The sequence below is a fragment of the Giraffa tippelskirchi genome, chromosome 4 (assembly GCF_054371585.1).
Source record: "Giraffa tippelskirchi isolate mGirTip1 chromosome 4, T2T-mGirTip1v1.2.pri, whole genome shotgun sequence".
Classification (NCBI taxonomy): domain Eukaryota; kingdom Metazoa; phylum Chordata; class Mammalia; order Artiodactyla; family Giraffidae; genus Giraffa; species Giraffa tippelskirchi.
Window position 1 is genome coordinate 172,997,300 of NC_137278.1, and position 144,179 is coordinate 173,141,478.

The 144,179-nt window shown below is 38.1% G+C and overlaps 1 long non-coding RNA gene, 1 other non-coding gene and 1 pseudogene across 3 annotated transcripts; all 3 read left to right on the forward strand.

The window, feature by feature from the left end:
• Window positions 1-14,567: 14,567 nt before the first annotated feature.
• Window positions 14,568-90,828, forward strand: LOC145546003 (uncharacterized). The gene is made up of 6 exons (XR_014082405.1): window positions 14,568-14,630; window positions 15,646-15,738; window positions 86,298-86,672; window positions 87,963-88,000; window positions 89,172-89,235; window positions 90,589-90,828. It is a non-coding gene; the product is annotated as an uncharacterized LOC145546003 (long non-coding RNA).
• Window positions 85,976-86,047, forward strand: TRNAC-ACA (transfer RNA cysteine (anticodon ACA)). The gene has a single exon. It is a non-coding gene; the product is annotated as a tRNA-Cys (tRNA).
• Window positions 90,829-118,610: 27,782 nt separating the features above from the next.
• Window positions 118,611-119,496, forward strand: LOC145546002 (bax inhibitor 1 pseudogene; annotated as a pseudogene). Its single transcript, XR_014082404.1, has one exon. The product of XR_014082404.1 is annotated as a bax inhibitor 1 pseudogene (transcript).
• Window positions 119,497-144,179: the final 24,683 nt, after the last annotated feature.

Below are 144,179 nucleotides of genomic sequence, written 5' to 3' on the forward strand. Positions count from 1 at the left end.
TCGATAGTGTTTTCTCTCTTTTAATGTCTTTTTATGTTGTTCTTTTCCAGCATTTTGCGGGGGATGAAGCATTAAAAAAGCTAACTCTGAAAAAAAAATAATAAAAAATAAAAATAAAAAAGCTAACTATGGAATATTCTAATAAGAAATTATGAAAACAAAAACATGTTCTTTGTAAATAAAGATTATTGGAGAAATGGTAGGATGGTGACCATTTGATTTATGTGGCATATAAATGAGCTATTTAGAATCATATCAGATATTTCCATAGTGTTTACCTTATACCAGCCACTATACTAAATATTTTGCATTTGTATACCTGTAGTTCATGCTGTAATCCTAAGAAGGAAGTAATCATACAAAGGAAGTAATAGCAGCATCCCCATTTTACAGAGAAAGAAACTGGAGTGCAAAAATACTGTCTTACCAAGGTCACACAGTGAGTAGATTAGTGGATCTAAGATTTAAACCTATGTATAAAGGTTGTTCAGTTAACTAATATGCAACCACTTTGTGACAGCTTACAAGTATTTTAACAAAATGAGTGACAAGGCTGCTAAATGTGTATTGTATTTCAATACATTTATTCTAATGTATTCTAACTCCTGGTTTTCCTTGACAGTAAATTGTCTGCAAGAACAGAATTTAACTGCTCAGAAACCATGATTAGGGACTCCCCTGGTGGTCCAATGGTTAAGAATCATCCTGCCAGTGCAGGGGACACAGGTTTAATCCCTGGTCTGGGAAGATTCCACGTGCCATGGAGAAACTAAGCCCATGTGCCACACTACTGAGCCTGTGCACTCTAGAGCCTGTGCTCTGCAACAAGAGAAGCCACTGCAATGAGAAGCTGGTGCACCGCAGTGAGAGAGTAACCCCTGCTCACTGCAACTAGAGAAAACCCTTGTGCAGCAATGAAGATCCAGAGCAGCCAAAATTCAATCAATCAATAAATTTTTAGAAAAGCAGTGGTCAATTTTTTCTGCACTATGCTTATTTGTGCAGTCATGACAAGGAACAGTCCATCACTCTGAGAAGATTCTTTTTCCAAGGAGCAGGTGACCTCATGACTGGCTTTTTATATTTGTACGGTTCTAGATTCTCTTGTGGAGAAGGCAATGGCAACCCACTCCAATACTCTTGCCTGGAAAATCCCATGGACAGAGGAGCCTGGTAGGCTGCAGTCCATGGGGTCACACAGAGTCGGACACGACTGAAGCGACTTAGCAGCAGCAGCAGCAGAGTCTCTTGAGAGTCCCTTGGACTGCAAGGAGATCCAACCAGTCAATCCTAAAGGAAATAAATCCTGAATATTCATTGGAAGGACTGATGCTGAGCTGAAGTTCCAATACTTTGGCCACCTGATGCAAAAAACTGACTCATTGGAAAAGACCCTGATGCTGGGAAAGATTGAAGGCAGGAGGAGAAGGGTACGACAGAGGATGAGATGGTTGGATGGCATCACTGACTCGATGAACATGAGTTGGAGCAAGCTGCAGGAGCTGGTGATGGACAGGGAAACCTGGTGTGCTGCAGTCCGTGGGGTTGCAAAGAGTCGGACACGACTGAGCAACTGAACTGAACTGAACTGAGATTCTCCTTTCTTCCAGATGCATCACCACTAGTTTGGGTTGGGAATAACCCTGAGATATCTACCCCAAACTCAAGCCAACTCCTGAACATAGAAGACTATTCATTCTGAAGTTAGCTTCAGTGAGAAGGTATTTGGGATCATCCAGTTCTTCCTTTGAAAAGAACCATAAGAAATTTAAGAGAGTGGTTTGAAACACAGACTCTGGAGCCAGACTGCTTCATTCAAAGACCAGCTTTACCAGGTGGACAAGTCACTTACCCTCTCTCCATCTCAGTTTCCTCTCCTGTAAAAGAAAGATGATAATATAGCAACTAGTTCCTAATGTTGCTATGAGAATTAGATGAAGTAATATACACAGAAATCTCAGAGGATAGATTATATGCATGCTAAGTTGCTTCACCCTTGTCCAACTCTGCAACCTTATGGACTGTGGTCTCCCAGCCTCCTCTGTCCATGGGATTCTCCAGGCAAGAATACTGGAGTGGGTTGCCATGCCCTCCTCCAGGGGATCTTCCCAACCCAGGGATTGAACCCATATCTTGGTCTCCTCCATTGGCAGGCAGGTTCTTTACCACTAATGCCACTTGGGAAGCCCAGATTATTTGAGCCATATAAATAAAATAAACATGACAGCCATCTATAACCTTTTATAGGCACTTAGTATCAAACCTCTGTCAGACATCTAATAGATCCCTAGGCCAATACATGAGGACATCCCTGACCCAGGGCATCAAAGTCTTTAATTAATGCTTTATTGTTATGCTTTCAGATTTCACAAAAACATTGTGAGTCTCATAAATATTTTTATAATTTCACCCAAAATATACTTGCCTCAAGGGATTTCCTTGGTGGTCTGGTGGTTAAGACTTTGCCTTCCAATGCAGGAGATTCAGGTTCAATCCCTGGTCAGGGAGCAAAGATCCCACATGCTTCACAGGCAAAAACCCAAAACTTAGAACAAAATATACTTGCCTCATAGTGCTCACTGATTTACTTTTATCTACTTCAACGTTTCAAAATATTTATTTCAGTGGGTTCTCACTATCTATTCATCTTTTTATTTACTCTTTCCCAGTGAAAGCATGATGTTATTCAGATCTCTCTCCTAATGCACTCAGCCATGAGTTTTCTGGAAGTTGAACCATTCCCAATTTCTAGGCTTGTACTGATCCTGTTTTGTCTAAATTTATGATCTCAGGACATTTCCATGGAATGCTATTGATCCAAGCATGGGTATGTGACAAAACTTGGTGGATTTATGTTTCAGGACTGGAAGAGGTGTATTTTTCTTGCTTTTTTGTGCTGCATGAGAAAAAGATTGCATATAGCCCAAAATGCCACAGGGACTGTCTTACTACCATAAAGGAAGAATTAGTGTTAGAATGAAGCTAGTTCTGGAGACAGTGTAAGAGGGAGATCAAAAGATTCTGGATTCTAGTTGACATCATTTTGTCACTAAACCATAATATAACCTGGGGAGCTCCCTATCGCTGGATTGCCATGTTAAAAGTGATAATAAATTTGCTTGTGCTTTAAACAAGTTTAAAGCAAGCTCTTCTATTATATGCAGCTGAAATTTTCTTACCTAAAACTCATGTAAATATATTGCCTGCTTAACTGAAAACACACAATCTGTCCTTTTAAAGTGAAATGATACTTAATAATAAGCAAAGAAGGATAATAAGACTGAAATAATTTGCTGAAAGAATTCCATCCTTGAAGAACGCATTGTTTTAAATGTGGCTTTGAAAATTTTCTGTTTATATGATTTTATTGGCAGAAACAATGTATCTCCTAAAAATAATTCCATTGTACAATGTTATAAACTTGGCAAAAATAATTTTCTATTCTAAATCCTCAGGATTTCTTCAGAAGAAATTGAGTTTCAAATGCATCACACATTTATTAAAGTTTTGAAAATGTAAAACATTCAGTTTGAAAGAAAAACTAACTGGTATTAGAGAAAAAGCTGAAATTTACTAGGTGAAATTTAAGAAAACCATTTCCAAAATTGGTGAGTTACATTAATAGATTGATATTAATGTCATTCTTTAATGACCAAAATGACTTTTTAATCAGCTCTAAAATATTTAGGGCAAAAAAAAAAAAAAAAAGACATGCTCTGTCTACAACCAACCTCTGTGTATTTTAGCCACAAGAGTTAGTTTTAATGAGAATTGTCAGGTTGCATCAAGTCAAGATTTAAAAGGGTCAGTTAATTTCCAAGTTGAGAGCACAACAGACTTCAAAATTAAATCAACTCAGGTTCAAAACTCTGCTCTACCATGTAGCCTGGTTAACACTGCTCAATGTGGCTTTTTAAAAATTTGTTTCCTCTTCTAGAAAATGTGGATGGTAACTACATTATATGCTTTTTAAAAGATTAAGTTAGAACTTATATGTAACTGTGCTTAGCAACAACCCATGGCATTATTTTTTTATTTTTATGAAAGAAAAATGACTGCTGTGACATACAAGGTTCAGATTGTAATTGAGTTAAGATATATATATATATATTTAAATTACTTACCCAAAGGATTTTTTTCAGGAGGCTTAAAAACTGACTAGAGGCAATTCCTCTTGTCATCTGGAGTTGGGCGCACATCCTGTCAGCTCACTAGGGGAACATACTGGAGGCTTATCCAGAATTTTCACAGCCATTAATACAACAAGAAAGCAAGAGCTTACTTTCCTGTTGGTTAAGTGTGCTGGGAAAATGACAACTATAATGCATGCCAGAGATGTTTGGTACAAAATTTCTAGTTTGTGGTCTTTTTGGTTTCTACTTGTGTTCATCACAGTGGTTTAGAGACAAGGGTTACTAAAATTTTCCAGGTAAGTTGTTGTTGAGGTTGTTTAGTCTCTAAATCATGTCTGACTCTTTTGCAACCCCATGGACTGTAGCCCACCAGGCTCCTCTGTCCATGGAGTTTCCCAAGCAAGAATACCGGAGTGGGTTGCCATTTCCTTCTTTTGGGGATCTTTCTGACACAGGGATTGATCACTTCTCCTGCATTGGCAGGCATGTTCTTTACCACTGAGCCATCAGGGAAGCCCTTAGGTAAGTTACTCTCAGGAATCACAGTTGTGCATCCCAAGGCTCTGTACACATTTAGAAATTTAATAAAGAAATAGAAAATCGTACTTCCCTGAAACAAGATATTTTGTTCAGATTACAAAGATAAGTGACTAAGTACACTGTTATGCCAGTAGTTTTCCTCTTTTCTGTACAGATATTTTTTCAAAATTTCCTGCTTGAAATAGCTTGTGACTAGTCAGTATTCATTTACAAAAATGAAGGTTAGAGTAAAAACCCTGAGGGCATGTAGACGATGGGCAGGGAGGCAGTCAGCAGGGAGCCTAGTGAGTAATGGAGAGTGTTAAGATTGATAGAGAGGCAGCCTGCCAAATCACACAAGGACTAACTGGCCATGAAAGCCTGGCTTCAAATTTCAAAGTGGAATGGGTAGTCACTGAAGTGCTTTATGTAAGAGAATTTTATTATCTGATTTACATTTTAAAAATATCATTCTAGCTGCAGTGTTGACAATAGTCATAAAATCAAGTAATATGCTTACATCTACTTCTTGAACTATCAATTCCATTTGATATTTACTGAATCCATAAAATGGAAGACAAGGTACTTACCTGTTCTTGACTGCCTTCCAATCTTTGTTAGTTTTAATTTCATTTTTATTTATTTAGTAGTTATCTTTTTAAATTTAAATAAGTTACTTTGTATATATCACCTCTATTTCTTAATGCTTCAGCTTTATATTCCTGTTTAGTCTTTGTAAAACATTATTGACTTAGAAAGAAATGATATATGCCCATGATAAGACTTTTAAGAAATCTGAAAGCAAAAAGAATATTAAAAAATTTAACAAAATGCAAGCACAAAGAATAGCTACCTTTAAATTTGGTAAAAATTATTCTAGACATATCCTTATATGAACGCATACTAAAAGAAAACCAGAAGAAAACTTTACATACCTTGGATTTTTAATAAATATACACATTTTAATTTTAATTGAATTTAACTGAAAGAAATGAGAGGAATAAAGTTAAATGCAAGGATTTTCTAAACTTTACATAAATGTTTCTCCCCCACATCAGACATGTGTGGGTGCCTACTCAGCAGCTCAGTCACGTCCAAATCTTTGCAGCTCAGTCACGTCCAACTCTATGGACTGTGACCCACCATGCTGCTCTGTCCATGGAATTTTCCTAGCAAGAATACTGGAGTGGGTTGCCATTCCCTCCTCCAGGAGATCTTCCCAATCCAGGGATAAAACCAGTGTCTCCTACATTGTAGGTGGATTCTTTACCATTGAGCCACCAGGGAAGCCCTCATGTCAGACATAGTAGCTTCTGAAGTGTATTAGTCACCCCAATTTTGTCCAATAGAGTAGTTCCTAAAAACTGCTCTGAAGTTAAAAAAAAAAATTACATATATTTCCTCATTCTTGCCTTGGTCTTTATCAGACCACTTCCTTTTTGGGTTTGTGTCATAGAATGTTTTATTAGCTGGTTTAGAAGAGCTAACTCATTTTGTAAAATATTTTCCTGTAATTTCTCAACTAATGATATCTAAAGTCTCTTCCATTCAGCCATTGTTAGTTTATTGCTCCCCTGACTACTCTATCATTGAAAACACTTTATCTATAGTCAATACAGTAAAGAAAAGAAAAAAAATTATTCCAGCTAACTTTAGAATTATAACCATGCAGACAGTCTTTCAGAAAGCTCTGAGGACTGATCTGCACCTTGGAGGTCAAAGTACACTTGTATAAATTTTTGAGACAAAAGTTTTTGTATAACTTTTTGACATATCAGAGTAACATACAGACAGTTTATACAGCCCAACAAGGCAAGTTGTGGGTCATCGTGATTCTTTACAGGATTGAGAAATAAATGTTTTCTCCTAAGGAAATTCCTTGCTGGTGCTAGGAGGAAATTGCTTTTTTGTGTGAGTAGGCATTCTTATGTTTTCTAAAGGGATCTAGTTAATATATAACGTGGATGCACAATGCACACTAAAGAGTGAGAGAGTCAATTCCTAGGCAGGTTGATAAGAAGTCCAGGGATCCCCAAGGAGAGAGGGGCCTGGGGTTCTCAAGGAGGGGGAAAGGACAAGCTTTGTTTTTTTCTCTACATTCCTTAGCCTTAGTCACATAAAACAGTATTTTTTCTCTCAGCCCGGAACTGATGATTACACAACTCAGTTTAAACTCTGTACTAGGTATTACGTAAAAACAATGTATCCTGCTTGAGGACAGTTTCTCCTTCCTGAAAACCTTCTGACTAATCCTGCTATCTTAAAAAATGTAAATTATGGGAGTGGGTCTGGTAGGATCTTTCTATTCTTAAGTTCTAATACTGTTATCCTAAAATGTGAATTATGGGAGTGACTCTGGTAAAATTTTCCAAACGTAAGACATTCTTTTGATTTATTTTAATGACTAATTGAGAAAGTACATAGCTTTCTTTATAGTCCAGCTCTCACATCTATACATGACTACCAGAAAAAACACAGTTTTGACTAGTTGGACCTTTGTTGGCAAAATAATGTCTCTGCTTTTTAATATGCTGTCTAGGTAGGTCATAAATTTTCTCCCAAAAAGCAAGCATCTTTTAATTTCATGGCTGTAGTCACCATCTGAAGTGATTTTGGAGCCCCCCAAAAATAAAATCTGTCTCTGTTTCCATTGTCTCCCCATTTATTTGACATGAAGTGATGGGACCAGATGCCATGATCTTAGTTTTCTGAATGTTGAGCTTTAAGCCAACTTTTCCATTCTCCTCTTTCACTTTCATCAAGAGGCTCTTTAGTTCTTCATTTTCTGCCATAAGGGTGGTGCCATCTGCATATCTGAGGTTATTAATATTTCTCCCAGCAATCTTGATTCCAGCTTGTGCTTCATCCAACTCAGCTTTTTTCATGATGTACTCTGCAAATTAGTTAAATAAGCAGGATGACAATATACATCCTTTATGTACTCCTTTCCTATTTGGAACCAGTCTGTTCTTCCATGTTCAGTTCTAACTGCTGCTTCCTGACCTACATACAGGTTTCTCAAGAGGCAGGTCAGGTGGTCTGGTATTCCCATCTCTTTCAGAATTTTCCGCAGTTTATTGTGATCCACACCGTCAAAGGGTTAGTGTGGGCAATGAAGCAGAAGTAGATGTTTTTCTGGAACTCTCTTGCTTTTTCAATGATCCAGCGGATGTTGGCAATTTGATTTCTGGTTCCTCTGCCTTTTCTAAATCCAGTTTGAACATCTAGAAGTTCATGGTTCAGGTACTGTTGAAGTCTGGCTTGGAGAATTTTGAGCATTACTTTGCTAATGTGTGAGATGAGTACAATTGTGCAGGAGTTTGAACGTTCTTTGGCATTACCTTTCTTTGGGATTGGAATGAAAACTGACCTTTTCCAGTCCTGTGGCCACTGCTGAGTTTTCCAAATTTGCTGGCCTATTGATTGCAGCACTTTCACAGCATCATCTTTTAGGATTTGAAATAACTCAACTGGAATTTCTTCACCTCCACTAGCTTTTTTATAGTGATGCTTTCTAAGGCCCACTTGACTTCACATTCCAGGATGTCTGGCTCTAGGTGAGAGATCACATCATCATGATTAACTGGGTCATGAAGATCTCTTTTGCATAGTTCTTCTGTGTATTCTTGCCACCTTTTCTTAATATCTTCTACTTCTGTTAGGTCCATATCATTTCTATCTTTTACTGTGCCCATCTTTGCATGAAATATTCCTTTGGTATCTCTAATTTTCTTGATGAAATCTCTAGTCTTTCCCATTCTATTGTTTTCCTCTGTTTCTTGGCATTGATCACTGAGGAAGGCTTTCTTATCTCTCCTGGCTCTTCTTTGGAACTCTGTATTCAAATAGGTATATCTTTCCTTTTCTTCTTTGCTTTTCACTTCTCTTCATTTCACAGTTATTTGAAAGGCCTCCTCAGACAGCCATTTTGCCTTTTTGCATTTCTTCTTCTTGGGGATGGTCTTGATGCTTGTCTCCTGTACAATGTTATGAACCTCCATCCATAGTTCTTCAGGCACTCTGTCTATCAGATCTAGTCCCTTGAATCTACTTCTCACTTCCACTGTATAATTGTAAGGGATTTGATTTAGGTCATACTTGAATGGTCTAGTCATTTTCCCCACATTCTTCTATTTCAGTCTGAATTTGGCAATAAGGAGTTTATGATCTGAGCCACAGTCAGCTCCCAGTCTTGTTTTTGCTGACTGTATAGAGCTTCTCCATCCTTGGCTGCAAAGAATATAATCTTTATGTCTAAATATAACATCATATTTATATCTAAATATAATAGATTATGGTGGTTTAGTTGCTAAGTCTTGTCCAACTCTTGTGACCCCATGGACTGTAGTTTACCAGGCTCTTCTATCCATGGGATTCACCAGGCAAGAATACTGGAGTGGGTTGCCATTTCCTTCTCCAGGGGATCTTCCCAACTTAGGGATCAAACCCAGGTCTCCTGCATTGCAGGCAGATTCTATCATGGATGAATACTATTCCTGTGTGTGTGTGTGTGTGTGTGTGTGTGTATGCATGCATCTTCTTTATCCATTATCCACTGACAGGCATTTAGGTTGTTTCCATATCTTTGCTAGTATGAATAACGATGCAATAAACATAGGAGTGTGTATTATCTCTTCAATATCATATTTTCATTACCTTTAGATATATACCCAGAAGTAGAATTGCTGAATCATATGGTAGTTCTATTTTTATTTCTTGAGGAACCTCTATACTGTTTTTTGTAATGGATCTACCAGTTTACATTTCCACCAACAGTGCACAAGGGTTTCCTTTTCTCTATGTCCTTTCCAACATTTATCTCTTGTCTTCTTGATAATAGTCATTCTAACAGTTGTGTGGTTATGTCTCATTGTGGGTTTTTCTAATTGAAGTATAGACAATAGACTGGTTCCAAATAGGAAAAGGAGTACATCAAGGCTGTATATTGTCAACCTGCTTATTTAACTTATATGCAGAGTACATCATGAGAAACGCTGGGTTGGAAGAAACACAAGATGGAATCAAGATTGCCAGGAGAAATATCAATAACCTCAGATATGCAGATGACAACACCCTTATGGCAGAAAGTGAAGAAGAACTAAAGAGCCTCTTGATGAAAGTGAAAGAGGAGAGTGAAAAAGTTGGCTTAAAGCTCAACATTCAGAAAACTAAGATCATGGCATCTGGTCCCATCACTTCATGGCAAATAGATGGGGAAAGAGTGGAAACAGTGTCAGACTTTATTTTGTGGGGGCTCCAAAATTACTGCTGATGGTGATTGCAGCCATGAAATTAAAAGACGCTTACTTCTTGGAAGGAAAGTTATGACCAACCTAGATAGCATATTTAAAAGCAGAGACATTACTTTGCCAACAAAGGTCCGTCTAGTCAAGGCTATGGTTTTTCCAGTGGTCAAGTATGGATGTGGCAGTTGGACGGTGAAGAAAGCTGAGTGCCGAGGAATTGATTCTTTTGACCTGTGGTGTTGGAGGAGACTCTTGAGAGTCCCTTGGACTGCAAGGAGATCCAAGTCCATCCTAAAGGAGATCAGTCCTGGGTGTTCATTGGAAGGACTGATGTTGAAGCTGAAACTCCAATGCTTTGGCCACCTCATGCAAAGAGTTGACTCATTGGAAAAGACCCTAATGCTGGGAAGCACTGGGGGCAGGAGGAGAAGGGGACGACAGAGGATGAGATGGTTGGATGGCATCACCAACTCGATGGACATGGGTTTGGGTAAATTCCGGGAATTGGTGATGGACAGGGAGACCTGGCGTGCTGCAGTTCATGGGGTTGCAAAGAGTCGGACACAACTGAGCGACTGAACTGAACTGATTTACATCTTTGTATCAGTTTCAGGTGTACTGCAAATGGTTTAGTTATATATCTATATAATTCTTTTTCAGATTCTTTCCCCTTATAGGTTATTATAAAACATTGACTATAGTTTTTTGTGCTACATATTAGGTCCTTGTTGCTTATCTATTTTATATATAATAGTATGTATATGTTAATCCCAAATTCCTAATTGCTCTGTGGTTTTGATTTGCATTTCTCTAATGATTAGTGAGCACCTTTTCATGTACTTGTTGGCCATCTGTTTGTCTTCTTTGGAAAAATGTCTATTTAGCCCCTCTGCCCTATTTTTAATTGGATTGTTTGAGGTTTTTATTGTTATTGAATTGTATAACTTCTTTATATATTCTGGATATCAACCCCTTCTTCAATATGCAGTTTGGAAATGTTTTCTCCCATTCTATAGGTTGCCTTTTCATTTTGTTGATTCTTTCTTTTGCTATGCAGTGGCTCTTGGGGGTTTGATCTAGTCTCACTTGTTAAATTTGCTTTTTTTGTTTTTTGTCATATACAAAAAATGAATGCCAAAACATCAAAGAGTTTCTTCTGTGATTTTTTCCTAGGCATTTTACAATATCAGGTCTTATGTTTAAGTCTAAGTAGTTTCTAAATAATTATTTTCCCCAGACTTGTTTCCTTTGGCAGATGAATGGTCTGAATTGTGTAAGCTGCCACTACCAAAGGTAGAATTCAAGTTAAGTCTTTAATTTTGGTTTAATTGTAGAGCTGTAAGAATCATTACCTTATAAAATAGAATAATGTTAACAAGAGAAGGCATACAGAACTCATATTAAAATCCAATATAATTCTAATGTAGCACTAAATGATTTGATTATGTCTGGTTATTATTAATGTGTTAAATATAATTATGGCTGGGCATCTATATTGCTAAAGTTTTAGACCTCTTTTTCTTACAAAACACTCAAGCTACCAAATGAGTAAAGAATATTCTGCTTTACAGATTTTCTACTGTAATTACAGTTAAGGACTAAAGCATTAAGTATAATTAGCATCAAGTGTAATTTTACACAACAGAAAAAGGTTTGCATAATTATAGATTTAAGACGTCTGCTACTATAAAATTAAGTTTAAATTTTCAAGCAAATTCTGTATTGTAGTTAATACATATTCATAAACATATAGTATATTGCCCATAAACCCAAATGAGATTATAAAGTTTACATAGAAGATCTACTTTTATTTCCTCCAAGATATTAAATTTTACTTGTTATAAGTCACATTTTGCTTTCCATAATATGTCATGCATGCATGCATGCTCAGTCACTTCAGTCATGTCTGACTCTGCTACCTCATGGACTGTAGCCCACCAGGCTACAGTGTTCATGGGATTTTCCGAGCAAGAATATTGGAGTGGGTTACCATGCCCTTCTCCAGGGATCTTTCTGACCCAGGGATCAAACCAAGGTATCTTGCATTGCAGGCAGATTCTTTACCACTGAGCCACCAAGGAAGCCCCATAATATGTCATAAATTCCATTAAATTTTAAAAAGATAAGATACAGAAAATAATAGTTTACCTCCCAAATCATTTTATGTTTAAATTGTTGAACAAAGTCATTTTTATTTATCACTACATCTTTCCACCAAGCAACAAAAACCTCACCAAACTCAGCAAAAGGAATGAAAGACAAAGAAAATACATTGGTAAATTAACTCTTTTAGTTCCTCTCCTACTTTCATTCCATTCTTCCAGTAAGCAATTCCATTTGAGAATAAATTATAATCAGAAAGAAACTAATACAAAATATGCTTAAAATCTGGGGGAGGGGGGTGTGGAATGAGAGGAGGCAAATGAGAACACAAATCAAATGGAAATTTACCCATTAAAACATGCAAAAAGTCAGGCTGAGAATTTTTATTCTTGCAAAGAAGTTACAGCTCTGAACTCTTTCTGATTTAAAACAGAGATCAATTAGCAAGTTCAGAGTTTCAAAGAAGAGGTGAAAAGGAAACTTTGGAGCTCAGAACAGAAAAGGAAAGGGAAAAATAGCTCAGTAGAGACAACAGCTATCAGTTCAGTCAAGTTCAGTTGCTCAGTCCTGTCCAACTCTTTGTGACTCAATGTACTGCAGCAGGCCAGGCTTCCCTGTCCATCAACAACTCCCCAAGCTTGCTTAAACTCATGTCCATCACGTTGGTCATGCCATCCAACCATCTCATCCTCTGTCATCCCTTTCTCCTCCTGCCTTCAATCTTTCCCAGCATCAGGGTCTTTTCCAGTGAGTCAGTTCTTCACATCAGGTGGCCAAAGTATTGGCGCTTCAACTTCAGCATCAGTCCTTCCAATGGCCAAACACACACAGGATTGAAAACACAATCAGGAACTTAGTAAATAGGATTTTGCATTTCACAGAAAACAAAATGTAAAAGAAAGTCATTTAAAATTGAGTATAGACAAGATAATAGACATGGAGCCAACGTAACAAAATTTAACAAATGTATCTTTGGTATGTTTTCCTTAAGAAAATAACCAAACAAATCCAAAAAAAAAGAGAAAAATCTTGTTGTGGTCCTTTAATGGACCGGAACTTGGGGATACAGAGTCGACTGATAAGAAAGTGAAAGAAGGAAGAAAAGAGGCTGATATTCTCTGGTTTACACAGTATACCAATATAACTCTAGGACAAAGAGCTAGCACTGTCTACGTAGGCTCAGGGCGTTCTCTCGTAGAGGTCTTGAAAGCCCGGGCAAGTAAGTAGACATGGTGGACACCTGTGCTCCGTGGAAGCAGCCTGAAAGGGGGAGAGAGAGAGAGAGCGAGAGAGAGAGTGAGAGAGAGACAGAGAGACGGGGACCAGTGCTCTGATGGAACAAAGGCGTTTATTCAACATATTGTGGGCATATATATATATACTCTCTTACAAGATAGCCCTTTTTAGCAGAGACAGGGATCAAAAATCTAACAAGTCATCTAGAAAGCCAGAGGCTAGAATCATTCAAGAGAGGGGGTTGTAAAAGTTACTTTACATATCAGAAAGGAGGAGAGTTGTAAATGGCTGCTGTTCACTGTACGGAATTTCCATACGAATGAGATACATGAGTTTCTATTATTCCTGAAAGCTGGCTTGCCAGCTCTCTGGCACCGGTATTCAGGTGCTGTTAAGGAACATAGAATTCATGCAAGACTGAAAACAGCACACAGGAAGCCTCCTGTTAAATGTATCCTGACAAAATCTAATCTAAAATAGGTGGAAACAGTCTTGAAATGATGGCTTTAGTTTGCAGTTCAAAGAAGTATATCATGTTCCAGGAAAAGTCAATGCAATAATATTAGCACTGAGACATAACCTCAGGAAGTTACTGAACCACAAGGACACAGAAAAAAAATCACACAGATATACAGGTAGGAAAACAAGAATTTGCATGCTAGGTTGACCTCAGAATATCTACAAAAGCTCTCTTGCTAGATGATAGTGTAATGATACAGTTAAATTTTAAAAAGAAGAAAGGGTGACCCTGGAATTTAATACCTAGTCAAGTATTAATTGTTAGTTAATATGTTTAATTTACAGACTTTATTTGGACATCTTCAGTTCAATATGGAGAAGGCAATGGCACCCCACTCCAGTACTCTTGCCTGGAAAATCCCATGGATGGAGGGGCCTGGTGGGCTGCAGTCCAGGGGGTCGCTAAGAGTCGGACACAACTGAGCGACTTCACTTACACTTTTCACTTTCATGCATTGGAGAAGGAAATGGCAACCCACTCCAGTGTTCTTGCCTGGAGAATCCCAGGGACGGCGGAGCCTGGTGGGCTGCCGTCTATGGGGTTGCACAGAGTCGGACACGACTGAAGCGACTTAGCAGCAGCAGCAGCAGCAGTTCCAATATATTTCCTTTTTATTGCAAAAGAAAATCCCAGATCATGTATTGTACAGTTGCCCCTTGAACACAGATTTAAATTGTATAAGTCTAGTTAGCTGTGGATTTTTTTAAATAGTAAATTCTACAGTACTACACAGTTCTCAATTGGTTAAATTCAGTTTTAGAATCATGTATACAAAGGAACCATGGGGATACAGAGGAACCATGGGGATACAGAGGAACCATGGGTACTGAGGACTAACTATAAATTATTCTGAAATTTTCAACTGCTTGGAAGGTTAGTAACCCTAATCCCATGTTATTCAAGAGTCAACTGTATTTCATTGTTATGAACTTTCAGTTTTCTTTCATCTAAATCAGTGCCACCATCTTTTTTTTTTTTTGACATTTCTTTACATTGCCTTTTTCAAAGAAAAGTTCTCTAAATTGGTTCAAAAACCTACCACCATGGAGAGATGGAAGAAAAAGTCAGACCACTCCAGGTTGGTAGGTAACAGGTTTAATATGCAAGAGAACTTACATATGGACAGCTGAAAGATAAGTAGATCTCTGTCCCCTCACACCAGAATCTTGAGAGTTTATATGGAGGCCTTAACTGAGTTCATTCATATATACTATTCAGTTGGTCTCAGCAATACCTTAGTCTTTCAAGATTATGTTCTTGAAACAACTCCTAGTATGGAAATGATGGATGGAATGTACATTCCAAGGGCAGAGGAGGAAATGAAGAGACTTTGATTGCTGGGCCTAGCTAAGGAGTCAAACAGAAGGCCCATTTGCTCAATGACCTCCTTCAACAATTGGATATGTCTGATGTTTCCTCATACTTATACACAGGTTATGTATATTTGACAGGAATAGCAGAGACACCATCTTAACTAAGTGATCAAATTAAAATCAGTAGTAATGGGACAAACTGATACCATGTTTCTCTTTATGTAACAAATGGAGAATAATAAACTCAAAATTTAAAGTCTATATCTGATATAAAGTATAAATACATTCTTTGTTATGCTTTTTTAAATAAAGAAGTTTCATAGTAAAAGTAAACTTCCTGTCATACTATTATCTCAACCCCTAGATTCATTTTTTCTTCATAGGAGAGTGCTGTTAATGGTTTGTGGACATTTCTAACATCTCTTTCTGTGAGTTTACATATGTATAAAAAGTATACAGGCAGTCCACGACTTTCAGTGGTCCAACTTATAATTTTTCAACTTTACAGTTGTGTGAAATAATATGCCTTCAGCAGAAACTGTACTTCAAATTTTGACTTTTAATTTTTTCTTTAGCTAGCAATACAAGTTACAATAATCTCTCATTATGCTGAGATGTAACAGCTAGTCAGCCAGCCACAGCTTCCAGTCTGCCACATGATCACAAAGGTAAACAAACCAAACGGTTACAACCATTCTGTATCCATATAATATTCATTACAACATGGGAAATACTCAACACTTTATAATAATATAGGATTTATGTTGGATTTTCCCCCATTGTAAGTTAATATATGTGTTCTGGGCTCATTTAAGGTAGGCTGGGTAAGCTATAATGTTCAGTAGACTGGCTATATTAAATGTATTTTTACCTTATGATGGATTTATCAGAATGGTGGTGCTAGTGGTAAAGAACCTGCCTACCAATGCAGGAGACCTAAGAGATGCAGGTTCGGTACCTGGGTTGAGAAGATCCCCTGGAGGATGGCATGGAAACCTACTCCAGTATTCTTGCCTGGAGATCCTATGGACAGAGAAGCCTGGCAGGCTACAGTCCATAGGGTTGCAAAGAGTCGGACATGACTGTAGAAACTTAGCATGCACTCAACCTCATGATAGGGCTTCCCGGATGTTGTAGTGGTAAAGAATTCTCCTGCCAATGCAGGAGATCTAAGAGACATGGGTTCGATCCATGGGTCAGGAAGATAGACTGGAATAGAAAATGACAATCCACTCCAGTATTCTTGTCTGGAAAATTCCATGGATAGTGGAGCAAGGTGGGCTACAGTCTGTGGGATCACAGTTGAACACAACTGAGTGACTGAGGATGCAACCCCATGTTAAAAGTCAAGGAAGATTTGTATTCAGGATGATTTTGAGGGGTGGTGGTTGAAGTTGCCTAAGTATAATAATACTACATATTTTGTCTTATAGTTCATTTTATTCACTTAATATACTTAAGAATGTTTTTCATGAGAGCTCACAGCTCATTCTTTTTTTAATTAATTAATTTATTTTAATTGGAGGCTAATTACTTTACAATATTGTAGTGGTTTTTGCTATACATTGACATGAATCAGCCATGGGTGTCCATGTGTCCCCCATCATAAACCCCCCTCCCACCTCCCTCCCCACCCCATCCCTCAGGGTTGTCCCAGTGCAGCTCATTCTTTATCTGATGATTAATATTACAGTATATATATGAAGCATTAATTATTTAACAATTCTTCAGTTGATAAACACTCAGATTGTTTCCAACCTTTTACTATTCCAAACAATTCTGTAAAGACACTCTTATACATGTATCTTCATGTACACCTACAAATATTTCCATGAATAGCTACCTAGGAATTAAAAACTTGAAAGATGACATTCTTATTTTTGTAAATCCTACCAATTTCCCTTTAAGTCAACTGACCATTTCATGTTTCTACTAACTGTATAAGGAAAACCTGTTTCCTCTAAAATTTGTCAATAGTTATTATTAGCAAGACAATCTTTAATATTTGTTAATCTGTTGGGAAAAATCTTATTATTGATTGCCAGAGAGGTTGTGTGCTTCTTCATATATTTATTGATCATTTTTGTAATGCTTCTATGAATTGCCTATTTGTATACTTTACACAGTTTCATTGTGCACGTTTTTTCTTATTTATTTAAAAACTTCTCTTTATATTTCTTTTCACATTCATCATATATGATTCTTACATTATCAATATATGTTTTCTCATTTATTTTATTCAAGTGTGCTTTGTAACAGATCACTGGAAGAAACTTAAAAAATCAAAAGTCCCACTGTCATAATTTTACCCAAGGAAAACCTAAGACTACAAAGAGAAGCATATTAACTTATCCTAAGTCACACAACTAAGCTTTTAGTATTATGTGAGGATGCCAGAATGTGTAGGATAGTGGGGAAAAAAAATTAAGAATTTATATTTTTGTCAAAAGACCTGGCTTGGAGCACAATATGAGATAATAACAAACTGCTCTTAGATCTACTATTTGGCAAGGACTTTATTATTATTATTTTTTAATAAATTTATTTATTTTAGTTGGGGGCTAATTACTTTACAATATTGTAATAGTTTTTGCCATACATTGACATGAATCAGCCATGGGTTTACATGTGTTCCCCTTCCTGGACCCCCCACCCACCTCCCTCCCCATCCCATCCCTCTGGGTCATCCCGTTGCCCCTGCCCTGAGCCCTTGTCTCATGCATCGAACATGGAATGGTGTTCTGTTTCACATACGATAATATACATGTTTCAATGCTATTCTCCCAGAACGTCCCACCCTCACCTTCTCCCTCAGAGTCCATAAAATTGTTCTATGCATCTGTGTCTCTTATTCTGTCTCGCATATAGGGTTATCGTTACCATCTTTCAAATTCCATATATATGCATTAGTATACTGTATTGTTTTTCTTTCTGGCTTACTTCACTCTGTATAATGGGCTCCAGCTTCATCCATCTCAATAGAACGGATTCAAATGTATTTTTTTTAATGGCTGAGTAATATTCCATTGTGTATATGTACCACAGCTTCCTTATCCATTCGTCTGCTGATGGACATCTAGGTTGCTTCCATGTCCTGGCTATTGTAAACAGTGCTGCGATGAACATTGGGGTACACGCGTCTCTTTCAATCCTGGTTTCCTCGGTGTATATGCCCAGCAGTGGGATTGCTGGGTCATATGGCAGTTCTATTCCCAGTTTTTTAAGGAATCTCCACACTGTTCTCCATAGTGGCTGTACTAGTTTGCATTTCCACCAACAGTGTAAGAGGGTTCCCTTTTCTCCACACCCTCTCCAGCATTTATTGCTTGTAGACTTTTGGATAGCAGCCATTCTGACTGGTGTGAAATGATACCTCATTGTGGTTTTGATTTGCATTTCTCTAATAATGAGTGATGTTGAGCATCTTTTCATGCGTTTGTTAGCCATCTGTATGTCTTCTTTGGAGAAATGTCTGTTTAGTTCTTTGGCCCATTTTTTGATTGGGTCGTTTATTTTTCTGGAATTCAGCTGCAGAAGTTGCTTGTATATTTTTGAGATTAATTGTTTGTCTGTTGCTTTGTTTGCTATTATTTTCTCCCATTTTGAAGGCTGTCTTTTCACCTTGCTTATAGTTTCCTTTGTTGTGCAAAAGCTTTTAATTTTAATTAGGTCCCATTTGTTTATTTTTGCTTTTATTTCCAATATTCTGGGAGGTGGGTCATGGAGGATCCTGCTGTGATTTATGTCAGAGAGTGTTTTGCCTATGTTTTCCTCTAGGAGTTTTATAGTTTCTGGTCTTACGTTTAGATCTTTAATCCATTTTGAGTTTATTTTTGTGAATGGTGTTAGGAAGTGTTCTAGTTTCATTCTTTTACAAGTGGTTGACCAGTTTTCCCAGCACCACTTGTTAAAGAGATTGTCTTTTCTCCGTTGTATATTCTTGCCTCCTTTGTCGAAGATAAGGTGTCCATATGTGCGTGGGTTTATCTCTGGGCTTTCTATTTTGTTCCATTGATCTATATTTCTATCTTTGTGCCAGTACCATACTGTCTTGATGACTGTGGCTTTGTAGTAGAGCCTGAAGTCAGGCAGGTTGATTCCTCCAGTTCCATTCTTCTTCCTCAAGATTGCTTTGGCTATTCGAGGTTTCTTATATTTCCATACAAATTGTGAGATGATTTGTTCTAGTTCTGTGAAAAATACCATTGGGAGCTTGATAGGGATTGCATTGAATCTATAGATTGCTTTGGGTAGTATACTCATTTTCACTATATTAATTCTTCCAATCCATGAACACGGTATATTTCTCCATCTGTTTGTGTCCTCTTTGATTTCTTTCATCAGTGTTTTATAGTTTTCTATATATAAGTCTTTTGTTTCTTTAGGTAGATATATTCCTAAGTATTTTATTCTTTTTGTTGCAATGGTGAATGGTATTGTTTCCTTAATTTCTCTTTCTGTTTTTTCATTATTGGAGTATAGGAATGCAAGGGATTTCTGTGTGTTAATTTTATATCCTGCAACTTTACTATATTCATTGATTAACTCTAGTAATTTTCTAGTAGAGTCTTTAGGGTTTTCTATGTAGAGGATCATGTCATCTGCAAACAGTGAGAGTTTTGCTTCTTCTTTTCCTATCTGTATTCCTTTTATTTCTTTTTCAGCTCTGATTGCTGTGGCCAAAACTTCCAAAACTATGTTGAATAGTAGTGGTGAAAGTGGGCATCCTTGCCTTGTTCCTGACTTTAGGGGAAATGCTTTCAATTTTTCACCATTGAGGATAATGTTTGCTGTGGGTTTGTCATATATAGCTTTTATTATGTTGAGATATGTTCCTTCTATTCCTGCTTTCTGGAGGGTTTTTATCATAAATGGATGTTGAATTTTGTCAAAGGCTTTTTCTGCATCTATTGAGATAACCATATGGTTTTTTTCTTTCAATTTGTTAATGTGGTGTATTACATTGATTGATTTGCGGATGTTAAAAAAACCTTGGCAAGGACTTTAAAATCCCTAAAAAGAAAACCAAATTTGGAATCCAAAGGCATAGTTTCAATGTTTAGCTCTAAAACATATGAGCTAAGTGTACTCATTACTATTCAGATTCCTCGTTTGTAAAATAAGAATACAAGCAGATGTCCTACATATTTCAAATCAGTGAAGAGTTTTATGCCTTTAAAATATTACACAAATAAAGGCAAACCCAGAGTGACTTTTGGTAATACAAGGTAACCTCTTATTTTGCAAATAAACCACTGTCTCTTAGTTACAAGTAAATAAAATAAAGAAAACAATGTTTTATACTATAGTCAAATAATAGAGATTTCTGTTGCATAGAGATTCTCATCCTCTGTCATTAATCTTCACAAATCCAACATTAGTTTTTCAGTAGGCCAAACACCCTTCAAGTATTCTAAATTTCTATCATTTCTTATTTCTTTTATATTTAATTTCAATGTAAACTTGATTTGCAATTCAAAATTAAAATGCCCAAATTTATTTTTACTGTAGAAGATAGAAAAAAATGTTAATGACCAAGTTTTACGGCACTGATAATTCAATTTTGAATCTTCTTCTGAAAAGAATTTCCTCAAACTGTAGTTCACATTATTTTATGTGAACTATAAGCACAGCTATATGGTTCTCTTGTTTCTTGAGGTAGGATTGAATTGTTATAAACTTCCCTGTTAGAACTGCTTTTGCTTCATCCCATAGGTTCTGGGTCATTGTGTTTTCATTATCATTTGTCTCTAGGAATTTTTTTATTTCCCTTCTTATTTTTTGAGTAACCTGTTCATTAGTTAGAAATGTATTGTTTAATCTCCATGTGTGTGTGTGTTTGTTTGTTTGTTTTTATAGTTTTTTCCTGTAATTGATATCTAGTCTCAAATTGTTATGGTCAGAAAATATGCTTGATATGATTCAATTTTCCTAAACTCACTTAGGTTTTATAAGTGACCCAAGATGTAGTGTATCTTGGAGAATGTTCCATGTCCCCTTGAGAAGAAAGTGTAATCTTCTGCATTTGGATGGAAAGTCCTAAAGATAACAGTTAGGTCCATTTGCTCTAATGTTTCATTTATGGTTTGTGTTTCTTTATTAATTTTCTATTTTAATGATCTGTCCATTGGTGTAAGTGGGGTGTCAAAGTCCCCTACTATTGTGCCACTGTCAATTGCCCCTTTTAGGTTTGTTAGTGTTTGCCTTATGTATTGAGGTGCTCCTACATTGATTTCATAAATATTTACTATTATTATGTCTTCTTGGATCGATCTGTTGATCATTCTGTAGTGTCCTTCTTGATCTCTTGTAATATTCTTTATTTTAAGGCCTATGTTGCCTGAAATGAGAATTGCCACTCCAGCTTTCTTTTTATTTCCGTTTTCATGGAATATCTTTTTCCATCCTCTTATTTCCAGTCTGTATGTGTCTCTAGGTCTGAAGTGGGTCTCTTGTAGACAGCATGTATATGGGTCTTGTTTTTGTATCTATTCAGCCAGTTGTTTCTTTAGGTTGGAGCATTTAATCCATTTACATTTAAAATAATTATTGATATTTATGTTCCTATTGGCATTTTCTTCGTTGCTTTGGGTTTGTTTTTGTAGGTTTTTTCCTTCTCTTGTGTTTCCTGCCCATAGAAGTCCCTTTAATATTTGTTGTAAAGCTGCTTTGGTGGTGCCCTTCCCAGTAGAATAATCTTGGTTGCAGATTTTTTTTTTCAGTACTCTAAATATATCCTGCCTTTCCTTTCTTGCCTGTAGAATTCTGCTGAAAGATCACCTGTTAATGTATGGGTTTTCCCTTGTATGTTATTTGTTGCTTTTCCTTTGCTGTTTTTTAATATTCTTTCTTTGTGTTTCGTCTCTGTTAGCTTGATTAGTATGTGTCTCAATGTATTTCTCCTTGAGTTTATCCTCTATGGGACTCTCTGCATTTATTGGATTTGATGGACTATTTCCCTTCTCATGTTGGGGAAGTTTTTTTACTTCAAAATTTTTCTCAGATCCTTTCTTTTTTCCTTCTTCCTCTCAGACCCCTATACTCAAATATTGGTGCATTTAATATTGTCCCAGAGGTCTCTGAGGCTAGCCTCAATTTTTTTCATTCTTTTTCCTTTATTCTTCTCTTCAGCAGTTATTTCCACCATTTTATCTTCCAACTCACTTATATGTTCTTCTGTCTCATTATTCTACTGTTGGTTCCTTTTAGAGTATTTTTAATTTCAGTAATTGTGTTATTCAGCCTGTTTTTGTATTCTTTATTTATTCTAGGTCCTCGTTATTTATGTTAATTGATTCTCACATTTTCTCCATTCTATTTTTGACCTTTGTAACATTTTTACTATCATTACTCTGAATTCTTTTCCAGGTAGTTTGCCTATTTCCTCTTCATTTGTTTGGTCTTGTGAGTTTCTTCCTTGTTCCTTCATTTGCACTATATTTCTCTGTCTTTTCATTTTTTTTTTTTTCCTAACTTACTCCATTTCAGGTCACCAGTTCCCAGGCTTTAAGGTCATATTCCTTCTTCCTTTTGGTTTCTTCCTTCAGTGGGTAGGGTTGGTCTAGTGGTTTGTGTTGGTTTCATGTTGGTGGTGACGTGCCTGTGTTGTAGTGGAAGGAGGTGAGTTATTTTCCCCCTCTGATGGGCAGGGCTGTGTGAGGTTCTGTATTTTGGGGTGTCTGTGGGAATTCTGTCTGCTGATAGCTGGTTTTATGTTTTTGTCTTGCTTATTTGAATGAGGCATTCTACACTGGGTGCCATCAGGAGATGAAGGATACCAGGCTTTGTATACAGGTTTTGGCCTTCAAAGGGCTTCCCTGGTGTCTCAGACAGTAAAGATTCCTCCTGAAATATAGGATGGAAGTTGTCACTAATTAATACTCCTTGGGATTAGGAATTCTTCTGTAGTTTAGGATCCTGGACTCAGGGCTTCCACTTCAATGACTCAGGCCCAATCCCTTGTCAGGAGACTGAGACTCCACAAGTTGTTTGTTATTTAATTAAAATGTATTGAAACAAACACACCAAGATAAAAAGCAAAACATAATAAGAAACAAAAGATGAACCTAAACAAATGGTAAGTAGAAGATCAGACAGATAATTACAAAAACAATGGGGCATATATATACACAAATTTAAACACACACAAATATAAGCAAAATATTCCAAAGAAAAAAAAGGACAAGAGATTGCTTTGGTGAGCAACGGAAACCAAAAGTGATATCAACCAATTAATAACATAGCTAACTAAAACTTAAACTGGAAAGCTGAGCCAAAGCAGAGTGCCAGTTGGGGAATAAAGCAAAGAAAACATAGCAAATAACAAGCATGGTGAAACAAGAAAGAGTGAAAGAAAAAAAAGAAGAAGAAAAGAAGGGAAGGAAAGAAGAAAAAAGGAAAGGAAGAAAGAAAAGAGAAAAAGAAAAAACAGAAAAGCAAAGTCAAATAGAAGTACAAAGGAAAGGTTTGTATATATTAGGGAATAACTGCAGCAGGAAATGAACAATAAGAAAAACAGTCAAACAGGAGAAAAAAAATTTTTTTTAAATCAAAGAAAAGTATTTTTTTAATTATTAAAAAGAAAAAGGAAAAATCTGCAGCACCTGAAAAAGCTAACATAGGAGTATGTAAGAATAAAAAGTATGATTTTTAAAAAAGAGAAAAGTTCTCAAGGTCATAGTTCTTCTTAGTTGTGGTGTCTGCCACCCATGAGTTGGGGTTGAACTGGTACCCTGTGATGGTTTCCTGTCAGGGGGAACTTGTGACTGTGTTCTGGTCAATGGGGCTGGATCTCATCTCTCTGAAGGCCAGCACCATATCCAGTAGTAGGTTCTGGGGTTTCTATGGGTTTGGTATAGCTTTGGGCATCCTGTCTGTTGGTGTGCAGTGTTGTGTTTCTGTTTTGTTGAAGGATTGACATGGGGTATCTTGGCCCTGGTTCTTGCTGACCTTTGGGTGCTCTTTGTTTTGGTGTTGAGATGGAGGTATTTGGGAGGGTTTTGTCTACTAATATGCCCTGGGGTCAGGAGTTCTCTGGTGATTCAGTTTTGGGCTTGGGTCTCTCACCTCAGGGGCTCAGGCTTGATGCCTACCGAAGCTCCAAGACCTCACAAGCCACACAGCACAAAAGACAAGTTCCCAATACTCTTGGTGAAGGCAACACTCAACAGCCCAAACCACCCAGAGATGCTTACACTAAAGTCCCTAATATTTCTAGGAAGATCTCTGGACCCGTTGTGGGCAGTGAGGGTTCAGTTTCAGATCTGAACTTTTTCTAGATTTAGTTGCTTCTAATGTTCTCAGATCACCATTATATCTACTATTGTGGGCAAGAATCCCTTAGAAGAAATGGAGTAGTCATCACGGTCAACAAAAGAGTCCAAAATGCAGTACTTGGATGCAATCTCAAAAATGATAGAATGATCTCTGTTCGTTTCCAAGGCAAACCATTCAATATCATGGTAATCCAAGTCTATGCCCCGACCAGTAACACCGAAGAAGCTTAAGTTGAACGGTTCTATGAAGACCTACAAGACCTTCTAGAACTAACACCCAAAAAAGATGTCCTTTTCATTATAGGGGACTGGAATGCAAAAGTAGGAAGTCAAGAAACACCTGGCGTAACAGGCAAGTTTGGCCTTGGAGTACAAAATGAAGCAGGGCAAAGGCTAATAGAGTTTTGCCAAGAGAACGCACTGGTCATAGCAAACACCCTCTTCCAACAACACAAGAGAAGACTCTACACGTGGACATTACCAGATGATCAACACCGAAATCAGATTGATTATATTCTTTGCAGCCAAAATGGAGAAGCTCTATACAGTCAGTGAAAACAAGACCGGGAGCAGACTGTGGCTCAGATCATGAACTGCTTATTGCCAAATTCAGACTTAAATTGAAGAAAGTAGGGAAAACCACTAGTCCATTCAGATATGACCTAGATCAAATCCCTTATGAGTATACAGTGGAAGTGACAAATAGATTTCAGGGACTAGACCTGATAGACAGAGTGCCTGATGAACTATGGACAGAGGTTCGTGACATTGTACAGGAGACAGGGATCAAGAAAATCCCCATGGAAAAGAAATGCAAAAAAGCAAAATGGCTGTCTGAAGAGGCCTTACAGATAGCTGGGAAGAGAAGAGAAGCGAAAAGCAAAGGAGAAAAGGAAAGATATTCCCATCTGAATGCAGAGTTCCAAAGAATAGCAAGGAGAGATAAGAAAGCCTTCCTCAGTGATCAGTGCAAAGAAATAGAGGAAAACAACAGATTGGGAAAGACTAGAGATCTCTTCAAGAAAATTAGAGATACCAAAGGAACATTTCATGCAAAGATAGGCTTGATAAAGGACAGAAATGGTATGGGCCTAACAGAAGCAGAAGATATTAAGAAGAGGTGGCAAGAATACATAGAAGAACTGTACAAAAAAGATCTTCACGACCCAGATAATCACGATGGTGTGATCACTCACCTAGAGCCAGACATCCTGGAATGTGAAGTCAAGTGGGCCTTAGAAAACATCACTACGAACAAAGCTAGTGGAGGTGATGGAATTCCAGTTGAGCTATTTCAAATCCTCAAAGGTGATGCTGTGAAAGTGCTGCACTCGATATGCCAGCAAATTTGGAAAACTCAGCAGTGGCCACAGGACTGGAAGAAGTCAGTTTTCGTTACAATCCCAAACAAAGGCAATGCCAAAGAATGCTCAAACTACCACACAATTGCACTCATCTCACATGCTAGAAAAGTAATGCTCAATATTCTCCAAGCCAGGCTTCAGCAGTATGTGAACTGTGAACTTCCAGATGTTCAAGCTGGTTTTAGAAAAGGCAGAGGAACCAGAGATCAAATTGCCAATATCCGCTGGATCATCGAAAAAGCAAGAGAGTTCCAGAAAAACATCTATTTCTGTTTTATTGACTATGCCAAAGCCTTTGACCGTGTGGATCACAATAAACTGGAAAATTCTGAAAGAGATGGGAATACCAGACCATTTGACCTGTCTCTTGAGAAACCTGTATGCAGGTCAGGGAGCAACAGTTAGAACTGGACATGGAACAACAGACTGGTTCCAAAAGGAAAAGGAGTACGTCAAGGCTGTATATTGTCACCCTGCTTATTTAACTTATATGCAGAGTACATCATGAGAAATGCTGGGCTGGAAGAAACACAAGCTGGAATCAAGATTGCCAGGAGAAATATCAATAACCTCAGATATGCTGATGACACCACCCTTATGGCAGAAAGTGAAGAAGAACTAAAGAGCCTCTTGATGAAGGTGAAAGAAGAGAGTGAAAAAGTTGGCTTAAAGCTCAACGTTCAGAAAACTAAGATCATGGCATCCGGTCCCATCACTTCATGGCAAATAGATGGGGAAACAGTGGAAAGAATGTCAGACTTTATTTTGGGGGGCTCCAAAATCACTGCTGATGGTGATTGTAGCCATGAAATTAAAAGACGCTTACTCCTTGGAAGGAAGGTTATGGCCAACATAGCATATTTAAAAGCAGAGACATTACTTTGCCAACAAAAGTCCATCTAGACAAGGCTATGGTTTTTCCAGTGGTCATGTATGGATGTGAGAGTTGTACGGTGAAGAAAACTGAGCGCCGAAGAATTGATGCTTTTGAAGTGTGGTGTTGGAGAAGACTCTTGAGAGTCCCTTGGACTGCAAGGAGATCCAATCAATCCATCCTAAAGGAGATCAATCCTGGGTGTTCATTGGAAGGTCTGATGTTGAAGCTGAAACTCCAATACTTTGGCCACCTCATGCAAAGGTTTGACTCATTGGAAAAGACCCTAATGCTGGGTAGGATTGGGGGCGGGAGGAGAAGGGGACGACAGAGGATGAGATGGCTGGATGGCATCACCGACTCGATGGACATGGGTTTGTGTAGACTCCGGGAGTTGGTGATGGACAGGGAAGCCTGGCGTGTTGCAGTTCATGGGGTCGCAAAGAGTCGGACACGACTGAGCCACTGAACTGAGCTGAATGTTCACAGTTGCCCCTCAAGTCCACAGTATGTTCCCCACCTGAACATGAGGGGGCAAAGGCCAGGGTCATGAGGGCTCACTTGTTCTGTTGGGCTGGGGAGAAGGGAGAATATGGCAGCCCACATACGGGGGGAGTGCTTGGGTTGTGTAGGGGGAGTGCTTACGGCAATAGTGACCTGTTGGATGTTGTTATGGTCTGAGGTGGATCGTGAGCTCTCCCAAAGGAAAAGGTCCCAGTTCGTGGGTCCCTAGACTGAGCAACTCCACTTTCACTTTTCACTTTCATGCTTTGGAGAAGGAAATGGCAACCCACTCCAATATTCTTGCCTGGAGAATCCCAGGGACGAAGGAGCCTGGTGGGCTGCCGTCTATGGGGTCGGACAGAGTCGGACACGACTGAAGCGACTTTGCAGCAGCAGCAGCAGAAAGAGCTCAGCTGTTCAAGCTCCCAACAAGGTGTGGGCAGTAACCTGGGCCTGCTCACAGTCTGTTGGTGGCTGTAACCTCTGGGATTGGGACTGCATCGGTGGTGTTTTGTCCACTGCCTCCGGCAACACTCCCAGCTTTGGCAGTGGCAATTGCATCTATTTCTGCAACAGTGTCGAAGTAGCCCTCTCAGCACATCCTAACAACCGCCAGCCCCCTACCTCTCCCAGGGGTCTTTGGTGGAGCCTCCACGCCCAGTCCCACCCTCAGCTGCAGGCGGAAGCTTGCTAGCCACTCTCTCAGCTCCCTGTCCCCTCTCTTTGCTCTGGTGGAGGCTTATGTGCTGCTTTTCTTGGCTTTCTGTCGCCTCCATCTGGTTCGGGCTGGGGCTTGCTAGCAGCTTCTCTTGTCTCCCAGCCCTCACCCTCTCATCCGAGCTGAGGCTTGTGAGTTGCTTAAAGGGCTGAGAATTGCTGTTCAGCAGCTTTCTCTGTATTTTGCCTTCTGAGCCCCCGCTGTTGCACAGTACCCTGAGGTTCTGCGGCTCCCCTTTGGTCCCACCTGTGTGGGGGTTTCCTAGTGCATGGAAACTTTTCCTCCTTCATGACTCCCTGGGGTCTTCTGCTGTCATGTAGAAGTTGCTCTGTAGGAGTTGTTCTGTATTTTCATGAGTTTTTGATGTATTTGTGGGGAGGCAGCCTATCTCCCCATTTTATTCCTCCTCCATCTTCTGCTTTCTCATTATCTCTTAATGGCTGTTTCTCTACTTTCTCTTTTGGAACAACTTTCACTTTTTTAATATCTTTATATGCTATTAGAAAAGCAATACACATACAAACACACAGAAAAAAGTAAAGAAGTTACTACCATCCTCATTATGAGTCATATATAGAGCTTGTGCTGAGCCATATACTTGTATGTAGATACATAACATATACCTGTTATATATAAATTAGGACATATCCTTTGTAATTTGCAGAAAAAATATATTTTATGCATTTTACATACATATGTATATATACTCATATATATATACACACACACATACATAGTTGTACTTGGTTAACTGAGACAAATACAAGTATTCCAACAAAAAAAGGTAAATATTGTTTAAGTCACTTCACTTTCACTTTTTAAAATCCTTCAAATAAAATTTCAGCAAAGCATCATTGTCTCTTTTGTGTTTTAACATTAACATTTAAAACAAATGTTCCTTAGGATAGAACTAACATCAGTGGAACACACCCTAAGAGAAATTTCAAAACACCTCTTACTGACTCTGAAATGAGAAAAAACTGGTTCATTCTGACCACCAAAATTAGTACAGAGCCAGTATACAATGTGCAACAGCACATGTAGGTATTAATAATACATAAGTAGGTTCATAATTTTACCAAATATCATGACACTCTTAAAACTCAAAGAAGTAAATATAGCACAAAGAGAAAGAAGACACAAAGTCTCTTGGACTCTGGATATAATAGCTGTTATGCTAGGAGCCTAAGGGTGAAAGAATAGAAAGGAATCAGTATTATTCAGAGAGTAATCTCCAAATTCTCCCATCTTAAGGGATAGCTACAGACATGATAACATTTGACTGAAGAAGAAATTAAATAAGTGGTTTCATAAAAAAAAGAAATTGAGGTGTAATTTCTCTCAGCTACATTCATGGAATGGAGGGGCAGAACCACTGTCAAAATTAGATCCAAAGGAGCTTTCTATAATTCGTTAAAAAGAAACACCTCTGTGGGAAATAAAGCCAATCAGCCCAAACCCGAAGAATGGACTTGGAGACACAAGGTGTAGCAAGAAGCGAGGCTTTAATGACCATCTTTTAAGAGCGGGTGTCTTGTGGGCAGCCACACCAAGGGCAGTTACAATGAGCAATTTATCCTCTAGCATGCAAGTTCCTCCTCCAGGTCCTCATTGGCTGAGTACTACGGCATGAACAATTTTCCTGGATGTCACCTAGGTTTATTCTCTCCCTCTTTATGGACTGGCCCCTCCCTGACTCATTGTTTTCTCCTTTCCTGCACACCTATTCCTGATATTATGTTTTGAATTCACCAGTAGAATGAGTCTGCATGAATATCCTAGGCATCCCACCCTCCCCTTGTTTGCCCAGACTTTCTAGTTTTGTAACCCTTAAGGTTACTACATCAGTAAGCTGTTAGGCAAGTTAGGCTGGTAATAATTTTTCCACTCCAAGCCAGCCACCCTTGAAAATGGACCACTTTAAGTTTTTATTCTTTACACCTCCTAGGAGTCTGTTGGGCAATGAGAATTCTGAGATCCACTTAGAAACTAGAAAAGGCTAGAAACCCAGTTGTTAATTGAGTTTTATCCCAATAAATTACAAGGATATAAACAATACTCTTGACCACACATAAGACCTAGATTCTAACAATGAAGCATATAGCTGGTGCAGAATCTAAAAGAGGTCCTTTAATTTAGTGTCTGTAACAACTTCCAAGTACAGGTAGTTACTTACCTTTGTATTTTAATATAGTTTTATATATATTTCACATTGTTGTGTACAATAAACATTTTGGTATACATAATGCTTAGATAGTGCACACTTACATGACAAGTTTTATACTTTTAAAACTGACGGTGGTAACAAATGCAACTTCAGGTGTCATGTATGAAATGGGAAAGTTACTATCAAAGCAGAAGGAAAGAATTTCTCAAGTATATCCTCCTTAGCCTAACAACAACTTCTAGTCTTCTGTTTGACAACCAAACTTTCTCAGGTGACTGAGAAATTTACAGGAGTGGTGGAGGCTGAGTCCTCATATTGTTTAATGTCCCATAGGGAAACCCATTCATTAATTAAAACTTTTGATCACCCGGGTATCACAAATAAGAATTGGCTACTCAGTGATCTGAGCACCCACGGTGGTCTTTGCTGAAGGGAGAAACCAAGACACGGAAGATGAGCTGAAAAGACTCTGGGGTGACTCCTGGAGGAATTAAGCTCACAAGTGGCACACAGTCCCACCACACAGTTTCACTAGTAAATTTTATCCATGACAAACTTAAAATGGGAAGCAGAATCTCTCAAAAAATAAAAACAAGGGGCATCAGAAAGCCAATCTCCGATGAACACCCAAGTCAGATTCAAGTACAGTACATACAGAGTTCATACTTATATTTGCAGTACGTAGTTAATAGGAGAAAATTATACTAAAAGAAATCTCTCCCTAAAATGAAAACACTCTTTTATTGGGTAAGCAATTTAAATTAAGGTTTAAAAAGCTTCCCACTTTCTTATGGGGAGGCATTTTGCATCTTAATGGTTCAAATCTCTGTTGAGATATATTTTATTGGTGGCCAAAAAATGAATCCTTTTAAAGTTGGAGTAACTAACAAATTTTCATGACAAATAGATGGGGAAACACTGGCTGACTTTATTTTGGGGGGCTCCAAAATCACTACAGATGGTGATTGCAGCCATGAAATTAAAAGACGCTTACTCCTTGGAAGGAAAATTATGACCAACCTGGACAGCATATCAAAAAGCGGAGACATTACTTTGTCAACAAAGGTCTGTCTAGTCAAGGCTATGGCTTTTCCAGTGGTCAGGCCCAGCGTGCTGTGATTCATGGGGTCGCAAAGAGTCGGACACGACTGAGCAACTGAACTGTATGGATGTGAGAGTTGTGCTATAAAGAAAGCTGAGTGCAGAAGAATTGATGCTTTTGAACTGTGGTGTTGGAGAAGACTCTTGAGAGGCCCTTGGACTGCAAGAAGATCCAACCAGTCTGTGCTAAAGGAGGTCAGTCCTGGGTGTTTATTGGAAGGACTGATGTTGAGGCTGAAACGCCAATACTTTGGCCACCTGATGTGAAGAGCTGACTCATTGGAAAAGACCCTGATGCTGGGAAAGATTAAGGACAGGAGGAGAAGGGGATGACAGAGGATGAGATGGTTGGGTGGCATCACTGACTCAATGGACATGAGTTTGGGTAAACTCCGGAGTTGGTGATGGACAGCACTCTGGCGTGCTGTGGTTCATGGAGTCACAAAGAGTCGGACAAGACTGAGGGATTGAACTGAACTGAACTGAACAAATTGGTGAAAATGTTTCCTCAAGTCAAACTTTACAGGTAGTAAATCTTTAGTCATCTGAGCAAGCAACATTAATGTATTCCAACTGTTTGTAAACTTGTAAGTTTATATTGTAATATCTGATTCTTAGCTAAGCTTTTAAATGAAGCCATGAGATCCTAGTTTGTCTGTTTATATCTGTGTGCACATTATACATATGACACCTCTACTTCTAAAGTATTTGTAGAATTGAATTTATAAAGAGCTCTATTTAATTTTAATAAAAAGTTCTTACATTTCAAGGAAGCCGGTGTGAAATGAATATATCTCCTGCCATATTAATAAATAAGAAATGTCAGTCATCGGTGATTTCTGGCCTCCAAATGTGAATGAGGCTCCCAAAACTGTGATCCAGCAGATGCTGCCACCACCTATGGATTGCTGAGGAGCTGGGGCAATGCAAGAAGCAAGGTGAACACAGAAACAGGATTAGCCCCAGGTAGCTGAGGTGCATATGAAAGGAATGAATTCAATGAGCCCAGAGGCTTGCATCTTCTCATACACAGGATGTTAAATTCTTTAACTTTATACCTGATCTTCAATGTTCAGACTCCCTGCTTCCTTTGTTGCAAACTTGTATATAGTCTGACTTCCCCTCCTAGCTCCTTGGAGCAGTTTTCTCAGAGCTACTGAGATGCTGGCTCCCAGGCTCAGAGTCCTAAACATTCCCACCAAATAAAATAACTCTCTACTTTCAGGTTATGACTACATTTTTTAGTCAACACTGGCAAAGATGACTTTCAGGCTCACATGAACTGAGAAATATTCAATATTAAGTTGATACCTAATATTAATGTTTAAGTCTGTTGATCTAATTAATATAACATGCTGTTAAAGTTATTGTACCTACATTTAATAAATAAGACCTTACTAGATAACTTGCAAGAAAAACAACTCAACATGATTAAACTTTAAAGCAAATGTAAATGAAATAAGAACTTCAGTATAAAAATCTGGGATCCTTCGAAGAAACACCTCTGAGACATCTCAGAGACAAATGTTAAAGTAACTTTGATATTTTAATTCAGAAACATCATCAAATGATTGGAGGTAAACTTTAGGTTGCAATGTATGTATTAATGTGACTAATACAGATATGCCCTGTCAACTTAAAAAATAGTCACAACCTAGAAGTTGAGAGCTATGTTTTCTTAGGTGGGAATTTTTAGTACTTTAAGCCCAGGAGGCAACATCTCAAGTGACCTTGAGAGAACTGTTCTGAGGAGGCAGCGGGGAGAAGGAACTAAGACTCCGAAAAGTAAAATCACAAAATGCTGGCCCCAGATAGCTGAGATGCATATGAAAGAATGGTTTCAGTGAGTCCAGACTCTCCCATCTTCCTATGCATAGAAAAGCACTAAAATTCCTTAAATTGAGATATCAGCTTTTCCTTAATTAACAATAGTCTTTTGATGTTCAGAATACCTGCTCCTTGTTGCGTGCATGCATGTGTGCATTTTAAGTTCCTTCAGTCCTGTTTGACTCTGTGCAACCCTATAGACTGTACCCACCAGGCTCCTCTGTCCATGAGATTCTCCAGGCAAAAATACTGCAGTGGGCTGCCATGCCTTCCTGAAGGGGACCTGCATGACCCAGGGATTTAACCTGAGTTTCCTGCATTTCCTGCATTGCAGGAGGATTCTTTACCACTGAGCCACTGGGGAAGCCCACTCCTCGTTATAAGCTTGTATATAACCTGACTCCTCCATTACCTCCTCAGAACAATTCTCTCAGTTCTTTTGAGGTGCTGTCTCATGGGCTTGAAGTCCAAAAAATTCCCACCAAATAAAACATAAATCTCAACTTCTAGGCTATGCCAGGCTGGTTGAGTCCACTTCCCTAACTCCACTTCCCTGACTCCACAAAGTAATCTTTCACTCACCCCAATCTCTTTCTATTGTTGCTGCTGTTTAGTCACTAAGTCATGTATGACTCTTTGCAATCCCATGAACTGCAGCATGACAGGCATTCTTGTCCTTCACCATCTCCCAGAGTTTGCTCAAAGTCATGTCCATTGAGTCAGTGATGCCATCCAACCATCTTATCTTCTGTTGCCTCCTTCTCCTCTTGTCCTCAATCTTTCCCAGCACCAGGGTCTTTATCAACGAGTCAGATCTTTGTATCAGGGGGTCAAACTATTGGAGCTTCAGCTTCAGCATCAGTCCTTCCAGTGAATATTCAGAGTTGATTTCCTTTAGGATTGATGGATTTAATCTCCTTGCTGTCCAACGAACTCTCAAGAATCTTCTCCAGCACTAACAGTTCAGAAGCATCAATTCTTCAGTGCTCAGCCTTCTTTATGGTCCAACTCTCATATCTGTACATGACTACTGGAAAAACCACAGCTTTTACTATATGGACATTTGTTGGCAAAGTGATACCTCTGCTTTTTAATATGCTGTCTAGGTTTGTCAAAACTTGTCTTCCAAGGAGCAAGTGTCTTTTAATTTCGTGGCTGCAGTCACCATCAGCAGTGATTTTGGAGCCCAAGAAAATAAAGTCTGTCACTCTTTCCACTTTTTCCTCATCTATTTGCCATGAAGTGATGGGACTAGATGCCATGATTTTAGTGTTTTCAATGTTAAGTTTTAAACCAGATTTCTCACTCTCCTCTTTCACCTCATCAAGAGGCTCTTTAGTTCCTCTTCACCATTGCCGTTAGGGTGGTGTCATTTGCATATCTGAGGTTATTGATATTTCTCCCAGCAATCTTGATTTCAACTTGTGAGTCATCCAGCCTGGCATTTTGCATGATGTACTCTGCATATAAGTTAAATAAGCAGGGTGACAATACACAGCCTTGACGTACTCCTTTCCCTGTTTGGAATCAGTCTGTTGTTACATGACTTGTTCTAACTGTTGCTTCTTGACCTGAACACAGATTTCTCAGGAGACAGGTCAGGTGGTCTGATATTACCATCTCTTTAAGAATTTTCACAGTTTGTGGTGATCCACGCAGTCAAAGGCTTTGGCGTAGACAATAAAACAGAAATAGATGTTTTTACTGGAATTCTCCTGCTTTTTCAATCATCCAGTGGAGGTTGGCAATTTGATCTCTGGTTCCTCTGCCTTTCCTAAATCCAGCTTGAACATCTGGAAGTACATGGTTCATGTACTACTGAAGCCTAACTTTAAGGATTTTGAGCCTAATCTTGTTAGCAAGTGAAATAAGTGCAATTGTATGATAATTGAAAATTCATTGGCATTGTCTTTCTCTGGGATTGAAATGGAAAATGACCTTTTCCAGTCCTGTGGCCACTGGTGAGTTTTCCAAATTTACTGGCATTTTGAGTGAAGCATTTCAGATATTAACCTAGACTTCCCTTCCTTTGAGAATCTTTACCTGACTGTGAAAGACCCTGATAGATGTCTATGACACCCTCTTATACCATTATAGCTGATCTCACCACAATGTATTTCATTTCCAGGATATATGCTTATTCTCTTTTTTTCCTTTTTGAAATTCATTTTTTTTTTTTGCTTATTTACTTGCTCTCTCTAAAGAATATCATAATTTTCTATGCTTTCAACTATTTATGCAGATAGCTTCTAAAACTATACCTAAAACCTGCTAGAATTCTCCACATTAAAATATACAAAACTAAACTTGTCATCCTATCTTTTCAAAACCTAGTCCTTCTGACACCTCATTTTTAAAAGAGCCTCACTGTCCTCTTGGTTACAAAGGAAATCTTAAATTTACTTTTGTTCTCTCCTTTCTCTTACCACCCAGATTAAACATAAGTCCAGTAGGGAAGGAACATTTGTCACTCCAAAATATCTCTTTGGGATGAGGAGTATTTCAAGCTGAAAACAAGCAAGACCCAAAAGATTCAGAAGAAACTGTGACCTTCCCCCTAACTGCCTAAAAATTTTTTAGATAAAAGGCCTGTTTCCAGAATAGAACTACCACCAGAGATATCTGCAAAGAATATGGACTATCTGTGATGGGCGAAACTCAGCAGGACATAGAGATCAGAGTGGACTCTGTCCCATTGTCTCTGCATGGCTCTGCAAATATTTGTTTATCAAACATTTGCTTTTCCATATCATTGTGAATTGCCTTCCTCCCTTTTACAGTCCCAACCCACTACACCCAACATCCTCTTTCTTCCCTAGCTGAAGGTATTTAAAGTGAGGGCTTTGGTCATTTTGGTGAGTTAATCCATTTTCCTGGGACTCTCTCATGTATACATGTTATTAAACTTTTTCTTGATCATCTTCTGTTAATGTTTTATGTTATGGCTTACTATAAAGTTAAAAATTTAGCAACTAATTTTCTCTTTTAAGTTATACATTGAATTAAATAATGTACACATGCTTTTTTCTCTGCTAATTATGTCAATAATTTCTGTCCTGTTTAGCTAGTTATTCTTATATTGATTCACAGGTGATAGGATCAAGCAGTCAGCAGAAAAAGAATAAGAACATCTTGACCAGATTCAGACAACCACAATGGCCACGAATCACAGAAATATCAAAACAAGCTGTGCCAGCCCAGCAAGGTCTCAGTCACATTAGTCCTGCAAATCCCACTCTCAAAAGTCTCCTTATGATAGTTTTCAAGACATGAGTCTGCTACACTTCCCATTTTCTGGCAAATTAATAAAGTTCTCTTTCCTTTACCTTGTCCTTATTATTCTCATTAAGCATACAAAATGGAGCCCAAATTTTTGACTACAATGTCGGTTTAATTCTTAGAGCAGCCAGAAGGACCTAGAAGGGTAGAAAAACATTTTCTTCCTCTCCAGCACCCCACTAACCACCGTCTCCAGAATGCATTTCCATTATTCTGATTCACAGCTTCATTAGTTCCTACTGACACAGACACCTTCTAGCTGGCCCTTCAATTCAGGAGTCTATTCTACCCCAGTCAGCTGATACATTGGTGCAAAATTTTCTTAATACAGTTATTTGTCCATGCTATTCCTTTACTTGTTAAGTCTTAACTTCTAAGTCTGGCTTTCTGAAGTCCCCACAATCTAGCCCTAAACTATCATTCCAGCTCTATTTTCCACAATTACCTTCAGTTAATTAGATATTCCAGCCAAATTAATTCTGTCCTTGCTAGTGTTCTAGCCACGCGTTTCAGGAAACAAATTCATTCAGAAGGACAATGCAGATAGTGGAGTGCAGTTTATTACACCGGCAGACCCAAGGCAGAGTCTCCTCTTAGCCAAGGACTCAGACCAGTTTTTGTGAAAACCTTATATACTCTAAGTGTACATGTCCAAACCCACCTCCCCAAATTCCCTGAAACTAGTCTGAACAAAGGAAAAGAAAGATACAATCAAAGTTAACCCGTGATTCATGTGCTTTAAGCCTAGGTAGTTAACAGTGGACAGTTATCAATAGGCCTGTGGTCATTCCCCAACAAGCATAATAGAATTTATGATTCTATTCGTTTACACAGATAATTAGGATATTCTTTTAGGCGACAGAGAGTCTAAGTACAAGCCCTGGGGCTCTTCCTTCAGGGGGTCTGGTTTTCCAATTGGTATGTAGTTTCCATAGATACTGGGCATATAGCTCAAAGTCCACAGTCTGGCCCAAAATGGAGTCCTGCTTTCAAGATGGAGCCTTTTCTGTAGGTGTTCTCCTTCACCAGGAGTCCCTATAGTTCCTTGCTTTTATTAACTTTTCATTTCTGATGCATAGGAAGATGCCACCCACACAATCTATACCTAAAAATACCATATTTTTCCTGATCCCTTTTATTAAGTGATCTTTTTCTCACTTGAACCACGACCTATTTTTTTTCTTTTTTTTTCTTTTGTATTAGTCAGCTTCATCTTTACCTGTTTTACAGGTTTCTAGTCAATTTGAAATTCCTTAAAGAAGGAACAGGGCTTCCCAGGTTGGTGCTAGTGGCAAAAAAATCTGCCTGCAATCCAGGAGACATGAGAGACATGGTTTCAATCTCTGAGTCAGGAAGATCCCCTGGAGGAGGGCATGGCAACTCACTCCAGCATTCTTTTTGTGTGTGTGTGTGTGTGTGTGTTTTACCTTCTTAGCTCTTTTTTTTTTTTTTTTATAAATTTATTTATTTTAGTTGGGGACTAATTACTTTACAATATTGTAATAGTTTTTGCCATACATTGACATGAATTAGCCATGAGTTTACATGTGTTCCCCTTCCTGGACCCCCCACCCACCTCCCTCCCCATCCCATCCCTCTGGGTCATCCCGTTGCCCCTGCCCTGAGCCCTTGTCTCATGCATCGAACATGGAATGGTGTTCTGTTTCACATATGATAATATACATGTTTCAATGCTATTCTCCCAGAACGTCCCACCCTCACCTTCTCCCTCAGAGTCCATAAAATTGTTCTATGCATCTGTGTCTCTTATTCTGTCTCGCATATAGGGTTATCGTTACCATCTTTCAAATTCCATATATATGCATTAGTATACTGTATTGTTGTTTTTCTTTCTGGCTTACTTCACTCTGTATAATGGGCTCCTGTTTCATCCATCTCAGTAGAACCGATTCAAATGTATTTTTTTAAATGGCTGAGTAATATTCCATTGTGTATATGTACCACAGCTTCCTTATCCATTCGTCTGCTGATGGACATCTAGGTTGCTTCCATGTCCTGGCTATTGTAAACAGTGCTGCGATGAACATTGGGGTACACGCGTCTCTTTCAATTCTGGTTTCCTCGGTGTATATGTCCAGCAGTGAGATTGCTGGGTCATATGGCAGTTCTATTCCCAGTTTTTTAAGGAATTCCACACTGTTCTCCATAGTGGCTGTACTAGTTTGCATTCCCACCAACAGTGTAAGAGGGTTCCCTTTTCTCCACACCCTCTCCAGCATTTATTGCTTGTAGACTTTTGGATAGCAGCCATTCTGACTGGTGTGAAATGATACCTCATTGTGGTTTTGATTTGCATTTCTCTAATAATGAGTGATGTTGAGCATCTTTTCATGTGTTTGTTAGCCATCTGTATGTCTTCTTTGGAGAAATGTCTGTTTAGTTCTTTGGCCCATTTTTTGATTGGGTCGTTTATTTTTCTGGAATTCAGCTGCAGAAGTTGCTTGTATATTTTTGAGATTAATTGTTTGTCTGTTGCTTCGCTTGCTATTATTTTCTCCCATTCTGAAGGCTGTCTTTTCACCTTGCTTATAGTTTCCTTTGTTGTGCAAAAGCTTTTAATTTTAATTAGGTCCCATTTGTTTATTTTTGCTTTTATTTCCAATATTCTGGGAGGTGGGTCATGGAGGATCCTGCTGTGATTTATGTCGGAGTCACTCCAGCATTCTTGACTGAAGAATCCCATGGACAGAGGAGTGTGGCAGGCCACAGTCCATTGGGTTGTAGAGTCAGACACGACTGAGTGACTTAGCATGCAAAGAAGGAACATGTTTTGATTTTCTTAGTGTTACCTTCAACAGACAACCCTAGAAAAAAGCAGTAAAAAATAGGAATAGAAGAAAACTCCCCAGATGATATCACTACAAATGCCCCATACCAAATTAGAATCAAATTTGGAGAGTCTGGTTATGTTTTAGGTAGAAATAATTCAGTTTAGGATAGGCTTCTTAAATTTGTGAAAGTTTCTCAGTAATGTCCAACTCTTTGTGACCCCATGGACTATACATTCCATGGAATTCTCCAGGCCAGAATACTGGAGTGGGTAGCCGTTCCCTTCTCCAGGGCATCTTCCCAACCCAGGGATCAAAACCTGGTCTCCCACACTGCAGGTGGATTTTTTATCATCTGAGCCACCAGGGAAGCCTATGAGCAGTTTGAAATATGACAGAGAAAGCTAGTCTGTAAATAATAGAAAAATATTTGTGTATGTCAATTATTTAATTACCCAGTATGCTTTAAGTGTCTACTGATATCCTCAAATTATTTTAGATGCAGAAAGAAGTTCTAAAAAGGGGGAAATACTTGAGCAAGTATGTTCAGAACCTCATCTTAAGTGACTGTACCATGAAGTTTCCTCCAAGAATGAAAAAGATCAGCAAAACCATCTTCCCATGTTTATAAAACTGCCTTTTAATTCAGAAGCCTCCTGGAATTGAAAGGTAGTAATACAAAAGCACTGAGAAACTGAACCCAAGTCATCTTGGAATACTTTTTATTTTTAGTAGTTTCTCTGTCTTAGGGATATAAAAATGCAAACTACATCTTAGTAGCAGGAAAGAGACTTTAGACTTGCAAATAAAAAATGAGCAGTTAGAAAATAAGAAGAGGAAAATGCAAATAAAACAGCAAATGAAATTATAACACTTTTAAATGTCACTTATATAAAGAATCATGGTTTGAAATAATAACAGATGCAAGTGATTTTGATAATCTAAAAAGTAAGATAGATAATTGGAAAGAAAACCAAAATAACAAATAATACCTGGACAAAATAATTATTGTAACTGTTTAAAGTTTTAATAAAATCACTTTAGCTGATCAGAAAAGTATTCAGGATATAGAGTTGTATTCTTTCAAAAAATAAATATAAATCTCAAACATTTTGGATATTTTTTTCTTGGAAATGTAATATAACAATCTCTGAATGGTTTAAGTATTTGAAACGGAAATAAAATTTTATGAACCTATACACGAGCTCTCCTTTAAAAGTACAAATTTTTAAAAAATAATAATTAGGGAGAAATATCAATAACCTCAGATATGCAGATGACACCACCCTTATAGAAGAAAGCAAAGAAGAACTAAAGAGCCTCTTGATGAAAGTGAAAGAGCAGAGTGAAAAGGTTGGCTTAAAGCTCAACATTCAGAAAACTAAGATCATGGCATCCAGTCCCATCACTTCATGGCAGATAGATGGGCAAACAGTGGAAAAAGTGGCTGACTTTATTTTTTGGGACTCCAAAATCACTGCAGATGGTGATTGCAGCCATGAAATCAAAAGACGCTTACTCCTTGGAAGGAAAATTATAATCAACCTAGACAGCATATTAAAAAGCAGAGACATTACTTTGCCAACAAAGGTCTGTATAGTCAAGGCTATGGTTTTTCCAGTGGTCATGTATGGATGGGAGAGTTGGACTATAAAGAAAGCTGAGCACCGAAGAATTGATGCTTTTGAACCGTGGTATTGGAGAAGACTCTTGAGAGTCCCTTAGAGTGCAAGGAGATCCAACCAGTCCATCCTAAAGATCAGTCTTGAGTGTTCATTGGAAGGACTGATGTTGAAGTTGAAACTCCAATACTTTGGCCACCTGATGTGAAGAGCTGATTCATTGGAAAAGACCTTGATGCTGGGAAAGATTGAGGGCAGGAGGAGAAGGGGACGACAGAGAATGAGATGACTGGATGGCATCATTGACTCGATGGACATGGGTTTGGGTGGACTCTGGGAGTTGGTGATGGACAGGAAGGCCCAGCGTGCTGCGGTTCATGGGGTCGCAAAGAGTCGGACACAACTGAGTGACTGAACTGAACTGAACTGAAGATACACATAGTGAAACTGAATTTTAGTGTTAAAGTGGGAGTCATATAAATATACAAACAGAAGTAACAGTTCATCAAATAAGGGAAATTAATTTAATTTTGTAACTTCATATGCAAAAGAACAAGAAAGCAGTATCTCCAGAATTTGGAGGAAGAAATAGATTTCAGAAATAGAGAGAACAACCAACCAAATTGTTATTAACATGTCAAGGCAACAGAAAAGTATTCAAAATATGCAAAGGCTTGTCAACTATATGTCCTGTGTACTCTTCGTGAAAAATCTACTTGACTAGATAATCTATCAAGCAAAAGATTGAAACTGTGGGAAGAAAATCCTGTTGGTAAATATCAATTAAAAAACATAATTACTGCTGTTTAAAAATTTAAATCATGGTTACAAAACTTTTTTATGATTTTAACTCAACAGCAAAGCCATATAATGAAATAATTGATCATTATTAATAATTCAGTTATAATATACCAAGGAAAATGTCCCAGACTAGTCACCATAACTGAAAGATAGAAAGAGGGTGGTAAAATTTTACAATTTTTTTCACCATTTTTAGGTGACATAAATTACGTAGGCTCTAAATATATTTTTAAAACTTTAGAAAATTAATCAAAAAAATATAATTATAATCATTAATTTTAATACTTCTTTAGTTCTTATCATGATATATTGAGAAATCTTACCATGCTAGATTGAGATTCAAGAAGGATGCAATATTTCTAATTATAATATTTAATATAATTAATAGAGTTGCTATAAAAATTTATAGACTGTAGAGGCTCTACCATTTTATAAGTTCCTGTGAACTCACAAAGAAAATCTCAATAAATTCTGGAAAATAAAAAAGCATAATCTCTGAATACAATTTTGTGAAACCAGATATACCTAACAAAAGTAAAAAATAAAACAATGACTTTAATTTACCAACTTTCAAGTCAAGAAGAAAGTTTAAAAAAACTGAAATTATAGAATGTTTGAAAATAGGGTTGAGGAAAGGAAAGAAGGAAAGAAGATAAACCAAAGGAAAGAAGATAAAAATAATTTAGCATTCAGTATAGGATGCTGAACTAATATGTCCTAGGAAAGTGAAAGCAATAAACTAATAAGATAAAAGCACTGATTAACAAATTAGAGAAACAGTAGAATTGATATCACTAGGAGATCTAAGCAGTAGTAACAATACCTTTTTAAATAGGCAACTTTCCACTTGGCTTGGTCAAGGGGGTAGATGGGAAAAAGTTAAAGCACAAGTAAATAAATTAAAGTGTGAGAACAAGGAATAATCCACCAGGACAGAAATGATAAAGCTACAAGAAAACAGTGTTCAAAATTCTATGCTAGTAAATATGAAATGTTCCTTGAATGGATGATTTTTTCAAGACATATGTTCCCCAAATTAACTCCTAAAGGGAAAGAAAATATAAACACCCAATAATCTTAAAGGAAATTAGACAGTTGTCAAAGAACTACTACCTTCATCTTCATCAACTATTTTTAAAAACAAGCACTTTGCATGTCTATAGTGTTCTGGCAGCAATATTTATTATCCGTAAGATTGAAAAATTACATCCAGTCATCTCATTACTCTGGAATGTATTTTGTCTGGTTTAGATATTTTAATTGGCTTTAAATATTTATTTTTTTCATTAACATCCTCTTTCTATATGGAATTCAATGTCTGGTTTTAAATTGTTTCTATCAATTATAAAATCCACAATCACCTTGCTAGAGAGAATCTTGTAATTCAATTCCTTCCATCTCCAAGTTAGGAAATACATTCAGTTTTCTTTATCATGGTCATCCAGGAAGCTAGTGGTAGAACAAGCACTAGAAAGAAACGGTTACCTCCCCAGAATAGAAAAGCTAAGAAGAAAACGTTCCTTTGCTAGGTGTTGGATGGAGGCAAAATTGCTATTATATGTATTTCCCAGACTTTATTCCTATAAGTACTTTAGCCTTAGTTAACAGTGCTTTAAGGATCTTATCACTTCCATATATACTTTGTTTATATCAGAATAAGGAAGCAAATTTGTTAAACTGTCTTGAAAACTTCTTGAGTTAATAAAAATGTATTCTGAGGAGACCGCAGTCAAAACTAGAGCCTAGGGTAACAGATGTCTCACAAATTGCAACGCTTTTGCAGATGTATAAGATTTTTAAAGTGGTCCCCAAAGATTACTAAGGACCTCACTCTTATGAGAAAAAATGGAATCATCAGTGCATAGCCTGGGTGAGAAATAATGTCACATCCTGACATTACCAACCCCATTAAAGCTGTTGAGAAAAAGCAAGCTGGGAGGTAACAGCTGTATTTCTAAATGATGAAAATGTTAAAGGTACTGCAGAGGTCTGTGGCGGTTATTCACTTTCATCACAGAAGTACACTGATCAAGTAGGTTCATTTAATTGCAATTCTAAAAAAATAGGTCCTTTAAGATTTAAAGCACCACGTGAATGAGGACTTATGCTGCTTCTCTTTTCTCTTCCGAAAAGTCTACATTTTAAGGCTGAGTTCAAAGTCTTATGAAGGTCAGCCTTTGGTTACATAAGTAAATCAGTATGCATTAATCCACAGATTTGAAAGAACTTTAACAGTGATTTGTATATTCCATGGGGAATTTTTGTTTTCTCTGTTTGTTTTGTTATATTCTTTTGCCCATTATGGTCCCTGCAACATATTGTATGCTTAATAAACATTCATTAAATTCTCTGATGGCTCAGTGTCACATCTTGTGTTCTAATAACCACAAATTGCCTTATTGTTCTTTACATATACTAGAGATTTCTTCTCTTTTGTTCATGTTTTACCTTTGCTTAGTAGGTCCCTATCCCTAAATTGCCTTTAAAGATTCCGTAAATAAGTATGCCATTTTGCTGTGTGTGCTGTGCTAAGTCACTTCAGTCGTGTCTGACTCTTTGTAACCCCATTGGCTGTAGCCAACCAGGCATTATTAATCTCTACTTTCTGGCTGTGTTTTTTGCCCAATTCAGCATTCTCTGGTGCCCTAGGAACCTGTATTGTAGAACTTTCTATATTACACCTTGATGGTCTGTTTAAAACCTATTTTACCTCTAAAACGGTGAGCTTCTACAAGGCGAGGACAAATTCTCAGTCATTTTGAGATTCCCAACACCTTACACAATAAATGGAAATTAAAAACTCCCTTTATCTATTGACTGACTTTGTAGATGTTAAGGAAGAAAAAATATCTTATGACTCTAGGGGAGCATTCTCTAGGGACACTGTAGGGAGAGAATACATGTTTTATCCACCCTCTTTCACACAAAAGATCTGGCCTAAGAACATTTTTATACTTAATTAAAAAAAAATCAAACCTAAAAGAAAATTATTCCATCTCCTCATCTCAACGAAAAGGGGAAAACTTAGTTGTATACTGGGAGAAAGGACTAAAAGCAACATGGTGGAGAAAAATAAAAAGGGTGAAGTAGTTCTGTGAATCTTACATAGAGAGGGCATGTATTCTGGACCAGAGGGAATATCTGGTAGGAATAACCTGGGGATCTGCTCTTGACATTTCAATTCCCTCTCTGCTTTCTCAAGGCTATTTGTTAGCTTGAACACGTGGTTGTATACAGTAAGCTTACTACTTAGTAGAATCTACTTTTGTAAGATCTCTGTGTTAATTAGCTCAGCTCCAGGACATTTCTGGTGGTCTACCAAATGCTCTTTCTCTTCTTTTTTATTAACAGAGCCATAACTTTGTACACACTCTTGTAGAGTGTTGGGTGTATAATGCAGGTCTAAAACTAGCAATCCAAATCCAACAATACATTAGAACAATCATACATCATGATTCAGTTCAGTTCATGATTCAGTTCAGTTCAGTTGCTCAGTCGTGTCCGACTCTTCGCGACCCCATGAATCGCAGCACGCCAGCCTGAACTGAACTGTCCAAGAGCTATAACATGGACTGTCCGAGAGTGGTGACGTGCCGAGGGCTTTAACGTCTGTCACTTCAAATCTTTGTTGTGATGAGACAGAACAGAGGAGATCACACTCCCCTGACACATTTAATAAATTTTTTGGAGTCATATATATTGAAATATAATTTGTACACAGTAGAATTTATTTTTGGGGTGTATTTTTGTTCAGTGAATATTTTTATTTCACATATGCATTTTCCATCTCAAGAAATTCCAATTGGTCTTATTTTTCTATTTTTTTCTCACTTTGTTTATGTTTCTCTTTACATTTTAAACATTTTAATCACCATTTTAAAAAATCCTTTTTTGTTTGTCTGTAATATTTGTTTACTTGTCTAGTTGTTGAGTGCAGATTTTGTATCCATTCTTTAAAAGATCTTTGTTATGCAGTAGTTAATTTCTTGAAAAACCACTTGATTCTTCTGGGCTTTTCTTTTCTTTTAAAGATTTATTAGAATGCATCCAGAATTATCTTCACATTTGGGGTAGGTTAGCCTTATTCCTAAGGTATAGCTTTTATAGAGGCCCTCTTGCATGCCTCGGGTGTTCAGTGAGGTTTCTCTCATTGGCTGAATAAAATTTGGATACCTTTCAGTCTTGTGTAAGCTCTAAGGTTTTGAAAAGGGAATTCATAGGACCTGGACTCCATCTTAGGCCTGTTTATGCTGATCATGCTTGGCCACCTCTCTAATGGACTCTAAACTCTGTGCTTAGTGCCTATGGAAATGACAATAAAAGGATAAAACCCCCGCCGGACAGGGGAACCTTGAAGATCATATCCAGGTTACTCATTGCCTAAGAGAAAACATACACTAATCACCCCTGTCTCTGGACAGGCCATAAATTTTTCTGTACCTATTGGAGTGTAACTTCGGGCTTATTGATTATTGGCCAATTGTTTAACTGTTTGAACACCTAACACATAAATGATGAGATTATTGTGATTGTATTTACCCTTCCTTTGTTTATGTATGTCTCAAGGAATTTGGGGTGGTGAGTTCGGACACGTACACATGGGGTATAAAAGATTTTCACAAATGCTGGTCGGGGTCCTTGGCTAAGAGAAGACTCTGCCTTGGGCCCACCGGCATAATAAACTGCACTCCACTACCTGCATTGTCCTTCTGAGTGAGTTTGTTTCCCAAAACACGTGGCTACAACAGTTAGGTTTTTTTTTTTTCCTTAGTAGTCATTCTTTACTTTGCCTCATATATTTCACTCCCAACTTGTGTGCAGCTTTGTAATCAGTCAAAGATTCAAGTGTATCTGTGCGGATTTGCGGAATTTTCTTTTGCATTTTTTTTTCCTCTCAGGTATCTGTTCTCCAAGTTCTAGTATTTATCTCTCAGAACTTTGCTATCTGTCTCTCCTATCCAATGACACATCCATGGGCTGTTTGTGTTCTTCCTTTATATGCAGGATCCCAGAATGTGTCTCCAGTCAAAAAGTTGAGGCAGTTGTAGAGCTTGCCTTATTTGTTCCTTTCTCTCTGAATTATAATCCCATCCTGTCTGTTGTTCTATAGGAGAATATTCATGAATTGTGAAAGCAATTGTTTAATATATTTAGTCCACTATACTTGTGTTTACAATGAGTAGTCTAATAAAGTAATAGTTAACCCGATTATGGCAAAAGACCATGACTAATCATACATCAAGCTATCAATAAATCATTCAAAAGCCATAGCACCTATTATGAACTTCTGTTTGTTTGTTTTGAGAATCAGATTTAGAGTCTAAGTAATTTTGTTCATAAACCTCTCCTAAAAGAAAGATATTAAAATTAAGATAATCAAAATAATTACTGCATTATTTATGTGAAGCAAGATAACCTTTACACTCATTAATTTCATGATATCTGGGTTTCCTACCTAAATGGAGACGTAAAATATTTGGCAGGATTCGAAGACAAGCTATGCAAATTCATGAGATTAAAGGACCTACTTGGCACATATGAAAATAGGTCAGGAGAAATGAGCTTAACAGGTGAATGAGCAACTTAAGAAAGATAACAGTAACCACCAAAATCAGAAAGGATCATATATAGAGGCTATAACCACTTGTTCTTGCCCTCTACTAAGGATATAAATATATTTAAAGACTAGAGAGGAGATTTACATAACATGCAAAGCTCAGTGCCCTCCAAAGGCTTCCTAAATACTTTCAAATTGTCTGGGATGTTGTGAAATCTTCTTCCTGCTTTAGAGATGAACAAACAGCAGGGCACCTTCTTTGCAAGTTGATTTAGATGTAAGATTAGCAGTAAATTGAACTGCTGCTGCTACTGCTGCTAAGTCGCTTCAGTCGTGTCGGACTCTGTGCGACCCCATAGACGGCAGCCCACCAGGCTCTGCCGTCCCTAGGATTCTCCAGGCAAGAATACTGGAGTGGGTTGCCATTTCCTTCTCCAGTGCATGAAAGGGAAAAGTGAAAGTGAAGTCGCTCAGTCATGTCCGACTCTTAGCGACCCCATGGACTGTAGCCTACCAGGCTCCTCTGTCCATGGGATTTTCCAGGCAAGAGTACTGGAGTGGGGTGCCATTGCCTTCTCCGAAAACTACCCAGCTTCATTTTAGGCCTCTGATTCTAATAGTATTTAGGAGATTTTTTTTTTTTCCTGCTTCCTGACTATTGCTTTTCTAGATTCTATGGAATTTCTCCTCTTATTTATTTTTTTTTTTCTGTAGGAAGATGCTTTTTTGACACTCTCTTTTCAGCTGCCTAGGGTCTTTGTTAAGATAGCAAACGAAGTACTCTTCGTCTCACTGACTTTTTTTTTTTTAAACAAGATTTATTTTTTACAAAAATAAATACCAGTACCTATATGTGTGCTTGTCAACTTTAAAAAGTAGTCAAAATCTAAAATTTGAGAGTTATGTTTTATTTGGTGGGATTTTTTAGGACTTTAAGCCCAGGATACAGCATCTCAAACAATCCTGAAGGAACTGCTCTGAGGAGTCAGGGGGAGGCGTGCTAAGTCGTTTCAGTCGTGTCCGACTCTTTGTGATTCCAGGGGGAGGAGTCATGTTATACAGAAGTTTGCAGAAGGAGCAGATAGTCTGAATATCAAGATTAAAACCAGACATCTCAAGTTAAGAAATTTAGTGCTTTTCTATGTGTGGAAATATACAAGAGCCTGGGCTTACTGAAGTCATTCCTTTCATATGCATCTCAGCTATCTGGGGCAAGCATCCTGCTATTGATTTTTCACATTCTTAGTTCATCACTCACCATAGGAGGTGGTAGCAGCTTGATGGCTGCTAGATAGCAGGCATTGTTCTTCCTGGGCTCAGAAATTCACATTTGAAAGGCCAGAATCCCTGATGGCTGTGACATCCTTGTTTATTGATATGGCAGGAAGTACTCCATTTCACACACAGAATCATTTTTATTTTTATTCTTTTTTCTGACTGTGCCATGTAGCATGCAGGATCTTAGTTCCCAGATCAGGGCTCAAACCCATGCCCTTTGCATTGGGAGGGCAGAGGCTTAACCACCAGACCACCACAGAAGTCCTCAAAATCGTTATTCATGGGGTTTATTGTAACAGGATCCAGAAAATAGCTGCCTCTATATTTTAATTCTCAGACAAAAATTTCACTTAAAAGGAAAATGATGAATTTATGTCAATTTTTTAAAATATTGAAATGAAAAAATCCCAACTACTGCAGAGCTGTCATTTCTTTAACTGTTTTAACAAGACATCTGCCTGTGGAAGCCAATCACATTAGAAGAGAAGCTGTCTTTCAGCATTCCTTTTGAAATTGTTTACCTCTTTAGATTTTTTTTCTAAGATGTAACTTGAAAATATCATTGGTGCATGATGTATTTTTGTTCACAGAAATAGAACTCAGTAGTTGTTTTTCAGCCAGAGGGAATGGTAATGTTCTTGACAATTGTTCTAAGAGAAGGATCAAGTTTATATCCTTAGAGGATATCTAAAGCAATATTGGATTTACCAAGAAAGGGATTTTAGCCAGGACAAAATGATAGAGCCCTTGACTTATTATTGTCTTTTCTCCAGTTAGTGTTTGCTCCATATTGTTATATGATTTATGTACATGCTTATTTGGTGCTCTCTTGCATTATATAATATGAATAGATTGTGAAACTCCATGTCCCCTCAAATACTCTCTAATTAATTGCTATAGCAACATAACCCCCCTATTTAATTCAAATAGTCCAGTGATTTTTTAAAAATTTGGAAGTGGTTTAGATAACAGGTGGAATGGATTAGTTAATATTTACCAAGCAAGTTATCTGTAAAAACTGAGCCTAAAATGCTCATCTATGCTTTTAAGGCAGCATTATTTTAGGAGAAGTCCTGACATAATAAATACCTCCTATTGTGCTTCTTATGTGCCCTGGGGTGTTAGGAAGAAGTGTGATAGAACCTGGGACCCAGGCAGGACTAGTAGAAGAAGGTGTAGAGAAGGTGAGAGGACCATAAAATGACATTGATTGTCTGGACTAATTTGATGAATCTAATATCTGGCTGACAGCATTAACACTTTCCAATTTTACCACTCTGTGCTTCTCTTTCTTGTATGACTAATCTCTATTTGTGCTTATTTACCTTGTATTGTATGGACTTCTGTAAAGAAGAATATTCCCAGACAGAAGGCAGAGTGTAAATTATTATTATTTCAAGAACACAGAGTATACCTAGTAGAATCTCTTCTTCCAGTACTGCTGAAAAAATGCCAAATAACCACTGGCCATGGCACTTAACAAGTATGTGATAGGAGGATATGGAAGTATATGTCAGCATTTGGTGCGTTGGTACACATGAAGGACTAGGGTATTGAAAGCAAACTCAACTAGTTTTGGTTGAAGCAGTCTTTCATGTTATTGTTAGCTAGCAATCATAAGTGAAGCCCTCAGGATCAAAACCGAGACAAGACATATTTAGGATAACTATTCTGATGGCAGCTCAAATAACACTTAATCTGAATGCCTGTTGTAGAATTTATGGCATGCTGTCCTGTTATTACAGTTATTTAAAAGCTAGACTGTGAGCTGATAGAAGGCAGCAATGGTGTACTAATTACTGCATTCTTGCAACACTCTAGTAATTGCTTTATTACTAGAGGAAGCTCAATCAATGTTTTCTGAATTGAATTGAATATATTATGCTATTTTCTGACTCTTAGCTCCAAATAACTTACATAAAATAAATGATAATGGTGTTTGGTGCATCTATTACAAAAGAATCTAAATTTAACCACAGGGAATGTACAGAATAAAGAGACTGGTTGAGTCTTTCTTAAAGATACAGCAAGTGAGACTAAGAGAAGTTTCTCTTCAAAAGGCAAAACAAAACAAGAACTCTCTTCTTTCTCCCTTGTGAATGTAAAAATGTGTGTAATTCTCTGGTGAATGGAGAAAAATTTGGTGTCATCATTTCCCATTATTCCTTTTAATATAAAACAAGTCAATGAGTAAACTTTATATATTACATTCTGAAACTTTAAAAACGATTTTAAGAAAGCTTTAATTTTTAAGAAAGTCTCTCTTTCCCCAACATGCTTCCTAATTTATCTCATTAACTTTTCAAAATGGAGACAGAGAATTATGCCAGTCACCTCAAAATCAAAACATATTTTGGATTTTTAATAGTCTTTTGGAGAGCAAAGAAATAAAATAATTAAAATAATTGTGAACATTTACCTTTGGAGTGAAAATAAAATATTTCATGAACAACACAGTATATCCTACACAATTATGTTTCAAGTCTTCAAGCAATTCTCTAATACATGGAGATGAAAGCATGTATTACAAACATAATTATGTTCAAACATAATTTTGACAAAATAGCCTTTATTTCTCTTTACATTGAATAGCTGGAAATATACCAAATAAAAATTTGCTCATTTCTGATAGAGGAGAATTAAGTGTTAATTTACTTGCTTCAATCTATTCATCTCTGAATTCTTTTTTAGGGTCATCAACAATAACTATTCTGCTTTTTTAGGTTCTCCTCCATCAAAAGAGCTCATATTATTTTTTCCCTCTTTCTCCTAATAAAATTGTTGTAGCCATGCTTTCTGGGAAACAAACTCACTCAGAAGGACAATGCAGATAGTGCAGTGCAGTTTATTACACCAGTGGGCCCAAGGCAGAGCCTCCTCTTAGCCAAGGACCTTGACCAGTTTTTGTGAAAACCTTATATACCCTAAGTGTATGTGCCCAAACCCACCTCCCCAAATTCTCTGAAACTAGTCTGAACAAAGGAAAAGAAAGATACAATCAAAGTTAACCTGTGACTCGTACGCCTTAAGCCTAGGTAGTTAACAGTGGACAATTATCAATAGGCCTGTGGTCATACCCCAATAAGCATAATAGAATTTATGATTCTATTCAGTTACACAGATAATTAGGAAATTCTTTTAGGCTGCGTAGAGTCTAGGTACGAGCCCTGGAGCTCTTCCATCGGGGGATCTGGTTTTCCAGTTGGTGTGTTGTTTCCATAGATACTGGGCATATAGCTCAAAGTCCATGGTCCAGCCCAAGATGGAGTCCTGCTTTCAAGATGGAGCCTGTTCTGTCTGTTTCCTCCTTCAAAATTAGATCACATCATAAGGTATACAGAAGTAGAAATGTAATGTATGCATGAATTTATATGTTATAAATCAATGTTATCTCAATAAAAACAAATTAAAGCAAAAAATAAATTAAATAAATATATTTGCTTATAAACAAATGTAAGAAGTGTATTGCAGAAAACTCTGCACTTTTTAGCTCTGTGGTCTTAGGTAAATTATTTGACTTCTTTTAGCTTCAGTTTCATCAACTGTAACATGAAGCTAATGCTTATTTTGTAGTGTAGTTATATGGATTAAATAATATAATATTAGAAATACTTATCTTAGCGACTAGGAACATAATGATGTTTAATAAATGTTATGGTCCTTCAAATTTTACACTTTACTTATTTAAACTTCTTTATTATTTTTCTAACATAATTTGGCTTAACCAGATGAAAAACATAATAGCAAATTCAATGTGGCCTACTTTCCTCTCTTAGAAGCATATCTTCAGAATTGAGAGGAATAATTTACAGCAACCATTCAATGACATTTCAAGGCACAGCATATTCAACCAAGAGAAACAAAGCTCAGGTAAAAATCTATCTGAGCAGAGCAGAGAAAATGGAAGTCAGTTTGCAAAATTTGCTCTTGGCTACTTTTCACTTACTGTTCCTCAGCTTCCTTTTCCCCATATCTCTGTTTTATTTTCCTGAATTCTTACATTATGAAAGAATGTTTCTTCAGTATGAGGGTTTTCATGAAAACTACAGAAAAGAATTGAAGTTACTATGACATAAGAAGAAAGATGGAACTTATCTTTCTAAGATTGTTGGATACATTCAATATCAAATCAACTCTTCAATATTAGGGCTAATATTAGAGAAGAGGTGGCATGGATAAAGAAATACTCAGGTATTCTATCTTCATAATTGAGAATTTTCATCACCTTCTTTACCAAAGATTTCCCCAAGGATTTGTGACAAAGTCTCTCCTTTTCCCTGGATTTCTTTTCCAGTAGATGTTGTTGCTGTTCTCATCAAGGTCACCAGTGTTCTAATCGTCTGACTCTACACACATGTTTACCCCCTGGCAGCAGAGTTAAAATTCTCTCTCACTGCCATAGTACTTGGTATATATCTGATATGGATTTGCTTCTTTGTTGGACCATTGTTTATTTATACCTCTCACTAAATTATGAACTCCTTGAGTATAAGAGTTATTATATTTTATCCATCTTTGTAATCCTAGTGTAATTCCTGGAACATAGTGGGCACTTCCTAAATGAGTAGTAAGTGGTAGGTGTTAAGTGTTGTGTCTGCTTCTTATTCATAACCCATTTTCTAGGTATGACTAAATTGCCTCAGGAAAGCAGAGATGGCCTGTTGTAAGCAGGATTTTTTTAAGATGGATGTTGAAGTATATAGAACTGAAGCCAAGGAGGAACAGAAACAGTCCATAATCAGTTTGAATCAACTGAATCTTATGTTACATTAAAATTATGCTCAACTACATATTCTTTATCCATTCCTCTGCTGATGGACAGTTAGGTTGCTTCCACATCTTGGCTATTGTAAATAATGCTGTAATGAACATTGGAAGTCATGTGTCTTTTGGAATTATGGTTTCATCTGGGTATATGCCCAGAAGTGAGATTGCTGGATCATATGGTAGCTCTGTTTTAGTTTTTTAAAGAACCTCCATACTATTCTCCATAGTGGCTGTGCCAATTTACATTCCAACCAACAGTGTAGGAGGTTCCTTTTCTCCACACCCTCTCCACTATTTATTGTTTATAGTTGTTTTTTTTTTTTTGATGAAAGCCATTCTGATCAGTGTGAGGTGATACCATATTGTAGCTTTGGTTTGCAATCCTCTAAAAATCACTGATATTGGACATCTTTTCATGCGCTTTTTGGTCATCTGTACGTCTTGCTTGGAGAAATGTCTGTTTAGACCTTCTGCCTATTTTTGATTGGGTTGTTTGGCTTTTGTGTTTGGGTTTTTCTTGGTTTGTTTGTTTGTTTGTTTTGTTTTGTTTTTAAACTGCATGAGCTGTTTTTTATTCAGCCATAAAAAAAGAATAAAATAGTGCTGTCTGCAGCAACATGGGTGGACCTAGAAATTGTCATACTGAGTGAAGTAAGTCAGAAAGACAAGGACAATTATTGTATGTTATCTCACATGCTGTGCTGTGCTTAGCTGCTCAGTCATGTCTGACTCTTTGCAACCCCATGGACTGTATCCCATCATGCTCCTCTGTCCATGGGATTCTCCAGGCAAGAATAATTGAGTGGATTACCATTTTCTTCTCCAAGGGATCTTCCCAACCCAGGGATCAAACCCAGGTCTCCCTCATTGCAGGTGGATTCTTTACTGTCTGAGACACCAGGAAAGCCCTTACATGTTGACTCTTAAAAAGTGGTACAAATGGTTTTATTTACAAAACAGAAATAAAGTTACAGATGTAGAAAACAATCTTATGGTTATCAGGGGAGAAAGGGGTGGAGGGATAAATTGGGAGGTTGGGATTGACATACATGCATGTGTGCTAAGTAGCTTCGGAGAAGGCAATGGCACCCCACTCCAGTACTCTCGCCTGGAAAATCCCATAGATGGAGGAGCCTGGTAGGCTACAGTCCATGGGGTCGCTAAGAGTCGGACACGACTGAGCGACTTCGCTTTCACTTTTCACTTTTCATGCATTGGAGAAGGAAATGGCAACCCACTCCAGTGTTCTTGCCTGGGGAATCCCAGGGACTGCGGAGCCTGGTGGGCTGACTTCTATGGGGTCGCACAGAGTTGGATACGACTGAAGCGACTTAGCAGCAGCAGCAGCAGCTAAGTTGCTTCAGTTGTGTCCGACTCTTTGAGATCCTATGGACTGTAGCTCACCAGGCTCCTCTGTCCATGGGATGCTCCAGGCAAGAATACTGGAGTGGGTTGACATGCCCTTCTCCAAGGGATCTCCCAATCCAGGTATCGAACCTGTGTCTCCTGAATTGGCAGGCAGGTTCTTTACCACTAGAGTCACCTAGGAAGCTCCAGGATTGACACATACATGCTACTATATATAAAATAGGTAACTAATAAGGAACTGGTTCACTTTGCTGTACAGTAGATAGTAATACATTTTAAATCAACTATACTCTAATCATTTTTTAAATTATGCTTAGCCAAGAAATCACAAATGCTTCCTCCCATGTCTCTCACTCCCTCTCTTTGTATTGATTTATGAGTGTAGCTTACAGACAGCTGTTGCTAGGGGACAGATTTTTTTTTTTCAGGTTTCCATTGAAGATATACTCACACACACACACACAAAAAACATGAACAAGGTGTTGGTTGTTTGCAAGAACCAACAAAAAAAGTCACACGAAACCCTGTTCCTTTATCAAAAACATGGAATATCATCAAAAATAGGAAGACTGGTTTAATCATGTATTCAATTCATTCAAGGGATGAGTGGAGTGAAACTGGCCTGAATTTAATACACAGGACAGTGTGAGGAGCATCTTTGAAATTTCTGTGATTGTTTCAAAATTACCAATTCATACAAATAAACAGTTATGGGAGTCCATTCTGAACAGGAAGGGAGCAGTTAGTGATTAATTAGGAAGACCAACCCTAATGTAGTTTACAGCCTGGTGACAGAAAATGACATCATTTTTGTAGGTCAACATCAAACAAATAATGGCAATTTCATCTGGTTCAATCCAATGCTACTAATACAATATGGAATGCAGAGTGATAGAGATATCTGAGATACCAAATAGAAAATAGCTTGGAAGAGGTGAATAACTGAGGAAGATAATGTGGAGTTGTCTGATCTGAGGCTTGGACAATGTGTATAAATAAATTTTTTTTTTTTAAAATGGATGAAGGAAACACCAGTATTCCCGACAGATGAAGAAGAATGAGCAGAGACACTGAGGTGAGAGACAACAAAGTACATGTTGAACACAGCACTCTGTTTAATGTATTGAAGCAGAGGGTGGCAAAAGAAGAATCTGGAAAGATTAAGCAGGAGTCAGGCCATAGAAGAGTTTGTATTCCATGGTAAATGTTGTCACTGCTACTGGATCCCCAAATTGACATCTCTGATCTTCTTGCACGTCAACCCACATTGCCTTTCTTTTTCGTCTTTAACATTCTGAACCCTTTTCCTTATCGTTAAAACAATGGTTAGATGAAAATACACTGAAATGATAGCAGAGGAGCCTTACATTTTGGACCAGGGCTATTAATTATTTTAAATATAACAATCTCAATTTTTCCACTTGTGAGACTAAAATTTTTAATGATATTTTGAGGGTAAGTGTTCCATATGAATAAAATAAACAATAGTGCTTTTATTAACTTTCTATTTTGGAAACAAAAAATCCAAATAAGGAATTGTTGCTCATGTTCAGACACTTAGTCGTGTCTGACTCTTTGCAACCCCATGGACCACAGCACACCAGGCTTCCCCTGTCCTTCATATCTCCTGGAGTTTGCTCAAACCCTTGTCCATTGAGTCAATGATGCCATCCAAACATCTCATCCTCTGTCGTTCCCTTCTCCTCCTGCCCTCAGTCTTTCCCAACATCAGGGTCTTTTCCAGTGAGTCGGCTGTTCACATAAGGTGGCCAAAGTATTGGGGCTTCAGCATCATTCCTTCCAATGAATATTCAGAGTTGATTTCCTTTAGGATTGGCTGATTTGATCTCATTGCAGTCTAAGGGATTCTCAGGAGCCTTTTCCAGCACCACTATTCAAAAGTATCGATTCTTCAGTGCTCAGCCTTCTTTGTGGCCCAACTCTCACATCCATAAATGACTATTGGAAAAACCATAGCTTTGACTGTACAGACTTTTGTCAGCAAAGTGATGTCTCTGCTTTTTGATACGCTGTTTAGGTTTGTCATAGCTTTTCTTTCAGGAGGAAATGTCTTCTAATTTCATGGTTGTGGTCACCATCCACAGTGATTTTGGAGGACAAGAAAATAAGATCTGTCACTACTTCTACTTTTTCCCCATTTATTTGCCATGAAGGCGTGGGGCAGGATGCCATGATCTTAGTTTATTGAATGTTGAGTTTTAAGCCAGCTTTTTCACTCTCCTCTTTCACCCTCATCAAGAGGCACTTATCTCCTCTTCAATTTCTGCTATTAGAGTAGTATCATCTGTGTTCCTGAGGTTGTTGATATTTCTCCCTGCAATCTGGATTTCACTTTGTGATTCATCCAGCCCAGCATTTTGTGTGATGCACTTTGCATGTAATTTAAATAAACATGGTGACAGTATACAGCCTTGATGTCCTCCTTTCCCAGTTTTGAACCAGTCTGTTGTTCCATGTCTGATTCTAACTGTTGCTTCTTGAACTGCATACAGGTTTCTCAGATGGTCTGCTATACCCATCTCCTTAAGAATTTTCCATAGTCTCTTGTGATCCACACAATCAAAGGCTTTAGAATAGTCAATGAAGCAGAAGTTTTCCTGGATTTCCCTTGCTTTTTCTATGACCCTAAGGGTGTTGGCAATTTGATCTCTGGTTCCTCTGCCTTTTCTAAATCCAGCTTGTACATGTGGAACTTCTTGGTTCACGGACTGTTGAAGCCTAGCTGGGATTTAGAAACTACCTATGCACATATCTTCAAACTGTCAATATTCTTAATCTCAATTATTTCTATAACGTATATTTAAGGGGTCCTCCAGGGAAAAGCTTAAATAAGATGAAATTGTTGAGCACTTCTATCAATAAATTAAACATAATATATATGTATATGGGCTTCCCAGGTGGCACAAGTGGTAAAGAACTGACTGCCAGTGCAGGAGATTCAAGAGATGCAGGTTCGATCCCTGGGTCAGGAAGATCCCCTGGAGGAGGACATAGCAACCACTCCAGTATTCTTGCCTGGAGAACCCCATGGACAGAGGAGCTTAGAGGGCTACAGTCCATGGGTTAGCAAAGAGTCGGACACAACTGAAGCGACTTAGCGCTCACGTGCACATGTACACACACAAACACACATTCATCTTTGTACCTTCAGCATCCACTACAGTGCTTCTCTGATGTTGTTGTTCAGTCACTAAATCGTGTCCAACTCTTTGTTACCCCATGGACTGCAGTATGCCAGATTTCTTTGTCCTTCACTATCTCCCAGAGTTTGCTCAAACTCATATCCATTGAGTCAATGATGCCATTCAACCATCTCACTCTCTGTTGCCCTCTTTTCCTCCTGCCTTCAATCGTTTCCAGCATCAGGGTCTTTTCCAATGAGTTAGCTTTTCACTTCAGGTAGCCAAAGTATTGGAGCTTTGGCTTTACCATCAGTCCTTCCAATGAATATTCAGGGCTCATTTTCTTTATGATTGACTGGTTTGATCTCCTTGCTGTCCAAGAGTCTCTCATGTGAAGATCTAAAAATAACTTGTGGTATAAAGGATATTTTATTTTCTCATTTCTTCTTCTCCTTGGTAGTGTTAGTCTGGTTTTAAAGCATCTCTTCCTTTTTCTGATTGCACATTTTACATTATATTTTTCTCTCATATTCTTTAGATTATTGTTTCATTAGGTAACTGAACTAATGTGGAAATATCTTAAGAGAGATTTATTCTCATGAATTCACTCTAAAGGGAAAGTGTTAGTTGCTCAGTCGGGTCCGATTCTTTGCAACCCAATGAACTGTATAACCTTAGTCCATGGAATTCTCTAGGTAAGAATGCCAGAGTGGGTAGCCATTCCCTTCTCCACGGGGTCTTCCTGACCTAGGGATTGAACCCAGGTCTCCTGCATTGCAGGCAGATTCTTTACCATCTGAGCTACCAGGGAATTTACTCTAAGGTTAATATAGTTGTAACTGGAGACTCTTGGAAAATCTTTTCAAATAATAAGGATAAACCTCACAGAAACATCATGTGAAATCAGTTTAAGAGCCTACAAATTTTCCAATCTTAAGACTTTCTATCTTTACCAAAGTTTGTTTCACAATTGTGGTGACTAGAACCATCTACCACATTGTAATGATTATATATTTAGAGAAATAACATGCTGGATGTACAATCAGTGTGATACCTGCTGTTGAGATTTTCAGAATAAGTTGCAGCTCCTATAAAGGATGTTTGATAAAAAATACTCAGAAAACATCTTAGAAACCAAGACTTTCTTTCTACATTTAACTAATTATGTAATTTCTATCTTTCATCTAAACAATTAGACAAGAATTACCCTCCTTGTAAAAAAAATTAACTCTGAAGCTGTGGGCTACGTCTCATTCACTGTTGTATATCCCTAGACCTAGAGAATTTCCTGGGACACAGTAAACAATAAATATTTGGTGAATGAGTCAAGTAACAAACAAATACATATTATAGAATCCTCCGGGTCCAGTGAAAAGACAGAGAAAAGCTAAACTTTGTGCCATTGGAGAGAAGTTGTTTCTTGGTGATAAATATTAAAGGCAGACATTCTGTAGATCTTGTTATGGTCAGAGGAAAGATACCCTCATTGTCAATCTGCTTAAATTCTTTGCAGTTTCAAACACTGATAGCTAAAGATGTAGAAACACAGTCCGAAATCTTACTCTCTTTAAAACTGAAGTATAGTTAATTTATAATATTGGTTTCAGGTGTACAACATAGTGACTCAATATTTTTATAGATCTTGCTACATTTAAATTTATTACAAAATAGTGGCTATATTTCCTTGTGCTGTAAAATATATCCTTGTTGCTTATTTATTTTATACATGGTAGTTTGTATGTCTTAGTCCCCTTAAAAGTCCGAATAATTTTTGGTAGTTGCAGTTAGAAATATAATAACTTTTCTACAGTAAGTATTAAAAATCCTCCACAACTGAATGCCTTGTCCAGTCTGGCATGAGACCTAAATGAGAAGGAACATAACAGATTATCCAACAATTCAAAATCCAAGGGAAGAAAGGGGAGAAATAGTAAGATAAGGCACATTTTCCTTCTTTATGTCTGGTGAAGGATGTCTGATCCCTTAGAGAGGAAGATTTAAAAACTAATAGCAGAATTCTATATGTACAACTAAGGATTATTGTATATTTAATGCATAAATTCTCAGTTTATTAAACTGTGTATAGGTCATAGTGTGGTTTCCAATATTGTTAATTATACTTTCATTGTCTGTATAGTATGTAGAAATAAAAGAAATTGAATTTAGTTATTATTTTAGAAAGAATTGTCTCCATATAATTGTTTCAATCTTGTATCCAAAATGGATAGATAGAATATATGGTGCCTTTTGTTCTGTGGTGCCTTAACAATGCTTATTTCTGCCTGGATGTGAGCTGTTCCATGCACCACATGGGTTTGAACAAGTTTTTGTTGTTTTTCAGTCACTAAGTCATATCCGATTCTTTGCAACTCAATAAACTGCAATACACCAGGTGCCTCTGTCCTCCACTATCTCCCGGAGTTTGCTCAAATTAATGTCCATTGAGTCGGTGATGATATCTAACCATAACATCCTCTGTTGCCGCCTTCTCATCTTGCTTTTGATCTTTCCCAGCATCAGGGTCTTATTTCTAATGAGCTGACTCTTCACTTCAAGTGGCCAAAGTATTGGAGCTTCAGCTTCAGCAAAAGTCTTTCCAATGAATATTCAGGGTTGATTTCCTTTGGGATTGACTGGTTTGATCTCTTTGCAGTCCAAGGGACTTTCAAGAGTCTGCTCCAGCAACACAGTTCAGAAACATCAGTTCTTTGGCTCTCAGCTTTCTTTATGGTCCAACTCTCATATCTGTACATCTCTACCAGAAAAACCATCAGTTCAGTTCAGTCACTCAGTCGTGTCCGTCTCTTTGCAACCCTGCAGCATGCCAGGCTTCCCTGTTCATCACCAACTCCCAGAGTTTGCTCAAACTCACGTCCATCAAGTCGGTAATGCCATCCAAACATCTCATCCTCTGTTCTCCCCTACTCCTCCTGCCTTCAGTCTTTCCCAGCATCAGGGTCTTTTCTAACGAGTTAGCTCTTCATATCAGGTGGCCAAAGTATTGGAACTTCATAGCTTTGACCATATGGACGTTTGTCCGCAAAGTGGTATCTCTGATTTTAACATAGTGTCTAAGTTTGTCATAACTTTTCTTCCAAGGAGCAAGCGTCCTTTAATTTCATGGCTGTAGTTACCATCTGCAGTGATTTTGGAGTCCAAGAAAATAAAATCTGTCACTGCATCCATTTTTTCCCCTTCTATTTACATGAAGTGAAGGGACCGGGTGCCATGATCTAAAAGTTTTCTGAGTGTTGAGTTTCAAGCCAGTTTTTACTCTCTCCTCTTTCACCCTCATCAAGAGGCTCTTTTGCACAGGACCTGTTAACATTTGTTTTGCTTAGTCTGAGTATCAAAATTTTCACTGACAGGCTAGGTACAGGGGATTTAGATAGTGATAGTGCTACTGCTTAAAGTTGCCATTTGTATTAACCCCTATGCTGAGCCCTTCTCATGTATTGTATAAGCTATTTCTTTTGATTATTTTTAAAACTTTTCAGTACTACTATTAATAATAGAAATATGTAACAGTGTGTATTATATGTCAAAATATTTAAAAAATAGGTATTGATATACCAATTTTTCCCCTGGGTCAAGAAAATCCCCTAGAGAATGGTATGGCAACCCACTCCAGTATTCTTGCCAAGAGAATCCTATGGACAAAGGAACCTGGTAGGCTAGAGTCCATGGGTCAGAAAGACTGGGAGACAACTGAAGCAAATTAGCACACATGCAAACCTAGTTTTAGGGCTTCCAAGGTGGTGCAGGTGGCGCTAGTGGTAAAGAACCGGTCTGCCAATGTAGGAGATGTTAAGAGATGAAGGTTATGATTCCTGGTTTAGGAAGATCCCTTGCAGGAGGGCACGGCAACCCACTCCAGTATTCTTGCCTGGAGGATCCCATGGATAGTGGAGACTGGTGGGCTATGGTTCTTAGAGTCGCAGAGTCAGACATGACTAAGCACACACACACACACACACACACCTATTTTTAGATATGCTACCCATTTATTTCTTAAATTTATTATTTTTCCCATATTATAGACGGGGAAACAGAAGCAGAAAAGTTAACTTTTGTTGGAAGGAAACATAGGCAGTAAATGGCACAGCTAGGATTTGAATCCAGACCACCTGATTTTATTAATACAATGAAAAGTGTGAATGCACCTGTCATATTCTACAAGGTGACTTTACCTTAAAAATTGCCTTGTTTTGCTGTTTCCTAAATTTTTTCCAACTGATATTTTCAAATATCAAGATGAGCTGATCTATTTAAACTTCTGGTACAATAGGAAGTCAATTTTCTTAGAAGTTTCCCTCAGAGAGCTAGGCAAATGAATATAAAAATTTTAGCTAAAATATAAAATGTGAGCTGTTTTAAGGCTTATAAACATAACTCTATTGAAATCATACACACTTTCTGTCTTGAGCTGGAGTATTGTTAAAAGTTTAACTTCTTAATTTCTGAAGAACAAGGGAATTGATTTATCCTTGTGACTTAGCATTAATATATCCACTTTCACAACAATGCAATTCAAGCCGGCCAACTCTCCTTCCTGTATCAGTTTCATCATACGTTCAAAATGGAAAGGCAATTATAAACACTTAAAATAAAATTTTAAGCCTATTAGAGCTCTAAAAATTTAATTCTCCTGGTAAAATTTGATTTCACTCAGGCATCTTGCTATATTTTCTCTTCTCCTTCACCTCATTCTGCTTTTAGAATGTATTGCTTAAAAAGAAAATAAATATCCATGCAATATGGTGACACACAGTGACCCCATGAAAAGACAGATTCCAGTGAAACTCTGCCTCAGATTTTTACTTTTGTGGATCACACATATGTGTTGTTAGTATAAGGACATCTTTTCTCATTGAAGAATATTTATTTATTTAGTGTGGTTTTTTTAACTTCCAGTTTTATTGAGACATAATTGACATACAGCACTATGTAAGTCTAAGCTGTACAGCATAAAGATTTGACTTATATACATCATGAAATGATTACCATAATAAGTTTATTGAACATCCATCATCTCATATAAATACAAAATTAAATGAAAATAAAAAATACTTTTTCCTTGTGATGAGAACTTTTAGAATTTACTCTTAACAAAGTTCATATATAACATATGAGGGTTAATTATATCATATACTGTTTACCTTATAACTGAAAGTTACTTTTGGCCTCCTTCATCCAATTACCCTGCACTCCTGAATCTGGTAACCACAAATCTGATCTCCTCCTATGAGTTTGTCTGTTTGAAGTATAATTGACCAACAACACTATGTTAGTTTCTGTTACACAACATACTGTTTCAATATTTATACACATTTCAAAATGATCACAGCAAGTCTAGTTACCATCTGTTACCACACAAAAATATTACATAGTTATTAACTATATTCCCCACATCCTACATTCTATATCTGTGAGTCCATTTATTTTGCAACGGGAAGTCTGTACCTCTTAATTTCCCTTACCTATATCACTCATCCACCTACCCCTCTCCTCTCTAGAAAACACCTATTTGTTCTTGGTATTTATGACTCTACTTCACTTGTTACATTTGTTCATTTTTTTGTTTTTAAGATTTCACATGTAAGTAAATTTATTTGGTATTCGTCTTTCTCTGTCTGACATTTCACTTAGCACAGTACTCTGTAAGTTCTTCTATGTTGTTGTAAATTGCAAGATTTCATTATTTATATGACCAAATAACATTTCATTATATATATGGCTTCCCTGGTTGCTCAGACAGTGAAAAATCCACTTGCAATGTGGGAGACCTAGGTTCAGTCCTTGGGTTGGGAAGATCCCCTGGAGGAGGGCATGGCAACCCACCCAGTATTCTTGCCTGGAGAATCCTCATGGACAGAGGCTGGCAGGCTACAGTCCATGGGGTCATAAGGAGTCAGACATGACTGAGAGACTAAGCATATATATATATATATGTCTCAGATTTTCTTTATCCATTCATGTTTTGATAGGCTCCTTATTTTGTTTATTGTGAATAATGCTACCATGAACATAAGGATGCATATATCTTTTTGAATTAGTGTTTTTGTTTTCTTTTATTTCCTATACTTAATCCATATCAAAACTAAACAGAAAAAAGAACCAATAAAAATTCTGATACATATGCAACTGGGCTTTCTTTGTGGGAAAACTGCTTGGCTATAGAAATTATCCAAGCAAATTATATTTGAAAAAACAATACCTGTATATACTTTTCCTGAGAAGCTTACATCCTGATATTTCAGACATGCAATTAGTATCAGTAGCAGACAATAATTAAATATCAAGAAGTGAAATTTCTGCATCATATGGCACTTCTATTTTTAATTTTTTGAGGAATCGCCATAATGTTATCTATTGTGGCTGCACTAATTTACATTCTCATCAAAAGTACATGAGGGTCCCCTTTTCTCCATATCCTAACCAATGCTTGTTATTTGTTGTCTCTTCAGGATAGCTATTCTGGCAGGTATGAGGTGGTATCTGATTATGATTTGCATTTCTCAAATGATTAGTGGTATTGGCATCTTTTCATGTGTCTGTTAGCCATCTCTATGTCTCCTTTGGGAAAATGGTTATTCAGGCTCTCTGTTCAATGCTTAATTTTTAATTGTTATTTTTTGATGTTGGGTAGTATGAGTATATTGTGTATTAATCCCTTATCAGATATATGATTTGCAAACATCTTCTCCCATGCAGTAATCTTTTCAGTTTGTTAATAATTTCCTTCACTTGCAAAAGCATTTTAGTTTGATGTATTACTATTTGTTGTTTTTTGCTTTTTTCCCTCTTGGTTGAGAAGACAGATCCAAAAAAAATATATTGCTAAGGATAATGTCAAAGAGAAAACTGCATATATTTTCTTCTAGAAATTTTATGGCTTAAATTTAAGTCTCTAAACCATTTTAAATTTCTTTTACACGTAGTATGAGACAGTGGACCAGTTTGATTCTTTTGCATGCAGCTATCCAGTTTTCCCAACACCTCTGATTAAAGAGGCTGTCTTCTCCCCACTGTATATTCTTGCCACCTTATTAAAAACTAATGGCCCATATAAGTGTAGGTTTATTTCTGAGTTCTCTATTCTGCTCCTTTGATCTATATGTCTGTTCTTGTGCCAGAACCATACTGTTTTGATTATTGTAGGTTTCTAGTATAGGTTGAACCCAGGGCGTGTGATACTTTTACCTTTGCTCTTCTTCCTCAAAATGTTTGGCTACTCAGGGTATATTGAGTTTTCATAAAAATTTTAGAATTATTTGATTACAGTCATTTCAATCACTCAGTCGTGTCTGACTCTTTGCGACCCCCTGGACTGCAACATGCCAGGCTTCCCTGTCCATCGTCAACTCCTGGAGCTTGTTCAAACTCATGTCCATCAAGTCAGTGATGCCATCCAACCATTTCATCCTCTATCATCCCCTTCTCTTCCTGCCTTCAATCTTTCCAGCATTAGCATCCTTTCCAATGAGTCAATTCTTTGCATCAGCTGACCAAAGTATTGGAGCTTCAGCATCAGTCCTTCTAACAAAGCCTTTGCCCTGCTTCATTTTGTACTCCAAGGCCAAACTTGCCTGTTACTCCAGGTTTCTCTTGACATCCTACTTTTGCATTCCAGTCCCCTATGATGAAAAGGACATCTTTTTTTTCGTGTTAGCTCTAGAAGGTCTTGTAGCTGTTCATAGAAACATTCAATGTCAGCTCCTTCAGCGCTAGTGGTTGGGCCTAGACTTGGATTACTATGATATTGAATGGTTTGCCTTGGAAACAAACAGAGATCATTCTGCCATTTTTGAGGTTGCACTCAAGTACTGCATTTCGGACTCTTTTGTTTACTATGAGGGCTACTCCATTTCTTCTAAGGGACTCTTGCCCACAGTAGTAGATATAATGTTCATCTGAATTAAATTCATCCATTTCAGTCCATTTTAGTTCACTGATTCCTAAAATGTCAATGTGCACTCTTACCATCTCCTGTTTGACCACTTCCAATTTACCTTGATTCGTGGATTTAACATTCCAGCTTCCTATGCAATATTGTTATTTATAGTATCAGACTTTACTTATACCACTGGTCACATCCACAACTGGGCACTGTTTTTGCTTTGGCTCCATCTCTTCATTCTTTCTGAAGTTATTTCTCCACTCTTCTCCAGTATCATATTGGGCACCTACCGACCTGGGGAGTTCATCTTTCAGTGTCATGTCTTTTTGCCTTTTTATACTGTTCATGGGGTTCTAAAGGCAAGAATACTGAAGTGGTTTGCCATTCCCCTCTCCAGTGAACCACATTTTGTCACAACTCTCCACCATGACCCATCGGTCTGGGTTGGCCCTACATGGCATGGCTCATAGTTTCATTCAGTTAGACAAGGCTGTGATCCATGTGATCATCTGATTTAGTTTTGTGAAAAATGTTATTGGTATTATGATAGGGATTGCATTGAATTTGTGGACTGCCTTGTGTAGAAATGGTCATTTTAGCAATATTAATTCTTCCAATCCATGAGAACCAAATATCTTTCCACTAGTTTGTGTTATGTTGTTTCTTTCATCAATGTATTTTAGTTTTCCAAATAACTTTCTCAGTTAGGTTTATCCCTAGGTATTTGTAGTTTAATCACTCTGATGCAATTGTAAAAGTGATTGTTTTCTCAGTTTTTCTTTCTGAGTTTTCATTGTCAGCATATAGAAAAACAGCAGACTATATATATTAATCATTTTTAGAAATGAAATTTATTGAAAGATTTTTTTGGCTTTCCACTCAGTAAGGGTTTCTTAGTTCCCTGACCGGAGATCAAACCCTTGCCCCTTGCAGTGAAAGCATGGAGTCCTAACCACTGGACCAGGGAATTCCTGTATAGTAATTTCATATCTTGCAACTTCACTAAATTCATTTATTATCTCTAACAGTGTTTTGTGTGTGTGACTTCTTTACAATTTCCTGTATATAGTGTCATATCATCTACAAATAGTGATAGCTTTACTTCCTCCTTTCCAATTATGATTTTTTTTTTTTTTTTTTGGTCTGAGCTGTGGCTAGAACTTCCAATACTATTTTCAGCAAAAGTGGCAAGCATAGGAAGTTTTGTTTTGTTCTTGATCATACAGGAAATGCTTTGGCTTTTCACTGTTGAACATGATGTTAACTGTGGGCTTGTCATATATGATCTTTATTATGTTGAAATATGTTTCCTCTATTCCTACTTTGTTGAGAGTTTTTAATCATAAATGGAGGTTGAATTTTTTCAAAAGCTTTTTCTGTATCTATTGAGATGAACATATAATTTTTGTTCTTTAGTTTGTTAATGTGATGTATCACATTGTTGGATTTGTGAATATATTGAACCATCTTTACATCCCTGAAATAAATTGCATCTGATCATAGTATATCATCCTTCTAATGTATTGTTGAATTTAGTTGGCTAATATTTTGTTGAGAGTTTTTTCACCTATGATCATCAGAGATATTGGCCTGTAATTTTCTTTTTCTGTGGTGTCTTTGTCTGGTTGTGGTATTAGGGAAATACCGGCCTTTAGACTGTTGTTGAAAAGGTTTCTTTTCTCTTTAATTTTTTAGAATAGTTTGAGAAGGGTAGATGTTAACATTCTTTAAATATTTGAAGACGTCATGTCTTAGACTTTTGTTTGTGGAGAGTTTTGCCTCCTGATTAAATTTCATTACTGGTAATCATATTTGTCCCTAATTCAGTTTTGGGAGACTGTATAGTTCTAGGAGTTTATCCAATTATTCTACATTGGTCTTTTTATTGGTCTATAATTTTTTTGAGATTCTTTGTCCTTTTGAGGTGTTGGTTATAATTTCTTCTTTCTTTTCTGATTTTATTTATTTGGGCTCTCTCTCATTTTTTTTTGATGAGTTTTATTAAAATTGTGCAAGTTTATTTTTCTTTTAAAAGAACCAGCTCTTATTTTCATTGATGTTTTCTATTATCTTTAAGTCTCTAATTTATTTATTTTAATTCTGATCTTTATGAATTCTTTTCTTGTAATTACTTTGGGCTTTGTTCTTTATTTTCTAATTTCTTTAGGTCTAAAGTCAGTCAATTTGAGATTTTCTTAGATAAGGTTGCATCACAATAAACTTCTCTCTTAGAACAGCTCTTACAGCACCCCATAGATTTTGGATCATGGTGTTTACAGCTTCATTTGTCTTCTGGTGTTTTTAAATACTCCAGTTTCTTTAGTGACTCATTGACTGTTGAGTAGCATGTTGTTTAGACACCATATGTTTGTGTTTTTCACAGTTTTTTCTCTGTGGTTGATTTCTAGTCTCTTATAGTTGTCCTTGAAAAAGATGCTTGTTAAGATTTCAATCTTTTTAAATTTATTGACACTTGTTTCATGACTTAGTATGTTATATACTCTAGAGAATGCTCCATGTGAATTTGAAAAAAAATGTGTATTCTGCTACTTTTGCATAGAATATTCTGTATATATCTATTATAGGTATCTGATATAATGTGAGATTTAAATCCAGTGTTTCCTTATTGATGTTTTCTGGATGATCTGTCCATTGATGTAAGTTGGGACATTAAAGTCCTTTACTATTATTGTGTTATTGTCAATTTCTCCCTTTATGTTTGTCAATATTTGCTGTACATATTTAGACACATGTGTATTTATAATTGTTTTATTATCTTGTTAGGTTTATCCTTTATCATTATGTAACGTCCTTTTTCGTCTCTTGCTAAAATCTTTGTTTTAAAATATATTTTGTCTGTTATGAATGTTGCTACCCCAGCCTTCATTCTATTTTCATTTTCATGGAATACCTTTTCTATCCTCTCACTTTCAGTTTGTATGTGTCTTTAAATGTGAAATGAGTGCTTTCCAGGCAGCATGTATGGGGGACTTGTTTTTTGCCCATTTAGCCACTCTATGTCTTTTGATTATTTAGTCTATTTATATATAAAGCAATTATGATAGATATATGAAGAGAATGGCAGAATAAGAATGGAGAAGGGAATGGCAACCCACTCCATTATTCTTGCCTGGAGAATTCCATGGACAGAGGAGCCCAGTGAGCTACAGCCAATGGAGTCACAAAGAGTCAGACACAACTGAGTGATTAACACTATGATAGGTGTGTGAGTGAAAGTTGCTCAGTTGTGTCCGACTCTTTGTGACTCCATGGGCTATACAGCCCATGGAATCCTCCAGGCCAGAATACTGGAGTGGGTAGCCGTTCCCTTCTCCAGGGGATCTTCCCAGCCCAGGGATTGAACCCAGGTCTCCCGCATTGCAGATGGATTCTTTACCAGCTAAGCCATCAGGGAAGCCCAAGAATATTGGAGTGGATAGCCTATCCCATCTCCAGCAGATCTTCCTAACCCAGGAATTGAACTGAAGTCTCCTGCATTGCAGGTGGATCCTTTACCAACTGAGCTACTAGGGAAGCCCCTGATGGGAGTGTACTCATTGCTGTTTTGTTAATTGTTTTCAGACTGTTTTGTACGTTTTTCTCCTTTCTTCTTTTCTCTCTTCCCTTGTGATTTGATGACCTCCTTTAGAGTTATGTTTGGATTCTTTTCTCTCTTTTTGTGTATCTATCATTTTTTGGTTTGTGATTACCATGATGTTCATACATAATATTATATATATATGAGGAAGCCCCAATCATATATATATGTAAAGGAGGTTTTATATATATATATATATATATATATATATATATATATATATATAATTGGTGCTTCCTCAGTGGCTCAGTGGTAAAGAATCTGCCTGCAAAGCAGAGACCTGGCAGGAGTTGCTGGTTCTACCCCTGGGTCAGGAAGATCACTTGGAGAAGGAAATAGCACCCCACTCCAGTATTCTTCCCTGGAAAATACCATGGATGGAGAAGCCTGGCAGACTACAGTCCATGGGTATGCAAAAGGGTCAGATGTGACCTAGCAATGAAACAACAAAAATATGATTATATAAATTATTAATTTAAATGATGATTTCTTCATTTTGAGCACATTTCAACAACCCTGCACTTTTACTCCTCTTTCATTTAATATTTTTGACATCATAATTTACAATATACAGCCTTGACGTACTCCTTTTCCTATTTGATAGGAGTACGTCAAGGCTGTATATTGTCATCCTGTTTATTTAACTTATATGCGGAGTACATCATGAGAAAGGCTGGACTGGAAGAAACACAAGCCGGAATCAAGATTGCCGGGAGAAATATCAATAACCTCAGATATGAGATGACACCACCCTTATGGCAGAAATCGAAGAAGAACTAAAGAGCCTCTTGATGAAAGTGAAAGAGGAGAGTGAAAAAGATGGCTTAAAGCTCAACGTTCTGAAAACTAAGATCATGGCATCTGGTCCTATCACTTCATGGGAAATAGATGGGGAAACAGTGGAAAGAGTGTCAGACTTTATTTTTGGGGGCTCCAAAATCACTGCTGATGGTGATTGCAGCCATGAAATTAAAAGACGCTTACTCCTTGGAAGGAAGGTTATGATCAACCTAGATAGCATATTTAAAAGCAGAGACATTACTTTGCCAACAAAAGTCCGTCTAGTCAAGGCTATGGTTTTACCAGTGGTCATGTATGGATGTGAGAGTTGGATGGTGAAGAAAGCTGAGCGCCGAAGAATTGATGCTTTTGAACTGTGGTATTGGGGAAGACTCTTGAGAGTCCCTTGGACTGCAAGGAGATCCAATCAATCCATCCTAAAAGGGATCAATTCTGGTTGTTCATTGGAAGGACTGATGTCGAAGCTGAAACTCCAATACTTTGGCCACCTAATGCAAAGAGGTGACTCATTGGAAAAGACCCTAATGCTGGGTAGGATTGGGGGCAGGAGGATAAGGGGACAACAGAGGATGAGATGGTTGGATGGCATCACTGACTCGATGGACATGCGTTTGGGTAGACTCCGGGAGTTGATGATGGACAGAGAGGCCTAGTGTGCTGCAATTCATGGGGTCGCAAAGAGTCGGACACGACTGAGCGACTGAATTGAACTGATCCCTTAAATACTTAATGTGAATATGGATGATATTTTTACTACTTTCAGTAAGAAAGTGGGACAGTCATTTAACTTTCCCACTAGTTTTATAAATGGTTGTTCTACTACCTTTTCTGTATATTTTCCTCAACAATGAGAATTTTCCATTCACAATTTTTATATTTTTAATTGTGATCTTTTCTTTCTGTTTAGACAAGTCTCTTTATCATTTCTTGTAAAGTCAGTCTGTAGGTCATAAACTTTTTTAGCTTTTGTTTGTCTGTGAATTTCTTCATCCTTCTTTCAAATCTTAACAATAACCTTTCTAGGTAAAATATTCCTCACTGTAGTTTTTTCTTTTTATTATTTTATAATTTGTGCCACTCCCATATATCCTTAAAAGTTTCTCTGGCAAACTCATAGTCTTATGGAAACTCACTTATATATAAGCAATTTCTTTTCTCTTGTTGCTTTTAAGATTTTCCTTTTATCTAAAAGTTTTACCATTTTAATTATAATGTATCTTGCTTTGGACATCTTTTGATTTATCTTCTTTGGGACTTGGTGCTTCCTGGACTTGAATATTTGTTTCCTTCCCCAGATTAAAAAGGTTGCAGTTCTTAGTTTTTCAAGTAAGTCTTCTGCCACTTTCTCTCTCTTCTTTTCTGGGACCACAATAATGTGAATGTTGCTATGCTTGACATTGTAATGAGAGGACTCTAAAACTATTTTCACTTTTTAATATTTTTTCTCTTCTGCTTGGTAATTTACACCCCTATTTTGGCTTACTGATTCACTCCTTTGTATCATCTAACCTACTGTTGATTCCTTCCAGTGTATTTAAGTTATTACATTTTTCACCCTGTTCGATTGTCCTTAATATTCTCTAACTCTTTGTTGAACTCTCATTGTGTTCATCCATTCTTTTCTCAAGTTTGTTGAGTATATTTATGATCACTACCTTGAATTCTTTCAGCATGTGGAGTCTAGTTCCCTGACCAGGGATTGAACCTGGGCCCCTTCCATTGGGGTCACGAGTATTAGCCACAAGGTCAAGAAAATCCCCAAGAAAAAGAAATGCAAAAAGGCAAAATGGTTGTCTGAGGAGGACTTACAAATAGCTAGGAAAAGAAGAGAAGCTAAAGGCAAAGGAGAAAAGGAAAGATATACCCATCTGAATGTAGAGTCCCAAGGAAAAGCAAGGAGAGATAACAAAACCTTCTTTAGCAATCAGTGCAAAGAAATAGAGGAAAACAATAGAATGGGAAAGACTAGAGAGCTCTTCAAGAAAATTAGAGATACCAAGGGAACATTTCATGCAAGTTCAATTCAGTTCAGTGTCTCAGTCGTGTTCAACTCCTTGTGACCACAGGGATGCCAGGCTTCCCTCTCCATCACCAACACTGGGAACTTGCTCAAACTCATGTCCATCGAGTTGGTGATGCCATCCAATCATCTCATCCTCTGTTGTCTGCTTCTCCTCCTGCCTTCAAACTTTCCCAGCATCAGGATCTTTTCCAATGAGTCAGTTCTTCACATCAGGTGGCCAAAGTATTGGAGTTTCAGCTTCAGCATCAGTCCTTCCAATGAATATTCAGGGCTGATGCACTTCAAGACCTACTGATTTGATCTCCTTGCAGTCCAAGGGACACTCAAGAGTCTTCTCCAACATCACAATTCGAAAGCATCAGTTCTTCAGTGCTCAGCTTTCTTTATGGTCCAACTCTCACATCCATAATGACTACAGGAAAAACCATAGCTTTGACTAGTCCGATCGTTATATCAAAATGGATTAAAGGTTTACTGAACATGCCCCCGCCTTTCAGAACAAGAATCAGTTTCCCCCACAGTCAGTCTCTTCCATCAGGAAGGTTCCATAAGCCTCTTATTCTTATCCATCAGAGGGCAAACAGAATGAAAATCACAATCACAGAAAACTAATCAAACTGATCACATGGACTACAGTCTTGTATAACTCAATGAAACTATGAGCCATGCCATATAGGGCCATCCAAGATGGGCAACGTAACACAAACTAGTGGAAAGATATTTGGTTCTCATGGATTGGAAGAATTAATATTGCTAAAATGACCATTTCTACACAAGGCAGTCCACAAATTCAATGCAATCCCTATCATAATACCAATAACATTTTTCACAAAACTAAATCAGATGATCACATGGATCACAGCCTTGTCTAACTGAATGAAACTATGAGCCATGCCATGTAGGGCCAACCCAGACCGATGGGTCATGGTGGAGAGTTGTGACAAAATGTGGTTCACTGGAGAGGGGAATGGCAAACCACTTCAGTATTCTTGCCTTTAGAACCCCATGAACAGTATAAAAAGGCAAAAAGACGTGACACTGAAAGATGAACTCCCCAGGTCGGTAGGTGCCCAATATGATACTGGAGAAGAGTGGAGAAATAACTTCAGAAAGAATGAAGAGATGGAGCCAAAGCAAAAACAGTGCCCAGTTGTGGATGTGACCAGTGGTGTATAAATAAAGCCTGATGCTATAAATAACAATATTGCATAGGAAGCTGGAATGTTAGGTCCACGAATCAAGGTAAACTGGAAGTTGTCAAACAGGAGATGACAAGTGTAAACATCAACATTTTAGGAATCAGTGAACTAAAACGGACTGAAATGGATGAATTAAATTCAGATGAACATTATATCTACTACTGTGGGCAAGAGTCCCTTAGAAGAAATGGAGTAGCCCTCATAGTAAACAAAAGAGTCCGAAATGCAGTACTTGAGTGCAATCTCAAAAATGACAGAATGATCTCTGTTCGTTTCCAAGGTAAACCATTCAATATTAAAGTAATCCAAGCCTACGCTCCAACCATTAATGTTGAAGAAGCTGATGTTGAATGTTTCTATGCACACCTACAAGACCTTCTAGAGCTAACACCAAAAAAAAAAAAGATGTCCTTTTCATCATAGGGGGCTGGAATGCAAAAGTAGGATGTCAAGAGATACCTGAAGTACAGGCAAGTTTGGCCTTGGAGTACAAAATGAAACAGGGCAAAGGCTAACAGAGTTTTGCTAAGAGAGTGCACTGGTCATAGCAAATACCCTCTTCCAACAACACAAGAGACAACTCTACACATGGACATCACCAGACAGTCAATACCGAAATCAGATTCATTATATTCTTTGCAGTCAAAGATGGAGAAGCTCTATACAGTCAGCAAAAACAAGACAGGGAGCTGACTGTGGCTCAGATCATGAACTCCTTATTGTCAAATTCAGGCTTAAGTTGAAAAAAGTAGGGAAAACCACTAGACCATTCAGATATGGCCTAAATCATATCTTTAACGATTATACAGTGGAAGTGACAAACTGATTTAAGGGATTAGGTTGATAGAGCCTGATAAACTATAGGTAGAGGTTCATGACATTGTACAAGAAGCAGTTAGCAAGATCATACCTCAGAAAAAGAAATGCAAAAAGGCAAAATGGCTGTCCAAAGAGGCCTTACAAATAGTTGAGAAAAGAAGGGAAGGTAAAGGCGAAGGAGAAAAGGAAAGACATACCAATCTGAATGCAGAATTCCAAAGAATAGCAAGGAGACATAAGAAAGCCTTCCTCAGTGATCAATGCAAAGAAATAGAGGAAAACAATAGAAGGGAAAAGACTAGAGTTCTTTACAAGAAAATTAAGGATACCAAGGGAACATTTTTTGCAAAGATAGGCACAAAAAGGACAGAAATGGTATGGACCTAACCGAAGCAGAAGATATTAAGAAGGGTGGCAACAATACACAGAAAAACCATGCAAAAAAGATTTTCATGACCCAGATCACCACGATGGTGTGATCACTCACCTAGAGCCAGATATCCTGGAACATGAAGTCAAATTGGCCCTAGGAAGCATCACTACTAATAAAGTGAGTGGAGGTGATAGAATTCCAGTTGAGTTATTTCAAATCCTAAAAGATGACGCTGTGAAAGTGCTTCACTCAATATGCCAGCAAATTTGGAGAACTCAGCAGTGGCCACAGGATTGGAAAAGTTCAGGTTTCAATCCAATCCCAATGAAAGGCAATGCCAAAGAATGTTCAAACTACCACGCAGTTGCAGTCACCTCACACGTTAGCAAAGTAATGCTCAAAATTCTCCAAGCTAGGCTTCAACAATGTGTGAATCGAGAACTTCCAGATGTTCAAGCTGGATTTAGAAGAGGCAGAGGAACCAGAGATCAAATTACCAACAGTCTTTGGATCATCAGAAAACAAGAGAGTTCCAGAAAAACATCCACTTCTACTTTACTGTCTATGCCAAGCCATTGTCTGTGTGGATCACAACAAACTGTGGAAAATTCTTCAAGAGGTGGGAATACTAGACCACCTTACCTGCCTCCTGAGAAATCTGTATGCAGGTCAAGAAGCAACAGTTAGAACCAGACCTGGAACAACAGACTGGTTCCAAATTGGGAAAGGAGTACGTCAAGGCTGTTTATTTAACTTCTATGCGGAGTACATTATAGGAAATGCCAGGCTGCATGAAGCACAAGCTGGAATCAAGATTGCTGGGAAAAATATAAATAACCTCAGATACGCAGATGACACCACCCTCACGGCAAAAAGCAAAGAAGAACTGAAGAGCCTCTTGACAAAAGTGAAAAGAAGAGAGTGAAAAAACTGGCTTAAAGGTCAACATTCAAGAAACTAAATTCATGGCTCTGGTCCCATTGCTTCATGTCAAATAGATGCAGAAACAGCAGAAACAGTGACAGACTTTATTTTGTTGGACTTCAAAATCACTGCAGATGATAATTGCAGACATGAAATTAAAAGATGCTTGCTCCTTGGAAGAAAAGTTATGACAAACCTAGACAGCATATTAAAAAGAGAGACATTACTTTGCCAACAAAGGTCCATCTACACAGAGCTATGGTTTTTTCACTAGCCATGTGTGCATGTAAGAGTTGGACTACAAAGAAAACTGAGCACCTGATAATTGATGCTTTTGAACTGTGGTTTTGGAGGGGACTCTTGAGAGTCCTTTGGACTGCAAGATCAAACTAGTCAATCCTAAAGTAAATCAGTCCTGAATATTCTTTGGAAGGACTGATGCTGAAGCTGAAACTCCAATTCTTTAGTCACCTCATGTGAAGAACTGACTAATTGGAAAAGACCCCAACACTGGAAAGACAGAAGGCAGGAAAAGAAGGGGATGACAGAGGATGAGATGGTTTGATCGTATCACCGACTCAATGAGCATGAGTTAAATCAAGCTTGGGGAGTTGGTGATGGACAGGGAAGCCTTATGTACTGTAGTCTGTGGGGTCACAAAGATTTGGACACAACTGACCAACTGAACTGAATTTGAATTCTTTATTGGATAGATAGCTTATCTCCGTTTTTTAAAGTTCTTTTTCTGAGATTTTGTTTTGTCCGTTGTTTGGAACATATCCCTCTATCTTTTCATTTTGCCTAATCCTCTGTTTTTATTTTATGTATTAAGCAAGTTGGTTACGATTCCTAATCTTGGTGAGGTGCCTTTATGTAGCAGACATTTTATGGAGCCCAGATGCACACTCATCTATAGTTACCAGAACTGTAATCTCTAGAGGTATCTTCTATGTGGACTGCTTTGGCCCTTCTGTTTTCATGGAACCGACTATGCTGGTAATGCTGGTTGGCAGGGCTGGCCCCCAGACTAGCTGGCTGTAAGGCCCTGCCTCATGTGAGACATGTGGTAGCTGCTAGTCCATGGTGGGCATGAGGTTAATGTTGACCTGCTGGCAGGAGTGGTCAAGTCTCTATACAGTTGGCTGAGGGGCCCAGGGTTCCAGTGCTGGTGCTGGCCTAATGGTGAGATGTGCTGGGTCTCGGTCTGGTTAGTTTGGGGTTTCAGCGGACCTTGGACTAATGCCAGTCTGCTTGTGTGTGCATAAGCCCCTTTCACTTAATAAGCTAGAGGGAGGACTCCAGAATAGCACTTGCCAGGACCAGCTTCACTGTGGTAAAAGATCTCCCCAAAATAGGTGCTGCTAATATCTATCTCCCCAGGAGGAGTCCCAGATGCCTCATACCTCCCTGGGAAGTTGTTCAAGATCAGCAAGTGAGTCTGATTAAGTGTTTTTTCAAATTACTGTCTCAACACTGAAACTCAGACTGTGTGAGATTTTATCTATCCTTGAAGAGGGGAGTCTCTTTTCTATAGCCCTCTGACTCTCCTGTCCCCAAGCCTGGCAGGTTTTCAGAGCCAGATGCTATGGGAGCCTGTCTTCCTAGCGCAGGATCCCAAGGCTGGGGAGTCTGACATGGGGTTTGGACTCCTTGTTCCTTGAGGAGAACCTTTTCAATTGTGGCTATCCTCCCATTTATGAGCTGCTTACCTGGGGTGTGAATCTTACTATCCTGACTCTCTGCCCCTCCTACCTGTCTCACTGTGGTTCCTTCTTTAGTGAAAAATCTTTTCTAACAGACTTCAGCTCGTTCTCTTCATGTCATTCTATCTAAGGATAGTTGCTCTTTAAATAATTGTAATTTGGGTGTTTCAATGGGAAGACGTAGACTCAGAGTCTTCCCACTCCACCATCTTGTCCACAAAGTTACATTTACTTTTGATGACATTTCTGAGTCACATGAAATGGACTCAGATGGAGTCCAGTTGGACTCCCAAATGAAATTTGGGGTTCTGCATATTTTTTTCTATGCAAGAGATATGATCATTCAGCTAATCAATAACTCAAGACATATAAAATAGAAAAGGTGACGTATGTTTACTGATTTTGTAAAGATAATGCTCTAAGGGTCGTTTGGATATCATTGTAGTAATTATACCTGAGAGGTGAGTCCATGTGATTCAGAGAGCTGTAACAAATAGTTGACATACAATTTTAACTTTGGACCATTGTCCTGGGACAGCAGTTATACAACAAATGTAGAACTTTTATTATTCTCAGTATTTCATGGACATACATCACCTACTGTAATGATAACTAATTCTTCCTCTTTAAAATATTAAGCTTGCAACTAGAACTGTCAAGGGAAATATCTATCTTATATACAAACAGGTATATTTATAACTTTCTTGAACTTCATTCTACTGACCCACTTTTTTTTCACTTCAAGCTACTTTTTCTTTGCACCATAATTACCATTGTCTGAGTACTCTGAAATTAATCTATGTTCACAATTGTTTAAAATTTCATCACAATGAGACTTCCTCAGCTGTCATTCTATTTCTGTTCCTTTTGGTACAAAAGATACCAGTGTGCTGATGAAATGATGGTGATAATTATCTTTCACTACTCTTTATTTTTTATTGAGTATAGTTGATTTATAATAATACTTTAATTTCAAGTGTGCAGCATAATGATTCAGCATTTTTGCAGATTATACTCCTTTATAAGTTATTGTAAAATAATGGCTATCATTACTTTTGATATACAATATATTATTGGTGCTTATTTTTTTATACATGGTGGTTTGTACCTACTATTAATAATTGTCCTACTTGTTCCTCTCTTCTTCCCACTCTCCACTGGTAATAACTATGTTTCTGCATTGTGAATCTGATTCTGTTTTGCATATACATTCATTTGTATTATTTTTTATTCCATATATATGTGATATCATACAGTGTTTGATTTATTTCACTAGGCATAATATTCTCTAGGTCTATCCATGATGCAGCAAATGACCGAATTTCATTCTTTTTTTTAAAGGCTGAGCAATGTTCCATTATATATAAGATCGTATTAATCCAATTGTCTGTTGATGGGCATTTGGGTTGCTTTCATGTTTTAATTATTGTAAATAGTGCTGCTATGAACATTGGGATTCAAGTATCTTTTCAAATTAGTATTTTTGTTTTTTTCAGAATATATGCCCAGTAGTGGAAATGCTGGAGCATATGGTAGTTCTATTTTCAGTTTTTTTGAGGATCCTCCATACTGTTTTTCACAGTGGTTGTGCCAATTTATGATCCCACCAACAGTGTACAAGGGCTTCCTTTTCTCCACCTTTTCTCCCACGTTTGTTTTTTATAGATAGCCATTCTGACAGGTGTGAGGTCATATCTCATTGATATACAGATGGCTAACAGGGACATCAAAAGCTGCTCAACACTGCTAATTATTACCACTCTTTAAAAAGTGATTTCTCTTTTGGTGTGGGGTTTGTTTATTATATAATTTATGTTTTAAAAGGTTAAAATCTACTTTTACAGCAGTGGAGATACAATTTTATCAACTCAGATATGAGGAAAATACATAATTTTGTTTTTAAAAGTACAATGTATTTTAATTTATTTCATGCCCCATTCTGACATAGGAAAAGAAATTTAGCCTCCATAAATGCACATTTCTTGTCCTTTTAATAAGTGACAGATAAGATGGAATGGGAAGGTGGTTCTTGTTATGTCCAACTTTTGATGGCTGGTAGGATGAGTGTGAAGGAGAGCTGTATCTTACTTTCAATAACAGGTCCCACACGGATATCTCTTGAGATGTGTGTCATCCCTTCTGATTCTCTGTCATCAATCCATGCACACTCTTCTATTGCCTGATCTCTTCAGATTTCATCAGTATCACACTTAAGGTCATGGCAGTCTCTGCAAGGCTGTTTTAATTCTTGTTTCTTCAGATGTGATCCTGCCTCTTTGCTCTCAGGGATCTTCCCAGCAAGAGGATGTAGGTCCTCTCTCTCTTTCTCTCTCTCTCTCTCCCTCTTTTCCACTCTCTGAGATCTATTAATATATACATATAGTTACAGGTATTCTCCCAGGTCTGTCCTCTTACTTCTGGCTCATAGGAAACTTTTCTTCATTTAGGGGGCTCTCTTCTGCTCTATGGCTGCTCCCTACAAACTTCAAAAATACTTGGAGACATTTTCTCTCTCACAATGTTGTGAACTTTTTGATTTAAAAATAAATACCAAGAGGATCCTTGTTAGCAACTTCACCTACCTTGCTTCAGTAAAATAAAACACACTTGGCTGGTTGGACATAGGTGAAGCCCACCAGGAGGAAAAAAAAGGAGGGACAATCAACTAAGTAAACAACAGCAACAGCACTGAACTGCCACAATTTATTTTATGGCTATTTCATATCTTTCCCCTTCCACCAATTACCTAAAATCTTGCTCTGATAATTTCCTTCATCTCTCTGTCATTCTTTCCTCATTTTAGCTGCTGTCACTAGTTCTTGCCAATGGACTCAAGACATATACCTTGATGGACGGCTTACTGTCTGTCAAATTTTACTTCAAGTCTCATGTCACATAAAATCATTAAACTGGCTATTTTTTGTAATTTTTAAAAGAGTTTTATTAGGTCTGGCTTTTAACTTTGATTTCTCTGGTTGGCCTGGGGATCGATAAATTGGAACAACAATTTTCTGCTAGGCTGTGAAGTTGTCATTAGAGTAATAAAGTGATGGACATATTTAGCTTCCTAGATAGATCTGTCAAAATACATCAACTCTTCGAGAGCTTAGCAAAAATAGCCATATCCTAACTAGTCCTTCAACAAGCCTATTCTCAAATGGATTGTTGATAGCTGCTCAGAAATAATAATTGTGCTAAGTATTTTTTCTAAGAAGTAGAACATAAAGATTTTAAAGTTCCAATTTTTGTTTGACAAACAAAATGACTAATAGTCCTGCTAAAATAACTTTGAAATCCATGCGATTATTCTTGTTTAAAGCAAAACAAAAGTGAGAAGAATGATGCAGACTTCCTTTGCAGCCATTTCAGATAAGTGAGGGAAAAGTGCTATGATAAATATTGGGTTTTCTTTTTAAAAGTTTCTTTACACAGTATCATTAAGTAATCCTTTTTATCTGTTTATGTTTTCAGACCATTTGTCAGCACTGTTTTAGCCTTAAAAGAGATAATTTTCGTAGGTTAAGAAATATTTTTATGTTCTGTTTCAGTGTTCTTTAAAATAGTAGGTTCTGTAAAAATCTGCAATATATTGCAGATGCCATGAGACAAATGAAACTGAAGAAATGCTGATCACTTTTCTAGAGTGAAAAAGCAGAGTAAATAGTAAAGGGAAGTGAGAGAGTTTAAAGCTTTTGGAAAATCTTAATGGGATGCTTCTGATGCCAAAGCCATTTAGGGAGTAGGGATTTTGGAAGGTAGATGTACTCCATTTCTCTAGAATTTGCTCTTCATGCTAGGATCTCATTGAGGAAGGATGTAGGAAAACTGAGTGGAAGATTTATATTTTTGCTTATGTGGTACATTAGGCCCCTAATTGATCCTTATGCTGAAAAATTCTCAAAATTATGAATAAAATAATTTCAACAATCATAAAAGAATTGGTGATCTTACAAGGAAGTGAGTAATTTTTTGTACCAGAGAAACTAATGAAAGTAAGATCTAAGAAAGGATAGTGAAGGACAGAAGCTTATTTTTCACCATGAAAGCTTTTGCTGAACATTGCACAATTGAGTTTTGCTTTTCATGGCCTCACTGACTTCCTGTTAAGTGAGATGTAATAGAGAGCTGAACCAAGCTGGTGAGTTTAATAGAATAATTCCTCTCTTATGACTGAGATTCCACAGATGACAATCTCAGCATAAGGGTGAACTAAGCTATAGTCCATGGGATCACAAAGAGTCTGACATGACTGAGTACATATTTATACCTTGCTAGATGGTGCTAGTGGTAAAGAACCAACCTGCTACTGCAGGGGCCATAAGAGATATGAGTTCAATCCTTGCATTGGGAAGATCCTCTGGAGGAGGGCATGGCAGCTCACTCCAATATTCTTGCCTGGAGAATTTCATGGAGAGAGAAGCCTAGCAGGCTACAGTCCATACAGTCACATAGAGTTGGACATGAATGAAGTGACTTAGCATGCATGGGAGATGACTTCAGGGTATTCCTACTCTGACATCTTGAACCTCTGATCTATTATTTTAAATTTCAACACAGTAAATGAATTAAAAAAAATTCTTTAAATGAGTATTATGAAATATAAAGAAGTTAAAACCCAAATAAATAGGAATGACTATTATTTATGTATACATGGTACATCAGATAGCAAATAATATTTTTTTTTAAAGTTAGTAATAACATTGAAATTTTCTTACTATATATTGTTAAATAAATTATAACTAAATAGCCAAATATTGTTATATACTATGATCAGAAATATGCAAAGCACATTGAAAATACTGAGAGAAATTTACCAAAAGAGTAAAGGTATTTCATCTTTCTGTTGTGAGTTTTTTCCCCACCATTGCCCTGGCTTTAAAATTCTGATCATTCATACCTAATTTATGTTAGGTATTATATTGAAATAATTATAATAATCAGTGATTTTTTTTCCATTTATTTGATCTTAACATTCTATGCCTTTCATCTTAGTCAGCTTGGGGTGCTATAGCAAATTGCTATCAGTTCAGTTTAGTCGCTAAGTCGTGTCCAACTCCTTGCGACCACATGAACTGCAGCATGCCAGGCCTCCTTGTCCATCACCAACTCCCGGAGTCCACCCAAACCCATGTCCATTGAGTTGATGATGCCATCCAACCATCTCATCCTCTGTCGTCCCCTTCTCCTCCTGCCCCCAATCCTTCCCAGCATCAGGGTCTTTTCAAATGAGTCAGCTCTTCGCATCAGGTGGCCAAAGTATTGGAGTTTCAGCTTCAACATCAGTCCTTCTAATGAACACCCAGGACTGATCTCCTTTAGGATGGACTGGTTGGATCTCCTTGCAGTCCAAGGGACTCTCAAAGGTCTTCTCCAACACCACAGTTCAAAAGCATCAATTCTTCTGTGCTCAGCTTTCTTTATAGTCCAACTCTCACATCCATACATGACCACTGGAAAAACCATGGCCTTGATTGGACAGACCTTTGTTGACAAAGTAATTGTGTGAATTAAACAATAAGCATTTGTTTCTCACAGTTCTAGAATCTAAATGTCCAAGATGAGAATGACTGACTAGTAAGGTTCTTGCTCTCTTTCTGGAGGGCCATCTTCTCTCTGTGTTTTCACACAGCAGAATGGGTGAAGATACTCTCTGATCTCTTCTTATAAGAGCACTTTTCTCATTCATGAGGGCTCCACCTCATGATTTCCCAAAGGCCCCATCTTCAAATATCAACATATTGGGATTAGAGTTTCAACCCATGAATTTTGTGGAGAAATAAACATTCATTCTGTTGTACTTTTATTTTCCCTTAGGCCCACAGTTTCCCAAAAATCAGTTCAGAGTATGATATGACAATAAATTTTAGAAAATCTCAGATTGTCTTCAGCCTTTAGTGATATTTTTTTCTTTCTTTAGAATTTTCCATTATACCAGAATTTAAGAATATGTTGGACATTTTTTCCATTAAAAGCATTTATAATATCTTTTAAGATGCTTGATGTAGTGCTTTTTGAACTTTGGAGACTAGTAAAAACGTGTTTAATACATTTACATTTGGGGTATCCACTGTATGCCAGTACCACATTAGCCATTAAGGATTTCTAATACAACTAAGACACAGTACTGGTCTTAAGGTAATTATATCTAATGGATGTGGGATAGAGAAATATGATTAACAGTCATTCACCAAGGAGAATAAAGTAATTGTAATCATAAACATAAAAATGACCCATTATAACAGTTTTAGAGTGGAAAGTAATGATGGATGAATACCTATTCTGTATGACACTGACCTTGAAGTTTTCACAAGCATTCATGTATCAGATTTATTTTGAGGTTAAGTGATACTGAGGAAAATGTTCAAGTTTTTATAGATAATATTTGTGGCATTGTGATTTAAACTCAGGGATAACTGAGTGGTTCTACCATAAGACTAGGGGCTTCCCAGACAAGGTGATATTTAGCTGGGATTTAATGTACAATAGAATTTGATACATAGGAAAAGTCTCAAGGGAATTTCCAACTTGAGGTAACTTATATCCTTGGTGTTTCTCTCACTTCAATTTTCTGTACCTTACTCTAGTATCCATACATTGATAACTATATTTTAGGATAGCAAAAGTATATAGGTGGAACCCTATAAATACTCTCTAAACTGAGTCCAGCCATTTCAGGTTATTTTTCCCAAGCTGATTATTCTGATATTTATAAAACCTTATGAATAAAAATAAACTAATATGAGAAAAGCAAAATTCATAAAGATATGTTTTCAAATATTGCAGGGGAGAGTTATACTCTAAATTGACATTATTCTAGTCTCATACTCTTATAGCTAACCAGGTTCCATATTCCCAATAAAAATATTAGATTAGGGTCATAGTAAGTTAAGAATTTTAAGAAATCATAGAAATGTAAATCTTTCTAAGCAAATAGCTAGCACAGACTAAGGATTTTCATTACATGGGAGACATCTCTTCAGCCTTTGTAGATTATGCTACCAATAAAAATTATACAAAAAGCCATGAAAAATGATTCTTTGGAGATATGCCCTTTGCCAGAAATCAATTTTGCCCAGAAGAGTGTCTCTGATTGCCATAATAAAAGATAAAATGTTAGGTAGGAAGGGAATTTAGGAGTTCATCTATTCTACTAATCCTTATAGGACCACACTTAACCCTGTTTTGAAATATGACATTGTTTTGTTTTTTAAGACTCATAGGAAAATAGGTAATAAAACTTTTTCAGGTTCCCAGTTAATGTCAAGTTGTCTGCTAGGTAGGAAAACCTTTCATTCTAGTTTCAATTGTCTCTTATCAGAAATTCAGTGCCTTGCTTTCCTCCTCCTTCCCTCAGTCATACCCATTAGATGCCCTTTACATCTTTGAAGTTGATTGTTAATCCCTAAACTTTAATTTTCAGCCTAAATAATTCTAGTTTTTCTAACATTTCTTTATAGACAATATTTTTCTGCTTTTAAAACATCTTTTTCAATTAAAAATAAATCACTTAAAAATTTCACACATCTTTCATTAGACATGATGCCAAGGCATACTCCAAGATTATATGCATGGAGTTGGAGGCTTTTGGACCTTTGCAGAGGAAGATAAAAAGGAAAATTTATAATTTTGCTGCCATCACTAAAGTTTTATGTGTTGAAGTCATATTAGAAAGGATGACAAAAGACAGTCACAAGAGGCAACAACAAGGTGAAATGTCACAAATAAACAGTTTCATGAAGAGGAGTGTACAATAAATTGGGCTGAGAAAAGGAGAACTAAGAATTTTCACAAACCTTGTCTTGTCTAAGCATGATCATTGGGTACTAAATGTGCTTCACTCAGTTGGGTGTGTTTAGTAGAGAAAGTGAAGAAAACTCCTCCTCCAAGAAGCCCTCCTGTCACCTATCAGAATGATCATAATCTAATTAATTCTGGTGTTAATGAGAAATGTATGTCAAGTCCCCTACGCTCCACTTCATGTTATGTACTATTATGTGCTTGTTTATAAACTTTGTTATCTTTCAGTTTAAGGGTCATTCTATCATGTATAGCCATGTTTACAGTTCACCTAACCTTTTCCACACAGGGTTTGTGGTTGGGGCTTTTCCTGTATGTGTGTGCCACTGTAACTCACATTGGTGAGGATAATAGTTAATTTGCACTAAACTTTTTCACATTGATAAATTATATATAACAAATGAATATGGGCACAGAGTAATAATTTCTGAACAAATGGGTGAATCAGAATGGAACAATGTTGCTGCCAGAGTGGGAATCAGTTGACAGGGAAATGTTGGAAATAATCACAGACAACATGTAATTAATGAGAGAAAAAGAAGGAAAAAAGGACTATTAATAAATACAGAATAAAGAATTCCAAAGTTAAGAGTAAAAAAAGTATTGTGATAGGATAGTATTTGAAAAAATTATTAACAGATTGTCATTCTTCACTTACCCTTATTTTGTCTTCTTTGGGCTTCTTAAGTTTAAAGGTGTTCTTCACTCTGTTGAAGGAAAATAAGTGGAGTAAACTTGGGATAGTTTAAATAAGTGGAGTAAACTTGGCAAAATAAGTGCAGTGGTTCTGCACCTAGAAGCAGCATCAGCACCTGGAAACTTGTCCAGATGCTCCATTCTCAATCCAGACCTAATAAATCAGACTCGGGGGTTACCCCTAGCAATCTGTGTTCTAACAATCACTTCCAAGTGATTCAGGAAGATCCCCTGGAGAAGAGAATGGCTACCCACTCCAGCATTCTTGCCTGGAGAATTCCAGGGACAGAGGAGACTGGCAGGCTACAGTCCATTGGATCGCAAAGAGTTGCACATGACTGAGCAACTAACACTTTCACTTATATTTTTTCCAAGTGATTCTGATGCAACTGAAGTTTGAGAATCTCAAACCTCAGTGAATGAAGCAGACTCTCCACTTTAAGACCGAGATCCTTTTTACCTCAGGTGCTAGGAGTATAGCTTACCTATGGCTCCAGGAGTTGCCACGACTAAAAAGAGCAGCCTTATCCAAGGTTATGTCCCTCTCTGGGGCAGCACTTGTCCAGTGATTTATTGGTGAAGGAACATGAAGTTCAGCCTTTGCTTCAATTTGGGCCACCTTTGAAGAGTTGTGAACTTCCCTGGTGGCTCAGATGGTAAAGCGTCTGCCTACAATGCGGGAGACCCAGGTTCGATCCCTGGGTTGGGAAGATCCTCTGAAGAAGGAAATGGCAACCCACTCCAGTACTCTTGCCTGGAAAATCCCATGGATGGAGGAGCGTGGTAGGCTGCAGTCCATGGGGTCGCTAAGAGTCGGACACGACTGAGTGACTTCACTTTCACTTTCACTTGAAGAGTTGTACCTGCTTCTCCAAACTCTCTACCAGATCTGTACTGCCTCTGTCACATCCTGTTGAATTTCCTGATTTACTCAGCCCTGCTCACCTCTGTCCCTTACAGGCATTATTTTTCAAGAGCATTCCTCGCATCTCCATCTTAGCATCTGTGCCCTGAGGAACCTGAAGCCTCTTGGTTTTCATGTCGTTGGAGGAGGTTATTGAGAGGAAGTTATTGAGAGCCCACCCGCTGACCTATAAACAGGTCAGTCAAAGGCTCCTTATACCCTCTCCTGTATTGGAATGTACATTTTGCCTACTATTCCCATACTAGCAGCTATATCAAGGATGCAGCGTTGAGAGGATAAGGTGGTGTTGAAACTATTTGGACTATATGTGTGACTGAACCCCACTAAGACCTGTATATAAACTTTTAAGATTCTGGCAGAGAGTTGTGGAGATCTATTCCTCTTGTGGCACCCAAGACAAGACTCATAGGGTAAGTTCCCTTGCTTATTAAACCTGCCACCTATCAATCTGAAGTAGTCTGCCTCTTTGGTCTCTCATTGCCCTCTACGTATTGGGACCAGTTTCAATTATCACCTGGGAAACTTCTGACGTTGCAAACAAATATATGTTCCAAAAGTTCACACACCTGTGTGGGAGTGGGAAGGAGTTCAACAATTAAAAAAAAAAAAGCACAAATATTTGTGAAGAGCAACTTAGGATAGATGAGTTTCTGCTAAGCTAGCAGAAAGAAGGGTGACCAAGAAGTGATCAGTGTATTGATATTGGTAGACCTGACAGAGAGGGACCCCACACTCATCTTGCTGGGAAGAGCCCTGGGGACAGAGGTAGCAGAGTAATCTCTGGGGAAATTGTGAGCTTTGCAGATATTCCAGGACCTCAGGTATGTGACTGATGAAATAGAGAAATCAAAATTCCTGAAAGGACCAAACAGAATCAAGGGTTGTGGCAAGGTAATATAAATTGATTGAATATTAAGGGTGAGATAGTATGACATATGTCAATATACATATAGTTGGGGTCATGTGACATTTAAAATCAGATACAGACCCCTTTTCCCTCCAACAGGCATCAAAAAATGGATGCCATAAACACCCTCTTCTCACTGGGTATTATATTTGTCACTGGAGAGAAGAAAAATTCTAATTTATGGAGATTATGTTTCTCTTCCAATATCAGAATGTAACACAAAATATTAAATGAAGTGTAAAAAAACTAGTTAAAATTTTTTATATTTGATCATGAATTAAGATTTCTATCCCACAACACAAAAAGGAGGGGGTTTGTTTTTACATAAGTGAAGTTGCTCAGCCGTGTCTGACTCTTTGCGACCCCATGGACTGCAGCCCACCAGGCTCCTCCGTCCATGGGATTCTCCAGGCAAGAATACTGGAGTGGGTTGCCATTTCCTTCTCCAGGGGATCTTCCAGACCCAGGGATCGAACCCAGGTCTCCCACATTGCAGGCAGATGCTTTAACCTCCGAGCCACCAGGAATCCCTTACATATATTGTTAAATTAAGTGTATCTTAAAAAACAAACAAAAGATTCCATTTCCAAAGACTCAGAAAAAAGCTGTTTGTAATGGGCAGCAGCAGAGCAATCCATTTCATTTGATCATTGCTGAGATATGTCCAGCAGTTAAAAGATTCAGAAATAGAATGACTGTTGTAGAAGACTGTTCTTCTCATAACTTTGAGCAATTGTGAACATAGACTACTTTCAGAGTACTTAGACAATGGCATTGTTTTCTTTTTTTACAGAGACCAGTCCACGATGGACTGAAGTGACTGTGAAAAAGGTAAATGTCCCTGATCTGATCTAATCTAGAAAATATATTGCCTTGTTATGGGCATGACAAATATTTTAGTGAAATGAGATCAGTTATTATCACTAGAGCATGTTCTCTTGATGAAGGTATATGGTTTATATTGAGAATAGTAAAGGGCTTTCCTGGTGGCTCAGATGGTGAACAATCTGCCTGCGAATGGTTAAAGCTATTTTTATTGAGTACCTGTCTTCTGCTGGGCACTGGTCCCAAGTTTAAAGTATGTAGCAAACACTTTTTCATTATACCTCAATAAATTTAATTAACATCTACCATCTCATATAGATACAAAATTAAAGAAATAGAAAAAAATTTTCTTTGTGATGAGAACTCAGAAGTTTCTCTCTTAACAGCTTTCATATATAACATACAATAGTGCTAATTATATTTATCATGTTATATAATATATCCATATTTATCATGTTATAACAGGAAATTTATACCTTTAAAATATATATTTATTATTTTATTTTTATCCCAGTCTTATTGAGATATAATTCACATATATCACTATAAGTTTAAGATGTATAGTGTAAATATTTGACATATACATCATGAAAATTTTACTACACTAACTAGTGAACATCCATCAATTCATATAGATTTAAAATTAAAGAAATAGAAAAAAATTTTTCTTTGTGATGATAAATTTTAGGACTTACTCTCTTAACAAGTCTCATATGTAACATTTATGGTCTTGTACAATACATCCCTAGTACTTATTGATCATGTAACTGGACGTTTGTATTTTTTGATTGTCTTTATCCAATTTCCTCTTCTCCAACCTCTCATCTCTGGTAAATACAAATCTGATCTCTTTTTCTATGAAATTGTTTCATTTTGAATTATAATTGACCTATAACACTATGTTAGTTTCTGGTACATAACGTAGTCACTTGACGTTTCTATACATTTCAAAATGATCACTATATAAGTCTGATTATCATCTCTCAGCCTACAAATATATTAAATATTGAACATACTCCCTCAAATATACATTTCATATTCATTTATTTTTGCAACTTGAACACTTGTACCACTTAATCTCCCTCTTCTCTTTCTCTCATCCTCTTACTTACCTCCCCTCTGGCAGCCACCTCTTTGTCCTCTGTATTAATGACTCTGTTTCTCTTTCGTTTTTTAGACTCCACACTGTAAGTGGAATTATATGGTATTTGTCTTTCCTGTCAAGCTAATTTCACATCTTGGTAAGTCTGGCTAAAATCTCATCAATTGTGTTTTTCTTTTCAAAGAATCAGCTCTTAGTTTCAGTGATCTTTTCACTTTTTCAAAGTCTTTTTTTCATATATTTCTGCTTTGATCTTTATGATTTCTTTCCTTATACTAACTTTGGGTTTTGTTTGTTTTGCTTTTCCTAGTTTCTTTAGGTGTAAGGTGAGATTGCCTGATCTAATGTTGTCTATTTTAGATATTTCCTGTTTCTTTGGTAGGCTTGTATTACTATAAGTTTTACACATAGAATGAATTTTTATGTCCCTTAGTTTTTGGATCAATGTGTTTTCATTTTCATTTGTTTTAGGTATGTTTTGATTTCTTCTTTGATTTATTCAGTGACCCGTTGGTTGTTTATTAAGATGTTGTTTAGTTTTCACACTTTTTGTTTTCTTAAAGTTTTTTTCTTGTAGTTGATTTCAAATGTCTATTGTTATGATTGAAAAAGAAAGTTGATATGATTTCAGTTGACTTAAATTTACAAAGACTTGTTGTGTGGCATAGCATGTGATCTATTCTGGAGAAATTTTCATGTGCACTTCAAAGAGCACATATTTTATATTTTACTTTTTTGATGGTTAATAAGATTTGAGGATAGTGCCTTATTATTTTAAATATCCTTAGTTCCTTATTATCTTTATTGATTAATTAATATTTTCCCTCTGCTTTGGTGTTCATTTTTATAAACTACTTCCAGTTAGGAATTCTAAGCAAAAATGGATTCTAAAAGAAGATATTTTCCATTAATGGTTCTCTTATCCAATTTTTAGTAGGTTTTATATAAGGTTAAAGTGAAAGTGAAAGTCATTCAGTTGTGTCTGACTCTTTGGGACCCCATGGACTACACAGTACATGGGATTCTTCAGGCCAGAATATTGGACTTGGTAGCCATTCCCTTCTACAAGGGATCTTCCAAACTCAGGGACTGAACCCAGGTCTCCCACATTGCAGGCAGATTCTTTACCAGCTGAGCCACCAAGGAAGCCCTATTATAAATTTAAGTCAAATAGTATCCTTTATTATTTCATTCTGTTTGACTAAAGAGATTCCTGTAACTTCTTTTTCCACCTATAAAGTAAATGCCCACTGACTATGACTATATCCTATATGATTTGAGCAAATTATAGTTTTTGGATATATATAAATTGTGCATAGACACATTGACTCCTCTGCCTTTCTCATCTACAAAGGTATTGTTTTAGCTACAGTTTACCTGTAAGTTAACCTATATTAAATTATTTGGGACCAAAGAATATTTTTTGCTCTAATTAAGTTTGCTCATTACCTACCAAAATCTTTTTTCTCTTGCTTTTCATTTCCACTGGCAGCAAGATATGGCCACACAACTTATGATTTTGCCAATAAGAAGAAATAATGGGATCATTACTGGGCCTATCCCCTCTTCACAGTAATGCTGGTTTTCAACCTCTACCAATCATATGAGGACGTTGTCCTAGGGGACCCCAAAGAACCAGGATAGAAGGAATTTGACCCCTGAATAACAGCCTTAAGCTGAGCCACCACCCTGATCTTTTTGAAATATAATAAAGAAATGAATTTATTCATTTTTTTCCTTGCCATGTAATTTTTGGATCTTCTTGACACAGTTTTAACCTGATATCTTTCCATTGTTCCATACCTGGGAATAATATTTCCAGAATATTATCATGGAGCCTGACAAGCTACAGTCCACAGGGTTGCAAAGAGTCAGACACAACTGAGCAACTAAGCACACACACTGTGACTTTTTAAACTTGATTTTCTTACTGTTTCTATAAGACATATTAGGCATTATCAAAGTTCCTCACTTTAAGAGTCATGTGCATATATTTGTGTGCTCTTCCACTCAGTTATGTCCAACTGTAACCAACCAGACTCCTCTGTCCATGGAATTTTCCAGGAAAAAATGCTGGAAAGGGTTGACATTTTCTACTTCAGGGGTTGTTCCCAACAGAGGGATTGAATCCACATTTCTTGTGTCTCCTGCATTGACAGGTAGATTCTTTACAATGACACTGCCTGGGAAGCTCTTAGAAGCCATAAGTAACTAGTTAAATTTATTGGGATAAAGTAAATCAATCACTCCACAAATATTCGCTACTCTGCTGTTACAAGCTTACCACTGTGTTAAATTTGGGAGGCTATAAAAAGTCTATATGATATCATTTCTGCTTACTTAGAAACAAAATAAACATTTTCAATTGTGTTGTAGGCTTGGTTTATATATGTTTTAGGTGATAATTTTACTGAAAATATTAATTGAATTCATTACACTCTAGGAGATGCTATGGATAAAACAAAGACATATTCCTCAAAGATCTCAGAGACGAAAATGATCATATTTAAACATACTGTGCAATTTGCTTTTGATAAATGCTGACTTCTTTAAACTGTGCTACAATTTAGGAAAACAGATGTATCATGCCTTTTGTGATATGACATAAATGAGATAAATGATATGAGATAAATTTAGGGTAATGATCATGACAATGATAATAATTACACTTATTGATTACCCACTACAAGCTCCTGCACTCTGCCTTCTTGAGTCAAACTGGGCTGGGAGTGAATGCCATAAATACAAAACACTGGATATTCTGTTGAAAACTGAGTGAGCCAAGAGCATCACATGCCTGTTTGTGGTGGAGTCTGAGGAAACCAAGAAGAAGAAATACAAAAAGGCAAAATGGTTGTCTGAGGAGGACTTACAAATAACTGAGAAAAGAAGAGAAGCAAAAGGCAAAGGAGAAAATGAAATATATACCCATCTGAATGCAGAGTTCCAAAGAATAACAAGGAGAGATAAGAAATCCTTTCTAAGTGATCAATGCAGAGAAGAAGAGGAAAAGAATAGAAAGGGAAAGACTAGAGATCTCTTCAAGAGAATTAGAGATACCAAGGAAATATTTCATGTAAAGATGGGCACAATAAAGAAAAGAAACAGAATGAACCTAACATATTAAGAAGTAGAACACATTAAGAAGAGATGATAAGAATACACAGAAGAACTATACAAAAAAAGATCTTCGTTACCCAGATAACCACTCACCTAGAGCCAGACAGCCTGCAGCCTGAAGTCAAGTGGGCCTTAGGAAGCATCACTATGAAAAAAGCTAGTGGAGGTAATAGAATTCCAACTGAGCTACTTGAAATCCTAAAATTATGCTGTTCAAGTGCTGCACTCAATATGCCAGCAAACTTGCAAAACTCAGCAGTGGCCACAGAACTGGAAAAGGTCAGTTTTCATTCCAATCTCAAAGAAAGGCAATGCCAAAGAATGTTTAAACTACCACACAGTTGCATTCATCTCACACGGTAGCAAAGTAATGCTCAAAATTCTCCAAGTTAGGCTTCAATGGTACATGAACCAAGAACTTCTCAATATTCAAGTTGGATTAAGAAAAGGCAGAGGAACCAGAGAACAATTGCCAACATCCATTGGATCTTAGAAAAAGCAAGAGAATTCCAGAAAAACATCTACTTCTGCCTCACTGACTGCACTAAAGCCTTTGACTATGTGGATCACAACAAACTGTGGAAAATTCTTAAGGAGATGGGAAAAGTCTGTATGTAGATTTTTGATGTATGTAGATTTTTGAGAAATCTGCATACAGACCTGCATGCAGGTCAAGAAGCAACAGTTAGAACCAGACATGGAACAACAGACTGGTTTCAAATTGGGAAAGGAGTACATCAAGGCTGTATTGTCACCTTGCATATTTAACTTACATGCAGAGAACATCACGTGAAACGCCAGACTGGGTGAAGCACAAGCTGGAATCAAGATTGCTGGGAGAAATATCAATAACTTCTGATATTCAGATGACCAACCTTTATGGAAGAAAGTGAAGAGGAACTAAAGAGCCTCTTGATGAAAGTGAAAGAAGAGAGTGAAAAAGCTGGATTAAAACTCAACATTCAAAAAATGAAGATCATGGCATCCAGTCCCATCACTTCATGGCAAATAGATGGGGAAACAGTGGAAACAGTGGCAGACTTTATTTTCTTGGGCTCCAAAATCACTTCAGGTGGTGACTTCAACCATGAAATTAAAAGACATTTGCTCCTTGGAAGAAAAACTATGACAGACCTAGACAGCATATTAAAAAGCAGAGTCATTACTTTGCCAACAAAGGTCCATCTAATCAAAGCTAAGATTTTTCCAGTAGTCATGTATGGATGTGAGTTGGACCATAAAGAAAGTTGAGCATCAAAGAATTGATGCTTTTGAACTGTGGTGTTGTAGACGACTCTTGAGAGTCCCTTGGACTGCAAGGAGATCAAAACTGCCAATACTAAAGGAAATCAACCCTGAATATTCTTTGGAAGGGCTGATGCCGAAGCTGAGACTCCAATACTTTGGCCACCTAAAGTGAAGAACATTGGAAAAGACCCTGATTCTGGGAAAGATTGAAGGCAGGAGGAGAAGAGTAGAACAGAGGATGAGATGGTTGGATGGCATCACCGACTGAATGGACATGAGTTCGAGCAAGCTTGGGGAGTTGATGATGGACAGGGAAGCCTGGCATGCTGCAGTCCATGGGGTTGCAAAGAGTTGGACACAACTGAGTGACTGAACTGAACTGAACTGAGGAAACAGCAGGACCTAGGGGGAGATAGTTTTATAAAACTTACTGTGTCCCATTGAGGAGTAGGAATAATTCCCAGGCAAAGAAGCTGGGCCCATAGCAGGTCCCAAGTGACACAAGAGCAAAAGACTTATTTCTATGTGCCACAGAGGAGTGTAAAAGTGACACAGGGCATTAGTTCCCTAGTATCCTTTCTGCCAGTATCTTATGGGTAGCTTCATGGTTAGTCTTCTGCATCTGAAGTAAGACAAATCTCAATCCTTTTGGACAGAATTGAGACTTAAGAAGTTGCAGTCTGTATGGGCAAACTTCTGAGATCAGCAACAATATGGATCCACACAGATACCAGAGTAGCTGGCTGCCTTCCTGGATCTGATATCTTCCTCTCTGAATGTTCTGATGTCACAGGAGGCCAAATCCTCGTCCCACTACAATTTAGCCACCACATCAAGATAAAAGGGGTTACCTCTGTATTGACTGGGACTAAGTTTCTTCCACCCATTAGAATAGACTGTGTAAGAGATAACTTTTTCCTTCCCTCCACATGAAACCATGGAGTTGAGGGCCTCTACAATCCCTTGCAATTTTCACTAACTCCTCCACACGCAAAGAGGAATGATTTCTGTCTTGATGAGATGGCAAGGATAATGTGTTTGCTTTCCTCTCTGAGTAGGAATATGGAGTTAAACGTCTTTCTAACAATGTGTCCTGCCCTACTTCTCTTTCTGGGTGAAAGCAATGGAATTTTCTTTGTTCTCAGTCTTCAGTTTATTTCTGTTTATTTTCTGATTTTGACTATTAAGAGAGAATATTTCCTCTCTCATTCCTGCAATTTTCTCCCAGTTTAAAGAACTCAAGGATTTCCTTGGTGGCTCAGTGGTAAAGATTCTGCCTGTCAATGTAGGAGATGTGGGTTCAATCCCTAGGTCAGGAAGATCCCCTGAGGAAGGAAAGCAAATCATTCCAGTATTCTTGCCTGGGAAATTCCATGGACAGGGGAGCCTGGCAGGCTACGGTCCATGGGGTTGCAAAAGAGTTGAACATGACTTAGCAACTGAACAACAACAACAAAGGAACACAGTGTTAATGTGATAATGTTGATGCCTCTCCATCCCTCTTACTCTGCTCCAGAACAAACTCACATACATTTGAGAAGGATCAACTGGGTATGTTCAGTTCACCTCCCTTTTCTCTCTCAGTAAGACTCCCTTCATGGAGTTGTTCTCCTCAACTCCTCTGTGATTTAAGTTTTACCAGAAATGCCTGTGAGGGGATAGGTATCTGCCTAACACTGGGATCAGCTAGCAAGCCACTTTAGCTCTAATATTAAGCTGATACCTTTAATATACTCTATATCAATCAAGATGAGCTTTGATTTATGATCTGTGGCTTCCCTGGTGGCTCAGACGGTAAAATATCTGCCTGCAACGTGGGAGACCTGGGTTCGATCCCTGGGTCGGGAAGATCCTCTGGAGAAGGAAACGGCAACCCATTCCATTAACCTTGCCTGGAAAATCCCATGGACAGAGGAGCCTTGTATGCTACAGTCCATGGGGTTGCTTAAAGGCACTGTCTCCAAATATAAGTCACATTCTGAGTTACTAGAAGTTGGGACTTCAACATATGAATGTGGGGGTGGAGGGAGTACAAGTTGACTCATAACATCATTTCTACCTACTCACTATTACATTCTTACATATGCACATGCCCACCTTATGTGAGGCATTGCCTATGGATCCAGCATAACAAAGAACTGAAAAAAGGCAGGAGTAGAACTCCAAGTGAAAACTGGCCTTTGTCATCAACACGAGGGTGAAAACCAATAAGTGTCAGACTGAGTATGCCCTTTCAGTGTCTTTTCGCCTTCTAATTCTACAGTGGCAGCCCAAGGCAGCAGCATTGAGGCTGCACCCAGGGAAGCCACCCAAGTTGGTGCTCAGCTGAGAGGGGGCCTCAGTATCTGTAAAGTGGTGTGTGTAGGATGGGGGGGGGGGGCTCCCAGGACCAGCTGGTGACCCTAGTAAAGCTCCCACACAACCATATCCACACACCCGTTTTGGGTTGCAGGCTGCCCCTTCAAGGGTAGAGGCAGCAAGTGAATGTGTCTGTACCAGTCTACACAGGGAAGCAGTAGGGATGGTACTCAGCACTGTCCCTTGGCCCTCCCTCCAGGGAAAATGGAAATATAAGAAAAAGCAAGGGCTTGACAAATGCCTAGATTCTGACGAGAAGACCATTCATAGGCCTTTCTTCATTCCTGGAAATTGCAGTGCAACTGTGTAATTAAGAAAAAAATCTTAAAGAAAGATCAAAAGGTCCTAGAATTCCTAAGAATAGGCATAGAAGGTCCACCACTGAGCATGAAGTTGGATCATCCCTTAGTCTAGGGGTGCTGAAAGAGACTTTTTAAAAGCTAGTTGAAAATAATGTCACATGAATGAGGAGATGGATAAGAACAAGATGGCAAATTAGAAGGACCTGAGTTCATGTCTTATGAATACACCAAAATAATAGCTATCTGCTGAAAAACCAATTGGAAAAGGAAATGGCAACCCACTCCAGTGTTCTTGCCTGGAGAATCCCAGGGACGGGGGAGCCTAGTGGGCTCCCGTCTATGGGGTCTCACAGAGTCGGACACGACTGAAGCGACTTAGCAGCAGCAGCAGCAGCTGAATAACCATGAACTAAAAAGGAATGAAACCTACCAAAAAAGTTATCCTATTTTCAAAGTCAAAGAAGCCACAAGGTCATTAGAAGGGGTGAACTTACAATACAATAAAGTTCCATAGCTGCCAGATGGGGAGCTGACAAAATGAAAAATAATTGTATCACAGAGGTTCTTCCACAAGAGTGAAGTTCTGAGCCCCACATCACACTCCCCAGTCTATGGTTCTAGCATCAGTAGGAGGAACACCCAGAGTATTTGGCTTTGAAACGTAGTGGGGCTTGAGACAGAAACTCCACAGGACTTGGGAAAACAAATACTAGTCACAGAGAGCATGGACAAGATACCATGCACACCAGGACCTGAAGGAAGAAAGCAGTAACTTCATGGAAGCCTGGAGCAAGCCCACCTTCTGGTTTTGGAGGGTCTCCTGGGGAAGCAGGGGGTGGTTGTGGCTCACTGTGGGACAAGGACACTGGTGATGGAGGTACTGGGGAATAATCATTGGCATAAGCTGTCTTAGAGGCCACCCCCTGCAAAGGCTCTAATGTCGCACTGTGACCACTGAATCACTCACAGAACAAACGATTGAGCAAATACCAAAGGAGAGCAAGTCGGCTGCCCTATAGGGTCCCCTCTCCACAGGCAGAGGCAGGCCTGTGACAGCCAGAGCCGGAAGACAAGGGGCTACTGCAACCTTGGCCCCAGAGACTGCATCTTCCACCAAAGACCTTCCACTAACCATGTCTTCCTAGGATCCTGGATGGTTGACATCTGCCAGGAGTGTCACAGCCTGGTGAGATCACCTCCCCAGGAGAGACACATGGAACACCTGTGACTGTGTGCTTGCAGCACACCTGGAAAACTGAGCATCCAGGATGGGAGAGGTGAATAAGACACATAACCCACCTGAGACAGTGTGCTCGCCAAGCATCCAGTCACCTGAGCTGCTCGGACCTGGGAAGGACACAAAAGGCACAGTCCATCTGGGTCTGTGCCCCTGCGGAGCACCTGAGAACCTTAGCAGCTTAGACCTGGGAAGTGCATGAAACGCAGGGCGCACTTGGGGCAGTGCCCTTTCAGAGAACCCTGGAACCTAAGCAGTGTAGACCTGGGATGCACACACCATCTTGGGCTGTGGCAAACCCAGTGTGGTCCCTCCACTGCAAGCACTCCCCACACTTGCCAGCAGTATTTGCTTGCAGTGTCCCTCCCTCCTCACAACACAACTGAACAAGTGAGCCTAAATAAGTGGCCACTTCGCCCCCTTGTGTCAGGTGGAAGTTAGACACTGAAGAGACTTGTAAACAGAGGAAGCCAAAATAGACAAAGAGGGAACCATGCTGGAAGTGATAGGTTGCAATTCCATTCACCATTGCAACGAAAAGAATAAAATACTTAGGAATATATCTACCTAAAGAAACAAAAGACCTATATATAGAAAACTATAAAACACTGATGAGAGAAATCAAAGATGACACAAATAGATGGACAAATATACCACGTTCATGGATTGGAAGAATCAATATAGTGAAATGAGTATATTATCCAAAGCAATCTATAGATTCAGTGCAATCTCTATCAAGCTATGAATGGTATTTTTCAGAGAACTAGAACAAATAATTTCACAATTTGTATGGAGATACAAAAAAATACCTGATTAGCCAAAGCAATCTTGTGAAAGAGGAATGGAACTGGAGGAATCAATCTGCCTGACTTCAGACTATACTACAAAGCTACAGTCATCAAGACAGTATGGTACTCACACAGAGACAGAAATATAGATCCATGAAACAAAATAGAAAGCCCAGAGATAAATCCACACACCTATGGACATCTTATCTTTGACAAAGGAGGCAAGAATATGGAGAAAAGACAACCTCTTTAACAAGTGGTGCTGGGAAAACTGGTTAACCACTTGTAAAAAAATGAAACTAGAACACTTTCTAACACCATACACAAAAATAAACTCAAAATGGGTTAAAGATCTAAATGTAAGACCAGAAACTATAAAACTCCTAGAGGAAAACATAGGCAGAACACTCTCTGACATAAATCACAGCCGGATCCTCTATGACCCACCTCCCAGAGTAGTGGAAATAAAAGCAAAAATAAACAAATGGGACCTAATTAAACTTAAAAGCTTTTGCACAATGAAGGAAACTATAAGCAAGGTGAAAAGACAGCCTTCAGAATGGGAGAAAATAATAGCAAATGAAGCAACTGACAAAGAATTAATCTCAACAATATACAAGCAGCTCCTGCAGCTCAATTCCAGAAAAATAAGTGACCAAATAAAAAAATAGGCCAAAGAACTACAGACATTTCTCCAAAGAAGACATATAGATGGCTAACAAACACATGAAAAGATGCTCAACATCACTCATTACCAGAGAAATGCAAATCAAAACCACAATGAAGTACCATCTCACACCAGTCAGAATGGCTGCTATCAAAAAGTCTACAAACAATAAATGTTGGAGAGGGTGCAGAGAAAAGGGAACCCTCTTACACTGTTGGTGGGAATGCAAACTAGTACAGCCACTATGGAGAACAGTGTGGAGATTCCTGAAAAAACTAGAACTAGAACTGTCATACAACCCAGCAATTTCACTGCTGGGCATATACACCAAGGAAAGCAGAATTGGAAGAGACATATGTACCCCAATGTTCATCGCAGCACTGTTTATAATAGCCAGGACATGGAAGCAACCTAGATGTTCATCGGCAGATGAATGGATAAGGAAGCTGTGGTATATATACACAATGGAATATTACTCAACCATTAAAAAGAATGCATTTGAATCAGTTCTAATGAGGTGGATGAAACTGGAGCCTATTATACAGAGTGAAGTAAGTCAGAAAGAAAAACACCAATACAGTATATTAATGCATATATAGGAATTTGAAAGATGGTAATGATGACCCTATATGTGAGACAGCAAAAGAGACAGATGTAAAGAACAGACTTTTGGGCTCTGTGGGAGAAGGCAAGGGTGGGATGATTTGAGACAATAGCATTGAAACATGTATATTACCATATGTGAAATGGAAAGCCAGTCCAGGTTTGATGCATGAGACAGGGTGCTCAAGACCAGAGCACTGGGATGACCCTGAGGGGTGGGATGGAGAGGCAGGTGGGAGGGGGGTTCAGGATGGGGAACACATGTATATCCATGGCTGATTCATGTCAATGTATGGCACAAACCACTACAATATTGTAAAGTAATTAGCCTCCAATTAAAATAAATAAAGTAATGTTTTTAAAAATTTAAAAAAAGAACAAACTTTTGGACTATGTGGGAGAAGAAGAGGGTGGGGTGATTTGAGAGAAGAGCATTGAAACTTATGTATTACCATATGTAAAATAGATGACCAGTGCAGGTTTGATGCATGAAGCAGGGCACTCAAATCTAGTGTTCTTGGACAACCCAGAGGGATGAGGTGGACATCCCAGAGGGAGGGGATGGTGATGGATGTCAGAGGGGGGCTCAGTATGGGGGGACACATGTACACCCATGACTGATTCATGTTGATGTAAAGCAAAAACCACCACAATATTGTAAGGTAACTAGACTCCAATTAAAATAAATGATTTTTTTTAATAAATTTATTTATTTTAGTTGGGGGCTAATTACTTTACAATATTGTAATAGTTTTTGCCATACATTGACATGAATCAGCCATGGGTTTACATGTGTTCCCCTTCCTGGACCCCCCACCCACCTCCCTCCCCATCCCATCCCTCTGGGTCATCCCATTCCCCCTGCCCTGAGCCCTTGTCTCATGCATCGAACATGGAATGGTGTTCTGTTTCACATATGATAATATACATGTTTCAATGCTATTCTCCCAGAACGTCCCACCCTCACCTTCTCCCTCAGAGTCCATAAAATTGTTCTATGCATCTGTGTCTCTTATTCTGTCTCGCATATAGGGTTATCGTTTTTTAAATAAATGATTTTTAAGAAACAAGAAACACAGACATTAAATGATACATTAGACCAGGTGGATTATTTATTGCACATTTCATCTAAAGCAGCAAAATACACATTGTATTCAAGTGCACATGGAATATTCTCCAAGGTAGATCACCTGCTGGGCCATAAAACAAGTCTCAATAAATTTAAGAAAATTTAAATCATATCAAGCTTCTCCTGCCACAATGTCATGAGACAAAAATCAACTATAAGAAAAAATATTGTAAACCATAGAAACACGAGGAGGCTAAACATTATGCCACTAAATAACCAATGGATCACTGAAGAAATCAAAGATATCAAAAAATATCTAGTGACACATGGCAGTGAAAACACAACAGTCCAAAACCTATGGGACACAACAAAGCCAGTTCTAAGAGGAAAGTTTATAGCAAGACAATCTTACATCAGGAAACAAGAAATAATCCAAATAAAAAACCTAATCTTACACCAAAAGCAAGCAGAGAAAAGAGAAAACCTAAGGTTATCAGAATGAAAGACATCATAAAGATTAGAACAGAAATAAATGAAATAGAGATGAAAAAACAATAAAAAGATCAATGAAACTTAAAGTTGATTCTTTGAAGTGACACACAAGATTGACAAACATTTAGACTCATCAAGAAAAAGGGAGAAGGCTCAATAAAGCTAGAAATGAAAAAGAAGTTGCAATAGACACCACAGAAATACAAAGGATCAAAAGAGACTCTTCCAAGAAACTATACACCAATAAAATGGACATTCTATGAGGCCACCTAGAAGAAATGAACAAATTCTTAGAAAAATACAATCTTTCAAAAGTGAACCATGGAAAAATAGAAAGCATGAACAGATCAGTCACAAATACTGAAATTAAACTGTGATTTAAAAATTTCAAACAATGCCCAGGACCAGATGACTTCACAAACAAATTCTACCACATTTAGAGAAGAGTTAACACCTATAATTCTGAAAATATTTGAAAAAAAATTGCAGATGAATGACCACTTCCAAATGCATTCTATGAGGCCACCTTCATTCTGATACCAAAACCAGACGAAGATAACACACAAAAAAGAAAATTACAGATCAATATAATTGCTGAACATAAATATGGAAATCCTCAATAAAATACTAGGAAACCCTAATTCAACAATAAATTAAAAGAACCATACATCATGATCAAGTGGATTTACCCCAGGGATAAAAGGTTTCAATACACACAAATCAATCAGTGTGATAAACTATATTAATAAATTGAAGAATATAAAGCATATGATCACCTCAATTATTGTTGTTTAGTAGCAAAATCATGTCCAACTCTTTGCCACCCCATAGACCGCAGTGAGCCGGACTTATCTGTTCTTCACTATCTCCTAGATTTTGCTCAAACTCATGTTCATTGAATCAGTGATGCCATCCAACCATTTCATCTTTCATCATCCCCTTCTCTTTCTGCCTTCAATCTTTCCCAGCATCAGGGTCCTTTCCAATGAGTCAGTTCTTTGCATCAGGTGGCCAAAGTATAGGAGCTCCAGCTTCAGCATCAGTCCTTCCAATTTATATTTAGGGTTGATTTCCTTTAGTATTAACTGGTTTGATCTCTTTGTAGATCAAGGAACTCTTAAGAATCTTCTCCAAACTCTCAATAAAGATCATCTCAATAGATGCAGAAATAACTGTTGACAATTTTCTACACCAGTTTATGATAAAAACTCTCCAGAAAGTGGACAAAGAGGGAACATGCCTCAACAAAATAAAGGTCATATACGACAAGCCCACAGCTAACATCACACTCAATGGCAAAAAGCTGAAAGTATTTCATCTAAGAGCAGGAACAAGATTGTCATCCATTGTTGCCACTTTTATTCAGCATAATTTTGGAAATCCTAGCCACAGTAACTAGAGAAGAAAGAGAAATTAAACAAAAACACATGCACAGATTGAAAAAAGCAGTAAAATTATCACTGTGTGAAGATGACACAATACTATACATATATAATCCTAAAGATACCACCAGAAAGCTACTAGATCTGATCAATGAATTTGGTAAAGTTGCAAGATACAAAAATAATACATAAAAATCTGTTGCATTTCTATACACTAACAATGAAATATCAGCAAGAGAAAGTAAGGGGGAAAATCACATTTGCCATCATATGGCAAAAGATTAAATATCTAGAAATAAATCTACCTAAGGAGGCAAAAGACATGTACTCCAAAAAATATAAGATGTTGATGAAAGAAATAAAAAATGACATAAACATATGGAAAGATATACCATGTTCTTGGATTGGAAAAGCCAGTATTGTCAAAATGACTATATTGTCCAAAGCAATCTACAGATTCAATGCCATCTCCATCAAATTACCAATGGCCATTTTTTTAGATCTAGAACAAAAAAAAAAATCTCAAAATTTGTATGGAAATATAGAATACCCCAAGTAGCCAAATCAATCTTAATAAACAAAAAAAGAGTTGGAGGAATCAGGCTTCTTTACATCAGACTATACTACAAAGCTACAATCATCAAAACAGAACAGTACTGATACAAAAACAGAAATATCAATGGAACAGAATAGAAAGTCCAGGAATAAACCCATGCACCTATGTTCAATTAATCTGTGAGAAACTAGGCAAGAATATACAGTTGAAAAAGAACAGTCTCTTCAATAAATGGTGCTGGGAAAACTGGACAGATACACATAAAAAATGCAATTAGACAATTCTTTAACACCATGTACATAAATAAACTCAAAATGAATTAAAGAACCTAAATGTAATACAGATACTATAAAACTCTTAGAGGAAAACATAGATAGAACACTCTTTGACATAAATCACAGGAATATTTTTTCTGAGCCATCTCTTAAAGAAAATGTAAACAAAAATAAACAAATTGAACATGGTTAAACTCAAAAGATTTTACACAGCAAAGGAAACCATGACAAGAGAAAAGACAACCCACAGAATGGGAGAAAATATTTGCAAATGATGTGAACAACAATGGATTACTCTCCAAAATTATACAAACAGCTCATGCAGCTCAATAACAAAAAAAAAACAAACAAATCAATCAAAATAATGGATAGCAGATCCCAATACACATACAGATAGCCAACACACATATGAAAAGATGTTCAACATCACTAATTATTAGAGGAATGCAAATCAAAACTACAATGAGATATCACTTCACACTGGTCAAATGGCCATCATCAAAGTGTCTACAAACAGTAAACACTGGAGAAGATGTGAAGAGCAAACCCTTCTGCATTGTCTGTGGGAATTTATAATGACACAGCCACTATGGATACCAAAGGGGAAAGCTGGGTGAGGGATAAATTAGGAGGTTATGATTAACATATATAGTGTACACACTACTATGTATAAAATAGATGATCAACAAGAACCTACTGTATAGTGCAGGGAACGCTATTCAATACTCTGTAATAACTTATTACAGTTCTTTTCAGAAAAGAATCTGAAAAAGTATATGTCTATAAATGTGTAACTAAATCATTTTGCTATACATCTGAAACTATCACAACAATGTAAATCAACTATAATATGAAATAAATATTAAGAAAAAAATTTTAAGATAAGTTGATAAAACTTGAATTGCATAAAAAAAATTAAAGGAAAACGGTGCAGACTATACAAGAGTCTATACCATATGTGATAAACGCTAACATCTCCTTGGACTAATCAGTTACATAAATGAATGAGAGAGGCCAAATGTCAAAGAATAAGTCATGGTAAGGATTGTCACTATCAGGAAAGTACATGCTCCATGTGAAGGAAGCCACAATTACTCTACACTGACCAACTGCTGCTCGGTGGGAAGACAGGTCCAAGAGTGCTGGTTGTTACTACTTTGTTAAGTGAAGTTAAAACTCTGGGTGAGTGTAAAATATTTCTATTTTAAAATGATATGCAATCAAAAAAAAAAAACCCCACAACAACAACATTATAGTGTAAAACCTTCTGATTGTTAGGGTTTACTAACAGTGACTATGAGTGGATTCAGAACCTCCACATTGATAGGAAAGAGCCTCACTTCTTTGGAGAGATTAAATTATAGGGAGAGGGGTAGTCTGGATTTGTACATCAAACCTATAATCCAGAATCAAAGAGAAAGAAACGTTCTTCCACTACATATTCAAATGAGAACCACTTACCTGGTAAGTAGTTGAATGAAGTACAGCTTGGAAAATCAGGCATATTTGTAAAAAAAAAAAAAAATTTTAGAGTTATTTAAGAGACTAAAAAGTATATTGAGCCCTAAAATGTTCCCTATATGTTCACTATTGGTTAAACTAATGAAAAGTAAAAATGACAGTGATGCTAAGCAAAAGAGTGCCACACATATGCCTCATCATCTTAAAGTTAAATTCATGCGAGGAAAGATATCAGTGGAAAAGTGGAAGTGTTAGTTCCTCAGCCGTGTCTGACTCTGCGACCCAATGGACTATAGCCCCCAAAACTCTTCTGTCCATGGAATTCTCCAGGTAAGAATACTGAACTGGGTAGCCTTTCCTTTCTCTGGGGGATCTTCCCAACCTAGGGATCGAACATGGGTCTCTTGCATTGCAGGCGGATTCTTTACCATCTGAGCCACCAGAGAAGCTCATCAGTGGAAAGGGATAAATCAATACATAGATTTCAGTTAAAGTGGTTGGCATCTTCTCTGAATCAATGGAGGGTCAACTTGAAATGGGACTCCCTGGTGTTCTTTCTCTATGGCAGGTAGACCAAGGCTTTTGGTACCCAGATAGTAAAGAATCTTCCTGCAGTACAGGAGGCCCATGTTCATCTCCTGGGTCAGGAAGATCCTCTGGAGAAGGGAGTGGCTACCCACTCCAGTATTTTTTCCTGGAGAATTCCATGGACAGAGGAGCCTGGTGAGGTCACAAAGAGTCAGGCACAACTGAGCAACTAACACACACTTTCTTGCCATTTTATAGCCATGTTATTGTCCCCTGCAGGGATGAAGATAGCTGTACACTGGCTCTGGTTGTGACAGAAAGACATTTCATGGAAAACTGCATTTTGAGGATTTTAACCCTAATTATAGAAGTAGAACCCCTAAGGGAAAGGAAAATTACATCCCAGTATGAATATATTGATTCCCAGACTTGCCAGGAAAAACTGATTGGTGCAACCAGATTGAGCCTAGTGATGCTTTCAGATGAAATTGAGAAAAATCTCATTTACCTCAGAGAAGGGAAAGAAAGGGATACTGAACTGTGAAAGGGAAGAGATCTAGGAGGCAAATATATATACAGTGTGCCTCTCTGTGGAGCACTACATAGATTTTTTTGCTAAGGGAAAAATGTAGTGAGATAGAGAACTGCATGCATGTAACAGAATTCCAGAGAGTCTGGAGGCTCAATTTGAACAAGGAAAACAAGCGATAAACCATGATTACAAGGGAGCTGTGGGATAGAAAGGGACAATTGTCAGGAGTGTGAGGCATAAGCATTCTTAAGAATAAGATAAAGAAGAGGCAAAAGCAGCAAAATGATAAGGATATTGCAGAAAGAAAGGCAACGGTGGAGATTTTTAGCAGCTTCCCTGCATGGGAAATTTGGAGCAGGAAAACAATACCTAAAGATTTCTTAGGAAGATTTTGAGTGCTAAGCTGTGTAAAATTCTTATCTTACTACTTCAAATGCAGCAGGCATTAGACGTCTATGCTGTTCTTCAATTTTTTAAGAGTAAAATTCATAATGGGGGTGTTGAAGTATGTGGGCAGGGTGGCTGGGAGATTGGGTGAGGTGGAATGTAGAGGCAAAGGTACACCAACCCATCTACTTATAGTTGGGGAACATTTGGGAAGCCCATCTAGGATCAACATTTACGTAAACAACAGACTTCAAATAAAATTTAAGGCAGTACTGGAACTTAAGATACACATTTTGGAAAGTGTATGGGGAATAAAATCAAAACATTTAAAGGCTAGAGCTCCTCCACCTGATTCAAATCAGGCACTCGGGGGTACAGGGTGCCATTGGCCACAAGCATGGAAAATACTTACCAAGGAGAGACTTTGATATCCACTTATTTAGAATGTCACTCACTTTGCAAGAAATCTCATTTGACAAGCTAACAAAGTTTGACATTTTGTTTAGTACTGTTGGGTGTAGTTGATTTTAGTGAGTTTAATTTCCTGTTTAAAGTAAGTTTAATTTTCAGACTGTTGTCATATCTAAAGTCCTTGCTGAAAATAATCCTTGTGAGAAGCTTCTGACAGTTTGGGTTTAATTACTTTCCATAAAATCTCCCTGCAGTAGAAAAAAAACAAGCAGAGGCTATTCAAGCTTATTAATGCTTTAATACTTCAACCCATGTGACCGCTGGGAAATCTTGGTACAGTAAATGATAATTTACAAAAGATACTTTCCTCTTTTCCTATTACTAAGTGGAAATAAAATATAGATTATTAGTGTTACTTAAAAAAGAAACTGAACCCTCGGATTTGATTATAGACAACTATCTGGGAGACAAAAATGATATGGATGATGTTTCAGCAATAAAATTACTTTTGAAAAAATACTTCACAGTAAATATTATTGTTAGGATAGTGGCATTATGCAGCCTGGCTACTGTAGTCTCAAAGAGACACACTGCCCTTTTCAGCCTTGGGGAAAGATCTGTAAAAAATCTGGGTAAAAGAATTTTGTATTCTTTTTTTTTTACAGAATGACAAATATTTTGTAAAAAAATTTTTACAGAAATAAATCTGTAAAATTACAGATTACAGATTGATTAATTTCATTGTTTTTGAAATTTAATTTATCAATTATTAATGCTTCTGTGATACACTAGATGGAATCATGAAGGCTTGAAAAGGTTTTTGCAGCTCCTCAAAGGCCTAAAATGCTACCAGAAAGTAGCTTAGAAACTAAAACAGTGCTCAACCTTGTCAGCACGTTAGAATCAGTTGATGTGCATTAATACAAAGAGTACCAATGCTGAAACCCTGTCCCCAGAATCTGTGGCCTGGGGTGAGGGCTCACCACTGTCATTTTATATAAGTGATTCGAATGTGCAGCCACACTTAGAAAACATTTAATTAAAAAATCTGTACAACCAATCTTTTAGAAATCAACAAGTGATATTTATTATGAATGTTAATATAGTGAAAGATTAGCTCAAAACCAAAGAAGTTTCACCTAATTGCCATGTCTTTCCAAAAGAATAATAGTACAACATGTAAGTCCTACTGGTACCATAATCTAGAATTATGGATAAAGCTGCCCAGTTGTTCCAAAATTGGAGATTGCTATTTTGCATAGTGTATATTATATATATATATATATAATTTACCAATGGAACAAGATAGAAAGCCCAGAAATAAACCCATGTATTTATGGGTACCTTATTTTTGACAAAGGAGGCAAGAATACACAATGGGGCAAAGACAGCCTCTTCATAAATGGTGCTGGGAAAACTGGACAGCTACATGTAAAAGAATGAAATTAGAATACTTCCTAACACCATACACAAAGACAAACTCAAAATGGATTAAAGGCCTAAATTTAAGTCCAGAAACTATAAAACTCTTAGAGGAAAACATAGGCAGAACACACGATGACATAAATCAAAGTAAGATCCTCTATGACCCACCTCCTAGACTAACAGAAATAAAAACAAAAGTAAACAAGTGGGACCTAATTAAACTTAAAAGCTTTTGCACAGCAAAGGAAACTATAAGCAAGGTGAAAAGAAAACCCTCAGAATGGGAGAAAATAATAGCAAATGAAACAACTGACAAAGGATTCATTTCCAAAATATAGAAGCAGCTCATACAACTCAATGCCAGAAAAACAAACAACCCAATCAAAAAGTGGGGAAAACACCTAAACAGACATTTCTCCAAAGAAAACATACAGATGGCTAATGAACACACGAAAATGTGCTCAACATCTCTCATTATTAGAGAAATGCAAATCAAAACTACAATGAGATATCACCTCACACTGATCAGAATGGCCATCATCAAAAAGTCTACAAATAATAAATGCTGGAAAGGGTGTGGAGAAAAGGGAACACTCTTGCACTGTTGGTGGGAATGTAAATTGGTTCAGCTACTATGGAAGATGGTATGGCGATTCCTTGAAAAACTACAAATATGACCCAGCAATCCCACTCCTAGGCATGCATATACCTACGAATAAAACCACCATATGACCCAGCAATCCCACTCGTAGGCATGCATATACCTTGAGGAAACCAAAATTGAAAAAGACACATGTATCCCATTGTTCATTGCAACACTAGAACATGGAAGCAACCTAGATGTCCATCGACAGATGAATGGATAAAGAAGCTGTGATATATACACACAATGGAATAGTACTCAGCCATAAGAAGGAACACATTTGAGTCAGTTCTGTAGGTGGATGAGGTGGATGAACCTAGAACCTATTATATAGAGTGAAGTGGGTCAGAAAGAGAAAGATAAATACCATATTCTAACACATATATATGGAATCTAGAAAAATGGTACTGAAGAATTTATTTACAGGGAAACAATGGAGAAACAGACATAGAGAATAGACTTATGAACATGGGGAGAGAAGAGGAGTGGGTGACATGTATGGAAAGAGTAATATGGAAACTTACATTAGCATATCTAAATTAGCCAACGGGAATTTGCTGTATGGCTCAGGACACTCAAACAGGGGCTCTGTATCAACCTAGAGAGGTGGAAAGGGGAGGGAGATGGGAGGGAATTTCAAAAGGGAGGGGATATATGTATACCTATGGCTGATTCATATTGAGGTTTGACAGAAAACAGCAAAATTCTATAAAGCAATTATCTTTCAATAAAAAAATTAATTAATTAAAACACGATGGTGTGATCACTCACCTAGAGCCAGACATCCTGGAATGTGAAGTCAAGTGGGCCTTAGAAAGCATCATTGTGAACAAAGCTGGTAGAGGTGACGGAATTCCAGTTGAGCTATTTCAAATCCTCAAAGATGATGCTGTGAAAGTGCTGTGCTCAATATGCCAGAAAATCTGGAAAACTCAGCAGTGGCCACAGGACTGGAAAAGGTCAGTTTTCATTCCAATCCCTAAGAAAAGCAATACCCAAGAATGCTCAAACTACCACACAATTGCACTCATCTCACACACTAGTAAAGTAATGCTCAAAATTCTCCAAGCCAGGCTTCAGCAATACGTGAACCGTGAAATTCCAGATGTTCAAGCCAGTTTTAGAAAAGGCAGAGGAACCAGAGATCAAATTGCCAACATCCGATGGATCATCGAAAAAGCAAGAGAGTTCCAGAAAAACATCCATTTCTGCTTTATTGACTATGCCAAAGCCTTTGACTGTGTGGATCACAATGAACTGTGGAAAATCATTCAAGAGATGGGAATACCAGATCGCCTAACCTGCCTCTTGAGAAACCTGTATGCAGGTCAGGAAGCAACAGTTAGAAGTGGACATGGAACAACAGGCTAGTTCCAAATAGGAAAAGGAGTACGTCAAGGCTGTATATTGTCACCCAGCTTATTTAACTTATATGCAGAGTACAGCACGAGAAACGCTGGGCTGGAGGAAGCACAAGCTGGAATCGAGATTGCCGGGAGAAATATCAATAACCTCAGATATGCAGATGACACCATCCTTATGGCAGAAAGTGAAGAGGAACTAAAAAGCCTCTTGATGAAAGTGAAAGAAGAGAGTGAAAAAGCGGGCTTAAAGCTCAACATTCAGAAAACTAAGATCATGGCATCCGGTCCCATCACTTCATGGCAAATAGATGGGGAAACAGTGGGAACAGTGGCTGACTTTACTTTTCTGGGCTCCAAAATCACTGCAGATGGTGACTGTAGCCATGAAATTAAAAGACGCTTACTCCTTGGAAGGAAAGTTATGACCAACCTAGACAGCATATTAAAAAGCAGAGACATTACTTTGCCAACAAAGGTCCGTCTAGTCAAGGCTACGGTTTTTCCAGTGGTCATGTATGGATGTGAGAATTGGACTATAAAGAAAGCTGACTGCCAAAGAATTGATGCTTTTGAAGTGTGGTGTTGGAGAAGACTCTTGAGAGTCCCTTGGACTGCAAGGAGATCCAACCAGTCCATCCTAAAGGAGGTCAGTCCTGGGTGTTCATTGGTAGGACTGATGTTGAAGCTGGAAGTCCAATACTTTGGCTACCTGATGCAAAGAGCTGACTCACTGGAAAAGACTGTGATACTGGGAAGGATTGAGGGCAGGAGGAGAAGGGGATGACGGAGGATGAGATGGTTCGATGGCATCACCGACTCAGTGGACATGGGTTTGGGTGGACTCCAGGAGTTGGTGATGCACAGGGAGGCTTGGCGTGCTGCGGTTCATGGGGTCGCAAAGAGTCGGACACGACTGAGTAACTGAACTGAACTGAATTTAAGTATCCTCAATAATTTTGAGTGCAATCAGATCCTGAGACAGAAAATTTGGTAACCTGCCCTAGGTGAATTCTTCACCTTCCACATACTTCACCAATCCTTCTCTTATTCAGTGAGCCGCTCAGCCCACAAACTATTATTTAACACTTATTGTTAGGCAACATTATAGGGACTGGGGTTAAATATCGGATTGGCCAAAAAGTTTGTTTGTGTTTTTCCATAACATCTGACAGGACAATCCAAACAAACTTTTTGCCCACCCAATAAAAGAAACCCAGTCTATGTTCTCATGGAGTTTATGGTCTAGTGGATACAATACACGAGTATACAAATATGTTAGTGAGGCAACATCTGACAGTGATAAGTGCCAAGAAATAAATAAAATGGGTGAGGTGACTCTCAGGGCTATTTTAGATTGGATTTAGAGGAAAGACCTCTATGAGTAGAAAACACTGAAATTGATACTGAATGACACTAAGGAGCCATTCATGAAAAAATGGGGGAAAACTTGTTTCAGGAAAGAAAGAGAAAGTACAAAGGCTGTAGTACAAAGAGGTGAGCCTGAATCCCATTAGGGAGTGTCTTGTGGGTCAGGGGAAGGAGTTAAAATTGTATACATAGAGGGATGTATCTAATCTATAATTTTTTTTCAATCAGTACATTCCCTCCCTCCCTCAAAATTTGCATTCATTATATTCTTTTTTTTTTTAATAAATTTATTTATTTTAGTTGGGGGCCAACTACTTTACAATACTGTAATAGTTTTTGCCATACATTGACACGAACCAGCCATGGGTCCACATGTGCTCCCCCTCCCGGACCCCCCACCCACCTCCCCCCGCACCCCATCCCTCTGGGTCATCCCACCGCCCCGGCCCTGAGCATCCGTCCCACGCATCGAACATGGAACGGTGCTCTGCTTCACATATGACAATATACATGTTTCAATGCTATTCTCCCAGAACGTCCCACCCTCACCTTCTCCCTCAGAGTCCATAAGATTGTTCTACGCATTATATTCTTTCAATCACCCCACAGGCCTCTCACTTCCCTTGCTCTAAACCCACACTCAAATCATATGCTGAGTTAAAAACAAACAAACCATTCCCAAAACAGGAAGACTTCTATGCACACATGCAAGTGAATTTTTCTGCTCAGAGGGTGATTATATAAAGAGCAGCAGAGTGACAGCAAGAATATTTCTCTGCCCTCCTCTTACCTACCTGAACTCAGGGCATAAATTTCCCTTTGTGAAAGTGTCCCCTTCTTTCATACTTGGAAGAAAAGAACAATTCTTATCACTGGAAACAGAAAGGGAGCTTCAAAATGAGTTTGCGTAAACAAACCTATTAAACCCTTATCTTCCACTAGTTTCTCCAGGTATTAATTAGTAACTTCCCCACAATCCCTTGAAGCCCAAATACCCTTTGTTTATATTTTTAAGTATCATTTGCCTTTATTTATTTATTTATTGGCTGTGCTGGGTCTTCTTTGCTGTGCACAGGCTTTCTCTAGCTGCAGAAAGTGGGGATTACTCTCTATTTGGGGTGCACGTGACTTCTCTTGTTGCAGAGCACAGGCTGTAGGGCACACAGGCTTCAGTAGTTGCAGCACTCAGACTTAGTGGTTGTGGCACACAGACTTCAGTAGTTATGGCATGCAGGCTCAGTAGTTGTGGGGCTTAGTTGCTCCACATCATGTGGAATCATCCCTGACCAGATATTGAGCCCATGTCCCTTGCAGTAACAGATGGATTCTTATCCACTGTACCACCAAGGAAGTCCCCTTTCTTTGTTTAAATGGCATATAAATCCCTGAATCTAAGCATTTCTCTGAGTTTCACTTCTTTTTTATGAACTTGTATGCATATAAATATAATAAAATTTATATGCCTTCTCTCCTGTTAATTTGTCTTTTGTTAGTGTAATTCACAGGCCCCGAGTCACTGAACTTAAGAAGGTAGAGGACAAGTTGTTCTTTCTCAACTACACCTTCAATCTATTCTTCTGCAATGTATAAGACCTCTCCTCCTTAAACAAAATAAAATTTTCATTACAATGGGGAGTGTTATCTTAATGCAAAAAAGGTTTTAGTTTTACTTGTAAACATATAATTACCAAGTATTTTGGTAATTTGTGGCACATTCAAATAGAGGTAAGTCTTTTTCATTTGTTTTCTTTATTTATTTTTGGTTGTGCTGGGTCTTCGTTGCTTTTCTCTAGTTGCAGTCTGCAAGATTCTCATTGTGGTGGCTTCTCTTGTTGTGGAGCAGGGGCTCGAGGGTACATGGGCTTCAGTAGTTGCAGTTCATGGGCTCAGCTGTTGCAGCTCCTGGGCTGTAGAGCACAGATTCAATAGTTGTGGTGCATGGACTAAGTTGCTCTGGAGTGTAGGATCTTCCCGGATCAGGGATTGAAACTTTATCTCCTACCTTGGCAGGTGGATTCCTTACCACTGGGTCACTGAAGAAGCCTCAGTAAGTCTTAGTAAGTTAGCATTTTAATAGCATACTTTTTACATGGACTTTTTCATTCTATATGTAAGAACTGTTACTGTAAAATTCAGACAGTGTCCATTCAGCCTACAGGCATACTTATTGAGAATGATTAATTACATATCCTAAAATGAGAACTATGTATTCTTATAATAATTCATGTAAGTATCATCAATCTTGTAAATAACACACAGAGAGGTCCTTAATTTGGAAGCAGGGATCATTACCCTTCTAAGAATCTGATGAGAGTTAAGGATACTCTCAAAGAAACTTTTGTACACAGAAAAATATGCATAGAATTCCAAGTAATATTCTAGACCCCTGAAGCTTATCTATGAGCCAAATTAAGAACACATTCTACACAATAAATTATCATATCTTTCAGATTTTTAATAAGCAAGTGGTATGACCTGAGATAGGTATAGATAGATAGAGAGAGAAAGAGAGGTATTTTGTAGAAAGTAACTCTGGTAGATTTTTACCGAGTGAGTTTTAGAAATGCAAGAAGTCTACTTGGAACAATAATGCAATGATCCAATGATAAGTAGAAATGCAAAGTAAGCAATGATGTTAGCCTGGACTACATAAATCATAACCAAAGACCTGGTATGAAGGAATTTCTAAAATATATACTTCAAGTACAAGGGAAATAATAGTTATCCACAAGGTAGTCATGATTATTATCATTACCAAATCTAATAATGAAAGAAAATGTAAGAAAAAATAGAAAAATGGATTGAATCATAATCACTATTTAAGTTGAAGCAGTGGTTTATATATTTCCATAAACATACACAAGGCTCAAATATACTACTACAGAGTTCTATAAAACTGTCTGAGTGTGTGAGGCTCCAATCTAACATTTTCAACGGGGAAAATTTAATTAAAACAATTATTGACTTTTAAAAGTGGTCAACAAAAAAAAAGAGCACTCTAAAGAATATAGGAGAGACAAACACAGGAAACAGAACTATTTCTAGGGTCAAGAGTAAACAGGGAAGGAACTAAGAACTGTAGAATCCATCCCCATGCCTGTTTTCTAAGCTCCTGAAGGTACAAATAGTCAAGATCTTGTATCTCCTTTCATATATATGCTATCTCTCCCTTAGAGTTGTCCTTACACTTCTCCATCTGGACTATGCTGTACATTAACTCTCATTAAAGGCTTCAAGGCAATGACAGATTGTGTGGGAATTTCCTGCAGAGAAGGTAACTATATAAAGTCATTGAATATTATTAAAACAAAGGAACAATTGCACACTCAAAGTAAGATGGCAGGGTCTTTCTACTAGCAAAGAAGTTTCAAGATATTATGGGGACCAAAACTTCTCACCTTGGTCTTCATCTGTCTAAATTCTCTGCTCAAGGTAGGGTAGCATTCCTTCCCAACCAGTTGCCTTAGCATAAGGGACTTAGCAAGTTAATAGGTTTTGCGATTCTGCACATCTACAATCGGCTCTGGAGTCTGATGCTCAGCAATGTCTGCCTTGTGGCTACATAAGTAAGAAAGTTCTTTAAGGTTATCATGGAGGCTTTCTGATACTCCATTTAGGACATTAGTTGAGAATCCAAACTCCTAATTTTTAGTTAATTTTATTTATTTTATTTAGTGCTTTTATTTTTATAAGCTCTCCAGCACACTCATAAATGACCAACCTACCTCAGTATCTTGTAATCAACACTGTCACCATAGCAACTAAATCCAGAGGCACTATGCCAACACCTTGCCCTTTTCCAGCACTCCATTTCATGCCACCACCAGTGATAGCTTAAATAATTACAAAGCTACTATATGCCACAGAATACTTGTGCCATACTTCCCCCAATAAAGAGATTATCTGAGTGCTCATTAAACATGTAAGCAACTGAAACTCAAAGCCTCATTTCGAAGGTTTCCAACATGACACCAGGTCAAGTTTAAAACCAACTTATTCCTCAGTCGTGATCCTGACAGAAAGATGGCGTATGAGAATTCCCTGGTGGTCCAGTGGTTAGGACTCTGCATTTTCACTGCTGAGGAAGGGGGTTAAATCCCTGGCCAGGGAACTAAGATGCCACATTCTGCATGATGCAGCTGAAAAAAAAAAAAAGGTGGCAAATGTTAAAAGGTTTAATTGAAGAGAAATTAATGAGGGAACAATTTCACATAAAAGTGAATGTGGTTAAAGAACCAAACAAAAGATGATGAAGCACCCCTGAATTTGCAACAGTGGGAAACCTCCACCAGCACCAGGTCTATAGGGGCAAGAAGCAGGAGTCTAGTTATCAGAGGGCCATGAGAATTAGAACCACACAAGAAGGAATTTCTAGAAGAAATTGTAGTTTAAAGGAAAGGCAGCCTCTGCTGAACCTAGAGAAAATAGGAAGCATAAGTACCTTAGTCACTCAATCCTCCTGTCCTCTACTCTCCAGTCTTTACCTCCTATTTGTTGTTGTTGTTCAGTCCCTCAGTCATGTCTCACTCTTTGTGACCCCATGGACTGCAGCATGCCAGGCTTCCCTGACCTTCTCCACTTCCCACAGCTTGCTCAAACAAATGTCCATTGAATCAGTGACACCATCCAACCATCTCGTCCTCTGTCATCCCCTTCCCCTCCTGCCTTCAATCTTTCCCAGCATCAGGATATTTTCCAATGAGTCAGGTCTTCAAATCAAGTAGTCAAAGTATTGGAGTTTCAGCTTCAGCATCAGTTCTTCTAATGAATATTCAGAACTGATTTCCTTTAGGACTGACTGCTTTGATCTCCTTGAAATCCAAGGGATTCAAGAGTCTTCTCCAACAACAAAGTGCAAGAGCATCAGCAAGTGCAAGTTCTTCAGCACTCAGCCTTCTTTACAGTCCAACTCTCATATCCAAACATGACTACTGGAAAAACCATAGCTTTGACTAGATGGTCCTTTGTTGACAAAATACTGTCTCTGCTTTTTAATATGCTGTCTAGGTTTGTCATAGCTTTCCTTCCAAAGAGCAAGCATTTTTAAAATTTCATTGCCACATTCATCATCTGCAGATATTTTGGAACCCAAGAATATAAAGTCTGTCACTGTTTCGATTGTTTCCCCATCTAATTGCCATGAAGTAATATGACCAGATGCCATGATCTTAGTTTTCTGAATGTTGAGTTTTAAGCCAGATTTTTAACTTTCCTTTTCGCTTTCAATAAGAGGTTCATTAGTTCCTCTTCACTTTCTGCAAAAAGGGAGATGCATATCTAAGGTTATTGATATTTCTCCTGGCAATCTTGATTCTAGCTTGTGCTTCATCCAACCCAGCATTTCTCATAATATACTCTGCATATAAGTTAAATAAACAGGGTGACAATATACAGCGTTGACATACTCCTTTCCCGATTTGGAATCAGTCCGCTTTTCCATGTCCACTTCTAACTACTGTTTCTTTACCTGCATACAGATTTCTAAGGAGGCAGGTAAGGTGGTCTGGTATTCCCATCTCTTAAAGAATTTTCCACAGTTTGTTGTGATCCACACAATCAAAGACTTTAGCATAGTTAGTGAAGCAGAAGTAAATGTTTTTCTGGAATTCTCTTGCTTTTTCACTGATCCAACGGATGTTGGCAATTTGATCTCTGGTTCAGCCTTTCCTAAATCCAGCTTGAACATCTGGAAATTCTCAGTTCACATACTGTTGAAGCCTGGTTTGGAGAATTTTGAGCATTACTTTGCTAGCACATGAGATGACTGCAGTTGTGAGGTAGTTTGAACAATCTTTGGCATTGCCTTTCTTTGGGATTAGAATGAAAACTGAGCTTTTCCAGTCCTGTGGCCACTGTTGAGTTTTCCAAATTTGCTGGCCTATTAAAGGCAGCACTTCAACAGCATTATTATTTAAGATTTGAAATAGCTCAGCCAGAATCCCATCACCTCCACTAGCTTTGGTTGTAGTGATGCTTCCTAAGGCCCACTTGTCTTCGCACTCCAGGATATCTGTCTCTAGGTGAGTGATCACATCATCATGGTTATCTGGGTCATTAAGTTCTTTTTTGTATAGTTCTTCTGTGTATTCTTGCCACCTCTTCTTAACATCTGCTTCTGTTAGGTCCATACTGTTTCTGTCCTTTAATGTGCCCATCTTTGAATAAAATGTTTCTTTGGTATCTCTAATTTTCTTGAAGAGATCTATTCCCATTCTACTGGTTTCCTCTATTTCTTTGCATTGATCACTTAGGAAGACTTTCTTGTCTTTCCTTCCTATTCTTTGGAACTCTGCATTCAGTTGGGTACATCTTTCCTTTTCTCCTTTGCCTTTAGCTTCTCTTCTTTTCTCAACTATTTGTAAGTCCTCTTCAGACAACCATTTTGCCTTTGTACATTTCTTGGGGATATTTTTGATCACTGTCTCCTGTACAATGTCACGAACCTCCGTCCATAGTTCTTCAGGCACTCTGTCTATCAGATATAATCCCTTGAATCTATTTCTCACTTCCACTGTATAATTGTAAGGGCTTGATTTAGATCATACCTGAATGGCCTAGTGATTTTTCCTACTTTCTTCAATTAAGTCTGAATTTTGCATTAAGGAGTTCATGATCTGAGCCACAGTCTGCTCCTGGTCTTGTTTTGGCTGACTGTATAGAGCTTCTCCATCTCCTGCTCCTATATAAAACCCAAGTAGAAGGCAGAAAGCAGAGTAACCTGGGTGATTCATTCCCTAACAGTCTACTTCTCTGACCATATAAAAAGATAAACACAGAGAAAAGATCCGAGGGGGCAAATTAAAAAAAATCATAACAAGTCCATAATTCATTTTGTGTGGCTAGCATTATCTCAATAACAAAACTTAACTAGGACATTTCAATAAAGAAAAATTACAGCCACACTCATAAACACAGATAGAAGAATGCTAAACAAATCATTAAGAAACAGAATCCAGTATTATATATAGAAGGATAATAAAACAAAAACAAGTTGAACCTAGTCCAAGAATTAAAGTTAATTTAATAAACAGAATAAATAATAAAAATCATATAATCACCTCAATCAATGTAGAAAAGACTTAAAATTCAGCACACATTCAAGAGACATTTCAATCTATTGCTATACCAGGAATTAAAAATTATTTTCTTAGAAAAAGGAATCCTCCATCACTGTTGGTGGGAATGTAAATTGGTACAATCATTATGGAGAATAGTATAGAGGTTCTTTTAAAAAACTAAAAACAAGAAGCACATCCGGTGTTAGAAGAGCTGTGTGGGCTTCTGAGAGGCGGGTTAGAAGAGCTGAGGCTGTGTCCCACAGACACTGGCATCATGAATATATTTGATCGGAAGATCAACTTTGATGCACTCTTTAAATTTTCCCACATAACCCCCTCGACACAGCAGCACCTGAAGAAGGTTTATGCCAGTTTTTCCCTCTGTATGTTTTGTGGCAGCTGCGGGGGCCTACGTCCATGTGGTCACCCATTTCATTCAGGCTGGCCTGCTCTCTGCCTTGGGCTCTTTGGGGTTGATGATTTGGCTGATGGCAACACCTCACAGCCATGAAACTGAGCAAAAAAGACTGGGACTTCTGGCTGGATTTGCCTTTCTTACAGGAGTTGGCCTGGGCCCTGCTCTGGACTTGTGCATTGCCATCAACCCCAGCATCCTTCCCACTGCCTTCATGGGCACAGCAATGATCTTCACCTGCTTCACCCTGAGTGCACTCTATGCCAGGCGCCGTAGCTACCTCTTTCTAGGAGGTATCTTGATGTCAGCCATGAGCCTGATGCTCTTGTCTTCCCTGGGGAACCTTTTCTTTGGATCTGTTTGGCTTTTCCAGGCAAACCTGTATGTGGGGCTGGTGGTCATGTGTGGCTTTGTCCTTTTTGATACTCAACTCATTATTGAAAAGGCTGAAAATGGAGATAAAGATTATATCTGGCACTGCGTTGACCTCTTCTTAGATTTCGTAACTCTCTTCAGAAAGCTCATGATGATCCTGGCTATGAATGAGAAGGATAAGAAGAAGAAGAAGTGAAGCAGCCATCCAGCCTTCCCCAATTTGACTTCCTCTCCCTCTGCCCCTCATTTCCTCTTTGCACACATTACAGGTGGCGTGTTCTGTGATAATGAAAAGCATCAGAAAACCTTTTGTAAAAAAAAAAAAAAAACTAAAAACAGTAATACCATGTGACACAGCAATGCCAGAGAAAACCACAATTCTAAAAGATACAGACACGTCAGTGTTCACTGAAGCACTATTTACAATAGCAAAGACATGGAAGCAAACTAAATTTCCATTGACAAATGAATTGATAAGGAAAATGTGGTGTGTGTGTGTGTGTGTGTGTGTGTGTGTGTATACAATGGAACATCACATAGCCATAAAAAGGAATGAAATAGTGTCATTTGCAGCAACATGGATGGACCTAGAGATTAACATGCTAAGTGAAGCAAACCAGACAAAGAAATATAAATATCACATAATATTGCTTTTATCAGAATCTTTAAAAAAAATATGTTGTTCAGGTACTAAGTCATGTCCTACTCTGTGACCTCATGGCACACCAGGCTCTTCTGTCCTCAACTATCCCAGAGTTTGCTCAAATTCATGTCCATGCTTCCTAACCATCTCATCTTCTTCTCACCCCCCTTCTCCATTTGCCTTCAATCTTTCCCAGCATCAGAGTCTTTTCCCAATGAGTGAGTTCTGTGCATCAGGTGGCCAAAGTATTGGATCTTCAGCTTCAGCAGCAGTCCTTCCAATGAATACTTAGGGTTTATATTTTTTAGGATTAACTGGTTTGATCTCCTTGCAATTCAAGGGACTCTCAAGAGTCTTTTCAAGCACCACAATTCAAAAGTATTAATTCTTTGGTGTTCAGCCTTCTTTATGATACATATTCTTTAAAATATGAAAGAACTTACTTATTATATATATATATTATATATATATATATATACACGATCACCCGAAAGATGGCAGAGAAATAGGGTGGGGAGACCATGTTCTCCTCCACAAATTCATACAAAGATCATTTGAATGCTGAGCAAATTCCACAAAACAACTTCTGAACCCTGGCAGAGGATACCAGGCACCCAGAAAGGCAGCCCATTCTCTTCTAAAGGAAGTAGAACAAAATATAAAAGACAAAAAGAGAGACAAATGAGTTAGGGATGGAGAGCTGTCCTGGGGAGGGAGTCATGAAGGAGGAGAAGTTTCCACACAGTAGAAAACCCTCTCACAGGTGGGTCTGTGGGGAGTTTTGGAATCTCAAAAGGCAACATAACTAGGAGAGGGAAAAAAAAAAAAACCTACAGAATACACGCCTAACCGCAACTGTGGAAAAGAGAACTTTCCCTGGAAAGGCTCTAACCTAACAACCTAAGGCACAGCCTGGCCCACTCACAGAACAAAGGAGAGTAGGCCGGCTGCATTGGCCCCTCCCAGCCCAGAGGCAGAGAGGCAGGCTGGAAGGCAAGGGGCTGATACAATCTCAGCCCCAGAGACAGCATCTTCCACCAAACTGTGAGCAGGCTCCTAGCCGCTAACCACGTCTTCCTGAGATCCTGGATGGTTGACTTCCACCAGGAGGGTCGCAGCCTGAGATCAGCTCTTCAGAGGAGACATATGGCACACCTGAGATGGTGTTCTCATGGCACACCCAGGAAACTGTGCAGCTGGGACCAGGGAGATGATTAAGACACACGGCCAACCTGGGACAGTGTGCTTGCCAAACACCTGTTCACCTGAGGTGCTCAGACCTGGAAAGGGCACAAAACCCAAGCCCAGCCAGAAGAGACTGAGCCAGAACTGTGTCTAAGTGTCTCATGTGGAGGTACAGGTCAGCAGTGGCCCACTGTAGGGGCTCTGGCTGCAGCAGACTTGGGTATGGCATAAGCACTCTTGGAGGAGGTCGCCATTAACACCACCATAGTACTACCAGAACTTACACAGGACTGGGGAAACAGACTCTTGGAGGGCACAAACAAAACTTTGTGCACACCAGGACCCAGGAGAAAGAAGCAGCGACCACACAAAAAACTGACCCAGACATGCCCATGAGTGTTCAGGAGTCTCTGGCAGAGGCACAGGTTGGCGGTGGCCTGCTTCAGGGTCAGAGGCATTGAGTGCAGCTGTACTTGCATGGGATCTTTTGAAAGATTACCATTATCTTCATTACTTCCACCATAGTTTGGCCTCGGGTCAAGTAACAGGGAGGGAACATAGCCCCACCCATCAACAGAAAATTGTAGTAAAGATTTACTGAACATGGCCACGCACATCAGAACAAGACCCAGTTCCTCCTCAGTCAGTCTCTCCCATCAGGAAGTTTCCATAAGCCTCTTATCCTTCCCCATCAGAGGGCACACAGAATGAAAACCACAATCACAGAAAACTAAACAAATTGATCACATGGAACACAGCCTTGTCTAGTTCAATGAAACTATGAGCCATGCCGTGTAGGGTCACCCAAGACAGACAGGTCATGGTGGAGAGTTCTGACAAAAAGTATCCACTGGAGAAGGGAATGGCAAACCACTTCAGTATTCTTGCCTTGAGAACCCCATGAACAGTATGAAAAGGCAAAAAAGTATGACACTGAAAGATGAACTCCCCAGGTCGGCAGGTGCCCAATAAGCTACTGGGAAAGAGTGCAGAAGTAGCTCCAGAAAGAAGGAAGAGAGAGCCAAAGCAAAAAAAACCACCCAGTTGGGGATGTGACTAGTGATGGAAGTAAAGTCTGATGCCAAAAAGAGCAATATTGCATAAGAACCTAGAATGTTAGGTCCACGAATCAAGGCAAATTGGAAATGGTCAAACAGGAGATGGCAAGAGTGAAATTAACATTTTAGGAATCAGTGAACTAAAATGGACTGGAATGGGTGAATTTAACTCAGATGACCATTATATCTACTACTATGGGAAGGAATCCCTTAGAAGAAAAGGAATAGCCATCATAGTACTTGGATGCAATCTCAAAAACAGCAAGAATCTCTATTTGTTTCAAAGGCAAACCATTCAATATCACAGTAATCCAAGTCTATACCCCAACCAGTAATGTTGAAGAAGCTGAAGTTGAACAGTTCTATGAAGACCTACAAGACTTCTAGAACTAACACCCCCAAATGATGTCCTCTTCATTATAGGGAACTGGAATGCAAAAGTAGGAAGTCAAGGGCTACCTGGAGTAACAGGCAAATTTGGTCTTGGAGTACAAAACAAAGCAGTTCAAAGGCTAACAGAGTTTTGCTAAGAGAACGCATTGGTCTTAGCAAACATCCTCTCCCAACAACACAAGAGACGACTCTACACATGGACCTCACCAGATGGTCAATACCGAAATCAGACTGATTATATTATTTGCAGCCAAAGATGGAGAAACTCTATACAGTCAGCAAAAACATGACCAGGAGCTGATTGTGGCTTAGATCATGAAATCCTTATTGCAAAATTCAGACTTAAATTGAAGAAAGTAGGGAAAACCACTAACCATTCAGGTATGACCTGAATCACATCCCTTATGATTATACAGTGGATGTGACATTAGATTCAAGGGATTAGATCTGATAGAGTTCCTGAAGAAATATGGACATAAGTTCATGACATTGTACAAGAGGCAGTGGTCATCCACAAGACCATCCCCAAGAAAAAGAAATGCAAAAAGGCAAAATGGTTGTCTTAAGAGGCCTTACAAATAGCTGAGAAAAGAAGAGAAGCTAAAGGCAAAAGAGAAAAGGAAAGATATACCCATTTGAATGCACAGTTCGAATAAGAAGGAGAGATAAGAAAGTCTTCCTCAGCAATCAATGCAAAGAAATAGAGGGGGAAAATATAATAGGAAAGACTAGAGATCTCTTCAAGAAAATTAGAGATACCAAGGGAATATTTCATGCAAAGATGAGCAGAATAAAGGACAGAAATGGTATGGTATAGACCCACAGAAGCAGAAAATATTAAGAAGAGGTGGCAAGAATACAAAGAAAACTATACAAAAAAGATCTGCATGACCCAGAGAGCCACAATGATGTGGTCACTCACATCATTGACTAGACCCAGGCATCCTGGAATGTGAGGTCAAGTGGTCATTAGGAAGCATCACTACAAACAAAGCTAGTGTAGGTGATGGAATTCCAGCTGAGTTACTTCAAATCCTAAAAGATGATGTTGTGAAAGTGCTGCACTCAATATGTCAGCAAATCTGGAAAATCAGCAGTGGCCACAGGACTGGAAAAGGTCAGTTTTCATTCCAATCCCAAACAAAGGAAATGCCAAAGAATGTTCAAACTACTGCACAATCACACTCATCACACACACTGGCAAAGTAATGCTCAAAATTCCCCAAGCCACGCTTCACCAGTTCGTGAACCATGAACTTCCAGGTGTTCAAGCTGGATTTGGAAAAGGCAGAGGAACCAGAGATCACACTGCCAACATCCACTGGATCATCAAAATAGCAAGAAAGTCCCAGAAAAATATCTGCTTTTGTTTTATTGACTATGCCAAAGCCTTTGACTGTGTGGACAACAAACTGTGGAAAATTTTTAAAGAGACGGGAATACCAGACCACCTGATCTGCCTCCTGAGAAATATGTATGCATGTCAAGAAGAAACAGTCAGAACTGGACATGGAACAATAGACTGGTTCCAAATTGGGAAAGGCTGTATATTGTCACCCTGCGTATTTAATTTATATGCAGAGTACATCATGTGAAATGCTCAGCTGAATGAAGTACAAGCTGGAATCAAGATTGCAGTGAGAAATATCAATAACCTCAGATACACAGATGACACCACCCTTATGGCAGAAAGTGAAGAAGAACTAAAGAGCCTCTTGATGAAAGTGAAAGAGGAGAGTGAAAAAGTTGGCTTAAAGCTCAACATTCAGAAAACTAAGATCATGGCATCTGGTTCCATCACTTCATGGCAAATAGATGGGGAAACAATGGAAACAGTGAGAGGCCTTATTTTGGGGGCTCCAAAATCACTGCAGATGGTGACTGAAGCCATGAAATTAAAAGATGCTTGCTCCTTGGAAGAAAATTATGATCAACCTAGATGGCAGATTAAAAAACAGAGACAATAACAAAGGTCCATCTAGTCAAGCCTATGGTTTTTCCAGTAGTCATGTATGGATGTGAGAGTTGGACTATAAAGAAAGCTGATCACCAAAGAATTGATGCTTTTGTACTGTGGTGTTGGAGAAGACTCTTGAGAGTCCCTTGGACTGCAAGGAGATCAAATCAGTGTATCCTAAAGGAAATCAGTCCTGAATATTCATTAGAAGGACTGATGGTGAAGCTGAAACTCCAATACTTCGGCCTCGTGATGGGAAGAAGTGACTCATTGGAAAAGACCCTGATGCTGGGAAAGATTTAAGGCTGGAGGAGAAGGGGATGACAGAGGATGAGATGGTTGGATGGCATCACCGACTCAATGGACATGAGTTTTTGTAGTCTCTGGGAGTTGCTTATGGACAGAGAAACCTGGCATGCTGCAGTCCATGGGGTCGCAAAGAGTCAGACATGACTGAGCGATTGAACTGACTGACTATAATATATAAAACAGATAACCAACATACTGTACATGAAGAGAACATACTCAATATTTTGTAATAACCTATAAGGGAAGAAAATTTGAACAAGCATATATATATATATGTATATATTCTGTGATATATGTATATACTAACTGAATCACAGTGCTATATAACTTAAACTAAGCAGTATACTATAAATCAACTATACTTCAATTTATATATTTAATTATACTTCAGTGGGCTTCCTTCTGGCTCAGTTGTTAAAGAATCCACCTGCAGTGTGGGAGATCCGGATTCGATCCCTGGGTTGGGAAGATCTCCTGGAGGAGGGCATAGCAACCCACTCCAGTATTTTTGCCTGGAGAATCCCCAAGGACAGAGCAGCCTGGTGGGCTACAGTCCATGGGGTCGCAAAGAGTTAGACACAACTGAGTGACTAAGCACATACTTAAATAAAAACATAAAACAAGATTTAAAAATTTAAAATGAGATGACTAACACTATATTATAAATCAACTACACTTCAGTTCATATTTTTAACTATACTTCAGTGTGCTTTCCTGGTGGCTCAGCTGGTCAAAAATCCACCTCCAATGCAGGAGACCGGTTCTATCCCTGGGTTGGGAAGATCCCCTGGAGAAGGGAACGGCTACTCACTCCAGTATTCTGGCCTGGAGAATTCCATGGACTGTAAAGTCTATGAGGTCGCAAAGAGTCAGACATGACCAAGCGAATTTCACATGCTGCAAAACACTTAGAATATGAATTTTTTCATTATATCTCTTTCAATAGAATTTAAGAAACAAATCTCTAAAAATAAACTTAATGAAATTCAAGAAGGACTCTATACAAAATAGTATAAAATGTTATGGAGAGAAATTAAAGATGACCAAAACAAGTAGGAGAAAACTATGTTCATAGATAGAAATATTACAAAGATATCAATTCTCTAGACTCATTTCATTTCAGTGTAATACCAATCAAAATTCCAACAAGTTTTTGGTAGACTGTAACAAGCTTTTCCTAAAATATATAAGGGAATGCAAAGAATCACGATTACCCAAGGCACTACTGAATGAGGAGGAGAAGGCAGTAGTGTACTGGTGGTGATAATGAAAGGATTTAACAATCATATATTGTCTTACAATAAACACACAATAGTGAAGAAAGTTTGTTATTTTTGCAAAGATAGATAAGTAGACCAACGGAATAATACAGAGAGCTCAGAAACATCCTCCCCCCCCACATAGATATGTACACTCTACCTAAAGGGGAAAAAAAGAAAAAGATATCTTCATTTAATTTTTACAATGTTGTACTAGTTTCTGCCGTACAAGAAAGTGACTCACTTATACACATATATACATTCTTTTTTCATATTATTTTCCATTATGGTTTCTCTCAGGAGACTGGATATAGTTCCCTGTGCTCTACTATAGGACCTTATTGTTTTTCCAGACCAAATGCAATAGTTTGCATCTACTAATCTCACACTCCCGAAGTGATTTCACCTGAAGTGTAAATTATGGGAACACACAGACAGAACATATCCATAAGACATGCTGTTTCACAGAAAAATAGCGTATCCTTCCTTATAATGTTTAAAGCATGTCAGGACTGAACAATTCATTCCCACAGGCTCAGTGATAGGGCCCTGTCTTAGTCTTCAGTGGCTGCTATCATAAAATACCGTAGACAAATAGCTTAAACAAAACATTTATTTTCTCAAAATTCTGGAGGTCAGGAGGCTGCGATCAGGTGCCAGCATGGTTGGGCTCTTATGAGAGCCCTTTCCTGAACTGCAAATGGCCACCCCCTTGATGTGTGCTCATATGGCCTTTCATTGGTGCATGTGCAGAAGAGAGAACAAGTTCTGGGGTGTCACTGTCTCTTCCTAAAATAGCACTGATGTCATCGTGGAGGATCCAGCCTCATAATCTTATCTAAACCTAGTTACCTCGCAAAGACCCCACCTTCAAATTCCATTACACTGGGGGCCAGGGCTTCAGTATATAAAATTTGGGGGGACACAAGCATTCAGTTCACGATGGGCCCAAAGATCTTAAAATCAGGAAGAAACAACTTTGTAAGAGGGTGTGAAAGCCACTATTTTTCATATATAAGCCTATTCCTGGATTTTAATTCAGAGCAATTCTTACCTTAATGATAAATACAATTTTCTTTATATCAAAGACTAAAATAAGACCTATATTTAGTCCTGGTTTTAAAATATTTCAGTGCTTCTTACAAAACCGCCAGTCCCTTCCTTCAATAACTATAAGCAAACAAGCTCTGGGGTTTTAAAATATTTTATTAATTTCTATAATTGAAAATCTTTTTCTCTGTCCTTTTTTATGACAATATCTTTCCTTTTCAAACATCATTTTTCTTTTTACTGAATTGCAGAGGTGAAAAAAAGTTATTGAATAGCATCGTGTGTGTAAACATATCTGTTGCCATGGAAGCAGCAACAGCTGGATGACGAGTACCACTTGTGGTTGTAGTATTTGCAGGAGACCAATTACCAAAACTGAAATCTCTAATCCAGTAAACAGGAGCAATGGTGAGCATAACTAGAGAAAACTGCTTATTTTATCGTCAGGGAGAGAGATTTAAAGTCAGGAGACTTCAAGAAATATAGGAGGCAGAGATAACATTGATGAGAGTGCCCATTGTCTAATGAAGTGATTGTTTTCAAAGGAGCGTGGGGAAAATGCAGTTTGCAGCTACCATGACTGCAATGTGGGAGTCTAATATCATCTCCTGTGTTTACTAGCACTTCCCATATAGGCCTGGTGATGAGGCAGTGTGAATATGGCACCACCCTGCAGTTTAACAAACTGTTCCAAGTTGCAGCCTACTGGGAACCATAAATTTCTCTACATTGTAAAATAAGTCCAGTAGGACTTGGCCATTCACTTAACTTTACAAAAGAAAATCTACTTAAATGCTCAGTGCCATGGAAATAAAACCACAGCTACATGTCTTATTCTTCTCCATCTTTAGAATGAGGAGAATAATCAAGAAGACTTTTTATTACCAAAAGCATCATTATGTGTCCTCTGGGTCTTAAGGATTGGGGAGCATCATTGTACATTTTGTTTTCCAGTTGTCTTAAGGAAAATTTTAATGGGAACAATTAGGTACACCCATATTTCTGAGATTTTGTGAACAAGAACTGAGGATGCACCTCATAAGGACTTTACAAACTAGAGAATAAGGAATAAAAATTATTTGTATTTTATATGACAATTCCAGGACCCCAAGAACTGCGACCTCAAGGATCTAGTTTGTCACAACCACAAAAAATAGTCCAATGAACTCCTTGATGACTTATTTGACTATTCAGGCTTTTTGATCCTACTCTTGTTCACTAAACAGAATGGTTTCCTACGAGAATCACTGATACTTCTAAATATAAGTATTTATAAAAATAATAAAATTCATTCAACTAAATTTAAATAGGCAAAATTAAAAGTTGTTAAAATAGTTAGCTGGCTTCTTTTCTCGACTGGCACTGCAGAGTTCTGCCAGAGCTAAGTCCAGAACTTTAACATCTTTTTAAAAAACATCCTCAGAGGGAGGGGTCAAGATGGCAGAATAGGAAGAGGTGGAATATTTTTCTCCTCAAAAGAGCATCAAGAATACATCTGCACATGGAACAGTTCTCACAGAGCACCTGCTGAATATTAGCAGAAGACTTAGGACAGCTAAAAAGACAACAAAAATGCCCTCAAAACCAGGTAGGAAAAGAGAAAGAAAAAAAAAATAATAGGAATGATGAAAGGGACCAGCAACCCCTGGCAGGAAGCTGAAGGTAGAGAGAGGCTGGAGGAAGCAGGCTTCAAATTGTACTACAAAGCTGCAGTAATCCAGACAGTACGATATTAGCACACACACACAAAAAGAAATATAAATCAATGGAACAGGATAAACCCATGCAGCTGTGGTCACCTAATGTATCACAAAGGAGGCAAGAATATACAATGGAGAAAAGACAGTCTCTTCAATAAGTGGTGCTGGGAAAATTGGACAACAGATGACACCACCCTTATGGCAGAAAGTGAAGAAGAACCAAAGAGCCTCATGATGAAAGTGAAAGAGGAGAGTGAAAAAGCTGGCTTAAAGCTCAACATTCAGAAAACTAAGATCATGACATCTGGTGTCATCACTTCATGGCAAATAGATGGGGAAACAGTGTAAATAGTGGATGACTTTATTTTGGGGGGCTCCAAAATCACTGCAGATGGTGATTGTACCCATGAAATTAAAAGACGCTTATTCCTCGGAAGGAAAGTTATAACCAACCTAGACAGCATATTAAAAAGCAGAGACATTACTTTGCCAACAAAGGTCCGTCTAGTCAAGGCTACAGTTTTTCCAGTAGCCATGTATGGATGTGAGAGTTGGACTATACAGAAAGCTGAGCACCGAAGAATTGATGCTTTTGAAGTGTGGTGTTGGAGAAGACTCTTGAGAGTCCCTTGGACTGCAAGGAGATTCAACCAGTCCATCCTAAAGGAGATCAGTCCTGGGTGTTCATTGGAAGGACTGATGTTGAAGCTGAAACTCCAATACTTTGGCCACCTGATGTGAAGAGCTGACTCATTGAAAAAGACCTTGATGCTGGGAAAGATTGAGGGCAGAAGGAGAAGGGGATGACAGAGGATGAGATGGTTGGATGGCATCACCGACACAATGGAAATGTATTTGGGTGAACTCCGGGAGTTGGTGATGGACAGGGAGGCCTGACGTGCTGCAGTTCATGGGGTTGCAAAGAGTCAGACACAACCATGTGACTGAACTGAACTGATGTATAAAAGAATGAAATGAGAACACTTCCTAACATCATACACAAAAATAAACTCAAAATGGATTAAAGACCTAAATGTATGGCCAGACACTATAAAACTTTTAGAGGAAAACATTGGGAGAACACTCTTAGACATAAATCACAGCAAGATCTTTTTTGACCCACCTCCTAGAGTAATGAAAATAAAAACAAAAATAAACAAATGGGACCTAGTTAAACTTAAAATCTTTTGCACAGCAAAGGAATCCATAAACAAGATGAAAAAACAACCCTCAGAATGGGAGAAAATATTTGCAAATGAAGCAACTGACAAAGGATTAATCTCCAAAATATATAAGCAGCTCATGCAGCATGATATCAAAAAACAAACAACACAATCCAAAAAAAAAAAAAAGAGCAGCAGATCTAAATAGACATTTCTCCAAAGAAGACATACACATGGCAACAAAAACATGCAAAAATGTTCAGCATCAAAAATTATTAGGAAATGCAAATCTAAACTACAGTGAGGTATCATCTCACACGAGTCAGAATGGTCATTATCCAAAAAACTACAAACGACAAATGCTGGAGAGAGTGTCGAGAAAAGGAACCCTATTGCACTGCACTGTTGGTGGGAATGTAAATTGGCATAGCCACTATGGATAACAATATGGAGTGCCTTAAAAAACTAAAAATAAAAAGAGACACAGATGCATAGAACAGTCTTATGGACTCTATGGGAGAAGGTGAGGGGGGGACGATCTGAGACAATAGCATTGAAACATGTATATTATCATATGTGAAACAGAACGCCAGTCCAGGGTCGATGCATGAGACAAGTGCTCAGGGCTGGTGCAATGCGATGACTCAGAGTGATGGGATGAGGAGGGAGGTGGGAGGCGGGTTCAGGATGGGGAACACATGTAAACCCATGGCTGATTCATATCAATGTATGGCAAAAACCACTACAATATTGTAAAGTAATTAGTCTTCAACTAAAATAAATAAATTAATTAAAAAACATATTATCTATAAGTCAAAAAAAAAAACCCTAAAAATAGAATACCATGTGATCCAGAAATCCCACTATTGGCATATATCCAGAGAAAACGATAATTCAAAAGACACTTGCATCCCAATATTCACTGCAGCACTATTGTAATAGCCAGGACATGGAAGCAACCTAAATGTCCATCAACAGAGGAATGGATAAAGATGATGTGAAATTATATACACAATGGAATATTACTCAGCCTTTAAAAAGAATGAAACTGGGTCATTTTTAGAAATGTAAATGGACATAGAGCCTGTCATACAGAATGAAGTAAGTCAGAAAGAGTAAAACAAATATCATATCAGTTCAATCGCTCGATCATGTCCGACTCTTTGCAGCCCCATGAACTGCAGCACGCCAGGCCTCCCTGTCCATCACCAACTCCCTGAGTCCACCCAAATCCATTTCCATTGTGTCGGTGATGCCATCCAACCATCTCATCCTCCATCGTCCCCTTCTTCTCCTGCCCTCAATCCTTCCCAAGATCAGGGTCTTTTCCAATGAGTCAGCTCTTTGCATCAGGTGGCCAAAGTACTGGAATTTCAGCTTCAACATCAGTCCTTCCAATGAACACCCAGGACTGATCTCCTTTAGGATGGACTGGTTGGATCTCCTTGCAGTCCAAGGGACTCTCAAGAGTCTTCTCCAACACCACAGCTCAAAAGCACCAATTCTTTGGCGCTCAGCTTTCTTTATACCTCAACACTCACATCCATACATGATCACTGGAAAAACCATAGCCTTGACTAGACGGAACTTTGTTGACAAAGTAATGTCTCTACTTTTTAATATGCTGTCTAGATTGGTCATAACTTTCCTTCCAAGGAGTAAGCATCTTTTAATTTCATGGCTGCAATCACCATCTGCAGTGATTTTGGAGCCCCAAAAAATAGTCAGCCGCTGTTTCCACTGTTTCCCCATTTATTTGCCATGAAGTGATGGGACCGGATGCCATGACCTTAGTTTTCTGAACATTGAGCTTTAAGCCAGCTTTTTCACTCTCCTCTTTCACTTTCATCAAGAGGCTCTCTAGTTCTTCACTTTCTGCCATAAGGGTGGTGTCATCTGCATATCTGAGGTTATTGATATTTCTCCCGGCAATCTTGATTCCGGCTTGTGCTTCATCTAGCCCAGCGTTTCTCATTATGTACTCTGCATATAACTTAAATAAATAGGGTGACAATACACAGCCTTGACGTACTCCTTTTCCTATTTAGAACCAGTCTGTTGTTCCACGTCCAGTTCTAACTGTTGCTTCCTGACCTGCATACAGTTTTCTCTAGAGGCAGGTCAGGCGGTCTGGTATTCCCATCTCTTTCAGAATTTTCCACAGTTTATTGTGATCCACACAGTCAAAGGCTTTGGCATAGTCAATAAAGCAGAAATAGATATTTTTCTGGAACTCTCTTGCTTTATTGATGATCCATTGGATGTTGGCAATTTGATCTCTGGTTCCTCTGCCTTTTCTAAAACCAGCTTGAACACCTGGAAGTTCACGGTTCATGTATTGCTGAAGCCTGACTTGGAGAATTTTGTGCATTACTTTAATGCATAAATGTGGAATCCAGAAAAAATGGTATGAAATGAAGTAAAAGTAGTTCAGTCGTGTCTGACTTTTTGAAACCCCATGGACTATACAGTCCATGGAATTCTCCAGGCCAGAATACTGCAGTGGGTAGACTTTCCCTTCTCCAGGGGATCTTCCCAACCCAGGAATTGAACCCAGGTCTCCTGCATTGCAGGCATATTCTTTACCAACTGAGCCACAGGGAAGCCCAAGAATCCTGGAGTGGGTAGCCTATCCCTTCACCAGCAGATCTTTCTGATCCAGGAATCAAACCAGGGTCTCTTGCGTTGCAGGCTGATTCTTTACCAACTGAGCTATCAGATGATCATATCTGCAAAGCATAATTAGAGATACAGATAATAGGCCAAATATATGGATACCAAGGGGGAAAAGGGGTGGAATGAATTGGAAGATTGGGGTTGATACTATTTATAAAATAAGTAACTAAGCAGACACACTATATAGTACAGGGGACTCTACTCAATGCTTTGTGGTGACCTTTTAAATGGAAAGGAAATCCAAAAAAGATGGGATATATGTACATGAATAGCTGATTCACTCTGCTATGGAGCAGAAACTAACACAACATTATAAATCAACTATACAACAATAAAAATTAATTAAAAAAAACAGTTGTACCAAATATGAGTAGTTGAATATGATTAACATCTGATAAAAGAGTTTAAAAGACTTTTAATTTCTGTATTTTATACTAGAATAGTGAGCTTTTAAATTTTATTTTTAAACTATTAAGCTTATTTTTCTGTGGGCCCCAAAAGAATGTTCAGTCTCAGTTTATAGACGTTGAGTTTGTACAGTGGAAACAATGCACCAAGATTTTTTTTACATTTTGTGTACAGTTTGGGCTCAAATTGGCTGCATGACTTTAGGCAAATCTTTAATGCTCATTTTCCTATTCCGTAATATTCTCCCTGGTGAGGTCCAAACAACATGATAAATGTGAAGCAGTTCAAAATTTGTAAGCTATAAAATAAAGTTTTAGTGTCTATAAGCTATAAAATAAAGTTTTAGTGTCTATAGGCTATAAAATAAACTCTTTAGTGTCTTTATACAAATGCTGTCTTCTTAGTGAGGCCATCCTAGAGCACCTTTTCTAAAATGCAGCTTACCACCAACCCTGTTCCTGCTCTATTTGTCTCCTTAGCACTTATCATCATGTTGTACAATATACATCTTACTGATTTGTTTTGTGTATGTACTCCCTGCTTGCTAATATAAGCTCCAAGAGAACAGTTTGTCTGTTTCTTCCCCCAGCTATATCCACACACCTAAATAGTAGGTGTTAATACATATTTTTGAATGAATGAATGCAAAAATGCATGAATAAGAAATTCATTGTCAATTTTTTCTAAATGGCTTTTCAAAAAGATGGAAACAAGCAGTGTCATTATATCAAGGCCTCTGATCACATCTGTTAAAGTCAATGAACTTCAGGGAAAGAGTTAGGACACTCACAAGGTGGAAGGTCTTAGGCATACCTCTCAACCATTCCCATTCTATCACATGAACAGACCAACCAAATAGTAACATCAGCTCCAACCCTTTGATAGGATTGTTATCAGCATAAAAATTGATTATGTGAGCAAAGTACTTTAAACGTTAAAAGCACCAATAAAGTATTACATTCTGTACTATTTAGCAGAAGGGTTTCTGGTACCTTCACATTTTGTCAGAGACATTAAACCATGATGGGAAGAACAGTGACAGTTACAATGCTAAGATTTTCCAAGGAACGAAGAGAAGGAAGCTACAGTTGGTCTCACTCCCTCTGCTCTGAATGCATTTGGAATCTCAGTCATGAGCTACAGAGTAGAACAAAGACCACAGAGTTTTGGCCAGAGATCAGAGATATCCTCAAAGTTCTTCAGAAACAGAAGAGTCAAGTTGTGAAGCAAATTCAAACATTCTAGCAAACTAAAATATGTAAATTAATGTGCACTGTTCAGTACCACATAAAAGGGATAATTAAAAACATTTTAAAATTAGTCATACATCTTAAAATAATAAATCACTGCTTTGCTTCTTTCAAAGTGTCATGAAAATGGGAAGTTTCTCCTGACAGATTACATTGTTCTTTGGGTACTATTTTCTTTTAGTATCCATGCATATGATTAATTTTCAAATAACACTACATTTTTAGGTATTAAAATTCAGAGTAATTTTCCACACTTTGTGTTTATCTTTTCTTTAGAATCATTGTGTGCTAGATGTCAAGAATGATTTTTAATGACAAATCTTGTAAAGTAAGTTGAGTCAGAAACAAGGAAAGTTCTAAGCCTATGTGTTGGGAGATGATGTGCTTATTGAAGAACAAAACACTTTGGTTTTGACTGTCCTGTGTTTCAGTCTCAGCTCAGGGACTATTTTAGTCAGTTTCCTGGCTGATTTCAAAATAAGTTTCAGATTCTGGCCATCTATGTGTGAGTTAAGGGGTTTTAATCTTTAATCTAAAGAAAGAGGAATAAGTAGAGAAGGAGTGTGAAATAGGGAAGATAAAAACAATCTGTCTCCTCACACGTACCAGGGATTAGTCTGAGACCCAGTGGAAAGAGGAGTGAAGAACAGAAGTTGAAGAAGCAATAATTAGTGAGGCAAAGAATGAGATATGTGTGCAATAATAGTACAATGAGTGCAACTTTGGGTCTGGGTGAAAGGTCCTGCACAGAGATGAAGATAAAGCCAACCTTTACCCCGAATTCATTTTACCCTCTTACAGGACCCTAAGCTACCACTGATCTCATTTCAGACATGGTGCTGAGGGATCCAAGAGCAGCTCCCAAGCCAGTGTCTCTGCTTGGCAGAAATGCTTGGAGAGGCCATTCTCAGCAGAAATTATGCTGACCCATCACTGTGGAAACCAGAGGGAAGGAACAGGAGTAGCCTTGCCCATGTGAGACACCATGGAGAGAGACTGGAAGGGTGACTCTCAGACAGGAAGGGATAAGGGCATTGCAGTTTGGGTGATAATGTTAACAGGACTTCATCCATGCACTCAGACAGGTAAGACTTAAGGCAGTTCTGGTTATAAGGAGTATAATTACCTTACAGGCTTATTAAAAGGATTGATTCGATGACAAGGAGATATATAGCACAATGATTTGACACATAGAAGGTACTGAATAAACATATCAGTCTTACAGCATCTCCCAGATACCTGAATGCAAGAGAGCAGAAAGGATACCCACAGTCCTCAGAGTCCTTCTGTGTCACCCACCCCTTACTCAAGCATCTTACTGAAATCGCCCCAATGGGTGATTGTCCAAGAGGATATCTGATAGGTTTCTGTTCCCTTAATAAATACCAGTCTGGACTTTGATTCCATTTCCAGGTCAGGTGTCAGGGGACAGATAAACACAGTGGAATATGCCGTATGGGTTTGTACTCTACCTCACTGGCATCTGTTAAGTGTCTCATAAATTAACAATATCCTTTGAAAGAGAGAGACTTTTTGACTTGAAATAGTGCCAAAATTAAATGAACAAATCTGAATAAAGTTAGTCATAAACATAATCATCTGGCTCAGAGGAAATTTTTATAGCCAAATCACCATCCTGTAGTAGTTCAACATGCTATTTTTAAAGCCCCTGTAATGTTGCTTTCAAAGGGGCTGTATGAAAAGTCAAAAAGAAAAGCCTAATAATAAAAATCAAAATGAGACTGCATACCAAATGTGACAAAATAAAGCATTTATCTCTCTTGGGGGTCTGCCATAGCCAGTTCTTCCAGCTCATCTACTGCTGAGAAGTTTTCTGTTCTCTTGATTACATCCAAAGCAAAATTGCCCCAAATTATTTAATCATATGTATACCAGGACCACACTACATCTGACAAATAAAATGAAATCAGCTCCCTCTGTTTTTCCCAGAATTCAATATGTGTGTGCAGACTTTCTGAGTAACACAGATTTATGAAATGGGTGTAAATTAAAACATAAAAAATTCACATTTTTTCAGTCAGATGAACAATTCAAAGGACAAGAATGTGAAACTTCTTAGCTGTGTTCTCAAGTGATAGAAAATGCTCATTAGGCCTGAGTAAATGTGCATAGTAGTATGTACTAGATTATAAAAGGTCTTCAAGTTAGGAGCCACATTTTCTTTTCCTTGTGTGATTTTTCCACTCTTCCCAACCCTACTTTCTACCTCATTTATGTTGCAATGTAGAATTATAGCTATATAGGAACTTAAATAGTAACCAGTCCAATCACTCATTTTAAAGATGAGAAATAAATGAAACACAGTAAAAACTAGTCTTTTGGGTTTAAGCCTTTCTGAAAAAAAAAAATAGTTAAAAATCCTAATACAGGAGAATATTTATAAAGACTCTCTTCTCTTGGATCTAACCTTAGAGGCCTATAAAAGAATGCATTTTTGTCGCCAAGCAACAGGAAATATTAGGCAAAAAGATTACACGTTTGTCTCCTCTAAGACACTGAATTCTTCAAACAAAGGCACTATGTGCTATTATCTTTACAATTTAATAATGCCTATACTGGAGTGGATAGCCATCCCCTTCTCCAGGCAGTCTTCCTGACGCAGGGATTGAACCTCGGTCTCCTGCATTGCAGGCAGATTGCTTACTGTCTGATCCACCAGGGAAGGCCCTTAAATAGTGTAAAAAGAACAAACTATCCTATATGTGAGATAAATCAAATATTCCTCCTCATCATCCTATTTGTCAAATTTTCCCCAGTTATGGATTGTGCCAGTAGCAGATACCAAATATCACATGTAAATTAAATACTACAGAACTATTTTCAGTGGCTCATAACTTAATTTTTGCATGTGCATAAAGGAAATATACAGAAGACTGCATAGAGTTTAAAATATCCACATTTATACATGCCCAACTTTTGTTACTGTAGATAAAATCATTCTTTTGAAAAAGAACATTCTTCAAATGCATGAAGATCTTGGAATTTATATTGTTCTTCATCATAATAAAATGATAGTCTTAGTCTTATTGCACTGATTATGAAAAAGCACACCCTGCATTGTAGATATTTTCTCTTTGCCTATGAATTACACCGTTTTCCTCCACTTTGTTCGGTAAACTGTTGACAACTACCACTATTCAGACAGAAATAATAGCTTCAACAATCACATTTCAAATGCCCATAATGAAATGTGAGTGTTTTTATGTTAAAAGTTAGAAAGAACTACCCAACTGGATGAGACATACAATTATACATTATATATATATACATGAAAGTCTTAATCGCTCAGTCATGTCTGACTCCGTGTGACCCCATGGACTGTTGCCTGCCATGGCTCCTCTCTCAGTGGAATTCTCCAAGCAAGAATACTGGAGTGGGTTGCCATTCCCTTCTCCAGGGGAATCTTCCTGACATATTTATCATATCCATATATCATAAGATTTGTAGAAGTTAATAATATGCTAATGCCAACTAGTAGTTTTCAGCTGCTTTTTGAAACTGCTAAAGAATTATTAAGTGTTTTTACTTACTTATTAATAGGTAAAGAAGGGTGGGATGATATGGGAGAATGGCATTGAAGCATGTAAATTATCATATGTGAAACGAATCGCCAGTCCAGTTTCGACGCATGATACAGGGTGCTTGAGGCTGGCACACAGGGATGACCCGGAGGGATGGGATGGGGGGGAGGGTGGGAGGGGGGTTCTGGAAGGGGAACACATGTATGCCCATGGTGGATTCATGTCAATGTATGGCAAAACAAATACAATATTGTAAAGTTAAAAAATAGATAAATAAACTAATTTAAAATTAAAAAAAAAAAAAGAATTTCCTGTTAGAATCTCCAGTTTTACAGAGAATACTTTCACTAACCTTTACTGTATGCTTCTCTGAAAAAGAATTTCTAAAAGGAGCCATATGCTGGCACATTGCACTGAGAGTGGTGATGAGCTCTGGGAGATAAAAACCTGACTTTCCCCATACTGTTTACACTGGAGACCTTTTGTATTAGCTTCACAACTATCCCAATATATGAAGGTGTACTTCCTCTAGCTTGTGCAGATTTAGTACCAGCAAAAAAAGAACCACTGAGGGGCTTTGAAATATCACTCTTAATATTATTCAAGTTCCACCAAGTGAAGATCTAAACATTTCCAAGCCCACACAGACACCATTGCATACCATCTTTCATATCCTCTCAGCACCCACTCTGAGTTCCTATAGTTCTTATGGACAGTTTCTGGGCACACTGATAAACTTCCCATTTCATACACCCTGCCCTATCTGTTTCTCTGCTTGTAGGTTCTCTCTGTCCTAGGAGAGACTGCTTGCTCAGCTGGTCATGAAAAATCTTAACTTTATTCTGCTTCAAGTGTGCGTTGTATGTCCATACTTCTATAAGCAAGGTTCTTTTAAAATCCATATTCGTGGTCATTCTGGAAGTGCTGGGGATTAAACACAAGAAGCAACCCTCAACAACAAGGGAAGGAAATGAATGCCCCAACTTCCTTGTCCCTCAGTAAGATAAATAGCATCCCTAGCTGGGTTGAACCCCATTGCCTACATAAGTAGTTTATTCACTTAATGCACCCTCTAATGGCTTTTCCTCCCTTCCTTCTCCCATCTTCTCAGTTCCTTCATTTGTGCATCCCAAGATCTACCCAGACAAACTACCTATACTCCAGTCCTTTTTTTCAAGGTCAGCTTTTAAGAGATCACAACTAAGATAAAACCTTCCTTCAAACAAAGTCAGTGATAATGAACAAATCTCAACTAATGAGGGGCTGGAAGAGGAGGAGGGAAGAAGTGTCACCTTTTACTAAACATCAGAAAATGGATTCCAGTCATGATATTCATTCATATACCATTATATCAATGGTATAACAAATGGCTAACAAAATTTCATAAGGGGTATATCCTTCATTTTCAAACCATGGACTTTTCAGGTGTAGTTTCTGGAGCTATTATCTCCACCAACACATTTTCCTAATGATGCTTGGTTTTCAGAGTCATTACATTTGTCTGTAGATGCCACTCTTCTTCTTATCTGGCAAAACTTACAGATATGAGGTGGAGATATTATACTATTTGCAAATTACTTGGTTTTCTGTAGTTTTTAACAGTAAGACCAGATATTCTTCAATGTCAAGTAAAAAAATAAGTTTTACACTCCAGAAACTCAAGAAAAACACTGAGATCTGAAATACATTCTTCAAGGGAAATTAAAGTCTGAACACCAAAGCAGGGTTCAGAAAAGAGAGTCAAACCAAAGCATTCCAAGTTCTTAACAGAATGGTTTAGTTCAAGAATATTTTATTCCATTCCATAGAAGAACAAAAAATTCAAAAATCAAATGTGCATAAAGGGAAAAAAGTGTATGATATTTCTGGGTCTTGAAAACATAATAAAAGTTTATCTACATGAAGATAAAGTGAATAGTAAAAAAAAAAAAAAAAAACTTGTGAAAATTAAAGTAGTGATGCTCTTACCCTACGATCCAGCAATACACTCTTTGGTACTTGCCTAAAGGAACTGAAATTTTATGTCCACACAAAACCTGCACACAGATGTTTATGGCAGCGTACAAATATTTATATCAGTGGTTGGCCAGCATCAAGGGGAAAGGAAAGATGAATAGATAAGGCACAGAAGATTTTTAGGGCAATTAAACAACTCTGTGATGCTATAATGGTGGATACATGTCTTTATACATTTGTCCAAATGCATAGAATGTACAACACTGAGTGAACCTTAATGTAAACTGCAGACTTTGAATGATAACCATTGATTTATCAATTGTAAAAAATGTACCAGTTTGGTGTAGGATGTTAATAACAGGAGAGCCTATGCTTGCATGGAGGCAAATGGTATTTGGGAAATCTCTGTACCTTCTAATAAGTTTTGCTGTGAACCAGCAGCTGCTCTAAAAAAAAAAAAAAAAAAAAAAAGAATGTTTTTTAAAAATATTAAAGTAGTGCATGATTTTGTTCTCACCAGCAATTATCTACCTTTAACTGACTTGTTCAAAATTCTTCTTTATAAAGTTATTTCTTTCTCGACTCTCCTCAAAATAAAATCAAATAAAGAGAAAAACAAATCAATATTGAAATGCTTGCGATTTTTTTTTTCTTCATACCACTCTCTCCAAATCATGTTTTTACAAAAGGCCTGTATATGCAAAATTTTTATGAAAATATTCTCTGCAAATTATAGTGCAAACACCTTGGAATCTGTGTGATCTTTTATTTCCTATCTCAAGAATTAATCTCCTTAGTTTTCTTTCCAAGACAAACAAGTTTTAGTTCAGTTGAGGGAATATAATAAGTAATTCATCCAGGCTGTAATTTCAAACTGTTGAGCTTCTGGCAACTTGCCCCTCCTCACCATTTCTTCAGATCTTCCTCTCCTCCTCCTTTTATCCTCTTCCCTCCCACGCACACACAGCCCCTCAATAGCCTCCTTAGAAACAACAAGGGTACAAACTGAAATGATAGGAAGGTTTTGGAGTCACTCAGGCATAATAATTTGCTTTCTATTTTTAAAAACACATCTACTAGTAAAACAAATCAAATGTCAGGCAAAGTGGTATAACCAAATGTTGTGTTTTGTACCTATTTCTGAAGAACAAATAAATTTTCCCTCCATAAGGATAAGATATTATTTAGAGGTTTGGAATAAGCTTCACCTCTCCCTCCAAAGTCTTGATCTAGAAATATTGACTGTAATGGTGAGAAATGCAGACTAACCCCAATAGGCCAGACTCAGAGAGAGTGCCAGGTTGCTCCGTAACAGGGAAGACAGTGCCTCTAGGTTTCTTTTCAATGTTCAAGTCACAAACTAGATCCTTTATCTGCTAAGTCACCTCAGTCGTGTCCGACTCTGTGCGACCCCATAGATGGCAGCCCACCAGGCTCTGCTGTCCCTGGGATTCTCCAGGCAAGAACACTGGAGTGGGTTGCCATTTCCTTCTCCAATGCATGAAAGTGAAAAGTGAAAGTGAAGTCGCTCAGTCGTGTCCGACTCTTAGCGACCCCATGGACTGCAGCCTACCAGGTTCCTCCATCCATGGGATTTTCCAGGCAAGAGTACTGGAGTGGGGTGCCATTGCCTTCTCCGAGGTCCCTTATGGTTAGCATTATATTTACAAGTTATAGTACTTTAGTCTTCCTTGCTTCCTCTCTGCCTCTTTGGAATGGAGGAATAGAAATTAATAAATATTAAAGTAAATTTCATTTTAAAACCTAATCAAGTAGTAGGAAAAGAAATGCTGTTTTATTACATATTTATAAATGTATACTCAAAACTTCAAATTCCAGGTTTCTGTTCATTTTAGAGATGGGGCCACGCTAATCCTCTTGCAGTCATTTTCAAAAAAAATGTGAAAGCTGAAGTCAAGCTCTATGCAACGTTAGAAGAAAAAAAAAAAGCAAGAGAATTCCAGAAAAACATCTACTTCTGTTTCATTTAAAGCCTTTGATCACAACAAACTGCGGAAAATTCTTCAAGAGATGGGAATACCAGACCACCTTGCCTGCCTCCTGAGAAACCTGTATGCAGGTCAACAATCAACAGTTAGAATCGTGTATGGAACAATGTACTGGCTCCAAATTGGGAAAGAAATACATCAAGGCTGTATATTGTCACCCTGTTTATTTAACTCATATGCAGGGTACATCATGCGAAATGCCAGCCTGGATAAAGCAGAAGTTGGAATCAAGATTGCTGGGAGAAATAATAACCTCAGATACACAGATGGCACCACCCTTATGGCAGAAAGCGAAGAGGAACTAAAGAGCCTCTTGATGAAGGTGAAAGAGGAAAGTGAAAAAGCTTGCTTAAAACTCAACATTCAAAAATCTAAGATCATGGCATCTGGTCCCATCAATTCATGATAAATACATGGGGAAACACTGGAAACAGTGACAGACTTTATTTTCTTGGCCTCCAAAATCGCTGCAGATGGTGACTGCAGCTGTGAAATTAAAAGACACTTGCTTCTTGGAAGAAAAACTATGACAAACCTAGACAGCATATTAAAAAGAGAGACATTACTTTGCTGACAAAGTTCTGTAGAGTAAAGTTATGGTTTTTCCAGTAGGCATATATGGATGTGAGAGTTGTACTATAAAGAAAGCTGAGCTCCTAAGAATTTATGCTTTTGAACTGTGATGTTGAAGACTCTTGAGAGTCCCTTGGACTGCAAGGAGATCCAACCAATCCATCCTAAAGGAAATCAGTCCTGAATATTCATTGGAAGGACTGATGCTGAAGCTGAAGCTCCAATACTTTGGCTGCCTGATGCAAAGAACAGACTCATTAGAAAAGACCCTGATGCTGGGAAAGACTGAAGGCAGGAGGACAAGGGGACAACAGAGGATGAGATGGTTGGATGGCATCACCAACTTGACAGACATGAGTTTGAGCAAACTCTAGGAGATGGTGAAAGACAGGGAAGCCTAGTGTGCTACAGTCCATGGGGTTGCAAAGAGTCAGACACAACTGAGGGACTGAACAACAACAAAATGCAACAGGACTCATGGTAACTGAATGCCATTCCCAAAATAATTCCAGTAAAATCCCATGATCCCAGGTATATCAGTGATAAAGACTCTCTTCTTGACCAAACTCCAAAAGAATAACCTTTATCTTCTTAAGACCTAGGGTAACATTGGGCCCTTCTTCAAATCCTGCCTGAGAAAGATTGCAATGACACATTCTTTCTCTGTCCCTTTAAGATGCAAATATTTCCCCCACCCTACTTCTACACTTCGAGCCCACCCACCCCACTCCACCCACTAGCCATACCCATCCATCTCTCCTGCAGTGGAAACATGGAGTCCTAACCACTGGATGGCCAGGGAATTCCCTAAGACATAAATCTTCTACCATCCAAATCTATTTCCTCAAGGACCTGGAAGCCATCTCTTGAAATATATTCAAGTACATAACTCTCACCTTGGCTCTCAGTTCCCATGGGAGAGAAAGGGTCTAATTTCAGAGGACTCTTTGCTCCAACTTGTATAACCACCTCCTATCATAAATATGCAAGTTTGTTTCTCCTCTGGATAAATACCGATCAGCCAGATAGCCTAGTTATATGAACCAAATACCCACTTCACACTCTTTTAGTGTCCTTCCTTTAGCACACCTTAGTATTTTAAAAGTCTCCTGCCTTTTATTTCAGCAGACTTGAGCTCAGGTTACACTGGATTCTCTCCCTTATTGTAATAGTTATAACAATAAAATCTGCCTTTGTTGCCATTAACTAGTGTCTTGCTTTATCTCTGACACCATAAAAGAAACAATAATCACTCTAGGCATTTCAAACAGAAGAAAATTAAATCCAGGTAACTAGGTATTTGCATTTAGTTGGAGATAGCTTTGCATTTCTCCCTTTCTTTTCACTTCTCTTCTTTCTTTAGCTATTTGTAAGGTCTCCTCAGACAACCACTTTGCCTTCTTCTTTTTCTTTTTCTTTGGGATGGTTTTTTTCGCTGCCTCCTGTACAATATTATGGACCTCCATTCATAGTTCTTCAGGCACACTGTTTACAAGTTCTAATCCCTTGAATCTTTGTTAACTCCCCTGCATATTCATAGAGGATTTGATTTAAGTCATAAAGGAAAAGTATATCCAACTAAATGCAGATTTCCAAAGAACAGCATGAAGAGACAAGAAGGCCTTTCAGTGAATGGTGTGTAAAACTAGAAGAAAACAAGAGAAGGAGAAAGACTAAAGATCTCTTCAGGAAAATTGAAGATATCAAGGGAACATTTTGCCCGAAGATGGGTGTAAGAAAGGACATAAATGGTAGAGACCTAGTAGATGCTGAAGAGATCAAGAAGAGATGGAGAGAATACATGAAAGAACTCTAAAACATAATCCAAGTGAACCAGATTACTTCGATGGTGTGGTCAGCCACCCAGAGCCAGACATTCTGGAGAGCG